This window comes from Metopolophium dirhodum, chromosome 9 (genome assembly GCF_019925205.1).
Source record: "Metopolophium dirhodum isolate CAU chromosome 9, ASM1992520v1, whole genome shotgun sequence".
In the NCBI taxonomy this organism is placed as follows: Eukaryota; Metazoa; Arthropoda; class Insecta; order Hemiptera; family Aphididae; genus Metopolophium; species Metopolophium dirhodum.
Window position 1 is genome coordinate 30,693,300 of NC_083568.1, and position 144,179 is coordinate 30,837,478.

General features: G+C 31.3%; 5 protein-coding genes and 3 pseudogenes across 8 annotated transcripts; 4 read left to right on the forward strand and 4 right to left on the reverse strand.

Moving 5' to 3' along the window:
- Positions 1 to 4,974: 4,974 nt before the first annotated feature.
- Positions 4,975 to 7,676, forward strand: LOC132952264 (uncharacterized). Its single transcript, XM_061024506.1, has one exon. It carries the CDS (start codon positions 6,045 to 6,047, stop codon positions 7,533 to 7,535), a length of 1,491 nt encoding a protein of 496 aa, XP_060880489.1. The 5' UTR covers positions 4,975 to 6,044; the 3' UTR covers positions 7,536 to 7,676.
- A 14,476-nt stretch (positions 7,677 to 22,152) lies between these two features.
- On the reverse strand, positions 22,153 to 47,304 carry LOC132952263 (zinc finger protein 271-like). 3 transcript variants are annotated; one of them, XM_061024505.1, is made up of 4 exons: positions 46,761 to 47,304; positions 44,131 to 44,211; positions 43,756 to 43,950; positions 22,153 to 27,578 (listed from the first exon to the last, which is right to left on the reverse strand). In XM_061024505.1, exons 2-4 carry the CDS (start codon positions 44,175 to 44,177, stop codon positions 25,568 to 25,570), a joined length of 2,253 nt encoding a protein of 750 aa, XP_060880488.1. In that variant the 5' UTR covers positions 44,178 to 44,211; positions 46,761 to 47,304; the 3' UTR covers positions 22,153 to 25,567. The 3 variants fall into 3 exon arrangements, with proteins under 3 accessions (XP_060880488.1, XP_060880487.1, XP_060880486.1); XM_061024504.1 differs by having other exon boundaries at positions 46,706 to 47,304; XM_061024503.1 differs by having other exon boundaries at positions 46,574 to 47,304.
- Positions 35,098 to 36,328, forward strand: LOC132952265 (uncharacterized; annotated as a pseudogene).
- Positions 47,305 to 58,473: 11,169 nt separating the features above from the next.
- On the reverse strand, positions 58,474 to 59,391 carry LOC132953065 (uncharacterized). The gene has a single exon (XM_061025612.1). It carries the CDS (start codon positions 59,389 to 59,391, stop codon positions 58,474 to 58,476), a length of 918 nt encoding a protein of 305 aa, XP_060881595.1.
- Positions 59,392 to 71,291: 11,900 nt separating this feature from the next.
- Positions 71,292 to 83,964, reverse strand: LOC132952883 (uncharacterized). Its single transcript, XM_061025369.1, has 4 exons — positions 83,556 to 83,964; positions 78,401 to 78,483; positions 78,037 to 78,219; positions 71,292 to 71,581 (listed from the first exon to the last, which is right to left on the reverse strand). Exons 2-4 carry the CDS (start codon positions 78,442 to 78,444, stop codon positions 71,425 to 71,427), a joined length of 384 nt encoding a protein of 127 aa, XP_060881352.1. The 5' UTR covers positions 78,445 to 78,483; positions 83,556 to 83,964; the 3' UTR covers positions 71,292 to 71,424.
- Positions 83,965 to 90,816: 6,852 nt separating this feature from the next.
- LOC132953115 (5S ribosomal RNA) lies at positions 90,817 to 90,936 on the forward strand (annotated as a pseudogene).
- A 23,847-nt stretch (positions 90,937 to 114,783) lies between these two features.
- LOC132951625 (uncharacterized) lies at positions 114,784 to 115,355 on the forward strand (annotated as a pseudogene).
- Positions 115,356 to 119,461: 4,106 nt separating this feature from the next.
- LOC132951915 (transcription initiation factor TFIID subunit 4) lies at positions 119,462 to 133,905 on the reverse strand. Of its 2 annotated transcripts, none has more exons than XM_061023977.1 (15): positions 133,531 to 133,905; positions 132,287 to 132,576; positions 131,128 to 131,441; positions 130,386 to 130,550; positions 128,202 to 128,267; positions 127,917 to 128,138; positions 126,711 to 126,830; positions 124,799 to 124,930; positions 124,071 to 124,492; positions 123,816 to 123,982; positions 122,905 to 123,035; positions 122,661 to 122,843; positions 122,474 to 122,590; positions 120,256 to 120,300; positions 119,462 to 120,188 (listed from the first exon to the last, which is right to left on the reverse strand). In XM_061023977.1, the coding sequence occupies exons 1-15, from the start codon at positions 133,869 to 133,871 to the stop codon at positions 120,075 to 120,077; spliced, it is 2,829 nt and encodes a 942-aa protein (XP_060879960.1). In that variant the 5' UTR covers positions 133,872 to 133,905; the 3' UTR covers positions 119,462 to 120,074. The 2 variants fall into 2 exon arrangements, with proteins under 2 accessions (XP_060879960.1, XP_060879961.1); XM_061023978.1 differs by lacking the exon at positions 133,531 to 133,905 and adding an exon at positions 132,776 to 133,497.
- Positions 133,906 to 144,179: the final 10,274 nt, after the last annotated feature.

Sequence of the window (144,179 nt, forward strand, 5' to 3'; positions counted from 1 at the left end):
TAGGTGACTTGATGACTGTGGTCTCAGTTAATGTTTTTCCCATGGTTCCTTAACATTATTGTTTGTAGTCTACATGGTCCTTATTCAACCGAATTTTCCATTTCTTCAAATGCAAAGCAACCTGACCGGCCGTCATCACTTGCGTGAACGTTAACTGCGCACTGGTTATCAGTATTATTCTCAATGTTGTCATTATTGTGTGGCTCGATTCATATATGATTAAGGCAGTGTGCAGGTCTTCAATTGGAACATCCTTTCCACAAAACATGATAACATTGCGTGAACATAATGCTATAGTTAAAGCTATGTAAGGAAACAGTGTACTGTTGTCATCGCTTGGTCACACTGCCGGTAATTATTCTTGGCACGAGACGATATTCAAACCCGTTAAATGTATCTGTGACTTGATGAATGAGTTATCTTTATTATATTTAAAATCATAATTGGTCCAGATTGTCTAGTCGTAGTAGAACAGACAATTTGTAAAATTCTAGTGCTTTTCCACAATAAGTCATGACAAGCTTATTTAGCTTTTTCTATTTTTTCTCTTTTTTTATCACAACTAGATTTCTTTTAGCAATCTGTAAAATAATATATAAGATATGTTGATACTTTTATTAAATACAGAATACCTTATTATGAAATTGTAATGTAGTATATTTAAGATTCTATAAATATTACAGTAGCCCCACATTTATGTAAAGAGTGAAAACACTACATAGTTTACAATCATAGGTTTTTTTTTTGGGAAATTCAAGTCTTATTAATAAATATGCCAACCCTAGGTGACTTGATGAGTGTGGTCTCAGTTAATGTTTTTCCCATGGTTCCTTAACATTATTGTTTGTAGTCTACATGGTCCTTATTCAACCGAATTTTCCATTTCTTCAAATGCAAAGCAACCTGACCGGCCGTCATCACTTGCGTGAACGTTAACTGCGCACTGGTTTTCAGTATCGTTCTCAATGTTGTCATTATTGTGTGGCTCGATTCATATATGATTAAGGCAGTGTGCAGGTCTTCAATTGGAACATCCTTTCCACAAAACATGATAACATTGCGTGAACATAATGCTATAGTTAAAGCTATGTAAGGAAACAGTGTACTGTTGTCATCGCTTGGTCACACTGCCGGTAATTATTCTTGGCACGAGACGATATTCAAACCCGTTAAATGTATCTGTGACTTGATGAATGAGTTATCTTTATTATATTTAAAATCATAATTGGTCCAGATTGTCTAGTCGTAGTAGAACAGACAATTTGTAAAATTCTAGTGCTTTTCCACAATAAGTCATGACAAGCTTATTTAGCTTTTTCTATTTTTTCTCTTTTTTTATCACAACTAGATTTCTTTTAGCAATCTGTAAAATAATATATAAGATATGTTGATACTTTTATTAAATACAGAATACCTTATTATGAAATTGTAATGTAGTATATTTAAGATTCTATAAATATTACAGTAGCCCCACATTTATGTAATGAGTGAAAACACTACATAGTTTACAATCATAGGGTTTTTTTTGGGAAATTCAAGTCTTATTAATAAATATGCCAACCCTAGGTGACTTGATGAGTGTGGTCTCAGTTAATGTTTTTCCCATGGTTCCTTAACATTATTGTTTGTAGTCTATGTAATATGCTTGGCTGCTTGGTACCTACTATCGTAGTACTAATAGTAGATAAGTGGCTGCCAAGATATTATAGATGCAGGTCGCAGACACTTTGGTTGATGTTGAAGTCGTGGTTGTTGAATAAATAAAAGACAGATGTTGTTTATTGTGAATTTTATTATATTGTTCGATAATTTTCTAAGTCCAAAATAATGTTGTACAGAGTGGCGTGAAGGTGCTTGCACTAATGGGTGGTAATACACGTCTGAAAACAGGCCGATTCGGGCTCACTTTTATATGAAGTTCCCCGTACCCCTTGCCTATAGATACTGTATCTCGGCTCACGGATGTGATTTGTGTGACCATCGTTCCAGTCCACGCATTTTATGACCTCCTTATATTTGTACGTATTACTAAAATGCTAATCTATGATTCAATTGAATAATCATTCTACTCTTTTATATTTCTATATTGAATATCGTCGCGTACAGCGTTGTAATTAAAATACTAATTCTATTATTTTATATTTTAATATTTTAATATTTTTATATATTGTCGTACACAGGACTTCCCGAGTAATTAAATTATTCAGTGAGCCAGTCTCCTTATGCTAAACAGTAGGAAATTCTATTTCCGTTTCTAATATCCGATTTATGCCGAATTACAGTATAGCTTAATTACAGTATAATATAATTATGTACCTGTGGAATCTGTTTTATTGTTAAGTAGTAACTTGCTTACTACATCTACATGGTCCTTATTCAACCAAATTTTCCATTTCTTCAAATGCAAAGCAACCTGACCGGCCGTCATCACTTGCGTGAACGTTAACTGCGCACTGGTTATCAGTATTGTTCTCAATGTTGTCATTATTGTGTGGCTCGATTCATATATGATTAAGGCAGTGTGCAGGTCTTCAATTGGAACATCCTTTCCACAAAACATGATAACATTGCGTGAACATAATGCTATAGTTAAAGCTATGTAAGGAAACAGTGTACTGTTGTCATCGCTTGGTCACACTGCCGGTAATTATTCTTGGCACGAGACGATATTCAAACCCGTTAAATGTATCTGTGACTTGATGAATGAGTTATCTTTATTATATTTAAAATCATAATTGGTCTAGATTGTCTAGTCGTAGTAGAACAGACAATTTGTAAAATTCTAGTGCTTTTCCACAATAAGTCATGACAAGCTTATTTAGCTTTTTCTATTTTTTCTCTTTTTTTATCACAACTAGATTTCTTTTAGCAATCTGTAAAATAATATATAAGTTATGTTGATACTTTTATTAAATACAGAATACCTTATTATGAAATAGTAATGTAGTATATTCAAGATTCTATAAGTATCACAGTAGCCCCACATTTATGTAAAGAGTGAAACCACTACATAGTTTACAATCATAGGTTTTTTTTATGGAAATTCAAGTCTTATTAATAAATATGCCAACCCTAGGTGACTTGATGACTGTGGTCTCAGTTAATGTTTTTCCCATGGTTCCTTAACATTATTGTTTGTAGTCTATGTAATATGCTTGGCTGCTTGGTACCTACTATCGTAGTACTAATAGTAGATAAGTGGCTGCCAAGATATTATAGATGCAGGTCGCAGACACTTTGGTTGATGTTGAAGTCGTGGTTGTTGAATAAATAAAAGACAGATGTTGTTTATTGTGAATTTTATTATATTGTTCGATAATTTTCTAAGTCCAAAATAATGTTGTACAGAGTGGCGTGAAGGTGCTTGCACTAATGGGTGGTAATACACGTCTGAAAACAGGCCGATTCGGGCTCACTTTTATATGAAGTTCCCCGTACCCCTTGCCTATAGATACTGTATCTCGGCTCACGGATGTGATTTGTGTGACCATCGTTCCAGTCCACGCATTTTATGACTTCCTTATATTTGTACGTATTACTAAAATGCTAATCTATGATTCAATTGAATAATCATTCTACTCTTTTATATTTCTATATTGAATATCGTCGCGTACAGCGTTGTAATTAAAATACTAATTCTATTATTTTATATTTAATATTTTAATATTTTTATATATTGTCGTACACAGGACTTCCCGAGTAATTAAATTATTCAGTGAGCCAGTCTCCTTATGCTAAACAGTAGGAAATTCTATTTCCGTTTCTAATATCCGATTTATGCCGAATTACAGTATAGCTTAATTACAGTATAATATAATTATGTACCTGTGGAATCTGTTTTATTGTTAAGTAGTAACTTGCTTACTACATCTACATGGTCCTTATTCAACCGAATTTTCCATTTCTTCAAATGCAAAGCAACCTGACCGGCCGTCATCACTTGCGTGAACGTTAACTGCGCACTGGTTATCAGTATTGTTCTCAATGTTGTCATTATTGTGTGGCTCGATTCATATATGATTAAGAGGACGCCACACGGGCAAACGAAACCATGCAATGACCAAGAGAATGCGCTGTTAGGTGTTTTCGTGATCCGCAAGCACGCGACGTTCAAGCCGCGCCCACTACACACAGCCGTGTAACGACCGACGAATTGCTCGTTCGGGAGCGTTGTTTATTATCTTATGAACGTTCGTCCGTGATGTGTCGAATCGAAATAAAATGCATACACCTAAATTCATTGCCACCATAATATTTTAAATATTCGCTCTTATGCACTAACCATCTTTTAATTAAAGCCACTGTCTGCCCAATTGTATACCTATTTGTATATAACAATATTATGTTGCCAAGAAAATCTAGTTTCTACCGTACCTTTAATTGTAGTACTATTAGTACTAACATTTTAGGTATTCGAGTTGACAATATTTTACACGTACAATAACTTACGATTTACATTTTGTTTGTAAAAATATCAATATAGACATAACTATTATGTATTTAATTTTTATACTTACCCATATTTTCGAATGTATTACCATAAAACCATTGATTATAATACATATTATTATTTATATTATTCTATATTACACTGAGGACGCTAAACCAGCGAAAATAACGTACAAAAACATGCCAATTTTGTTCCAATAATACGGCCAACTGAATGGTTTTAGAGCAAAATACCTTAATTAAAAGTTTTAGAAGAGAGTTATATCGGATGACGTATAAGACTCGATTTTTGATATTTTAATTTTTTATACCAATTATTCGCAAGTAAAAAACTGAAAACGCAAAACGATTTTATCGATTTTGAGAATGAAATATCGAAAATCAAGTCTTATACGTCACTCGGTATAACTATTCTTACATTTTAATCAGCCATAAATAAACTACTTGAATTGGATTTACAACTTACTGAGTTGCAATCTAAGAAATTAAAAAATAAAAAAATTGCGTTTGTCATTAGACATTTGGTTATTATCAAACGCATTAAAAAGTTAATAATTTAGAATGCTTAATAAGTATATTATGAAAATAATATACTAATTATAATACAATACAATATTAGTCTATATAATATCAATTATAATATAATAATAATATCATTGTAACAAACAATATTCAATATCCCGCGCGTTATCGAATACATTTTACTGATCAGTACTTCATAGTACACCATCGAATGCAAGCCTTCAAGATAGAATAAACAATTTTTTTGTACGTTATAATACACAGTGTTTCGACAATCCTTTATTTTCCGTGTTTATTTGAATAGTTTCTTATAAACATATAACGCCATTCTACTACTTTAAGTTAAAAGATCAACGGACTTTGGTATTCGACAGCATTCGTCAAGCAAAATTCAAACATTGAAACAGGTAAGAAAATTGATTTTATTTACCAATTTTTTTTTAAAATTCAATTCTTAATTAATTTTGGTACTTCAATCAGAGTTGAGCAAAATATTATCTAGATAATTATTCGAATGAAAAATTAGTCGAATCATTTGTTATTCGAATAATATTGTTTTCAAATTATTCGAATAATTGTAAAATTATAATTATCAAAATAATTTTTTATTCGAATAAAATATTATCAAAATAATCATCTAAATAAAATTGTATTCGAACGATGATGCCAAACTCTGATTTCAATATTAATTGTTATACATGTCGATCCCACAATTGGGGCCTGATTTATAGAAATTGGTGACTCTTTATATACTTATACCTAGATTTCCTAGGTTTTTCTTTAGAGGTGTTTTTCATAAATAAATTTAATTTTTTACAAGTAAAACAAACAAAGCCAAATATACTGAAAAATATAAAAAGAAAAATGCAACAAATTTTCATATTATTAAATTAAATTTTATGTTTAAAAAAATGTAATCATGACCTTAGTGTTATTGATATTATTGTATTATCATTATTTGTTCATACTTATTACACATGATCTAAATTTACTTTATCTTATTATTGTAGACATACGATCATAGTACGTCAAATATAATTATTGGACACAGAAGAAAAAAAGTAAAAAAAAAAATGGACTTTCAGAAGGTCGTTTATCAAATACTGCTGTTGTTATTTACCATAGAAATTTCTACGACGTTTGGTAACCATGAAGAAGACTTGTTCGAATTAACATCAACCAGCGATAGCCCGGGTTTGCAGTACGAACTCATAGGTAATGGTAGAGCTTGCGGAAGTAGTTGGACAGTAAACACATATATGGATTTAAAATTTTTAAATAACAGTCTTAGAAATATTAGACAAATGTTAAACTCAATTGAACTAATTGCGTTCAAAGACATTTCTATAACTTTGTATCAGTTAAAAAAACACGCGAACAGATTGGAAAACGAGATAGGTTTAATTGTACAAATGGGTAGACATAACAAAAAAGTTAAGCGATCTATTAAGTTTGGGGGTACGGCATTAAAATGGATGTTTGGAGTAGCCGATGCTGACGATGTACGAAGATATGATAGTACGATCGATAAATTAGAAAACAATGAGAAAGATGTTATGCGTATTGTTCATGATCAGATATCTATACTAAAAAGCACAATAATTAATTTTAATGATTCCGTTACATCATTTAATGAAAATAAGAAAATATTTGATGCAAATATGAAAGAAGGCGAGAAAAAAGTGAACGAATTGATTATTGAGATAGCTAAGGAAGACAGAAAAATCATTATTCTGAGTTCGATAACTCTTTTAGAAAACACTATATTTGAATTGGACATGTTTATTAGTAGGTTGCAAAGAGTAATTTCTAACGTACAGAATAATGTAGTAGATGCGTTTATAATAACACCTGACCAATTGCTTTCGGAAATAAAAAATATTCAGAGTATACTCCCGGATGATTTGAAAATCCCTGTTAAATTTGACGAGGATAATATTCAAGAAATATTCAAAATATTAAGTATTGAAATGCACACAATAAATGACAGATTTATTTTTTCTTTAAAATTTCCTCTGTGCCTTATAGAAAATTTCAACGTTTATTACATATTACCTATTTACATTCCAATTAATGAACATGGTCAATTTCTGCATATGACTAAAAATTCTATGTATTTGTTAATGGACAAAATAATGACCAAATATTTTATATGGCCAGATTTAAATAACTGTAAAGTAGTGGATAAAATATTTGTTTGTGGATTTAATGAAATTATACATAATTGTGACACGGACCCCACATGTGTAACAGAATTACTAAAAAATTCTTTAACTAAACCACCTCAATGTGATACTTATATCTCTGAATTCAAAACAGAAATGTGGTATCCCTCATTTTTCAAAAATCATTGGTTTTTCGTATGTGAAAAACCCACTACAATTACTATAATTTGTAATAAACAGTCTTTCACTCAAAAAATTAAAGTTAAAAGTTCTGGAAAGTTATACTTGAAGTCTGGGTGTATTGCTTACACCTCGAAAGGTGTACTAAAAACTGAACAAGTATTAAATCAAACATATTTCTCAATTCCTGATTCCAGTAGACTTATCTCTTACAAATGATTCATGCTGTAATGTATTCAATTTTTCTAATCAGGCCTATCCCAAACCTATCCACTTCGATGAAATAAAAAATATTAAATTTAATAAAGATGCGTTCAATACAATAAATAAACAATTAGACCAACAAGATATGTTAATAAATTCGCTTATTGTAGATAAAACGTATGAATTTATATACACAAACAAATATTTAGTTGTCATAATAATAGTTTTTTTAATATATTTTATAGCAAAATTTTATTTAAATAGGAAAGCAAAAAAATTAGCTATAGAAAACATTAATTTAAGTTACAATCCTCCAAGTTCTAAAAATTAATTTAGTAAAGGTTCTTAGTACGTATACCTGATATTATATATTATTATATAATTGTCAAATACCATTCACAACATTTATATTATTTTTCCGGAAGTTAATAATTAGTATGTAGGTATATGTTTATCTTACTTTTTTCTACACTTATATATTGTATAAATGTTCTTGTATAAATATATTTTATTTTATAACATACTTTAATGAAATTGTTCAAATAATCGAATGTATAATCGGATTGAAATGCATCACCTTTATAAATTCAATTTTATTTGTTACTTTTAAAGTAATTACTAATTTGTGTAGTTGTGTTGTAAAGATATCTAATACACTAATTATTTTATGATTTGCCTTGGCAATGAGCACCCTCACTTGTTTATTAGATATTAAAAAAAAAATTGTATTATTACTATTATGTACCTAAAAATTTTAATATATATGTCTCATTATATACTATATCGTGTGTTTTTTATTATTACTATTATCTCTATAAAATTGCTACTTGTAAAGTTGGGTAACTGAAACACCCACTTAGGTTGAATTTATATATTTTTGTACATTATATTGGGCTCACTGCCCGTAATAAATAAATAATAATAAAATAATGAGTTTTAGTTTTTATAAATTCTTATATTTTTAACACAATAAATATTATATGTTATATAGAAATTAGTTTTAAATGTTTTTGAAGAGTTTGTTATGAATATTTTATATAAAATTAGAGGACTCGATTTTCGATATTTCATTTTCAAAATATATAAAATCGTTTTGCATTTTTTGTTTTTTGTTTTCACTTTTTTGATTTGTGAATAATTGGTATAATAAGCTAAAATATCAAAAATCTAGTGCTATACGTTAACAGATTCAACTCTCCTCTTCAACTTTTATAAGAGGTTTTTTGATCTAAACCCAGTCAGTCAGCCGTGTTTTTGGAACTAAAAAATAAGTTTTTACTCACAGCCGCGGATGTCACGGCAATACGGAAATGCAAGGACGGTCGCGGGCATCGTAATAAATCGAGCATAATTATACTATGTTTTATTTCACATAAATAATAATATGAACGTAATAGGTATATATAAAAATAATGCAACGACGTGCGAAGCGCGGACCGCCGATAACAGACCGGTTTTGACCTGCCGGCGGCCGGCGAGTCTGGATGTCGGAGCTAGGAGGGGACAAACGCTGCCGCTAGAAACAAAAGCAGCACATGACGGCCGTAATTAAATTTTTTTTACTGTAAAACATGCCAATTTTGTTCCAATAATACGGCTTACAGAATGGTTTTAGAGCAAAATACCTTAATTAAAAGATGTAGAGAAGAGTTATATCGGGTGACGTATAAGACTCGATTTTCGATATTTCCTTCTCAAAATCGATAAAATCGTTTTGCGTTTTGACTTTTTTTCACTTTTTTACTTGCGAATAATTGGTATAAAAAATTAAAATATCAAAAATCGAGTCTTATACGTCACCCGATATAAATCTCCTCTACAACTTTTAATAAAGGTATTTTGCTCTAAAACCATTCAGTAAGCCGTATTATTGGAACAAAATTGGCATGTTTTTGTACGGTATTTTTGCCCGTGTGGCGTCCTCTTAAGGCAGTGTGCAGGTGTTCAATTGGAACATCCTTTCCACAGAACATGATAACATTGCGTGAACATTATGCTAGTCGTAGTAGAACAGACAATTTGTAAAATTCTAGTGCTTTTCCACAATAAGTCATGACAAGCTTATTTAGCTTTTTCTATTTTTTCTCTTTTTTTATCACAACTAGATTTCTTTTAGCGATCTGTAAAATAATATATGTTGATACTGTTATTAAATACAGATTACCCTATTATGAAATAGTAATGTAGTATATTCAAGATTCTATAAATATTACAGTAACCCCACATTTATGTAAAAAGTGAAAACAGTACATAGCTTACAATCATATGTTTTTTTTTATGGAGATTCAAATGTCTCGTAATAAGTTATAGCAAGCTTATTTAGCAATTTCTATTTTTTTTCATTTTTTTCTTTTTAAAACTAGTTTTTTTATAGCAATTTGTTAAATGCTTATTAAGTAAAAATTGATTTATTTTCAATCACTCATTAATTTCTCCTATACCAAACACTTTAAATGTTGTTTCAAATATATCAAGTTATGTGATAGTTTATGGTCCCTTGAACATTTTGTATATATTACAGTATAAATTATTATTACAATTATTATTATTTGCTGATATTAAAAAGAACAACCACTTGTATTTTGTTAACTATGCTCCGATATATATCATGTACCATAATATGATTTGTCAATTGAAACTTAATTTAGGATTGAGTATAAATTATTATAATTGTAAAGTATGTACATTTGTATGAAACCATTTGTTTTTTATTTTCAAACATTTAACCTATTATATATTATATATTTATATATACTGCTGTACTCAGATATTTTTCACTTGCATAGTTTTAAGTATTATTAGTTCATTTTATATACATATAAGAATCTTTAAAACTTGAGATTATATTAAAATAGATTATAATTATAATGTAACCTATCAAATTGTTTTGAATATTTAAATTAAATAAATATATTTTTTATCTGCATTTTGATTATTGGTATACTGACTAAAAGTTTTGAAATTATAATAAAGTAATTTAAACTAACATAATATTTTGTACGTGTAATCAGTTTTTGGAGTAATGTTATCAAAACAAATATTGGTAACTGAAAATTGTATACTAACTTATACAAATTTTAGTATTTACAACAAAATTATTAGTTGTGAATGAGGAGTAAATTTGTTAGTATAACAAAAATTACTTTAATCAATACAAAAATGTTCCTCCAGGTGAGCACTAACAATGAGGCGGGTATGGCGAACCCGAGATCCTGAGCTCGGAACTGAACTGACTTTAATTAGTTGGTTCAGTTCCCCCCTACTCTGGTCGTAATTGGTTGGAGTAGACTGGTCCTCCAGGTTGGGGGTTAAGTGTAGGGCTCTTAACCCTACCTTATAAAAAAAAAATATATTTTAGATAATAGATGATGACAAAAACTCTTAGAGAGTTATGAAGGCCCGAAGAAGAAGAAGAAAAATTCAAAAATATCCAGTTATAGGTACAAAATGGTATATCATAATAAATATTCAATTTGGTTACTACAACTATTTATTTATGCAATCAAATGTATTCAGTTACAAGTGCTTAATGTGTTGTTTCTCCAACAATATATAATTTACAGAAATTTGACAGCTATCAATATGTATATTGGTTCCTACAACAATACTTTTTTTTCAGTGGACTATTCCTTATACTTATTACTTACCCAAAGTTTAATCATAATATATTATAATTCCATATACAAATTTAAAATAATGGTCAATATAAGAGTAAGTTAAAAAATATATAAGAAAAATATTTCTTTTAGATGTTACGTTTAAAAAATAGCTGAGATAGATAATATAGTATATATTATCTACCTATCTCAGTGGGGTCGAACAAATTCTCAATGCGAGATACACAGATGCCGATCCTTGTTTTCCTTGTCATGGCTAATTTTATGTTGTTTCCTCCAGTGTAAACTCAAACATGTATGTCTATGCACGCCTGACTAAAAACAACTAATACTTGCTTTTTACAGAGAAATGAAAGTCAATAAATTAATATATTTAATGCTTAAAAACATAAACAGCCCAACACGGGCAAACCACGTAAAATTAATATATAAATTGAAAAATTAAATTTGTACAGAAACAATTATTTATTGTAGGCATTTTACTTCTGAATAAAAATGATTTTAGATATATTATAATTATTATTTATCCAAATGAAATTGGTAGATATTCCTTTAAACTATTTTTACACTAACAAACAGCCTCAAATCTCATTCTAGCTTAATGATTTGTCTATACCTACTCTATAAAGCCACGGGGAACACCGGACTGGGACAGTTAATATTATATATTATATATTATTCAAAATGATTTATATATTAATGCTTATACATTTTTAATTATTCGGTTTAGAGTTTAGACTAATAATATGATACATTAAATAAAAGAATAATATTTCAAATTTATTTAATGGTAAGTACACTACGCATATCTATAAAATATGTTTTATGTGGCTTTTCTTTGTTAAACATGAACATCTAGTCGGAACTCAAAATGAATCCATATATATCCATTGTAATTGACTCAAGTAATTGCTCAGCTCATCTATGATTGATGATAATAATTAAGGTGTTACGTAGTATGTACATTTAACACTATCCCAAAACATTACCTGGTCACATGGCGTAAGATTAAATGACCGAGAAGGCGAAGAAGCCAGGTACAAAGCATCGGATGATTCATTTTGAATAACTCGGTATTATCTTGACAATAATATCCTAGCATGTGCCCAATGCATAAACTATATTATATTTGTTCAAAGTTATAAAATAATGAATATGTTTTTCACCAACAACCATCGGCTTTAAAAATCAGATACTGTAGAATTGACTGCACCTTGCCACCATCAAATTATGCCACTGGGGTTATCGTGATATTTTGATATACTGGACTATCAATAACTTATAACTCTATTAGAATCATAATAAAAGCAGAATGTCCAACGTTGGATTGTCTCTTTGCATATTATAATATACCCAAGCCCGGATTAATGGGGGGGGGGGGGGGTACAGTCCTGGCGCCCATTGATTTTGGGGGCCAATATCATTCCATCTTTATCCCCAAAATATATTTTTTTAACGCGTCCAATACAGTTTTAAAAAAAAAAATTATTAAGTAGGTAAGGAAAGTAGGTAAATTATTATTAATAATTATAAAATTAAATTGTTCCCCATTTTCTATCACGAACAATTACTATAAATAATAAACTATGTTTACCAACAATTTTGTTTATGTTTTTTTTAGCATTTTAGCATTTTAGATTACCGATTTAAGTATATAAAGGTAGTTATAAGAAAAAATATTTAGCTCTTGTAAATTAGGTATATCAGTTAAAACTTTAAAAGTATTAATGCATAATATACTTAACTATTTAGAGGACCATAGTTAATAACCTAGCGAATCAAAATTGATCATTTGACTGTCAAAATGTCCAGAAAAAAAGCTTTACCAGAATCCATAAAAAAAATATAGTGGGTAGGTACCATTTGAAAAATTTAAGTCAATTTTATTATTGGTACAACTGCGTATTTAAAAATTTTGAAAATTTTATAAAAAAAATTGCCTGTTAAAAATAAAGAAACATCTTTTTTTGTTTTAACGAAATTCCATATCATCGATCTATAATTGTAAAAAAAACCCGTGTGCAATGACATAAGATACACCCTGTATATGTTTTGTATAGTAAAAAATTATACAATAATATACAGTCGTTAATATGTAATGATACAATTATTTTTAAGTTAAAGTTGTAAGGGGGGCTACTAAGTCTATCGTGTTTTTAACCCAATCGATCCTTAATCCTGGCTTGAATATACCTACATCATATAAATTGGTCACACACTTCTATACCATGCAATATATTTTAGATACATAGGTTAGGTACCTGGTAAGTAGTATTAATTACAAATATAATTGAATGTGTAATGTATTTTAGACAAAATAAAGGAATCCCAAAGTTTATCGTAAATGACACAGACCCAGCTGACTTCTGGCTGACTTCCATGAATTGGACAAAAAACTTACCTGGACACTTTAGAATGAGTTATTATGGATGTGAATATTTAAACAAGCCAATCTGGATCTATTTAAAAGGATTACTTCAACTTTGATCTCCAAAAACATTAATAAATAAATAAATAAATATTAACAAAAACATTTTATATATTTTTATTCATTTTAAAATTGATTTTGAGGATTGTATATTATTTTTATTTTTAAATTATAATAATTGTTGCCGCCGCAACATAATAGCGACATAATTTAAATTAAATAAATAATATAGGATATCGGTCAGGGACAGTTGGTTACACACACACACACACAATCACCGTTGTAATTATTGTCTTATTTTTGTATATATTTAAATGTATCCAGTTAATTATATTATGTAAATGTAATAGTACCTGTAATATTATTATGTTGATTATCCCCGCGTTATCGCACGCCGCCGAGCCGGATCCGCTAATATTATTTAAGGGGGCTGGAGCAACCACAGACCTATAAACTAATGGACAGCGCATTCCACTCCGCCATGCCATCAATGCACGGGAATCATATAAGAGAAAGAAAGAAGAAAGAACGAAGAGAGAAAAGAACATAAAGGGGATAATCATTGACGTATGAAACTAATACTATTGTTAACTCCCCCAGATGGCGGGTCGGTCCTGCCGACGACGGCGGCCCCCTCCCTGCCATCCGTGGTGATGTTCGGCCGAGTGAGGAGTGCAGAGAGAGTGTAGTACGAGTGTGTGTGACGAGAAGTACGCCGTATGCGTCCATGTGTCGAAACGTGTCTTACCTACTAAATGTATTGTATCGAATATTATAAGTGTCACGAATAAATGAGTTTAATGAATATTGCGTCCTTTACTTGTTAAGTGTAACCCAGGAGTTAACACTATATTTCCCCCACGTTCTCTTTTCTTTTTTACTCTATATCGTACCCCTGACCTCTCTCTCTAAGCGCTGTCCATTGTTTATAGGTCTATGGGAGGAACCTTTTTTTTTTTCATACATTTGCTCAATAAGCAAAAGAAAATTAAACATACTTCCAGTAGCTCAATTTCAATTGAAACTTCTCTTATCTAAGTTTGCTCGGAAGTGGATTCTTATATTTTTCATTTCGTCGCCATCTACGACTACAACTAAATGTACCTATTGAATATTATTTTACTTTAATTCCTGACTCATAAGTCATGACTCATGAGTAATTATTGACTTCATAAATATTTGGATGAATGGTTTTTTGTTGGTTTTTGTTAATAAAATTATAGAATTTATAACTTTTTGACTATATAACTTTAATGCTGTAATATTTTACAAGGTTATTCATATAAAATCAACTATTTTGACTTTTGAGGGCTTATGAATGCCTTATAATTATTTTTTACTAATTTATTTAAACATTGTACGCATTTAATAGTGTAATAAATAGGGCTAGGATTTGTATGCAATAAAAACAGTCAAATATGCATTTTATTTACCAAAATACGCAAAAATATGCATTTAAATTTTTATAAGATAAACACAAAAATATAGTTCCAAAAAAAATATTTTTTTGTTGAAATACATCAATGATTAGCTGTTTGTCTTAAGGGTCACGTTGCCAGTTTTTCAAATTTTTCACAATTCTATAAAATTTGAAAATTAAATTTTATATTTTAGTTGCCACTTCAATTATAACTTATAAGACTTTTACACTAATCTACTACCCGATACCTATTTAGGGGGAGGGGGGTTGATAGGGTGTATGATATCGAAAAAAACGACTTTACGGGAATAACGCTCAAGCTTTGTAGAATTGTCGGATTTTGATGACTATTTTTTTATCTGAAAGAAGAAGACTTCCTACAGCCCACATCGACCGCTGATTTTGTATTTTATTTCAAATAATTGTATTAAAAAATTTGTAAAAAAATGCTTTTTATCTTGTATATTTTTAGACATATTATAAAGTTTGAGAATGAAATTTTGAAAAACAGAGATCGATGCGGGTTGTAGAATATTTCTCTCTAGCAATTAAATAAAAAATTATGAAATTTGGTTGATTCTATAAGGTGGTATCATTATTCCCGCAGAATATATTTTTGAGGACAAAATGGCATCGGCATCGGGCGCCTTAATATAATATAATTGAGAAAAAAAAATAATTTAGAAATACATTTTATAATTATTCACATTCACTACATGCTACGATCACATATTTTTTCAAATTTTCGAAAATGAATGTCAAATTATTTAATCTTTTATCGCATACCTATTGTACCATAGGATTGTATTTATAAAAATAAAATTTAGGTTTGACAAAAAAACCAAGTATTATAAAATTTACTATAAAACATTTTTTTTTCGCATTCTTATAATCGAAATGTACAATAATATGCATTTCATCCAAAATATGCAAAAACATGTAAAATAAAAATACCACCATTGATCTCATCAGTCATCATGAGGTGATTCGTGGACATATAACTTTTTAAAGACTTGTAGACTGTAGTTATATTTTACAAGGTTACCTATTTGCACAAAACCAACTATTTTTAACCAATTTGAGCATATAAATACTTTAACATACCTATTTTTTAAGTAATTTGTTTAAACATTAGTCTCATTTAATAATGTAATAAATATAGCGAATTTCTTTTGATACCTACATATATTGAATATTAACGAATAATGAATTTTCATTTAAATTTAGTTTACCATGCATACCTTGATAGCTCAATCATTTTAGTATAATAACATTTACTAAATGACAACAAAAATGTATGATTGTATTAGTGAATATTGATCCTTACATATCAAAATTGTACACATTTCAAATATATTTACATTTATTAATACTAAGTTTTAAAATGGATAGTCTTTCAGATATAATGAATTTGCTTTAAAATTTATATTATTCCTTGCTAATTTTAATACACTAAAATGTACCAAATGGTTCAACAATTATTTATCTTTATATCAGTGAATGTTGATCCTTTCTCATCAAAATTGTACACATTTCAAATCTATACATTTGTTAAAATTAAATTAAAAGTTTTAAAATTGCCCTAAATTCAGATGGAAAATGCTTCTAAGAAAATATTCATTCCCGGTCTAAAACCTAACCTTAATATTCACCACTCAGAATATATTACAATTATTTTTTACTGATGCAATTGACATATTTAAAATACTTGATGATTATGTTTGATGTTGTTAGGTATAATTAATTAATAAGGTTATTAGGTTTTTACTTATTAGAACAAACAAAATGTCATAAAAATTTAGTTTAAAAATTAAATTGCTTACACAAATGTGATGAATTTTACCAATGTTATGTAAATATTGTGTCACTTCCATTTGATGATGACATTGGATGTTTAACCCTCCTATCGTTTTTTTTTTTTTTTTTGTTCAATAGCATTGGAGCAATAGGTACAATTATTTAAAAAAGGAAAAATTGATAATACATTAATAATACTTAAATACATTTTTAATAAGTTCAGTCAAAATTGTCTTGTTATTATAACTTAATATTGGATTGATCATATCTTTATGTTGTGAAAAGGTGATGTTCTTTCAAAATCTGTTTGATTTTATATGCATTATGTTGAACGCGAGGTTTAATCATACAAGTTTTTGAAATCAATGTTGTCATTTTGCAGTGTTAAGAAATGTTATATCTAATATTAAGTTGATTCAAACAAAATATGAAAGTATAGGTAATAGGTATATAAGTATGTTATTAGTTATTACTTATTACCAAGGTTCGGAACTTTAAGCATTTGCATATTTGTTTAGAAAGTGCATATTTAAAATCTGATTCGATACAAATTTGGTTCATAGTAAGTATATTACAAATGCAAAAATGTTTGTTGCATAATATTGAATAGTTGTTGATTTTTTGTACAAATAATTTGCATATTTTAGGAGAACATTAATTATATGCATATAATATCATAGATTTAATGTAAACAGTTTTTTTTTTTTATTGTTTGACAAAATAAATTAATTCATCAAGGGCTGCTATTACTATTGCTTCCAAAAATAATATTATAATCTCTAAAGTACTGAGAACTTGTAATAGTGAGTGCTGACTTGCCTGTATTTATTTTTATTCAAATTTACCACTAGATTAATATTTTGTACCATAATACATTTTTTTAAATTTTCTTTTAATTTTTTTTTTCTGATACTTACCTAATTTAAATTTATAAATTTTGTATGTAAAAGTATTTTACTCAATAAATTGCACATTTTCCACGATAGCGTCAAAGTTCATAAAAAAAAAATCCTATATGAATCATATTTCAGAAATATAGGTTCCCATTTGAATTTTAAAAGTTACCCCTAAAATCTCCCCTTTTTAATTAATAAAAAAAATAACTAATATCAAATTAGTTTAGAGTATATGATTCAAAGAGGTTTTCACATAGGTCATTTTTTCCAAATTTAAGTAAATCATCCTGAAATCTGCTGTCACAAACACCCTGTACATTGTAATCGTGTATATATTAACATGTGAGGGCAACTGGTACATTTCGTCGAGGGAAACTAGTATATTTTTAAAATCCCGATAACAGCCATAGGGGGCAACTGGTCAACCCATTGAAAAATATCCAAACATTTTATTATCTACTAAAAAAAAAGGTGTTTGTTAAATTTTAAAAGATACTTATCAACTGGGACGCATTTCGCAGCGTTGCATTTTGACTTTCGTATTGGAAGTACAATAAACGGAATTGTAAGAGAGATATTTCAGGTCTTATGGTCAGTTCTACAACCTACAGAAATGTCTAAAACCAAATAAAAATAAGTGGATAGATAATTCTAAAACTTTTTATTCAAAAACCAATTTTTCAATTTGTCTTGGAGGTATAGATGGTAAGGACGTCAGATGCAAAAATCCAGAAAACTCCGGCTCTCTGTTCTACAACTATAAAAAATATTTTTCAATAGTATTAATGGCAGTGGCCGATGCTAATTTAAATTTCATATACATCGACGTAGGTAGGCACATAAGGTCGTGAAGCCAATTCTAGCGTTTTTCGTCAGTGTATTTGGAAAAATGTTATACTCACAACAACTTCAAATTCCGGACCCAGATGCATTGCCTCTAACTGAAAACAATATTCAACCATTTGTTTTTATTGCTGAACGCGTTTGGTCTTCACGCAAACCTGTTAAGACTATTTCCATGTCGTAGACTTAATAATACGCTCGTTGGGTGTTTAACTACAGGTTATCGAGGGCTAGACATACCGTCGAATGTGCTTTTGGAGTTTTAGCCAATAATTGTCGAGTTTTGCACACAACGATTTTAGTAGAACCAAATTTTTGCGATGATATTATAAAAGCATGTTGTGTTCTCCATAATTTTGTTCGAAAGAGAGATGGGTATAATTATGATGAAGAAACTGATGTGCATAATATAAACTTGCCTATATATTTAATTTAATATATAATGACTTTTTAATTTTTTTTTTGTGTATATAATGACATCTCCATATATTTGAATTTAATTGTATAAATTATATGCATCAAATAATAATTGTTTTTTATACTAAAACGTCATATTATGATATTTTATTATTATTATGATTATTATTTTTATTATTATTATTATGTACTATTATTATAACTGAGGTAAAGTATCTAGGTTAAGTATCTAATATCTAAAAATACGAATACCTATGTATATTTTACTAGCTGTCCCTCCCGGCGTTGCCCGGGCAAAAGTTACCTCAGGTGAAATAGTTGGAAATAGCCAATATTATAACTTATGTGTATAAGTTCAAGGACTCAAAATGCATTAATTGTATATATATTATAGCTGATCCCGTTCACTGCGTTGCTCGTTAAAATATGTACCAACTCTATAGGGTTCAAACTTTGTCCAATTCGTTTAATATTCGGTGTATGATGTTCAAAACTTATACATTTTTCATCTTGAATATATAATTACCCGAGAGACACGCTTGTATGTATTGTATGCGTGAGACACATAGAATGTTTTCAGGTAGGCAATTCACCTGCGGTGGATTGCAGAATCCTCGAAGTGCGTACATAATTAGGAATGTTTTATTAACACGTTGATATTACGATGTGCATGTGTCGATAAATTAGTCTTGGGAATACCATTTTTACTAACCTACATAGCTACAGATCTAAAATTATATTCATTATTCAATCATGACCAATAGCAGCAACCTTACAATAAACAAAAATATATTATTATTTAGTTTCTGTTCTTACTGGACAGATGGCACCTACATCCAAATTTCCTACTTTTCCGGTGGATTTTCTTAAAATTGTCTTACTTAAGAGTTAAGAACCTTCTCCTGACAAGATTACGAACACAGCAAAATATATTATATATAAAAATAATAAATATAATATTAATATATAATATATTATTATTATTTTTAATAATTGATAACTCCTTTGTTTATTAAGTTAGAGAATCGATCAAATGCAATAAACCTACTCCGCAATGAGCTCTTCAATTTAAAAATAAATCATAACGATCGGTTTAGTAGATTTTCACATTTATATATAAAGATAAGGTCTATTATTATTTATTTGAATACTTACTTTTACTAATTTGTTCAATAGTATTATTTTATTTATTTATTTATAACTACTTAACCTATTGATAATAATAAAAGATGATTAAATTGTCTTACCTTTTTCTTCTTTTTCAACAGTTCATAGGTTCTCCCATTCCAAATTATATAGTGCTTCGGCTACTTTCAACCAAACTGAGATTTTTAGGTCCTCATTCATATACTCATTAGTGGTCATATCCCAAATACATGGATAGATTTGGACCTCAGTTATTAATTTTTCAGTTGAATACATGTTTTTAATGGAAAATATATTATTAATACATACATTTTAAAAATAACCAGGGCTTGAAACCGATTGAAATAATTTCGGTTTCGGTTTCGATTTTGTATACCAGTTTTTAATTTTTTCGATTTCGGTTTCAATTTTTCAATACGGGTATTAGGAAATGTTGGTTTCGGTTTCGATTATGTTTACCGGTTTTGAAATTTCACGATTTCGGTTTCAACTTAGCAGTACCGGTATTAAGAAATCTTGGTTTCGGTTTCGGTTTTGAATACCGGTTTCGGTTTTGTATACCGGTTTTCAGTTTTTTTTTGCAAATAATTAAATGGTTATCAACATTTTAAACATGATCTCAATTATATTATGTGTATTAATTATGTGTATTAATTATGCGTATTAATGGAGTTCACATATTTAAAAACACGTCAATTACAAAACAAATAACGATTTCCAATTTTTTCAGATTTTGGTTTTGAATTTAATACCGGTTTCCAATTGTTTACGGTTTTGATTTTGAATTTAATACCGGTATCCAATTTTTTTCGGTTTCGGTTTTAAATTATAATACCGATATCCAATTTTTTCTGGTTTTGGTTTTAACTTGAATACCGGTATCCAATTTTTTTTGGTTTCAGTTTTAAAACGGTTTATACCGGTTTCTGAAATCGGTTTCAAGCCATGAAAAAAACTGAAAATTCAAAAAATAACGGTAACCGAAAAACACTCAGTGTAGACGGTACCATACAAATGAATGTAATGTTGTGCCCGACGGACACGCATCGTCGCTACTAAACCGCAATAGCGCGTGGTTTATTTCAGACCGATTTCGGACGGTTCGGAGAATCGGTCTAGTCTGGCCCCGATAATGCCGTTCATATGTTAATTATAGATGTCGCGGTCGTTTACCGATCGGCAACCGATTATCGGTCGCCGACAAAACGCATAGTCTGATCAAGCACTAATTGCTAAGCGATCCCGACCACTACTATTTGAGCTATTACACCCAGCTTGTCCTCCATATTTCTAGGACTTGGGTGTTAGTGGCGTAAAGAAACTAAGTTGGTGTCCGGGCGCGCGTATTATTATTGTACGCTCCCGGCCCGCACAATAATTAAACTCTTTAATGATAGAAAGGGTCCAACGGACATTTTTATCATTTGCTGCTTTTTCACTAAAAATACACTGTCCTCCTCATGATTACAAACCTGTTAGTATAGCTTTAAGTTTATATAGTCTTGGTGATCGTAGACGTAGTACTTATAAAACATTTTTAAAAAAGCTTTTATCTGACGTTATTGATTGCCATGCCCTACTCTCTCAATTAAGCTTTAAAGTTCCACCACGTCTGACTACATATACTCCTTAATTTTTAATTCCATTTTCTTCTTCTAATTACTTAGGCAACTCTCCAATAAACCGTCTTATGCGGATTGCTAATGAAGACCCCACTTTCAATTATCCTTAATAACACTGTTCAATTGGGTCTTCGCTAATATTATTTCAAACTCTATTTATTTGTTTATTTATTATATTTGTTATTTATTCATGTTAATTTATTGTTAAATTACTATTATATCACTTTTTGTTTTGGGCCCAAGCCTGTATCTTATTAAAAATAAAATAAAAAAATAGGAAAGGGGGCCCCATGGACGCACTTAACACTCCACATATAAGATTCTATCAAATATCCTGTTAATCCGGTTGAGACCATACGCCTATAACATCATAGGAGAATATTAGAGTGGTTTTATGTCAGGTAGATCAACAATATTCACGCTAAAACAAATAATAGAAAGACACTACAAATTTATTAAGCCTCAAAAAAAAAATAATATATTTTTTTTTATTATATAGGTTGCTTTAAGTTACAAAAAATAAAATAGTTTTTATGATCGGATATAATTTTAGACCCGTATTTTATATTTTATATTTGGCCCAAACCATACAATTTAGTAAAAATTATATACCTAACGGTAATATGCACATCATAAACACCGTAATAATTACGTACGCACCCGTGTAGCTCCGTGTTCTTCTGAGCATACAATTTACCATGTTACGCACTTATAAGACGGAGACAACACATGCGGGTATCACGTCCTTTTAAACACCTTTATATATAATGCAAGGCTGTACAAGTTAATGATTTTCTTTTAACTCAGTTAAGTTTAGTTAATATGTTCCAATAGCAAAAAGTTAAAAGTTAAAAGTTAATTTAACTATAGGTTCACTCGGTTAATTTAAAAGTTATTTTACACTTTTTATTAAGTTAAAAAAAGTTAATTTGTTTTTACAATGCTAGAGTACTTAATTTTTTTCGAACCCAAAACTAAATTATAGACTATAGTGTTTATACTGTATACAGTATTTCCATACAAGTTAGATTCGAATGATATACAATTTTAATTTTAAACAATTCACGGTAAATATTTTTTGACATGGAAACGAAACAGACTGAAATGGTGAAATATAATTAAATTAAAAACAAAATAAATTAACTTAACTTATTTCTCAAAATGAAAAATTAATTCGTTAATTCCACGTTAATTAAAAAAGAAATTTAGTAAGTTAACAGTTAACAATTAACAGTTCAGTTAATTAAAAGCCAAAAGTAACTATTTAAGTTAAAAAGTTTAAATAAATTTAATGCGTAAATTCCCCCTAGCCTCGATATAATGTGTTTAACAAAAGTTAAATTAATTCTGTTCATCTGTATAGCTTTAAATATTGTATCTGTAAAAATATTGCTGATACATTTTTGAACAAGTAATGATATAATAGATTAAAATATTTAAACACATATATTCTATAATACTACAAAAATACAAAAATTAAGATAATTTTATTTTACACATTACATTTACTTAAATATTATATACAACAATTTAAAAATAATTATCAATACAAATGGGGTATGGTCTGATGACAAAAAAATTGTTTTTCAAGTATTAATTTCAATAAGTTTAATTTATAATCCTTATTCACACACACGTGACAAGAGAAACAAGTTTGTTACAAAAGTTAAATTAATTCTGTTCATTTTTATAGCTTTAAATATCGTATTTGTAAAAATATTACTGATACAATTTTGAACAAGTAATGATATAATAGATTGAAATACTTAGACATATATTCTATAATACTACAAAACATACAAAAAATCAAGATAATTTTATTTTACAAATTACATTTACTTAAATATTATATATAACAATTTAAAAATAATTATCAATACAATGGGGTATGGTCTGATGACAAAAAAATTGTTTTCCAAATATTAATTTCAATAAGTTTAATTTAAAATCCTTATCCACACACACGTGACAGGAGCAACAGGTTTTTTAAAATCAACAAAGAGAAAAACAATTATAAAACTACTGGGTGGTCTGTACCACAGGATTAAACCAAGTATCACAATATATACATGAAACCAGCTTTATTTAAAAAAAATATAAAATGTCCAGTATACAATACAATTATTAGATAATAGGGTTAATAATAATAACAATAATGCCTAATATTTAGTACAATTAAAAATTTTTTCTAAGTCTACAGATTAAGAAATTAAAAACTAATAATAACATAGCAGGGTTTTATGATTGTGAAGGGTGTTTGTTTGCAAGACGCATAACGCGGTGAATTAAGGTGGTTACGAGCGTAGTTTGTGGCGTGTAGCTGGACTGAGAATGGAATAAAGTTTCGTAGGAGCGTGAAGGGACTTTGAAATTTACTTGTGATATAAAGTGTTGCTATTGGGTGGCTTCTTTTTTCACGCGTCGCATGTCAAATTAATTAATGTATATCCGCATACATGCTTATTGTAAATTTAAATTACAGATTGTATGTTTTAAAATAAAGTTTAAAAAAAAAAAAAAAAACTTGTGATGGAAGAGATATGGGGCATAAATGTAATCAATAATAAACTCATTCAAACGTTAACAGACACTCTTCTGTCAACTAAGGAGCTAAAACCAAGGTAGTGTAGGCGATTCGAATAACCATGCCGAAGATTTTGAATACCTAGGGCATGACCTACAAAAGATAGGAAACGGCGTTGACCGGGTTCTAACTTGGAGGCATTGTGTACTATGCGTCCCATAACACTGAAGAATATTCAAAAGTTGAACGCTCCAACAAAAAATAGCTTTCAGAGGCATTTAAAGATGAAACTAGTACACGACGTGCTTTATAAAACCCATAACTTTAAATGCTTTGCTGCATACAGACTCGATGTGTAGGTGGAGGTCAATAATAGGTGTTAATGTAATATCCAGGTCCTTTGTGTGTCGAAGGTTTAAATGGTACGAGCGTATTTAGGGCATTATTTATAAAAACAACCGGTGTTCATTGCAGAAAACCAGATCAGTGAGTTTGTTACACTATTTATTTGGAAGAAGTTCGAGAGGACAAATGATTCAGAAATGCGGTGTATTCTTGAGCCAGTTGGAAAAATATAAGAGAAACCATATTTATCATTTGATCAAGAGATATTAAGAAATTTGAAATCACCACAAAATATGAAAACACTATTAGAGTTCAAGCCGATGACCAAATTTTACGGCTGTTGGATAGGATTCATTAAGAATATGGGGTAAAGTAAACTAAGCTAGGCTCAAACTTAATATTATTAAATACAAATTTTACAAACAATTGTTCAATATTTTTTAGAGTATTTATTAATAAGTTAGATAAGACATATATGCAGATTGCTAAGAGAACGCCCCTACCTCTACAGTAATCACTAGGAGGATTATTTCCATCTAATCGATATACAACATAGTTGATTTGACGTTCGGTTTCATGAATATTATCCCAAAGCCAAGTCTCAGACCGACAAATAAAAATAAAATTGAAGTCAAAAGATTTAAATACAAAAGAGTTAAGATTAATTCTTATAAATATAGTTTTGGTAATATCCAAGATAAATATCAGTAGCGAGACGTTGAGTTGGAGTTGAGATGAATTGTTGAAGTGTTCAGGCATGAGACTGGGTCATAGTTGATCCCAGAACCCCCATGAAGTACTTTTTACCGTGGTTTCACAAGGCGAGGAATCCCGTTGATGAGTCTGATGTTATGGTCAGTTTCACCAGCCTGTTCACAAAGGTCCAACTCCTGACAATAATATACAGTCTGATTAAAGTAATAGTAAAAACAGTAGTTGATCACCTCTGAACCAATTATAGCTATTTTTAAATAGTTGTTTCATTTTTATGGCTATACGCCAAAATGTATCCTTGTGTGCTTTTTTAAATAATCAACTCGAGAAAAAACTTCATCACAGAGATGACATTTATATGGCTTTTCGCCAGTGTGTATTCTCATATGGGTTTTTAAATTTGCTGAGTGAGAAAACGCTTGTTTACATACATGACATTTATAAGGCTTTTCACCGGTATGTGTCCTTGTATGCCTTGTTAAATTTGATGCTAGAGTAAACGCCTTACTACAGATAACACATATAAATGACTTTTCTTCGGTATGTATTTTCTTATGGGTTTTTAAATTTGCTGCATGGGCAAACGCTAGTGGACATGTATCACATTTATAGGGTTTATCTCCAGTATGTATCCTTGTATGCACTGTTAAATGTTCTGCTTTAGAAAATCTTTTATCACAGATCTCACATCTAAACGGCTTTTCTCCAGTATGTATTCTTGTATGGGTTTTTAAATTTGCTGTATGAGAAAACGCTTTTTTACATACATTACATTTATAGGGCTTTTCGCCGGTATGTGTTCTCATATGGATTTGTATTCTTGTTTTATGAGAAAACGCTTGTTTACATATATCACATTCGAATGGCTTTTCACCAGAATGTATCATTGTATGCTTTTTTAAATATCCTTTAACAGAAAATGATTGATCGCAGATTTGACATTTATATGGCTTCATAGTAGTATGTATCCTTGTATGCTGTGATAAATTATTTATTTGATAAAATCTTTTATCACAAATAAGACATTTATAAGGCTTTTCATCAGCATGTGTCTTTTTATGCTTTTTTAATTCTGATATATGATAAAATCTTTTATAACAGATATCACATTTATGAGGTTTTATTCCGCTATGTGTCTTTGTATGACATTTTAAAGTTGATGATTTAGAAAAACTTTTATCACAGATATCACATGTATATGGCCTTTCACCTGTATGTACCCTAGTATGACTTTTTAAAATCTGTGCTTGAGAAAACCCTCTATCACAGATATCACATCTGTAGGGCTTTTCTCCTGTATGTATTCTTGTATGCGATGTTAAACTTGACGCTGTGGTAAACCTTTTATCACAGATATTACACCTATATGGCTTTACTCCAGAATGTACCCAAGAATGATTTCTTAAACTGCCTGGATGAGAAAACGATTGATGACAGACATCACATGTAAATGGCTTTTCTCCAGTGTGTATCCTTGTATGTGCTGTCAAATTTGATGTATTATAAAATCCTTTATTACAGACATCACATGTATAAGGCTTTACTTCGCTATGTGTCTTTAAATGATTTTTTAAATATTTAGAAAGAGAAAACAATTTATCACAGATATCACATTTAAATGGTTTTTCACCAGTATGTAACCTTGTATGGTTTTTTAAATCTGATGCTTGATAAAATTCTTTATAACAGGTAAGACATTTAAATGGTTTTACACCAGTATGTATCCTCATATGCACTGTTAAATTTGATGCAATAGCAAACCTTTTTTCACAGATATCACATTTATATGGCTTTTCGCCAGTATGTGTCCTTGTATGTTTTTGTAAACCTACTGCAAGAGAAAACCCTTTATCGCAGATACCACATTTATACGGCTTTTCATTATTATGAAGCATTATGTGAATTTTCAAATATGATTTACTATAATATGATTTATGACAAATAGCACAAATGAATGATTCTTCTCTTTTAATGATATGAATCTTCACGTGTCTTCTCAAATTTGCTTTTGAATTAAATGATTTATCGCAGTTATTGCATTTGTAATGATGATCTCCATTTTGTAATATCTTATCAACCAGAAATTTACTCAAATTTGAAAATTCATTATTACAAACATTGAATGTTAAAGGCTTTTTCCTTAAGTTAGAATCATTACAAATAATGATTTCCGAAGAGTGACTATCGTTAAGCACTTCTCCTTCAAATGCAAAACAATCAATAAAATCTTTTTCGACTTTTATATTGGTTTCGATTGCGTTTACTTTTTCTTCAGTACTACATACAGATCTAAAATATATAATTATTTTTAAAATTTATATTATTTAAAAATTGAGAATTATTTAATTTCGTTCATAAAACAAATATATAAATACTACGCAAAATCAATGAGACTTTTTGGTTTAAATTGTATGAGATGAACATTAAAACTATTTAATATAAAATGATTTTACATAATTGACTAACAATATTGGTCATATATTAAAATCTCCAAATGTGTTAGTGTAGTTGATCATTGCATTCATAAAATAAAAATATATTAAATAATTAAATTTAAAATATTGTAAATTATTAATGTATTTTACATATACTGTTTAAAGAAAACATATTACATTGAGTATTCTTAATTAAGTATTTCTTTTTAGTAAACAATTCAACCTTATACACCCGAATAATAGGTATAGGTTGTTTTTTAATTATTTTTTTTAATTATTATTCAACTTAAGCCCGACAACTATGGCCATTAGCTGTTAGTAGGTTTTTTAGTAGGTTTGTTACTGTAGAGTATGGTTGGTTAGAACACGTGTGTATATGAGGCAAGGGTCTATCACTAGTGCCCGAGTGGTCACCCATCCGGAAACCAGTGGCACTAGCCGATGCTTGACTTTAAAACTGAAGCCAGCCACTGTGCCACACTAGGCCACTTATATAAGTTAATATATACCGATTATAGCAATAGTAAAGGAAATTGAAATTTTTCTAAAATCAATCTAAACTTAAACCATGGTTGAAATATACAAGGTTATTGCACATTTACCCGTTATCAATCAAAAATTTGATGACAAAAACAAAACTAGCAGCGTTAAAGCAAATAATAAACAAGTATATTTGAGTGGGAATTTGAATTTGTCAAGAGGACGTCGCACCCGCATATGTTGTCTCCGTCTTAAACGTGTACAACATACCAAATTAATACGCTCAGCAGAGACGTTTAGCCCCGTCAATTTTAAAATTGGAGTGAATCTTATAAAATTTAAAGTTAAGAATGTTATCTAGGGCATCTCATCGGCTCTTTGTTATATTTCAGTTTTAAAGTGAATTATGAGTATTTTAAAATTGTAAATTGTTTATACGTCTTTTAATGCTCATAACTCGATTTCAAATTAAAATTTAACAGTTTTAAAATTATCGGGGCTAAACGTGATCTGCTGAGCGTAATATTTGCTTTGTCGTACACGTGTAAGACGGAGACAACATGTGCGGGTGCGACGTCCTCTTAAGCCGGGATTACAAGTCGCGAGGAGCGAAGAGCATGTTATACCGCGCACATTAAACCTGACACGCCTTTAGATTGGATAAGACATGTCGCGCCAATTTTCCTTTGACGCGAGATACAGACACCGACAATTGTCGGAGAGACGCGCCGCGTTACAAACTTTGCCACACAACATCAATCAGACGGCGCTATACCGCTCCACACTCTACACGAGGCGCTTTGTAATTCCGGCTTTAGCTTTTGTCAGCAAATTTTTGATGATAAGAAAAATTTATATTTTTGATATTCCTTTACAAAACCATTTTGTTTTTAATGATAACAATCCGAGTTAATATGCAATAATCTGTATATTTCAACAAAATATGGGGAGGGGAGTCGTGCTTATTTTCAGTTATGGAGTTTCGTCTACAACAATTTGTCCAATATTTTTGAATGCTATCGTTTTTAATTTTTAACTTGTTGATTTTTAAGAAAAAAAGTGAGCAAGTGGATGTCACTTAGCTGTACAATAGGTTACAAGTGGGTCACTGTAATGGATGTTGTTCAATTTGAATTCAATGATATAACATCGTTGTATATACGAAAACGATTTTGAGCGAAAATGGTCAGTCAGCCTATGATATATTACTAAGTATATTTGATGATATTAGTTTGAGTAAAATAATGTATTAACCTATTTACGTGGAATCTTGTTTTAAATTTTCAATCCTTAGCTATAAAAGTTGAAAATTTTATAAATAACTACAAAATAATTATTCAATTTTAAATTTGATACATTTTGTCAAAATTCTAACTTAAAATGCTTATAAAAAAAATGTTGCCAATGTATTTTTAATATTTTTCAACTGCTATTGTAACAATGTATTGTTGTGTATGCCAATGTTACTTTCTGCTTAAATAGTTAAATGTTTCATATTCGTAATAATAGGACAACGAAGCAAATGAGCTGAGGCAGCACTTAGTAAAATAATCAAATAAGCACCACAGCAGAGGGACAGTGTGAGTCCTCGAGCGAGGCCTGTATGTTTGTAAGCGGTCCATCGAGACTCGTATTTTTGTGTGTTTGTTTTATGTTTAATAAAGTTATTTAATAGTGTGAATATTGTCATCGATTATTTTGTGTACCATCGAGAGATAGGTATACGACAGTGGCGCCCAACGGGGTTCTTATTCACGGCCGGAGACATTTTTTTACTGTGCGTGTGGCTTGGTACCTCAACCTTGGCACCTTTTAATTTTTTTTTCAAGTTTTTATGTACGTAAAGTATTTAGTGTTTTTTTTACAAGTTAAAATAAAAGACCTTTTTGTGCGTGTTTTTGGGTACAGGAGTATCCCAGAACGCAATTGTGTGTGTGTATACCGAGTGCGAGCAACACATACGCATTCGATTTTGCTCACTGAAAAGACGACGCTTGTACCGCGTGAGTACAATATTTGGCTAACCATGCGTCTACAGTTCACACGTACACGCCAAGGTGAGCAACGATTTGTAATGTACATATATATTAATATTAGGATTGTAGAATAGGTTTTTTTTTACAATTTAAATAGGATTTATTTTTGTATTAGTTTAATTTTCTTTCGTCTTTTAAAACTGTATTTAGTTTATTTCTGAAATTATTAAAATATTTTAATTTTAAATTTTTAAATTATCCAAAAATTAAGTAGGTAGTTAGCGTTAAGTATAAACAGATTAATAAAAATCAACCTCCTTTAATAAAATAAATTTCTTTAGACAACTCATAAATTCAATTAAATCTTAATGTGATATGAATGGCGAAGAACTTAAAGCCTTAGGATCAAAAATTACTAAATTAACAGATATTTATTCCCATAAAAAAAACAGAACTTGTTGACCTATAGCAAATAAAAAATAAAAAACTAAAATGGAAAAAATGATAATAAAACCTGACAGTTTTTCCAGGCAAGGGGACATAAAAACATATTTATGTTTTAATTTATCTCATATTTTTATAATATAAAAATTAATAAAAAAATATGAAAAGTAAATTGTTGTAAAAATTTGACTTGTTGAAATAAAAGGATATTCAACTGGTTGTATACCAATTCAAGTCAATATGAAAAATGTTATAATAAAAATTCAAAATATAATTTTATTTATTTCTTAAAAAGTTTTAATAAAATTAAAATTGATAACATTAAAGCAATAACTCCTCCTAATTTGTTAGGGATTGCTCGTAAAGTTGAATATGAATATAAAAAATATCATTCTGGTTGAATATGGTTAGGTGTAATTATTAAATTTGCTATATCAAAATTATTATGATAATTTAATAAATAAGGAAAAATTAAAGTTAAGATAAAAAATATTCATATAAATATAATTAATCCAATTAAATCGATTTAATATGTTCGAACATCATAACTACAATAAAATATAAACTATATAATCTCTTATACTTCCTCAAAAAAAATCCATTTCACACGACTAAAATCGAATTTATCAATATACTAAATTAACTCAATAAGCTAGACCATAATTTTATTCTAGCACTATTATTCGCAAAACCATGAACAGATTCTTCATTATAATATATTTTATATGAAAAGCATTACCCAAGGGCCAAGAAAAAGCTACCGACAAAAAAAACCTACTAATGTGGTTCCACTTATAAAATCAATTTCATAAAAGGTGGATAAGTGGATGTCGCTCTGCTGTACAGTAGGTTACAAGTGGGTCACTGTAATGGATGGTGTTAAATTTGAATTCAATGATATAACATCGTGGTATACGAAAAACGATTTTGAGCGAAAACGGTCAGTCAGCCTATGATATTACTAAGTATATTTGATGATATTAGTTTGAGTAAAATAATTTATTAACCTATTTACGTGGAATCTTGTTTTAAATTTTCAATCCTTAGCTATAAAAGTTGAAAATTTTATAAATAACTACAAAATAATTAATAAATTATAAATTTGATAAATGTTGTCAAAATTTGAACTTTAAATGCTTATAAAAAAAAATTGTGCTTATGTATTTTTAATATTTTTCAATTGCAATTGTAACATTATATCAGAAGCCTTGCATTAAATTTTCACGCTTTTTTACACAATAAATAAATATTAATTGATATTTATAGAAAAAAAAACTAAACAAATTGAAAACTGACTATGTCCGTAAACAGTTCAAAAAGAGTCAAATTACTTTAAAAATGTTATGGTGTATAGAAAATGCTAATATAAACATTTAGTGAAATTTTCAAGTATCTACAGTCATTCGTTTTTTAATTACAATAAAATAAGAAAATTGTTACATGAGAAATCGAGTAAATATCAAATGTTGTAAAAATATAAATTTCAGACGCTCATAAAAATTTAATTTAAGTTTCTTCTAGACATTTTTTTTTTGATAAAGGTAGACAAACATATGAGTAATCTTATATTACATTTTCAAATCTTAGATTCAAAAAGAAAAATTTTTATGAATTCTCAACTCAAAATAATTTGCTAATTTTCGTGATTTTTCCGTATTTTGTCAAAATTTGAACTTTAAATGCTTATAAATAAAAACTGTGACTACGGATTTTTAATTTATTTCATCTGCCTTTGAAATAATAACCTAGGAGCCTGCCATTAAATTTTCAAGCTTTTTTACTCAACAGATAAAATTTTATTGATATTTATAGAAAAAAAAACTAAAAAAAATGGAAATTGACAATGTCCGTAAACAGCTCAAAATAAGTCAAGAGATTTGGAAAATGTTATGGTGTATATGAAATGCAATTATAAACATTCAATCAAAATTTCATGTCCCTACGGTCATTTGTTTTGGAGTTACACCGAAAACTAAAATCGATTTTCTTGAAAACAGATTTTGCGTAAAAATTCCCGTTTTTCCTTAATTTTTCTTTTGTTTTTCACGATGCTTTTGAAAACTACTGGGAATTTTTACTTTTGACCCCCCAAAGTACCAACTAGATTCATTTTCCTATCAGAAAAGTTACTGTTGAAGAAAATCCAAGCACTTTTACTGTTGTTTGGTAGTTACGTAAGCGACACCAACACTGTGATAAGCAGATGCCGCCTACCCGCTACTCTCGGTAACCGGATCAGCAGTTTCGTGCCCGCACCTAGCCGTCGTCAGTTGTGTGCGTTACCGTGAACCGTCTTACCGTTGTTTTTACGTTCTTTTTTACCTACGGCACGGACAAAGTGAAGGAATTAGTTTTGACCACCGGCACCTCCCCGTCACTTCATCTACCAGGCACCTCACCATCAATTCACCGTCACCCACACCTCACCGTCAATTCACCAGCACCCAGGCACTTCATCGTCAATTAGCACCGGCATCAACGTCGTACCCGTTACGGTTTTTTTTTGAATTATATTCTATTATATTATTATTGTAACTTTGAATTATTGTAAAATTAGTTTTAAGAGCCCTACGCCGGCCGGCACATTTGTGTCCTTATATATTCGTTATTCTTTTTAAAAAATAGTAGTCCGCCGCTCGCGGCAAATCAAAATACAGTTGTCACCGTTTTTAATCAAACCATACAGTCCACTAATCCAAGCTGAAAGAACATTGGTCCATCGAGCCTAGGATATATATAATATATTATTCTAAGTGAAAATATTACTAGCGGTCTTTTACCGAAAAATCACCAATAATTAAATATTAATATAATTACAGAGATGTATGTGTACTATATAAATATAATAAAAGGTCGGTTATTTGCATTATTATAATTAACGAAGCGTTGCATAGTATAGAATTTGGACTTTGACCGGTAGGCGTACGACGCTGCCGCGACGACCGTTATAGCGTAGTAGATAAGAGGTGTCGTCTTCGCAAGAACTCGGTCAAGGTTAAAAAAGTAGCTTATTTCTGGAAAGTTATATACCGTATATACAGGGTGACGCAATTCTCAAATAACAAAAAAAAAAAAAAAATATATTTTAACTGCTTTGTTATTTTGGTATATTTTGGTTGTACCTACTGGCTTGAATTGCGCGTACGTTTTTGTGGAGGGGAATATAGCGTCATGGGTATTTTTGAAGAAGCAAAAATTCGCCTCTCGGACATTCAGAAACGAATCATGCGAGTACGAGACGCTGGAGATTCGCTAAACAAGACACCGGTCACTAGGTCGGACAAAACCAAGTTTCGAATGATGTATGCCACCGTTCCGCGGATTAAGGAGGAATTCGAGGAACAGCTTTCGATTGTAATAAAACAACTCGGAAAACCGGAAAAAGACCAAAAGTCCGAAGTAGATATCAGTTCACCTGAGGACATTCGTGATAAGTTTGACGAAGTGTATTTTGAAGTGATGATTGCGGCAGATGAACATATACCAGTTTTACTTCAACATCCGAATGCCGACGAAACCTTTATCAGTACATCTCAAAACCGAGATAGACGCGATTTGATACCACTGGAAAAGCTATCAATACCGAGGTTTGGAGGAGATCCGAAACAATATACCAGCTTTAGAAATTTGTTTGACATTGCAGTTCACAACAATACTAACCTGCCACCTATTCTTAAGTTCAGCTATTTAAAAAGTTACCTGGAAGGCGAGCCGTCAGCGCTTATATCCAATTTGATGCTAAGCGACGATAACTACACTCTAGCGCTAACAGTTTTGGACAAACGCTATGCAAACCGTCGGATAATTGCACAGAGTCACTTGAACCAACTTTGGACGATGCCAAAAGCAATGTTCGGTGATGCTAAATCTATCCGCCAGATGCTGAACACGAACACGGAGTCAGTTGGAGCGCTCGCAAACCAAAATTACTCCGTGGATCAATGGGACCCAATCTTGCTACATTTATTTGAATTAAAGTTGGACTCTCAACTTCGTGCTCAATGGGAATTAATAGTAGATACCACGGATGATCCAAGTATGAACAACTTTACCATGTTCTTATCAAAATTTTGAAATGCTGCAATCGCTGGCCAATCTGGCAAAGAACAGGAAAAACCAAATAAAAAACCATATGGCAAAACTGTCACGTTGCATGCCGGAAAGCCAGACCCACGTGAGAATAGACGGCAATTCACCTGTCAGGTCTGCAATACAACACCTGGTCACCTGTTGATTGCTTGCACGGTATTCAAAGAAAAAACACCAAAGGATCGGTACCAAATAATTAAAGACCTTAGGCGTTGTTTCTTGTGTTTTAGCGAGCACCCAGTGAGTCAGTGTAAACACATCCGAGTATGTTTGAAATGCAAGGGGCGGCATCATTCCCTATTGCATTTTGAAAATACCCCAGACGTTCAACCAACGGCCATAGTGAATACCCCCGAACCCCAACCCACTACCACCGTCAATAGTATGTTTTCCTCCGACAAGAGGGTCAACTCCTGTGTACTTATGTCTACGATGGCTGTATTAGTACAGGATAGTAGTGGACAATATCAAGAGGCGCGAGCGCTTTTAGACAGCGGCAGTCAAAGCAGTTTCCTCACGGAACAATGTCGTAACAGGTTAGGGGTGACACGGGATAAATGCAGTGTAGCTGTGCAAGCTATGGCCGGCCTACAAGTACCGCCGATAAAAGCACGTACTCAAATTATCATCAAACCCGTAAGGCGTGATACGCCTCTCTTCACAGTTGAGACTTTCATACTACCTCGCATCACCGGACTCATTCCGTCTGAACGCGTCGTGAAGACTGAGTGGGCGCATGTGCAGGGTCTGGACCTAGCCGATCCCCGATATGACGAACCACTACCTATAGACATTCTCCTTGGAGCGGATGTTTTTCCTTATATCATAAGTGGAGACCGACGAGAAGGTACCGTCAATCAACCTGTGGCGCTAAAAACAGTGTTTGGATGGGTGCTCATGGGACGGTCAGCCCCAAATCCGTCAAATAGTACGACTTCACTTTTCACGTCTATAGACCCCATCGACCAAATACTGCGCAAGTTTTGGGAAATTGAAGAGCTCCCTACGGTGGAAAAGACCTGTCCGGCAGAACAAAAATGCGAAGAGATCTATCGTACCACTACTACTCGACAGAAGGATGGTCGATATATAGTACATCTGCCATTCATCCATGACCCACCTCCTATTGGGGAATCATACCATCTAGCACACACACGGCTCATACATCTGGAATCTAGGCTTTCAAAATCCACGGATCATAGACAGGATTATAACGGGGCCATGCAAGATTATTTAGACTCCGGACATATGAGTTATGTAGACAACACTGAGGGCATTGATAACACATCTTTTTACATACCACACCACGGTGTAGTGAAACCAGGAAGTACAACTACCAAGCTCCGTGTTGTTTACGATGCGTCGGCCCTTTCCTCAAATGGAAAATCGCTAAATGATAACTTGTTTATGGGGCCCAAACTTCAACAGGATCTACCAGGAATCATCTTACGTTTTCGTTTGCACGCAGTAGTGTTCACCACCGATATCAAGCAGATGTTCCGGCAGATTGTTGTCACTCCAAAACATAGACCATACCAACGCCTTCTTTTCCGATTCCAGCCCTCTGACCTTGTTCAGACGTACGAAATATCCACTGTTACATTTGGCCAACGATCATCTCCATTCCTTGCAATTAGAACAATACATCAATTAGCTGAGGATGAAGCCAAAGCATACCCTAATGTGCAAAAGGTCATATATCAAGACCTCTATGTGGACGATGTCGTTACCGGAGCCGACTCGGAAGAAGAGGCTCTTAAACTCCAACAAGAGGTTATAAAAGTATTTGAGCGTGGGAAGTTTGAGCTCCGAAAGTGGTCCAGCAATGCACCTGCATTATTAGAGGCCGTTCCGATTGAACATCGTAAAACCGATAATTTTACCTTCGATGAACCGCAGTCAGATTACACCAAGGTTCTCGGTCTAAAATGGGAACCTAACCTGGATATGTTGTCCTACCAATACCGACCGAATCCCGTGCGTTTTACCAAACGAGCTATTCTTTCGGAGATAGCCCGAATCTATGACCCCATCGGCCTCCTCACTCCAGTCATTACCAATCTCAAACGACTGATGAAGTATTTGTGGTCGATTGGGGTGGGGTGAGATGAGAGAATACCTGACGACGCCATCGATGCTTGGACACGTTACCACGAAGAATTGCCACTAATTGGATCTATTCGAATACGGCGTCGAGCAACTACACCTGGAGCTACGTATGAAATCAATGGATTTTGCGATAGCTCAGAAAACGCTTACGCCGCCGCGGTATATCTTTTAGCGCGAGAACCAAATGGCATCAGTCACTGCCAAATGTTAATGGGAAAGTCTAAGGTGGCTCCGGAAAAAAGGCTTTCAATTCCACGACTTGAGTTATGTGGGGCGTTATTACTTGCTCGTTGTCTGGAACATATCGGTACCAATCTAAATGCCATTCCGATTGAAGCCACGACGGCATGGTCCGATTCTACCGTAGTCTTGGCTTGGATTCAGACACCTAGAGCAAAACTCAAGACGTTTGTGGCAAATCGAGTTGCCAAAATTCAGCACATGACGTCCCCGAAGATTTGGAGACACGTACCTACAGCACACAACCCTGCAGACTGTGCGTCCCGAGGTGTAACCCCAAAAGAGCTAGTGGACCATCAGATTTGGTGGGGCGGCTCAGTATTTCTCACCCAACCAACAAATACCTGGCCTCCGGTGACACCTATCACGTGTCTGGATAAGATGGAACATCAAGTCGAGGAGAAACAACTTGCTCTTTTAATCACTAAGCCCGTAGAGGAATGTCAACTATTGTATGCATCAGCAGAACTTCCGAAAGTTCTACGTCTCACCGCCTATTGGTTACGAATTCGAAGAAATCTGTCACACCGACCCATCTCTTTTGATCATTCCAAACCACCAGGAGCAAAAGAAAAGGAGGAAGCATTGCACGCCCTCATCCGATGGGTCCAAAAGGTACATTTTGCAGAGGATTTGAAACGTCTCACATCAGGAGAGCCCTGTACCCATAAACTGCTATTACTTGGAACTTATTTAGATTCGGAAGAGGGTCTTCTCAGGGTGGGCGGTCGCCTCCGGTCCTCCGACCTTCCATATGAGACAAAGCATCCCATCCTGTTACCAAAACAATCTCCATTAACTGTCCTACTCATTGATTTCATCTACCTGCATTGTCATCCTGGGGCGCAAACCACCCAAAATATTTTGCAACAAAAGTTTTGGATTATAGCGGCCCGAGGTGCCATTCGTAAACATCTCCGCCAGTGCGTACCATGTTTTCGCACCAGACCAACACCGATGCAACCGAGAATGGGAAATTTACCCCGACCACGACTATTCGGAACTAAGGTTTTTACACACGTAGGAGTGGATTTCGCCGGACCGTTTTTGGTAAAAGCTGCCCTACTCCGACGTGTACAGACAACCAAGGGTTACTTATGTATTTTCGTTTGCATGGCCACTCGCGCAGTACACTTAGAGTTAGTAAGTGATTTATCTACCACACTCTTCCTGGCCGCTCTTAACCGCTTCGTCAGTCGCCGTGGTAGATGCACCGATCTGTACAGTGATTGCGGAACTAACTTTGTAGGAGCGAAAAACTACATGGAAGACGTCAAGCGGCTCCTAAGCTCCTCCGAAATAACCGCGGGTATAAGTAATGTGCACATCCAATGGCACCTGAATCCCCCAGCTGCACCGCATATGGGAGGGCTGTGGGAAGCGGCCGTTAAATCCGCCAAGACCCTGTTACACCGTACAATTCAGGAACAGGTATTGACCTATGAAGAACTGAACACCGTTTTCCACCGCATAGAAGCAATTCTCAATTCACGTCCATTAGGAGCTATGTCGTCAGATCCAAACGATCTTCAAACACTCACTGCTGGACATTTTCTCACGATGGAACCCCTTGTAACTGTCCCAGTCCCAGACCCACTACACCCGGGACCTAAACTTACGTTACAACAACGATGGACACTTGTGCAACACATCCAAAAACATTTCTGGGACCGATGGTCAAAAGAATATCTGCACACAATTTCAAGTCGCTCAAAATGGGGCAAACACCAACGCAATCTTGAACCTGGGGACCTAGTAATTATTAAAGAGCCGACACCCCCTCTTACCTGGAAGACTGCACGGGTGATAGAAGTACACCCAGGGGAGGATAATGTTGTACGCGTTGCTACAGTTCGAACTGCAAATCGAACGGTGATCAAACGTCCGGTGGTAAAATTGTGTCGCTTACCACTCGTATTGTGAAGCCGAGTACCTTAAAGGTGGGCGGTATGTTTGGTAGTTACGTAAGCGACACCAACACTGTGATAAGCAGATGCCGCCTACCCGCTACTCTCGGTAACCGGATCAGCAGTTTCGTGCCCGCACCTAGCCGTCGTCAGTTGTGTGCGTTACCGTGAACCGTCTTACCGTTGTTTTTACGTTCTTTTTTACCTACGGCACGGACAAAGTGAAGGAATTAGTTTTGACCACCGGCACCTCCCCGTCACTTCATCTACCAGGCACCTCACCATCAATTCACCGTCACCCACACCTCACCGTCAATTCACCAGCACCCAGGCACTTCATCGTCAATTAGCACCGGCATCAACGTCGTACCCGTTACGGTTTTTTTTTGAATTATATTCTATTATATTATTATTGTAACTTTGAATTATTGTAAAATTAGTTTTAAGAGCCCTACGCCGGCCGGCACATTTGTGTCCTTATATATTCGTTATTCTTTTTAAAAAATAGTAGTCCGCCGCTCGCGGCAAATCAAAATACAGTTGTCGCCGTTTTTAATCAAACCATACAGTCCACTAATCCAAGCTGAAAGAACAACTGTCCTAAAAGGCGATGACAGACACAAAAATTTAAAAAAAAATTTAAAAAAAAAAAACACATCTTTGTAAAATCGCTTCGCTCAGAATCTAAAAATGTATATAGTGAGATGTCAAAAAAAAAAAAAATGTATCATAATAAATATTATTTTTTTATTTTTAAAAAAAACACCATATGTAAAACAAATTTAACACGAAATTGGTATAAAAACAAAGGCATACACGACGTCAACCAACACTTCACCAAGACTACTAAATATTAACACAATCAACCACAAGAAAAGGATTCACACAACACAATACAACGAAGAAAAAGAATGGAATAGTAAACTCAGCAAACAGATAAAAGATCATATAAAAATTGACAAGTCGGAAAAATAGAATTTTGGACACAACGATTATAGAAGGTTTTGAAATAATATAAATTTGATCGAATCCCAAGTCTTTCTCTCACAAAAAATATATGTATGTCATTCCTATTTACCTTTCCACACTCTAAACACCAAAAATATGTACAACTAATAAGGCAAGTAGCATTTACGTATAAGCCTATATTGTGACCACCCCTCCCTGCCCATAGTTAATTAATTTATAAAATGTTAAATATTAACCTATAACTGTTTTGAAACATCTAATATACCTATATTTAAACTTGTTAAACTATATATTATGTTACATGTATACTGTATACTCTGTTAGGAAACAAACGACAAAACTGTGAATATTTTTTCTCTCCCTTCTCTTAATTTTTGTATTAATTTCATTACATAGTTTTAAATTTAAAATATGAGGACATATTTTTTTTATAACATAAGGGAGTGTTGTATGTGCCAATATTACTTTTTACTTAAATAGTTTAATGTTTCATATTCGTAATAATAGGCCAACAAAGCAAATGAGCTGAGGCAGCACTTTGTAAAATAATATTTAAGGACGTAAGCACCACGGTAGAGGGACAGTGCGGGTCATGCGGTTTTATTTAAACTATTTTTAACATTATTATTTAAGAAGCAAATCATTAATCACACACACCAAATGTTTGCAAAGTCTCAGTTAATGAAGTCATAGCAAAATATATAAAAGCAAAAGAAAAAACCACTGAATTATCTACCAATTCTATAAAAATCATATCTAACAATTTGATAAGTCAAGTCGTGGAAACACTTCCTACATCTATAAGTGGTCATTGGTCAGTTACCTGACATGGATTCAATTTCTAAAACCATTCGAAAAGTAATGACCATCGAATAAAAACCACCAGCTAATCTAATAAATATTAATGATTTAGTAATTTCTAATGAGTTGTGAGTACACAGTGACATCAAAAGGTAATAAATTTTTATTTTATGATAATAATTATATTTACTAACATTAGTTAAACAGTATGACAATAAAAATGCCTAGAAGTATTTAATATCAATGTACACAATCTAAAATTTTAAATTATTAGATATTTTTTTATAAATTATGAACAAGTTAGTTACAACTTAAAAGTTTTTATTTATTTACTAACTCAAATTGCTTACATTATTAGTAGATATTTTTAATAAAATTATAAACAAGTTAATTGCAACTTAAACGATTATATTTATTTATTGATTAACTAAATTATTTCTTACTTCTAAGAGATTTTAAATGTATTTCGTACAGGAGAAATATTTTTCCGGATATATATTTTATTGAAGATATTTTGACTTGGAACCATTCATAATATAGTAATTTATATAATTATTGGGCTTTAATATTTTAATATTCTTAAATAAATAAATCAATAATAATGTATTAGTTTTGTATTGCTGTTTTTGAATGTTTATTATTTGCATATTAGGTATAGGTGGAACGCCAAATGATGTAGTTTTTTGCTATACGGCTAGAATTGGCTAAATGCCGTCTAATATTCAAAACATTAAAATAAAAGAAGACATTAAATAGAAGAAGATTTAGAAACAATAACCAAAAAACCAATCACTGATGAAGTGGAAATTACAGAAAGAAATGTTGAATTTCAACAAAATTTGGTAATTAAAGAAAATTTTCCACAGTTTGAAATAGGAACAACTATAAGTATAACTATACCTGATGTACATAGTGGGTACACAAAATTTAGTAGCATTTGTCACCCATGTTGAACACGGATTACACAAAGTGTGCAAGTTAAACTCTAAAAGGAAAATATTTCATTAAAATTAAAAATATTTTTTCTTAAGTAGGTAACTTACAATAAATTACACACTCCAAAAAATACCTATTTGCAAATAAAAACTGATAAACATGAACAAGTTAAGAGGACGTTATACCCGCATGTGTTGTCTCCGTCTTACAAGTGCGTAACATAGCAAATTCTACACTTAGCAGAACATGTATAGCTCCGTTAGTATAAAAATTAGAGCGAATTGACCTATTATAAAATCTAAAGGTAAGATTATTATCTAGACAACCTCATGGGCTTTTTAGTATATTTTAAATTTAAAGTGAGTTATAAGTATTTTAAGATGTATAAAAAATTTACAATTTTAAAATACTCATAACTCGCGTTAAAATTAAATTATAATAAAAACCCCATGAGGTTGCCTAGATAATAATCTTACCTTTAGATTTTATAAGAGGTCAATTCGCTATTATTTTTATACTAACAGAGCTATACGTGTTCTGCTGAGAGTAAAATTTGCTATGTTACGCACTTGTAAGACGGAGACAACAAATGCGAGTATAACGTCCTCTTAACAATTAACAATAAAATTAGCAGATGATAGACAGTTGACATTGAGGGAAGCAGCTGGTAATAATTCTGTTGCGGGCCCTCAAGGAAACCAGCGCTGCTTCTTTTTAAAAATACCTACATAAATTGTCAATTAATATTATTTGAGATTCATGTGCATATCTGATCTAAAACTACAATTACCCTTGTATCTGGTTATAAAGTGACTATCCAGTTTCTAATGACAATTACCTCTGTATTTGGTCAACAACATTAGTAACCGGCAAATAACGTAAATTCCCCTTTAAGAGGATGTCAGTGCAGTATTTGTTTTCTCTCTCTGGCCACGCGCATTATAGACAAAACGCATTTACGAAAAATCATTTTTTTCTATATTTTTATGTTATCTTAGAGTAACATTACCTATTACAAAAAAGATAGAGAATAATAATTTAAGGGGAATGACATATAGATTTGTCAAAATAGTTTAAACCAAAACAATAACCTAACCAAAACAATTTAAACATAATTTAAATTTACAACATTTTTTTTTTTATTTTGAAAGTCGAATACTAAGTCAAATAATAATAAAATATAAAATCGATATGTCATTCCCTCAAAAATATTATTTTCTATCTTTTTTTAATAGGTGATTTTACTCTAAGATTACTTAAAAACATAGAAAAAATGATTCTGAGTTAATGCGTTTTGTACATATTGCGCGTGGGCCAGAGAGAAAAAAACAAATACGGCTGACTACTAATATATAACATATCCAAATCCAACATACTTATATATTATTGTTTATAAGTCTTTAGTAGGTAATAAGATGTAATGATATATGAGCCTGTTCCTTGTTGTTCAAATAAATAGGTATAAGATTCTATGATCTACCAAGCCCAAGTCATAGTTGATATATTCATAAGGTCTACATTTTCTGGATATTATGTTATACAGTAAACTCTTGTTATGTTGAAGGTCAAAGAGAACTGAAAAAAGTTTGAGGTATGGAGCTTTATTATAATTGTAATTATTTCAAGGGGATTTCAAAAGAGTTTGAGATATCGACATTCAACATAATAAGAATCTAATATATTTAACATTACCGCAGGCCTAATTACAATAGTCAATTTTGTGAAGGAGACAGTATACTATATAACCAGTTAATATATTTTTATAGTTAAATCAACTTAATTTTTACAAATTGTCCACTACCTACTAGACATCATAGTTTGATGTTAAAATGAACATAGGGTGCTGTGATCCATTAAACAATTTACCAACCAAAAATTAACCTAAGCAATTAATAATTTCTGTTAGTAGTACTACTGGGATTCTATAAGTAGATGGCTTCTTTTTCTATTATTATTTATGTCAAATTAAAATATGTTAAATATATTTGTTCAGTTAGGTTCAAGTCAGTTTACATCAGTTTGGTTAATAAATTGTATCATTACATTTTAAATTACGCTATGATGTAAAAATAATTCTTACCCTGTGAGTAACTGATCATTATTATGGTCTGTATCATCAATAAATTCCTGTTTAATAACTCTATTTAAAACTTGATCATTATTATACTCTGTCTTTGCAATAATTTCTTGTTCAATAGGTCTATTAAATACTTGATCATCGCATCTAAGAAGTGGAATTGTCAACACTCTCGAACTATTTAATATATAATCATACCTAAAAGACATTGAAAAAATGTATATTTTATTATTTAGTAGGCAATTACTGTTAAAATCATATACAATTAGTTACATAAATTATAAAAACACCTAGTTTTATAAAATAATTTCAAAATGTAGGTTAAAATTTCATATTTTTGTAACGTTTCAATACCTAATAGTATAGGTATTTGCTTACTTGGAATTTATTGCAGAATCATTAATTGATTGACTTAATGGTTTCATACTGAATTATGTTTTCCTTAATGTTTTTTGATTACTGTGAACATATAACATTAAAATTATGTACCTCTGAAGTCAAATAGGTCTTTTTGTGGGGGGAGGGGGGGGGAAGATTGTAGGCCATATATTTAGTAATAAGTATTTTTTGGTGTACAAACATTTTGGCTCTAAAAATTAAAAACTGAAATCAATTACAAGCGTCATCCTTGATTTAAAGTAATCATACCCCTAACAAAACAAATGTGTTACACTAAATATTTTTTTGAAAAATAACAGAATATCATTACTAGTGTTTGAAGTATGAGAAATATTTCATGAAATATTTCAAATGAAATATTTCAATGTTTTGTGAAATATTGGATTTTTATTAATTATTTCATTTTTATTTTTTAAATATTATTTTGATTTATATTTTTATTATATATAAATTATAATTATAATTTATATTATTTCATGTGAATTGTTAGCTAGAAAACTATGATCTTTATAATATATACCTAAGTGCTGGTTTCCTTTTACTGTTTCTTTTTAATATTTATTATGTTTTTTGTTTTATATAATTATAATACATGTCAACATTAAGAAGAAACAATGATTTTCATAACATAACATATATGATAAACGTTATACCTAAGCGTTTTTTTTTAAATTTATATTTAATTTTTATATTTTTATTTTTATTATGTTTTTTGTATGTACAATTATACAAATACATGTCATAAGGATTCTCGATCAAGAAAACTCTGATCTGATTTTTAACATATAACTATATAAGTTACCACGTACATGGTACATATACAATATACTTATTCCTTATTTGTTTTACATTTTTACATCAAATAATAGGTATAGCAAAAAAATACAATATTATATTATTATACATTTAAACCAAGAAAAAAATGTGTGTTAATGACTAATGAGGTATTTAATTTATTTAGATTAATTATTTAATATTTTACAAGACAAAACTACAAAAATAATGATAATTGAAATATTTCACACATTTTGAAATATTTCAAATCATTTCATTTTTTTAAATTTCATGAAATTTTCAAACACTAATCATTACTAGTCGACTCTGCCTCATGCTCACATCACTTGTCACCACCATTTTCAACATAACTAGCATTTTTATCAAAAACCAATAAAAATTAAAAATTGAAAAATAAATTCTAATTACCTATTATATAGTTGTAATATTAAATCATAAATCAATGGAAAACACAAAAATATATAACTTTTTATGATATAATAGAGAGAAATGAAGAAGTAGGTATGTTGTTCTGATAAAGTTATAACAGTGTACACAAGCGTTGAACAGTGGTTATTTATGTGAGACTGTATAACCAGTAGATAGTAGTTATAAAATGGATAATTATGTAAAGCTTATGTCTACCTAAATAAGTTTTTTTTATGCCAACACAGAATACATTGAGTAATGTATTCAATTTGTATTTTCATAGTTTCATACCTACTATACTATAAATTGTTGAAAAGAGACATTTATTAAAACAAGTGATAACAAGTGTATAGAAATACATATAAAGACATTAAAACAACAAAAATTGTAATAAAAACTTGTAACTTGTATAAAATATTCAAAAAATAAACTAAGAGTATAACAAATAAAATCCATTTAATTGAAGATTCTGACCACCTTAAGAAGCAATTAAAAAGATATATGATCTCAAAACATTTATTGATGGAACATCAAAACAAACTGCACCAAGTAAGGAGTTCATTAAGTTGTTAATCCGCATAATAAGAATAATAATTACCCAAAAAAATTTTTTAATCAAAATCAGAGTGAAAAAAACCCGGAAAGCAATATGATTAAACCATCTGGCCCAGAAAGTAGCAATTTTCGGGACACCTTTTATAACAAAAATTCAAAGTATTACATGAAAAAGATGTAGAACATTCATACTTTAAGGAACAATAAACCACAATTATTTAAACTATTAATCTTTTTTTCAGTGATTACTACACTAAATACTTAACTTTTAATTTTTATTGTGTATTACATTATCAATGTTTGGTATAGTATTATTAAAAATGATAATTTATTTAATTTATACGCTTTAATTTATACCTATGTCTGAATTATACTGAATAATTATTAATTTATTATTTTTACGTATTAGTCACTTACATAATTATACCAAATTTTTATATTTATTTTATTCTACGATACATATAAGTAGACGCCGCTTATAAGACTCACATTGAGATTTAGCACAAAGTGAGTATTATAACCGATTGAATCTTATAGGCGAAGTAGGAACAAACATTTTAATTAATTATTAGGTAACTTTATTTTGCTACTTTTAATTTTATAACATATTAGATATTATTATTAGGTACATATTATTAAATAAATATAATACATATTAACTTACATTACTAACATAGATTTGAAACGTTTATTATTATTTTTAGTTATTACAAACTAAATCAGATAATATTTTATATTATATTACAGTATCGTCGTTGCGATAAATTTGAAATGCTATAAAACTTGTTGTACATACATAAGGTTTCCGCACACTGCAATACGACACTACGACGTAACTAAAGTGTATTTACTATTGAGTTGTAGACGGGCCAGTGGTTCCCAATTCTTGAAATCATATTACTATTTACAAATACTCGCATGCGACATAACTCATACATTTTGAATTTAAAAGTTTTTATCGCATGCGACTGGTATGCGGTGTAATGCAATTTATTGGTATTCTTGATTCATTAAACTGAAATCAACTGAAATCTTTTCCACTTGTCGAATGCGCAGATAGATTACATTAGACATCGTGATGAATGAACCATTATGGTAACAACGCTATCATGTACTATGGTGTGGAACGTGGGCATAGGCCATAGACCAATAAACTATAACGGACAGCGCTTAGAGAGAGACAGGTCAGGGGTACGATATAGAGTAAAAGAGAAAAGAGAACGTGGGGGAAATATAGTATTATAATAGTTTCAAACGTTAATGATTACCCCCTTTATGTTCTTTCTCTTATATGATTCCCGTACATTAATAGCAGGGCGGAGTGGAATGCGCTGTCCATTAGTTTATACTGTTTATAGGTCTATGGACGTCGGTATGGACACGGACACACGGTAACTAAAATCGTCACGGTAAATATTGTAGTGAGGGGAGCTATGAAATTTCGTTGGACGGACCACACAAAGGCCAAGGCCGGCGGGTTTACACACAGTGTATTATGTAATCTAGTGCGCATGCGCGTCTAACTATTACAACCACGGCTATTATAGACATAATATAGATGCCAGATGGACTACGTAGTTCCTACTTCCTACCCCCCCACCATCAATAAATTAATAAGAACATAATATAAGATCATATTATACTAATACTATGGATATTGTAGCTATATAGTAGCTACAGCGTATGATTTTTGTTGCCGACGTACCGACGAGTCACCGAATTAGGTGGTCGGTGTGCTCAAGCGCGATGCAACTCCTCGCATAATTATCCATAGGTACAATAGGTATCTGTGAATACCACGGATATATATTCCTATATCTTAGTCCGTGGTGAATACATATGCGAGAAGTCACGTTGCGCATGCGCATATCGACCAAGGTTTATAGATATTAGATAATAAACTATTTTTTGTTATCTGTATCTGTGAGGTAAATAATGTTTATCTCTACATTTTTCTCTCTCGTCTTCTTAGACCTAGTCACGATTTAAGGTATATCTTAAATCGTGGACCAGGCGCGGCGTTTAGGGGGGGGCCATAGGGGCCATGGCCCCTCCCTAGAGGCCTAGACATCAAACTACGTAAAAATAATAATTTTTTTCAGAAATCTGTATAGAAGTTCTAAGAATTATAATCACGGCCTCTGTAGGGTGTAAATAGTTTTGGTATCGCAGTAAGCGGTTGGTCACACTGGCCATGTTATTGATAATATAATCTTGAATCTTTTATCTTATATCTCTCATGATATCTCTACGCTTAGTACGCTTCGCGCTTATTCGCTAAACTATAATATTAAATATTGAATTTTCAAATTGTCTTTAGTAGTATAGTGTAGTAGTGTGTTCCGACTAGCGAGTAGCGACTACTATTAACTTTTAAGTTAATTGTCATTTGTCATTGTTTGATGCTTTGTTTCGCGCAGTTGTTTTTCCAGAGAAAAGTGTACAGTGTATTGTATTGTATTATTTGTATTAATTATGTCGTTTTCTAAAAGGAAACAGAAATCCATTTTTCAATTTTTTCGAAAGAAATCAAATGTACCACTTGATAACAATATTTATTTTACATTTTTACCTTCATACCTACCTATTACATGTTTTTCCTCTGTGGTTGAAAAGTAGTATCATTTGTGGACCAAAGGATATTGCCCCCCCCCCCCCCCTAGAAGACGAATCAAATCCGCCACTGTCGTGGACCCAGTATATTATAGAACATAGAGTACTATATTACTCTATGATATAGAATCACACTATCACAGTAACAAATTACATTATCATTGCCCGGCGGCCCGTCAAATTCATTTATATTAAAATTTTTATTTTTAGTTCAATATTATCATAAAAGTATAATAGAACAATATAATATATATTATATTATACTAGCTGGACATGACAATGCGTTGTTATTGCCAGGTTTTTTTGTATTTAAAGTATCTACGGTTATTCGTTTTTGAATCACAACAAAATAATAAAATCGCTACATGAGAAGTCAAGTGAATATCCAATATTGTAAAAATTTAATTTGACTTTCGGTAGACATTTTTTTTTAAGGTAAGGTAAACAAACTTTTGACTTATGAGGAATCTTGTTTTAAATTTCAAATTTACTACCTCAGTTTATTTTTACAAAGGTCACTACACCGGTAAACTACTACCTATGCGTTACGTGACCAAAACCTCAATATATTTTATTCAGATTTGTAATTTGACAAAAACACTGTTGATTAACACATAACTCAGCATGTTCAGTGAGGAACATTATTCTGTTGAAATAAATAAAATTAAAATTATATTTCTTGACACGAAAAAAAAAACACAATATTAACTTAAGTATCAAGTAACTTTATTACATTATATAATTTTGTGTTTATATAAACACATTTTATAATAATATATTTAAATAAACAGTTTTTCAAAATATAGTGTTTAAAGTTGCAAACAACAAAAAATTTTAAATTTAAATTTTTACCATTATAATTTAGAAATTTTTACTGAAAATGACAAAATGTCAATAGAAAACGGTATTTAGATTATGAGTCTTAACATAGTAACTAGTAAGACAAAAATTAATAACATTCAACTATATACTTATGTATTATTTATGTGTTTAGGTAGTTGCAGGTAAGCATAATATAAGACTGTTAATTTATTATTCATTATTATTCTCCTAGACTCGACAGTCTACATGTCAACTTATTGAACTTAAATAAACAATCTTACATATAACTATTCATTATTTGAATAATTATCAATGGAAATAAATCATTCTTTATTCTTTATGTTCAATGTCAATAAAATTGAAATCTTTATCTCGTATTGCTGAAGTTATATTGCGAAATTCAAAACAAATTATTAACCTATCAAACTAATATAATGCATATTCAATATACACATACAATTAATACTAATGATACTGAATTGTTGTATCCAAGCAGATTTATTTAATTCTAAGTACATATTATGATATATATTTATTTGGTCTAATCGTATAGATAAAATCAGAAATTTTTTTTTAAACTTAATTGAGTTTTATATTGTACCAAAGTATTGTGTATTATTTATAATATATTATAATATCAATTGTGTAAATTGCGATATTGTTAGTCTCTCGCATTCAACAACAAAAAACATTTTTATTTCTAACATAATATTTTTATTTATTTATTCGGCCAAAACAATTACAATATAATACATTAATAATAATTGATACGAATACCAACTAAGCTAAAACAGCTGTAACAGATTATTACGTATTTATTATTATTAACTTCGTATATTATAATCCGTTATACCCATGCAAATAACATAAAATCAGATTACTATAACTATAACCATTTTTTAACTCAAAAAAGAAATTCAACCTCTAAAAATTCATTAAAAATTACCAAAAAAATATAATTTGTGGTCTTAAATTAGTCATGCCCATTAAAAAAAAAATTATTGTGCGCATGCGCAAAATTAACTGTCACAAAAATAGTCTAATTATTTGAAAATGTGTATAATAATGTTGATTAGTTTACCAAAACAGCAGAATTGAAATATATGAAGCCAGCACATATTTATTAAGTGTTTCCACTTATCGTGATCATACTATATAATAAATAATAATGTATATAACATTTAAGATTTCGGTGTAACACAGCCATAAAATAAAACAGTATTTATATAAGTTTTTTATATTGTATAATATATTAAACAAGCATATATAGCACAAAACAGTTTAGATACATATTAGTCACTAAACATTATAAAAGTAATAAATACAATTTTAAAAATTTCAGAATCTGTGGAACACCACTGATATAGGCTATTATAGTTTAAGTGTTAAACAGTGTCATAATAATTATTATTTTATATTTAATTTTTAACTATTTATTGTAAATCTATACATATATTAAATATTATAATTATGTATATTTTACACTGTATGTCTGTACCATACTGTATACTTAACACGTTCACTGCGGGTCATATTTTTGTATACTTGTCGTGACACTGAAAAAATCCTAGTATTAAAACAAAATTTCCTAAAAATTGAATAATTAAAATGTCAGTGTACGATTTGCACTTGATTATGAAACAATGCTTATAGAAGACGCTGACAAAAAACCAAAAGTTTAATCGTAATGCTGACCAAATTATAGTCCTTTAAATAACAAGGTACATGACGCCAATTGGCGTCATTCAGCATATGCAAACTATGTAAAATAATGCCTTTTGGCGTCATCCGCAGTGAACGTGTTTAAAATTAAATTGGAATTATATTCCGTTAGGTATATTAGGTTTATTATTATTATTAATATCAATATATTATTAGTTTTAGAAAAATTGACATACAAAGTTCTTTGAACAATTTAAAATTAGAATATTCAAATTGAACCAATTAGTAATTTAGTTATTTGTTGTATTAATCATAATTTAAATATAAAATCTTATTTAATTATATTTAATACAATTATTAGATACAAAATACATTTATTAGGGTTTTACTAATGTTTATTATAAAGCTACTTTCAATATCCAAAAAATAATGAATTCAATTTCCATAACTCATGTCTAACTAAATTTCTGAAGTCTAAACTAGGTATATGTTGCCCACTTTCCAATTCACATCTGGTCTTCGAAGATTTGCACTATTAAAATTGATTACCTACTTCTTCACAGTTGGACAATGGTAATATGGTATAGCCTACAAAATAAAACAAAAATACAATATAGATAATAATATTAAGTTTTAAAAACAATTTAAAAGAAAATACATTACTTTAAAATTAAGAGAAACATGAATAAATTTTAATACTTCAATAAATTACAAAAAAAAAAATGTCTTTAAAGCTCCCTTCCTCCTTTTTGATACAGACTGAGGACCGTCAATGGTGGAGTTAACACTAAGATTTGCAATTGTGGGCATGTTAATGAATAAAATTAACTCAAGATAAGCTAAGTTAAGTGAACACAAGATTGTTCTAAGTCAAAAGTTGATAGTTAATAAATAATAAATTTAACTGGTTACATTCTGAATTTAATATGTTAATTTTAAAACAATTAATTTTTTTTTAATTCAAACACTTTAAATACCTAGTTAATCTCCACTTTTAAAGATATGACTTAGTTACATAAGTACCTAATTTTATGTTAGCTAATAGATTCCATTTTACTGTATGTGTAATTTATAAATTACACCTAACTTATATAACCAACCATTCATTACTTACAATAGGTATTGTATTAGTTTGTTTATCTTTATTTCATATTAGTTTTTATTTTGTATTTTACTATTTTTTTATGATAAAATAGGTACTTAATTAATATACTTATTGCATAAGATACATGTGAAGTTTTCATTTTTCAATTCTTCAGTTATACATTTGTAGCATACCACCTACACACACATTATAAACTCTTCGCTGACATTTATTGCACTTAATCCAAGTAAAATTTACTTTTCTGTTTTGTGTACACATAAGGCATCTTTCACTAATATTATCAGAGTACATTATTATTAAACATTCATGCTTCAATGTATTTCTTAAATCAGTCACATTAACTTCCTTTGAAAAGCTCTGAGTAAACATTGGATTGTATGTACTACAATAATACAACATGGAATTTGGGGTTCCAAAGACCCTTTTGCACCTGGCACCCCCTAGTTGCGCCAATGGTTATTAGTGTTATTACCAGGATTCAGATTTTATAGCACCAAAAATCCTAAAATATGCGCTATAATATGTCCAAAAAAACCATAAAATATGCTCTATAAATATACCCTAAAAACATCAAAAATAGCTACAAATAAAAATAAATACCAATCAAAATGTTAGTCAATTTTTCATAGTATATTGATAAAAAAAACTAAAATCTCCGTTAACGGTTTAAAAAAATTTGTATCTACTGATTAACTTGATACCTTGAATGATGACATCATTTGTACGCAACTATTCAATGTTTTTTTGAGTAAATAAGAATAAAATTCAAGTAATTATTATTTATTAATTAAATAATATTTTATTTATTTTACCTGAGTTACACTGTATGATTAAGTGTTTTGCCAAATTTTCAATTTTGAAGTTCTGGCGGTTATCAGTCAACAATTACTTGAAGGTCGAAAAAGAACGTTCAATATCAACCAATGTAATAGGTGAATACTTAAAAAATACTATATCGTCACTCGTCAATTCTTCAAGATCTCCGTCTAATTTGCTATTTTCCTCTTCACCCGACAATATTTTGGAAATGCGTTTTAATGTTGACAAGCCATTATTATTTTCAAATACAGTTTTAAATTTATTTTTTACAAATTATTGTACCTGCTTCACCCAGTAATGATTTGAACAATTATTCGATATCCTCAATTATTTTTAACACTGTTATTAAAGAAAGGCCTTTTGTTTGTAGTTAATTTATTCCTTCTATGAGAATTGTGAAGTTTGATTTTATATACGCTAGGTAGCTCTCAAGACCTGGTTTAACTTTGTATTTTAGTTTTTTTTTTACTCACTGCATCATCTTCATCGAGCTTTTAAATAACACGGCGAACAGTGTTCAAATTTTCACATTAATAAATGGCAGCGTTAATTCATGATCCCCATCTTGTAATTATGGAATCTATTGGTAAACATATACCTGGAGTCTCTATTTTAAATATTTCGACTCTAGTAGGTGCTTTCTTAAATACTTTTTTACAATTTGCGATTACCTTTGTCAACAGTGCTAAAGTGGTCATGAACCTGTTCGGCAATTCTATGTAAGCCATGTGTTGCACATGTGACATGAATCATTTTTGAACACTTAATGATTTTCAAGCTTTTTTCATATATGGTGCCGCATCTGATAAAAATAATAGTACATTGTCGTGCTGTATTCCATTTGGCCATAGTTTGCTCATAGATTTGTCAAAAACTTTACTAATGGTAGAAAGATTATGTACCACCAGGCCTCCTACAATAAGGCGGTTGGCCTAGGATGGTTATAAAATAATGTCTACCCAAGAGATCTGGTAACTTTCATACAAGGAATTGGACGAAATTAATAACACAAGTATGTTGGTTAAAGCACCGTCGTGCGACAATAAATATAATATAAAATAAACGAACAGAGACTCGGTGCAAATACCGTACAATAATATAAAATAATAAACAAAGCGGGCGCCCAATAAAATATTACAAGTACATAATAAATGATAAATAATAAATAATAAAGAATACGATGAAATCACGCTTTATCACGGCGATAATCCGATGATAATAATTATAATGATAACTGAGAAGTGATACATAGAATAATAATAAGTAGAGTGATAACGTTACGGTTGAAGCAGGAACCAGTGTGACCACTCCAGCAGTTGACAATATTGAAACACCGTTGAAAGCTGGTGTCAGCCAGCAGGTCACTGACCTCCGACAATGTGATAATAATATTTTTTTTTTTTTTTAAATGTCGTTTATTTGTGAAAATTTACAATCTATACTAAAATGGTACAATAAGTAAATTTGAATGAAAGAATAAAATGAGGCAGTGAGAAAAAGACAATGAGTAGGAGTTTCACATTAGAAATTCCTACGTGGGTGGTAATTTAGGGAGAGAAAGTAATAAACACGTTGAGTTTAACGGCGTTGAGAAGATCTCTGGGCCATTCACGTTTGAGGCGTCTGGCTGGGTTGTCTGGAAGAGCGTTGGTGTGAAGTTGAGCGATGAGGGGGTTTGAGTGATGTTCCATATTGGAGTGCAGGCGAAGATAATGTAAATGAATACGAATGATAATAATATTATAGACGCCGATTCGTAACTGCGGCTGATTACTGACCACCGGTGTGCGGATATACCCAAGTCTGAATCTCCTCAGTGGTGGCACCAAAGGCGATGTCGCACGATCCAACAATATTTGAATGCAGAATATTCACTAATGGCACACTTACGACCGACTCGTCGCGAAATGCTAGTGTACGAACGCACACTGCCGTAAAGCGGTGCAACAAAAAAAACACCCACAAGAAGAGCGGTATAAAACACGTGCTTATTAGCACTGTTGCTACATGAAGAGCAACGGCGACAACTTCTCGTATTATGGTCACAATAGACCACAACGCACTGTTGATATTCAATATTATTTGACGGTGGATAAGAGCCGACCGTCACATACCGACATGAGAAGGGGGAACGCTGGTGGACCCCCACGGACTTATCGTGGGCAAAGGTCACAAGTTCCGGGCGCGAGATAATTGAGCCAGTGGATATTATATCTTGAACAGATTAGTTTTTTCTAATTGTTCCAAGTGGAGTAAAAATATGGATCCAGAATGTTCAATCTCCAGAGTACCAATGATAACATTAGCAATAAAGAGTCCTTCAACGTCCGCTGTTTCATCGATACTTGCCCAGATGCGGTTATTAGCTAATTGAGTTCTAATTGTTTTGATAGTTTCATTGTAAATATCATCAACGTACAATTTTCTCAGTGTTGATTCGTCTGTAATATGATTTCTAAAAATTGTCGAAATTTTACATTGGATAACTTGTTTAATGGTATATTTGCAGAAATAAGAGTCTTGCATAGATCGATATTAAAAGTACATTTTTGTGGAATATTTGTAAGTAACTGCTGTTTCTTTTCAATTTTATTTTGCTCTTGTTTAATGGCTTTTAAATGTTTATCCGTTTTTAAATGTTGAGTAACGTTAAACTTTTTGTCACTATTAACCTTGCATTCGCACAATTTGCAAAACAGAATACTTGCGTCAATCAAAAAAACCTCATCGCCAAACTCGGACACAAAATATCTTAGTCTCGAATAGTTCGATCTTTCGGCATTTTACGTTTAATATCAAAACAGAAAAACAAGCAATACACAATCGAGTAATGAAAAAATATGAAACAAAATCATGGAGAACTGACTGACGCTGAAATACATACAACAGTTTATTTATTTATTTATAATATATAAACGCCAAACGGCAATTTTAAATTAACAGATTAAGTTTAAATTTAATAGATATAACAATAATATAATAATACAAATACACACAAAATTAGAACATATGAAAAAACACAACATAATATAAACTAAATGGTAATACCTTAATTTAGTAATATAAATCTATGATAATATAACATATTTATAACAATGATATTATTTAATTACTTATTAAAATTAAAATTAAGATTGTTAAGATTACGAAGCATTCTGTGCAAGGGGTGATTATGTCCGTATAATGTATTGTGAGTTGGAACTTGGAAGAGTGCGTGATTTCTGGAGAAGAAGGAAAGGATACGAAAACATATTTTAGAGAGGAGATCGGGTGCATCTATGGTGCCACCTAGGAGCGAGGTTATAAAGCGCTCATCAGCATCTTGTCGACGAGTTGACAGCATTGGTATACCCAATGAACTACGAATTAAGGAATAGTCATGCGTAGGGTGAGGTATCTTCATTATGTAGGCAATGTAGGAGAGAAATCTATTTTGTACACGCTCGAGTGACAGTTGAAGGTATATTATAGAATATCCTATAATAAGTAGCAAATACTATAAAATCCGAACCCTGGTTATTACTATTTACCTATTAGTTGTTAATCATTATGGTTTTATGGGCTGATTTTGTAATTTTTTTTTTAAAAAAAGTAAAAAACGTAACGTGGTTAAATATAATTTAAGGTAATGCAAATGTAATTTAAACACATACATTGAATGTGACGAGTAAATAACGTAATCTTATTACTTTCCTTGCTAAAATAGTCAAATGTTTAATTTGACCTCTAAACGAGAGCTTCGCGTCATCATGTGAATGATTTGAATGAATTTCAATATGCGCGCAGCGGTTGATTATACCGTATGGTTACTAATATAATAGTGATATCATATTAAAATTTTAACTTAAAATAATCAATAATTTTACATTATATACACCATTGATACCATGAGTAGCATAGGCGCAGATAACGGTGGATTAAGGGCTAAGCTCCCTTAACAATATCAATAACCTGTCTACAAAGTCCAAACATTTCCTACACTGTTATACCCTACACCTATACGACTACACCGTTTCAGTGGTTGCTTTTAAATGGCTTGGTAGGTATAGTGGCATACTGGCATGACTAAAAAATAAGTTTCATATTTTGAAAATGAGTGACGGACTAAACAAAAATAGACTTTAACAATACTGGATGAAACTTTGAGATGTAATTTTTAGTAAATGGATATTATAATAAGCTATTAAATGTTTATTAAAATACAACTTGTAACAGGTGTCAGGTTCTAGGTATGAAGCTTAAATAATAATATCAGTTCAAGTTCGGATATATAATTCGGAGGCAATTTATTAACAAAGATTTTAGGTACAATAAATTATGCATGATGTACTTACAGTATCAGTTAAAGAAGAAATATAAGTATTAAGTAGGTATTTTAGGTACCTATTTTAGATTCTGATTGGAGCGATGATTGTATTGATTTTACAATGATGTGTTTTTAATTATTTTATTTTATTTTTGTGTCATCACATTTTGGTGCAGTAAAAATGCTTAACAGCTTTTCTACTTCAGCGTCGTTTCTGGAATTAAAGAGAATCTAGTTGGTTTAATATAAAAATATTAAAATATATAATAAAATTTATTTAACATAGTTATTTATTATTTATTATGACTCAACTGGCTGAGCTCTTTGGGCACAAATATAATTCTACACACTCAATACAATATATTATAATATAACTATATATCATAATGATATCAGACAATGTAATGTAGTCATAATGTCATACAGATAACTCACTTTTAAATTAATAAATCAATAAAATCCCATAAGGTGCCCACAATAATATTTTTACCTTTAAGTTTTAGTATTCACTTTAATATTAATGTTTTTATAACTTGAATTGCAATAGGTATTTATAAATTATAATGTTTACTTGGTCTGTAGAATTGTCTTAAAGAAAATCAACTTCTCAAAAATGGTCAATACATCGGCACGACTTCCTAGTTCCTCGTAGGTACTATTATTATATTTCAGTTTTGAAAACCATGATATAATACATTGTGTATTTGTGTGAACTAAAAACAGAAACAGTAAATCATCAAGTTACTATCAGCAAAATATTTAAAATTTTAGATACCTCAGACAACTACTTACTTACGTGTGTCGTGTTTGAACTATTCAACTATGAGACGCGAGTTAGACAATAGAGTATAGACATTACAAAATGTCTGTAAACCAAAAAGTCTAAAACTAGCCATTAATCAGTAATAGTTATTATTGACCGCGGACTAAGATATAATGGACTGGGAACGAGCAGCTTATCAGTGGCCTCGAAACTATGTTCAAGAGGCAAATGCGGGGGGTCGCAATCATAATTGAGAGTTTACACCGCCATCATATCATTAAAGGACTATCCAAGGGAAAATTAAAAAAAAATATTATTATGAAATATTGTAGAATGAAAACAATTAGGAATTTTGTTTAAATACATTCCATTAAACTTGAGATGTATTCTTTTGGGCATATATTTCAAGCGAACATTATGGTAGGACTCCAAGCGACCAGTATGTACAAAATGTTTTGCGTGTTGTAAATCTTTTTACAAATATTTAGCCATAATAATTTTTTTTAACGCAAAGTAAGACTCACTATTAGGATGTATCCAAAGCTTTTTTTTTAAGTCTTCATCGTTTAACTTTTCGTGTTCACATTTTTTTGTTTTGCCATTATCTTCCCATTCGTGCACATTACTAATGTGGTTAAGAACTGAAGTGAATTTTTCAACGAGTAATGATCCGTCACCGTTACAAGTTTGAGACGACCACCATAAATGGTTATTTATGCTCGTTTTCCATAAATATGCATCTGGATATTTTTTGTCAAGTCCTTTCAATCTTTTCGACAAACTCTTAGACAAATGCCATACATCAAATTCATGTTCAATTTGAGGATATTTTGTACGTAAAAAATATCGAATACCTCTATGTCGATCCGTTAGAAATAGTTCTATATTACAATTTTCTTCTTCAATTAATTTATCGATTAACGATTCGCAAGCTTTTCGTTCCAAATCCCCAGAACCCATACCTTTTTGGACTAAATTAAAATCAATTATTTTACTGCTATGTAAGTCCATTACTGAGTAAGTGCAATGTTTTGCGCAGAAACCCGGGGAATCAAATTGCCCATCTCCGGCCAACCAAATATTTTTTTCAGAATTTTTAATTTCATTTAAATTGTCTTTTCGGTGTTCACGCCACATATCATTAATAACTGGGCCTGTATGTAATTTAGTAATAAAGTCGTATGTTGTACGTGAAAAAAAAGCTAGATTTATTGATCGATAAAAAACTGACATTTGAGCGAATAAAATTCCCGAAAGCGTTAAAGCAGATCCAATTACAATATTCCCTTCTGGGCGTTTTCCAGTCTTTTTTTGAGAAGTCCATTGAACAGTATGGCCCTCTTCGCAAACTGTAGTAACAGACAAAAATGTTCCTTGGATATAATGTTTCATAGATATATTTCTTGTTGAACATTCTTGACAGTGTTTAAACAAACATAAAATATTTTCCCAAAAAATTATAAAACAAGCATCGTCGTCAATGTTTGGTTTTGAAATTAAATCATTATCGTCAACACATGTTTTTTATCTTTAATAGTATAATATTTATTATTTCAATAGGATGTTAGACTCATGTTGTAGGAATATATCTAAGGTTTTGTAATATGAAAACGGCTTTTCATTATGAGTATTATATGTTAATATACAAATAAATGAATAAAGACGCGTCGAGGAAATGCGTGTATTGAAATAGGCGGGCGGCCGACCGATGGAACCTGTGACGTCACGCGTCATTTTAAAACGACGATAACGATTAAACGGAGTGACGGATAATATTTTTAACGGCACCCAATTTTTAATTATACCAAATACTAAATATTTAGCTTTAATCTATTTTTTCCTTGGATGGTCCTTTAATGTATGCTTCTATGCTAGTATGATATAAATTAAGATCATTGACAAGTTTGTTCAAGTAAAGGCTAGGAAAGTTAATTTTTAATTACATTATATAATATAATACTTAATATTTTAATGTCATTGTTTTTATAAATTAATACATTTTTAAGCAGTAAAATAATACAGGTACGTTTACATGCATTTATTTTACCTCAAAGAATCACTGTTTAATTTTTACATTAAAGAGGGTCTCCAACTTTTATAGGTCCCAGGGCCACAAAGTTTCATGCTACGCCACTGTGTAAAACAAACAATAACAATAATAAATAGTATTATCTAAAATTCAAACCGTCCAAAATGGATGATTGTCACTTGTCAGTAACATCTTAAAAAAAATAAAGTTTGTTAATTTTATAGTAAAAAGTTAGATAATTTTAGACTTCAACCTGAGGCCCCTATTACAACATTGGTCTTGAGGCCCTGGTGCAATGGACTTGAAAAGCAATGTTTTAGAAAATCCAAAAATCTTATGTGATTTAAGAAAGTAATTAACAATCATACATTTTTTTATGATATTATATGATTTTTATGTAAATTTAATGTATTTTTCAATATAATTTTAACATATTTATACATTAATGTTGATATATTTTCATTCTTTTTATCGGGACTTTCTTTTCCAAGCGTGGGACTTTTTTTACCGGGACTTCTTTTTCCGCGATTCCATAATACAGGGTACCTACTATACTAGTTTACATTATACAATTAGGTATTAGCCTAGTAGCCTGCCCATAAACACAAACGACTATAAGTAAACTAAAGTCCTAGGTAGTTAGAAATGTAAAATTTTACGGTGCCTATGTTAACCTAAACACTGCTTTGGAAAGTGGGCAGCCAAAGGGCCGGTCCTATTACATAAATGTATAAGCACAACCGGTAGAATATGCAAGTAATTATTTGAATGTTACTTACAAGAACTATAAATCTGGAATAAACATTCGATTATTCGAATGAACTTATAGATAATGTCCTTCATCAGACAATGTGAGATAAAGAAACACCGCTTCATGTGAATTGAAAAAGTATCTTAATATATAACTTAATATATATAATAGAATATATAACGCCTTTTATTTTATTATTATTATGGATACAGCTCATCTACTGCAACCAGTCAGCACACCGCCCATTAAATTACGATTAAGGTGTCAAGTAGGTAAAAAAGGTTAAGAAAGGGAAAAACCAAAAACGTTATGAATGATCAGTCGGTAACAGTACGGGTTTCACTACGGGTCTGACAAAAGTACCACCTTTCGTTAGAATCCAAGCGACTCTAACCACCCCATCCTTACTAGGCATCACCTCAAGGATGCGACACAAACGCCAGAGTATTGGCGGTGCAGCGTTATCTTTTATGAACACCATGTGTCCTACTTTTACATTTTCTTGGCTCGACAACCAGTGACTCTTAGCTTGCAAAGTGTTCAAATATTTTGACGAGCATCTTTGCCAAAATGTTTGAAACGTTTGTTGAAGGAGCTTCCAACGTTGCTGTAGGTTCACTGGTTTCACATTGAGTTCCTCTTCTGGAACTGACATCAATGGTTTACCAATTAAAAAATGACCTGGGGTCAAACAGTCCAAGTCCTTTGGATCTGGAGTAACAGGAGTTAACAGGAGGCCTGAAGTTCAGCACAGCTTCAACCCGACATAGAATTGTAGATAACTCTTCCAATGTCCAAGTCTGTGCCCCCAATAACCTTATCAGCAATGATTTGGTAGACTTAAACACAGTCTTCCAAAGTCCTCCAAAGTGGGGTGCACTAGGAGGGTTCAAGTTCTGTAAACGCCGGTACTGATCCTACGAATTGTGCGGTTGTCGGCAACGACTTGCGTTAAGTGTTGAAGGCTGGAGCGGGGACAGGTTAATCAATTTGTACAGTATAGTTAAAAGTTTAGGGTCGGAAACACGTATATTGGCAATAAATAAATAATTTAATTAACGGGCGCCCAAAATAGTAATATCAACTTAACACTAAATACCACAGCTGGTGAACAATAATAATAATATATATATAGCCCACTGACACGTGGAGCCAAAACAAATGATAGACCTGACTAAGATTAGCGGCTACGTGGTTCGGCGACTGCGGCGATCCGTGGTGCCGACCAATATCTTCCCTCGCCGGAACGGCGACGGCGGACAAATCTTCGGCTCGTCGCTCGACGATGATGACCCGTAGTTCCACACGAGTAGCGCGAACGCGAAAATTAGACGCGAGCGGAAGCTCGTTGTGATCTCCACGTCGGACGTCAATCACGACGGACCCGACGGATAAACAGGCGTGGTCACACGCGAATTTTTATTTTTTTTAAGAACGATAACGCGGCTGTTGCGCTACGTTCAGCCGATGGACAAAGACAAAAAAACCACAAAGTACGCGACGGCCCGCGGCCGATGGCCAGCTCGCCGGCTGTTGACGGCGGTGCGCTAACTCCGGAGGGGGAACGCGTTGCGCGGAGCTTCGACATCTCGCGCGACTTGGAGCGTCCATGATTTTGGCGGCGACCCCGTTCCGAGTTCGAACAAGTTCCATTGACAGATAAGACGACTGGAACATTGATCCCTATTCGAGGGCGAGTTGATCGACTCTTTCAGCTTGAGCGCAACTCCAACAAAAATTCGGGCGGCTCCGAAGTAAAAGGGCCCTAGTGCAATAGCCAATTATGACAACGTTTACACACACTACAAGACAATTTGCATTTAAATGATATGTGGCCACTTTCAAAGCATACCAAGCATAGTCTGTGAGAGAACACAATTTGGTATCGATCATCTACCGATGCTCCCAGAAATGTTGCACAATCTTGCAATGCATGAGCTCCCCCCAGAACTAATACTTTTTGGAAGAAGTATACTTGGGTTTCTGGGCTTTTAATGATGACACCAACGCTGCTTGGCTGATTGAAGGACGATTGTAATGTTTCACTAGACCTGAATTAGCTTTCTTCCTGCTACCGCAAAACGATTTCACTGGGCTTGAAGTACCACCAGCATTTTTCAGCACTCTAACCCTATTCTTTACAAACTCCAGCACACTGTCAACCGAAGTTCTTTCAAACTCTGAAAAATTTCTTGATTCGAACAAGCGACGCGTATGATTGGGAAGGGATTTTGAAGCGATGGTAAACAGTAAGAATGAACACAGATCTGGCAAGTGCTAAGATTCCAATATTGCTATCCCTTCATCAAATACACTCAAAAACTTTTAAGATCCACAAATAATTCCGAAGTAGATACGATAGCAACCAAAAAGCCCTCAATAATTGAAGAGGCCAGTTTTCTTGGCTAAACGTAGGCTTTCGCTAATGTGTTCCAAGCTAACTGAAAATTGTCTTTTGCTACTGGAATCCCTTTCCGTACATCACTCGAATCAGCTTGAAGGCACCCAAGTAGTTAGTAAAGTCTGGTATTATCTGACTTAATATCCTTGTTGCGAATTACTAGTTCAACAAAACAGTCACGGTTCTGGAAACAAGTCTGGCCACAAACGGACATCACCGTCAAATTTTTGGAAGTTGCATCGATTCTTGGGAATGAAAAGAGGCATCTGAAGACGAATAATCACTCACACAAGATGAAGACTGTGTGCCCATAACTGTAACGGTCTTTGGAAGCATGGCTGTGTTGCTAATCTGTGTTTCGTCCCAACCGACGTCGATATATACATCAACGCAGAAATTAAATACGTGATGTACTAGGTATGATGAATGTTTATTAACGTAGTACAAAATTACAATGTTATAATATATGGTGTAAAAGAGTGGTGTTACGACCTGACTCTGAATGTCCCTAACCGTCTGAAGAGCTCTTGTCCTGGGCTTCTATATATATGATTGTGTCCTTTGGAGGTGGGTGGTTGTAGTAGTGGATAAGCTCGGGCATGAGACAGAGTTCGGGTCTCGTATTTGGTATACTGGTCGACTCGTATCCTGCGTATGGGCGTTGGCTTTCCAGGAAAGATACGTATGTGACGGCACCTTCTATAGTTTAATTGTTTTCTCTACGCTTTTGCAATGACCTCCGCATGTTTATACTATACTAATTGCCTTATTAGTTATAGTGTCAAACATTATTAGAAACGTCCGGCGCGCTGTACATAGTTAATATATGATGTGGTATCACCCGTATTAGACAATACGCGGTAAACCAACTATCGCCTTACCCTCGTATTCTCTAGTTAATGACACTCTCTAAAGTTAATTAGAATGGCACTGTTAACTTGTTGAGGTACGATTGTAGGCGCTTGTCAATTCTTAGTTCGTTCTTATCTAGTTGGACTGACTCAAAGATTACATATACCTTGGCACTATTCAGTTTAATAAAACTTCATTGACACATAGTACGTATATCCCGGCGCTGTTCCTAACTCGGGTTTTCAGGTCGGAAACACTTTTATTGTATTAAAACAAACATAAATAAAACACTTAGCAAATTCAGATCGCCTAGCCCGTACTACGATCGGCGTTTCATACGCACGTCGTAGTTACGTCCTCGCCGAATCACTCAGCGACAACAGGGGGCCGTGCCTGCGCGTACGGCGGTGTTATATAGAAAATATTATTGTCGCCTCAGCACATATTGCTTCGCTGACCTGACCTATGTCAATAATTTACAATTTGAAATATTCCCACCTATATTACATATATATTAAATAATATTATTTTGACGACTGTCTGCAATATACGACAATGACTACTTAATACGTGCAGGGTACGTAACATCTGTGCAACCGCCTGTAATTATTGCAAAATCACTAATCTGTGTAACTGGTCGAAAATTTTGGATATCTTGGAGGTTTCCCGTTCATAATCGTTGACGATTGTTATGATCCTACCACTGAGGCGTAGACAGCAGCATTAGCTTCTGGTGAAAATTGATCTATTTCGTCCAGTTCAATCATAACGTCCAATAACGCATCCAGTGGCATGGTGAACAGTAATTTCAGAAGAAATTGCCTTCGATTTTTTTTTTAAATAGAGAGGTGGGCGGTAGCTTGGGCCCACTAGTAAATGTAATATGATATACTAAATAGGTAGTCAGTAATGATCCGAAATCTGATCTGAAATATAATTAGTTATATTAAATTAATAAATTATTATGCATTAATACTTGGGATATTTGTAACTTGCCTCTGGAATATTTTCAGTTCACCACGCCACTAAACGTATCACTTTCCACTGAATATTGTGACCTACAATTATTCAGGCCATAGTAACTTGATTCATCAACGTTAGATCAAATGATCGTGCTCGAACAATATTATCAGAACACTCGTGGCGTCAAAACCAAATTCGATTTATTTATTCAAAACAAGCAGACCGAGAAACAGCTTTCCAGTCTGAATGTTTCAACCAGTATTGTGAAACCAATGGTATAGAACCCCATGTCGATCTCAGAATGATGCCAAAAGAATGCGTGTAGTACGTAGAGAACAACATTGATAACCACTGTGTGACGGGGAGTATAAGACCATTCCCTCGGGGGGTTTTTACACCTTTAGCCATTTGTCGCGAGGGCGGCTACTTCACGCCTTCACGACGTGGTCACATCCCTCCGACGGGTTTCGTCAGGGCGCCCAGGCGCCAGGCTAGCGGTCCCCCGCCGGCTGCTCTCGTTCGAGATAGATCGGTGGGTTTCGTATAACCGCGTCAGCGAGCGCTGGATTCGACCCAGTCAAATTCCTCCCCTTCTACTAAGGCGCTACTCCCGACAGCCCCCGCGAGGTTAGAGAACAACAGTCAAATAATGATGATGTTGTTAACGACAGAGGTTCATTGTCGAGAAAAGATTATTCTGCTATGAACTATGAGTTAATGGTGGATTACAAAAACGACCCATCAGTTTTTATAGAAAATCTTACAATTGTTTGCCAGTTTTGTTCTGCTCTGAGATGGAAAGACAAATGCAAAAACCTTATTTTGCTTTAATGGCAAAGTAAAATTAGATGATATAGAAATACCACCAGAACCATTGAATTCCCTTCTTAATGAAAGTCACACACGATATTCGTTATTACGACAATGCTTTCCAAATGACTTCATTCAGAAGCAAGCTGATAGTTCATAAAGGGTTTATGTCTACCTTTAAAGTACAGGGTCAGGTTTACCACATTGCCGGCAGTCTTTTTCCATATCGTCCTGATCACCATACATTTTTGCAGATTTATTTTATTTCCGATCCTCATACACAAGGATTTACACGATGTAACATAAATTCAAGAGAGATCCTCGAAAGCGTATTAATGAGATACCTACAAGACATGTTAAATACTCATAATAAACATGTAAAATCTTTTAAAACAGCCATTGAAAGCGTTCCTTCTAATGTACAGACTATAAATTGGCAACTCCTCTAACAAAGTTCCGAATGGTGAACATCATGGTCGTTACAATGCTCAGTCTACGAGCGAAGTAGCCGTTATAATTACAGGACAACAATTCGATAAAAGAGATATTGTACTGCGATGTCGCGTCGTGGTGACAATCTTCATATAATTTCTGAATAGCGCCGATCCTACGACAGTCTTCAATATCCATTAATGTTCCCCTACGGTGAAGATGAATACTCGATAGATATCCCTCAAGTCAATCCTGTTACTACAGTTCCTACACAAAAAAAAGTTGCATGTATGAACTATTATTGCTATCGCTTAATGGAACGCCTGTTCTGATTCAAATCATTTACTTAGATATGTCATGTTATTTAACCAATATATAGTTGATCCGTATGCCAAAATCGAATCTGAGCGTTTGGCGTTTATAAGACACAATCAAAAGACATTACGAGCTGAGAGTTATATTCTACAGGACGCATTGCGCTCAAATGAAGAAAGCGATAACATTGGACAATTAGTTATGTTGCCATCAAGTTTTAGGGGGGGGGGGGGGGGGGGGCCGAGGTATCTTCACGAAAAAACACAGGATGCAATAACTTACGTCAAAAATTATGGTAAAACAGATTTATTCATCACGATGACAAGTAATCCACACTGGCCCGAGATCATAAATAATATCCATACTAATTCAAAACCTCAAGACAGATACGACATAGTAAATCGAGTTTTTCATTTAAAGGTGCAAAAGCTGTTAACTCTCATTAATAAACATCATTTATTTGGCCCTCCACGGTGTTATATGTATACGGTTGAATGGCAAAAGCGTTGGTTACCTCATATACACCTTCTTCTTTGGCTTACAAACAAAATCAAACCAGACCAAATTGACAGTGTGTATTTTTCAGAAAGTTGTGTAAGTGATGTTGTTAATAATCCGCGAGATACGACACTAACAGCGTTTTTTAAATTATGCGCAGAAGATGAATTTACTAAAACTTATGATAAAAATTCCAAGTTACTATACATGGAATCAGGTTGGTAAAAAGTTTAATCGGCGTAAACAAGGAACTGTGGTGGAAGGGCACCCTGGCGTCAAAAAAACGGATACTCTGGACAGGGTATATACAATCCATACTAACAATACCGAGTGTTTTCACTTGAGGATGCTACTCCATATAGTTAAAGGTCCAACTTCTTTTCAAAGTCTTCGCACGGTGCAAAATGTAATTTATGATACTTTTCAAAGTGCATGCAAAGCGTTGGGTTTATTGGATGACGAGTCTCATTGGGAAAACACGCTATCAGAAGCTTCTATATGTTGTACACCTAAATCACTGCGATGTTTATTTGCTATCGTGCTAACGTTTTGTCAAATTACTGATCCTTTGATGCTTTGGCAAAATTATCGCGAAAGTTTGGCCGACGATATAATGCATTGGAAACGACAGGAACTGTCATCAAATGATATTATTTTTGACCAAAGTATATTTGATGAAGCTTTATTTGAATTAAACAAAGAAGTGGAAGTTTTATTGGGGAAAATCTATAGTACATTTTGGTTTTCCTTTACCGATAAACATAAATAAGACAACAATTAATATTGAAAAGTGAAAATCAATTAAACCGTGAACAAAGAATTGTATATGATTCAATGATGTCGTATATTAACAATAATGAAGGCAAAGGAATTTCTTAACTCTTTAACGCCTTCTGAAGTCCCACCATATACACTGATTTTAAAAATGGGGGGCACCTGTTATTTTTAATGAGAAATTTGAGCCCACCCACACTTTGCAACGGTACAAGAATACAAATCAAAAAATCAAGAAATTCATTGCTCGAGTGCATAATCTTAACGGGCTGTGGTTATGGATAAACTGTTTTAATACCAAGAATACAAATTATACCCTCAGATTTACCTTTTAAGTTTAAACGTATTCAATTTCTCGTTAAATTAGCATTTGCAATGACTATAAATAAAGCTGTAATTGACCTAAGCGTTCAATGTTTTTTCTCACGGTCAACTATACGTCACCCTTTCACGTGTAACATCCAAATTTAATTTGTATATTTTTGCCCCGGATCCAGTCGTTTATAAAGAAATTTTTTAAATCTTTGAATTATCAAAATACTGGCATAATTCATATCCTTTGTCCCCATCCATAGCTATACATACAAAATTTACACACAGCTACTACAATTTTAGCATTAGATTAAATATATTAAACAAAAAAAATTTGCAATAAGCATCAATTTTTCGATTGACACAAGAGATATAATTTTCTTATAACATTATGAAGAATCCGCGGTGGCGACGCTAAAATGATATGGCTTCATTAGCACGGAGACGTGACTAAAAGTGGTCTAAAATGTCGTGGTTATAATTTACAGGACTTTCAATATTTGTGTTAGAATATTATATTTTTGGTACATCAATACCAACATATATAAAAAAAACAAGTCCAACACTGGATTTCCAATTTTCAAATTCTAATTTGCCTACATACAAATTTGTCACATACTTCTCCATCAAGCAATATATTTTAAATACCTAGTAGGTAGTAATAATAACAAATATAATTAAAAGTGTACATTTGTTACAAATTATCCTAAAAGCATTTTTCTTTTTATGATTATAACATATTGAATAAAGTGTATTTCGATAAATTAGCCAAACATATAAAAAGAAACCAGTAAGATAGTACCTAGACAGTGGAAAAATAAATTGTCTAATCAGCTCGCTACGTAAACAGGTTTATTTGAAAATTCATTAAAAAAAAGTACAAGTGTTATTGAATTGGTTCCACCAATACCATACATTGTATTTTGTTTTTGTAAGACTATAATTATGGACTAGTACCTTTAGGATAGAACTTACCTTAAGTATAATATAGTACATCAATATTGTATAAATTGTAACAAAACTATTTTTGTTCAAAACTATTGAAATTGTAACAAAAACTATTTTTGTTCAAATATCAATTAAGGAAAAACAGAAATTTTAACGCAAAACAAGTGTTTAACTAAATCAACTTTATATTTTCATTTAAACTAAAAACAAAGTAATTTATACAAGACACACAAAAATGTAAACTTTAGTATATTTTATACATGATAATACTTCCAAAAGTACTAAATAAAAGATAATGATAAAAATTTACATAAGCCAAAACAACAATTTACAAAAATTCATAATTAAAAGTAGTTATAATTCTGAATATACTTTTTTCGTATTAAAACATAAAATGATTAGTTTTATACACAAACAAAAATACGGGTACACCAGAATTAGTTTTTTTACCAGAAACTGTATTGAGGTGGATTTGCAAGCCTAAAAATGGATAAACAGTTTAGATTTAAAAATGATGAGTGACAATTGATGCAGTTAAATTTACAGTTATAACTTATGTGTAAGAAAAAAATAATTACAATAAATTAATAATATTCTTATGTAGGAACACAAGTAATAATATACTCCATTCAGAATACGAGCATACCACTCCGGCAACAAAAACTGGCCAAGTTCAAGCACCCCCCCCCCCCCCCAAGAAGTACACCAACAAAGACAAAGGCGAGAGACGATGAGCGACGGTCATTTTCGACGGTTAATGTATCCAAATACAGAGGGTGCCTAGTAGGTGCTTGGGAAGTCGGGGGGTTTCAGCGTGAAAACCGTTGACCTAGTAGCCTGAATAGAGTAACAATTATATTATTTCACAGGAGTTCAAATTGATTGTCACAACATAAGTACCGCGACCCGCCGAACAAATGTTGTTTACTGTTGCCTTTCGATGGTATGTGTCATCCTATGCTTTTTGAAAGTTACATTCAGAGAAAACGTTTGTTTACATATATCACATTTAAAGTGCTTTTTTTGTGTATGTATCCTTTTATGCACTGTTAAATTCGATGACTGATAAAACGCTTTTTCACAGATATCACATTTATGGAGCTTTTCTCCAGTGTGAGTCTTGGTATGCCGTTTTAAACTTGGTAATAAAGAATACTTTCTATCACAAATATCACATTGGTAAGGTTTTACTATAGTATGTATTCTTGTATGTTTTTTTAAAGATGCATTTTGAGAAAAGGTTTTTTTACAAATATCACATTTATATGGATTTTCACTATTATGTGACTTGATATGATTTTTTAAAACGTCTTTATAAGAAAACGCTTTTTTTACATACATCACATGTATAGGGCTTTTCTCCCGTATGTATTCTTGTGTGCAGTTTTAAACGTTCAGCAGAAGAATACTGCTTATTACAAATATTGCACTTATATGAATTTTGATCAGTATGTGTTCTTCTATGATTTCTTAAATATTTATCTAGAGAAAAAACTTTATCACAGATATCGCATTTATAAGTCTTTTCTGCAGTATGTATCATTTTATGCTGGGATAAATGTGACTGATCAGGAAACCGTTTATCACAAATATCACACCTATATGGCTTAAAACCAGTATGTGATCTGATATGCAAATTTAAAACGCATTTATAAGAAAACGCTTGTTTACATACATCACATTTATAGAGCTTTTTTCCGGTGTGAACAATTTTATGAGTTTTTAAATTTGATAACTGAACAAATAATCTATCACAGACATCACATTTATGTGGCTTTTCTCCATTGTGTGACCTCGTGTGCATTCTTAAAGTATCTAAACGAGAAAACGATTTATCGCAGATATCACATTGATATGGTCTTTCTCCAGTATGTATTCTTTTATGCACAATTAAGTTCTTTGGATCAGCAAACCGTGTTTCACAGATATGACATCGATATGGCTTTTCACCAGTATGTGTTCGTGTATGCTTTATTAAAGAATCACTGCGAGAAAACGCTTTACTACAAATATTACATTTAAAGGGCTTTTCTCCGGTATGTATTCCTCATATGAACTTTTAAATTACCAGCTTTAGAAAACCCTTTATCACAGATATCGCATTTATAAGTCTTTTCTGCAGCATGTATAATTTTATGTCGGGTTAAATTTGATCGATCAGGAAACTCTTTATCACATTTATACGACTTTTGACCTTTATGAAGTGTGTGTATCTTCAAATCCGATTTTTTATTATAAGATTTATTACAAATGTCACTACCGAATAATTCCTTTGCTCTTTTATTGGTATTAATCTTCAAATGCCTTGTCGAAATTGCACTTGAGTAGTTTTTTCTTATATTAGAACTCTCGTCCGAATTCAACCCGAGTAATGAGTTCTGAAGAGTGCTTATTCTTAAAAATTGTTCCTTCAAATGTATCATTCTCAATCAAATCTTTTTCAATTTTTATTTCGATATCAGTTGAGTTTACATCTTTTTCAGTTTTACATATAGTTCTACGAAAAAAAAAATATTTATTAAATATTAATATAATCATATCAAATATAAGAAGTTATTTAATTTTGTTCGCATAACAAATTTATACCCATTTTTTTTCCAATTAACTGATATTATCCCCCAAATTCCAGAAAACGTCATATTAAAAAAGAGTATTTAAACATTTTTGTATTTCAATTTTTGGAGAAGCTAAAATCAAAAAATCAAAATTGTGGGAAAGTCGATTTCAAGTAGACTTGACGACGAATTCAAATCTGTTTTCAGAATTCTCATCACTTTATTAGATCAATTGATATGTTTCGCAAAGAATCCGTCAAAAATCCAATGTCACGCGTGTGTTAGACAAATACAGAAAATCGCTGTATGGAATTCCCTTAATAAACATTGGAAATAATATTGATGTTAAAGGGGTCTTGAGGAACATCGGATGATTTTAAATAAAAAAAAAAAAATGATTTAGTCAAGTATTTATAATACAATATAAATTCCTTACACGAAGCGTAACATTTGTTTTAGAGCAAATTCGGTTTATTAATGCACAGTATAGTTACATTTTTTTAAGAAACTACAAGAACTAAGACAATAGTAAATTAATTAAGTACCTATTTATTCACCTTTACTAACGTAAGAAAGTTAACTAAAATTTTTAAAATAGGTAGGGCATAGGGGCGCTGAGCCATATAAAAATAAAAATTATAAATTATGATTTTGCGATTTCCGGAATACTGGTAAATATAGCCACGAATTACGATATTCATTACTAAAATATAATAAAACCACTCGGGAAGTTGGTTGGAAAATAATACTATATTATAGGTATTAATTATAAGTATTATCAATTAATGATTTTATTGGATTTTTATTTTCGAGAAAATAACTAGTGAATTTACCTATGATTGATTGTAAAATTGTTCCCGTTAATTCATTATTATTTTTAAACAACTAACTACAGAATCGAACTCGTACCACAAGAAATATAATATACAAAATTATATATCACATGAAGATTGTAATTGGTGTTCAAAAAATATAAAAAATGTAAAAAAAAAAAATTAGAAGTTCTTAATAATATTTAAAATTTTATATTAAATAAAATTATATTATGATGATTGTATGTAAGAACATTCCTGGTTTAGACTTTTAGTATTATTTGTATAGGTTAGGTTTGTATAGGTTCATGATTTTATATTTATATAATACACTATACATTTACATATTATTTACATTTTTCGATTTCTACTTTCTTTTCTATATTTACAGCATACATAGTACATAATGATCGAAAGCACCAGGGCTAAATATAATTAGCCATGGAAAGCACTATGCAGTCGATGATAATGTGTGTTATGATGTGTTATTTATAGATCGTGTTTATTGTATACGTTATATAACGTAGGTAAGTAACTGCTGCGAACTTGTCTATGTCAATGTAAGTGGATTGAAGTGTTAATTTGGTATGGAATCCGAAATCAAATGCCTATCTTGTGGAATTAAATTTACACAAAAAAAGATTATATTGTCATGTGCGAAAAGTATATGATGAAAAACTTGTGTCGGATCTTCTACCCACTAAAGACTGTTTTGTCAATTTTGTGACAAAAAAATCTTGAATAAAAAGTCGTTAGATACTCACATCGCGAAGTATCACCCAGGCAGTGAAAATCCTAACAAATTAAAAACAACCAGGATAATTTGCACATATGAAGCGTGTAGAAAAGAATTGTTTACGTTCCCGAATCTGAGACATCATTTGTTCGAAGAATATAAAGTGAAATCCTCAGCCTATGTTTCAACTACCAATAAATGAATAAATTTAACTTGAAATACATTTTTTTTTTGTTTAAAATAATATATTTAATCATATTATACTTAATTATTACATGTTAATTCCAGAATTCAAATCATGGAAACTCAATGAGGAACAAGCAACATTCTCAAAGTCTATCGCAGATGGAGCCATGACCAGAATAAATGATTCAAAATCGAAACAATTTTATTATTGCTTTCAATCATATAGGTAGTTATCGAAAAAAAGGGTCCGATATAAGGGAAATCAAATCGATGGGGACGAATAAAATTGGCGGAGTTTGACCATACATGCTCGAGGTGACAATTCTTAAATATGATAGAACAGAAAAAGTTCAGGTTAAATATTGGAAGACACATTGCGGACATCAACAGGAAATCGGACGAATTGGATTAGATCAATATTATAATTGATCTTAAAATATAAATAATTATATAATATAAAAATATAACCTTCAGGATGTTAGAGTTCTGTAGTTAATGCTGCATTAGTTTGCAGTATTTGTGTACTTCACAGGGTCCCCCGTCCCAGTTTTTTAAATTTTCCACAATTCAATTAAAATTTTATATTTTAGTTGCTTCCTCAATTATAAGATTTTTCCACTTATCTACTACCCGATACCTATTTAGGGGGGGGGGGGTTGATAGGGTGTATTATATCGAAAAAAATGACTTCACATGAATAACTCTCAATTTGTAGAACTGCTGGATTGTAATGACTATTTTTTTATTTGAAAGAAGACTTCCTACAGCCCGCATTGATCTCTGATTTTATATTTTATTTCAAATAGTTGTATTACAAATTTTGTAAAAAAAAATGCTTTTTATCTTGTATTTTTTTAAACATATTATCAAGTTTGAGAATAAAATATTAAAAAACAGAGATCGATACCGACTATATAATGTTCCTCTCTAGCAATTAAAAAAAAATTATGAAATTTGGTTGATACGTATCGTTATTTCCACAGAGTGTATTTTTGAGGACAAAATAGCATCAGCACCGGGCGCCTTAATAGGAGTTAGTTAGTAAATGTAGTTCAGTATAGGTACCCCAAGAGTAATATTGATTAACTGATAAAAACTAAAACAGTAAATTATTATTAGAATATGTATTATTATTATTATTATTATTAATTATTATAATTTCTGTACACACAAAACATATTATTATGACAATGCAATATTATGTAACGCCAATGCAAGTGATAGTCTAAATGTACATACTGTCCTACTATAAAGTAAATGTAAATAGTGTGAAATATTATATTGGTTTAAATGTCTAGATACAACATAAATAAAAATATATATACATATTATAATTACCATAAACTATTAGTGTGTAAGATAATAATAATTATATGTATTATGCATATGTAGCTAGTTATTTTTAGTATTCTGTTAAGTAATGTAATTAATGTATCTACCTATAATAGTAATACAACTTATAAAGAGATTATATTATGTAGAATGCATCAATAGAGAAGTTAGTAAGTTAAGGTGGTTAGATACTTAGATGTAGCTACATGGGAACACCATGGGGAAAATAATATTGATTCGTTACTATATTTTATTAATTATGACTATTCCATCATTATGAGTGAATATAAAATAATATTATGTACAGAAATGCATGTAAATATAGGGAGAGTATAATATAACAATCTAATTAGTAATTAGTAATATATTCTATAGATGTTGGAGTCGAGGAGCAAGGGATGTTGAAGAAAGAAGATTTTGCTCTGATAATAATGACAGACTTCCAAAGTAAGCAGTTAAAAAAATATGGTTTGGAGAAAATTTGTCTTGATGGCACTCACAGTACAAATGCATATGATATACAATTGTTCACAATTATGACAGTTGATAAGTTTGGATCGGGTTGTCAGTTGCTTTCTGCTTTCCTAATCGATCGGACGAGGTTATATTCAGGCTGTTTTTTGAAAAAATTAAAACGAAAGTAGAAATTATCAATGCAAAAGTTTTTATGTCTAATGATGCTCCAGCATTTTATAATGCTTGGCATGAGGTGATGGGATCTGTTAAGCATCAACTTCTCTGTTCTTGTCATGTTAATAAAAACTGGCAAGAAAATTTGAATAAAGTTAGTGGAGGGCCTGAAAAAAACAAACTTGTTTCCCAAACATTGCGAGTCTTGATGCACCAAACGTCCGTACAAGATTTCCAAAATCATCTATCAAAATTTGTTGAAGATTTGATGAGTGACGATGATAGTAAAGCGTTTGGAATTTATTTTTAAAAATATTAAGCATGACGACCGAAATTGTGGGCTTACTGTTTTAGATTATTGCTAGGAATCGATACAAATATGCCCTTGGAATCTTTTCACAAAATACTAAAACATATATATCTGGAAGGAAGAAAAGTCGTTTAGACAAAACAATTAATGCGCTGATGAAAATTTGTCGAAATAGTGTGTATAAACGTTTAAACCACCTCGCTAAAAATGTCCCTACTGAAAAAATGCAAAAAGTTTGACAGTCACAAAGCAAGCAAATCAATAAAATTAGATCAAATTAAAGTTCTCGAAGATGAAACAGGATATTTGATGACATCATCATCAGATCCTTCTCGGCAATATTATATTCTTAAGGCTGGAAAAACATGTGAGCATGGATCATGTTTGAAATGCAGGAAGTGCAATATCTGCATCCATTTGTATGATTGTGATTGTTTAGATAATGTCATCAGAGCAAATATTTGCAAGCACATCCATGCTTATGCTCGAGAATTCAACGAAGCTGTTAATGATTGCAGGAATAACTTCTACCACGAACCGAACATAGGAGAGCAGCAAATGCTATTAGAAATGAATGCAACACCAACCATTGTCAACGAACACCGAAAAATTCAGAGTCAAGCCAAACTTATTCTGGGCCGAAGCCAGAATAAATTTAACAGACAGGATCGAGAAAAAAAAAGAAAAGAAAATGGCAGAAGTGAGATAGCTCTTATGAATGATGCTGGTAAAAAATAATTTTAAAACCTGTCGCCAATGTTAACACCCAACAGAAAATTGAACCACAAATGCGCCTCTATTCAACTAAAAAGAAGAGAAAATGTCGCGACCCTTCTATTCCAAAACCTACAGTCAGTGAAGTTGATGCTATTGTATCTGGGCTTGAAAATGACAATAGTGAAAGTATCAATGTATATAGTGCTTTCGATCATTCGTATGTATGATGTAAATATAGATAAATATATAAATATAAAATCATGAACCTTGTGATATATTATATAAGAATTAATGTTCATGTTCAATTTAGTATCTCATTCGGTGCACCTTACCCTTATACTATGATTTTTAAGGACAACTTTTGCCATAATAACTATTTTTTCAATACGTCTTGTATTACGATTCTTTACCGTTACTACTTAGTTTTAATTTTAACATGTCATAATAGGGGTAGACTACCAAATATTCGCATGAAAAAAATTCTGAGGCATAAAAATTGATAATAAAATCATAATATTATTTATTTTTAAATATATTTTTTTTATATGACTATAGTGTTAATTAAACTGAGGAAAAAATTACAATAAGTATTATGCTCAAAAAACGCCAAAACGTTTTCAATTCTTTGATATATGAAACTGATTTTGTATCTAATGCATTGCCGGGGACTTTTTAAAAAATAATGCATTTTGCATTAAAATACGGGCCCTATAGTTATAATAATTTAAAGTTTAGTGGATCATGTTGGACTACTACCAAGGTGTCTTAAATATATGTGGTCTAAAAAATCGTCAACAATGTCTCACATGGCCCATGAAGATCAGAAATTAAATGATACAGTTCCTTAGCGTATGCACGGTGCTTTTTCGTTTGTAAAAAATCTTAATTCAAAATTTGTGTTAGAGTGTCTAACAAATAAGTTGTCACCCGTCTAAGACGAAACCAGAATAAACAATCCGCATGCGGTGGATAGAGTGCTATGTGCCGTCGTTAGTCCGGTGCTTTTTGTATATAAAATGTGTACCTAAATTCGAAAACCGTGTTGGAGTGTCTAGCAAGCCAGTCACCTCAAGTGATAATCGATTAACTTTCAAGTTAATAATATAATGTATATTAAGTATAAGAAATAATTTAATGGTAGGCTATTTGGTTTAATCATAATCCATTAATGATTTTATTGGTTTTTTTTTCAAGAAAATAATTAGTGAATTTACCTATGATTGATTGTAAAATTGTTCCTGTTAATCCATTATTTTTATCAAACAACTAACTACAGAATCGAACTCATCACAAGAAATACATATACAAAATTATATATCACATGGAGATTGAAAAAAAAAAAATTATTCGGGTTTCGGGTTAGCCAGATTGTTTTATTCGGGTTTTGGTAAATTTGGGTGTTTAGAAAACTGAATCGTTCGGGTTATATGGATTTCGGGTGTTCGATTTTTTAATGGTTTTTAGGAGTGTTTGGGGTTTGGTTAATTCAGGTGCAAGGTCCTGATAATATTATTAAAAATATTTATTATTATTATATTTATTAATGTAGTTAAATCAAACAAAAAATCCATGCAGGGGGTTATAATAACTTTCGGTGCAGGTGTAACAAAAATATATTGTTGTAAGTTAGTAAATAGTATCATTAAATTCCATATTGGGCTTAAAAATTCTTACCCAATGAGTGAAAATTGATCACCATTATTATGGTCTGTTTCATCAATAATTTCTTGTTTAATAAGTCCAATATGGTCTGTTTCATCAATATTTTCTTGTTTATTAAGTCTATTAAATACTTGATCATCACATCTAACAAGTGGAATTGTCAACACTCTTGAACTGTCTAATAAATAATCATATCTAAAAGAAATTAAAAAAATTAATTATTTATTATTCAGTAGCAAATTATTGTTTAATCAGATACAATGTATTAATTGTATTAAATGATAAAAAAAAACTAATAAAATAAAATAATTTTAAAATGTAGGTTAAGATTTCATGGTTTTGTAATTGCTTACTACCTAATAATGTATTTGCTTACTTGGAATTTATTGCTGAATCATGAATAGACGTTAATGGTTCCATACTGAATATTATGTCCTCTTGTGGAGTGTTTTTTGATTACTGTGAACATGAATCATTAAATTTATGTACCTTTTAAGTAAAATTGGTAATTTAGGTAGAGGGAGGGATTACTTTCCATGGGTGCAGGACGTATATTTAGTAAAATATCTTGTTTGGTAAGCAAACATTTTGAAACCACAATTAAATACCTGAAACTAAGCACCTGTCACTCTTAATTTAAAGTAGTCTTACCCAAAAAAAGCAAATGTATTACACTACATGTTTTCAAAAATTAAATTATGTCATTAAAGTAGTCACTGGTACTGGGGGTCCATTTTCCCTACCAGGAAACTAGATAATATCTAGTATTATATTATAATTAGGACACACTTACAACTTACTTATAGAGATGGGTCTCATGCAGACTTGGGTAGTATTCAGAATACTCATCAAATACTTTTTTTTTAAGTATTCAATACGGTATTTTGAATACTTTTTTAAGTAATCTGTGTACAGTATTCGGAGTACTTTTTTAATATCCAATTACATTTTAAAAATAATTTCATTATTTTTCCATCATAGAAATTGCTTTTGTACTTGTATAGGTATATTTCTATATAAAACATTTTATAGTCACAATATGTATGTATTGTTATTATTATTTTATTTTCTACAATTTTTAGTTGGACACTAATATTATTACTTGTTTGCCAATTTTGTAGCAACGAGCCAGCAAAAACGATAAGATATTATTATGATTTCGGGATTTCCCTATAATAAGTTATTAACTGATCTAAATCTACTTAAAAAAAAGTATTCAAATACATATTCTGAATACTTTTTTTTATGTATTCGGAATATGTATTTGAAATACTTTTAAAAAGTATTTTACGCAAGTCTGGACTCTCATAGTCATGTATACCATGTATACAGTAGTATATATATAACCTATAAAATCAGCTAAGTTATTTACCCAATTTTACACTAAGACAAAACTATAAAAATAATTGAAACTACAAAACAAACTGTTCAAATTTCTGTTCAAGTAAATAATAAACCTAATCTAAATTTGGATTTAAGTTCTATATAAAAACGCTTGCCAAGTCAGGAATCGGCATGTAAAGTTTCTTGATTATTAATTTTTAGAAATTTATTAACTGATATCACACCCAAACGGTATAACAATTTGAATCCAGAAAGTGTCGGTGTGAACAGCCCCACAAAAAATCATTTTCTTTTACAAGTAATAAACAATCTGTATCAATTATTATACTAGACACAATAAGAAAATGTGATAAAAGTTTACAGGTCATGGTTTTATTGAAAGAAGCCACCCATTGATAACACTTTCTGTTAGCTAATTTATTTAATTTAAGAGATCACGACACCACTTACGCTTCAAACGTCTCGGAAGATTTCCAGGTATTATGGGAGTGTCAAAGTTTTTTATTATTTGATTTTAATAATTATTTAAACGGTAATGGAATCTTTTATAAAATATTTTTGCTTCATCATTTATTGTTTTAAGTTTTAAGTTAATGTGTAGTGTATGATTTGACATGTAGGGTGGAGCATTCATTAGTTTTCTAAGCGCAATATTTTGAAAGATTTGGATTTTCAAGATATTTGTCTTTTTTGCATTGACCCAAAGCTGAAGACCGTAGGTCCATAGAGGTTTCAATAGTGTTTTATGTATAAGCAGTTTAGTTCTAGTGGAGGTATATTTTAAACAAGCGAAGACGATAATTCAATGCTAATCTTTTATTTCTGATGTGATGAGCCCACGTTAATCTTTAAACCAGAGTAAGGCTGAGGTATTTGATTTTTGGAGAGTAGGGAATTGGAATACCGAATAGCACAACACTAGGACAAGGGGTATGTCTGAGGGTAAAGGTTCTGGTTAACTTTAAATCACCATTTTGTAAACCATTTTTCCATGACGTCAAGGTGAGTTTGTCGATTTATTGAGGCTATGATTGGATCATTGTTAATGGATATTAACACTTTGTCATCAGCGTAGTCAGCTACTGATGTGTTGAGCATAGTATGTTTGTCAGAAGCATGATGTTGTAGAGAATTGGAGATAAGATGTTGTAAAGAATCGGAAATAAGATGTAGAGAATTGGAGATAAGATGCCACCTTGAGGCACACCAGCATTTATAGAAGCTAAATCAGAAAGAGAGGATCTGTAACAAACTTGAAAATGTCGATCCGTTGGATAGGATTTTATGAGTAAGTAGTAAGTGGGCGGAAGGAATTTTTTAGGTTTTTATAAAAGGCCATAGAGCCACACCCTATCGAAAGCTTGTGCAATGTCTATGAAAACACAATTACAATAGTTTTTTTTCCAGAGAATACGAAATGGCATCTACGACTCTGTATACTTGGTGTATGGTTGAGTGAGATGCCTGAAAGCCAGTATTTGAAAGAATATTCTTTTTAGTAATAATGGGTAGAATACGTTTCAGAATTAATCGTTTTGTAATTTTAGCGAAAAATGGGAGAAGGCTGATTGGTCGATGAGATGATGGAATGTCTGGTGGTTTATTTGGTTTAGGGAACAAGATTACATTGGAGAATTTCCAAAGGAGAGGAAAATAAGAAAGTCTAAGTGAAGCATTAAACATGTAAGTGATGTGGAAGATAGCTCTATTTTGAAGGGATCTGGCTACTTCCGCAGTAATGCGATCATAGCTTGGTGATTTGTATAGTGAATATTTTAGTAGGTATGGCATATTTAACATAATTTGGTGTAAATGACTTGACAGGGAGAGATAATGGAAGGAAAGAATTTAGGAACGTATCTACCGTATTCATATTTTCGTTGTCAATTATATCATAGTGTGGTTGAAAAGTTTGAGAAAGATATCAGCTTTTTCGATGTCAGAGGTGGCAAGGCTACCATCTGATTTTTCAATAGGTAGATATAGTGATTTATAGCGAAGTTTTTGTTTTGTTTCTCTCCAGAGAACACCACCTTTGGGAATAAGCTTCATTAAGTGATTTTGCCAAACATTTGCCTTAAGTTTAGCAAGCATTTTTTCAGGGAATTAGCCAAGTTATCTATTGTAAATTAGTTTATGGGAAGGGAGTCGAGTGCACTGGAAGAGATCTCTTGCTCTCTGTTTTTGAACTGATGAGGGAGATGTTGGAATAGTATTTGTAGCTGACCAGGCTGCAGTTTGTATAACATTGGTAAGATTGTGGATCGCTAAATCCAGAGCTAAATCTATGATGTCAAGTGTTTTTAGTTTTATGTTTAAATTTATTTCTTTATCGACTAGTTTGATAAACTTAGAATGATCTGTGAATTTATTGAATAGTTTTTTGGATTCTTCATAAGTTGGAGAAGTATTGAGAGTTAGGAGCACTAACGAGTGATCAGAATTTAAATCAAGTAAATTTTTAGTAGTGCTAAATAAGTTATTCAGTATTTAGATCACAAAAATATCTAGAATATCAGGATTATTCAGAGTAGACGAAAGCCAATACGTTGGATCAGGTGGGGCTAGAACTTTAAATCTTTTTTAATTAGTAAAATTGCACAAGGTGACCCCTGACGACAAAATTTAAATAAATGTAATAATATAAGTATACCTAATATTAGGTTAATCATCAATAATTATTAATCCGAGCAATTTATAAATAACGGTATTATGTAATCAGAAGCAGTGTACTCACTTGCGACTTTGTCTAGTTCTTATCATAATACATAAGAATTTTAAAGAAAAATATTTGTTTTTTGATGAACAAGACGTATTAGTATAATAATATGATCAACGCTAGTACGCCAAAAATTGCATTATCAATAACTTAGGTAAATACTAACAAAATTCATTATTTGCTTTTATGTAATTTTCTCTTTTCAATATTATTCAATTAAAATTTAAAATTTAATTGAAACTTGTACCTACATTTGGTAGGGGGCCAGGGTTTTATAATTTTTAAGAGGGCCAAGGTATCCCGGTGGGCCAGTACGTGCCTAGCTCTACTCTATGCTTGCTCTGCTCTTCGACCTCTGCATTGATTAACTATACCTACTGTACATTTAATCAATGACCTTTGTTAACTCATAACTGGCATTTTAATCACTAATTAGGTAACAAAACTAAATTATATATATTATTATAATTATAATTTAATTGCAGTAGCAATTCATAGATCAATGGGAAATACAAAAATACATAACTGCTTATAATATATTAGAGGGACATAAGCGTGCGCACAGGGTAGTCATGGTAAGCTTGACTATTTTGCGAACTTTCTCCCATCAATATTCAATATCAATATCATGATATAATTGATAGTCAATCATAACATACTTTTTTACTATGGTAATTGTAAGTTAAATGAGGTTATCCCATCTCAATTAGTTATTATAACTTAGGTGTGAATATGAATATATACCATACATAATACGTATGTTTGTTAATGTGTTATATACTTATATAATATGACTACCCTGCCAGAAATTATGCGCACGCTTATGTAAGAGGGATATGAAGAAGTATGTGGTTCTGATAGTTAAATAGTGTACACATAGACCTATAAACTAATGGACAGCGCTTAGAGAGAGAAGTCAGGGGTATGATATAGAGTGGGCGAAAGAAGAAACAAAGTAGTAAAATGTATACAGTTCTTTATGTAGGCTTTAAGAGGGCTCCTTCACTACTTTCGGTTCTTTCTCTCAGTTATATGGTTATATGATCACCTAGCATTGATGGCAGGGCGGAGTGGAATGTGCAGTCAATTAGTTTTAAGGTCTATGAGTGTACATAACAGGGTCGGTAGATACCAGGGCTGGATTTACACATTCAGTGGCCCAAAATTATGTCTATAATTATTACCAGCTTAAAGGTGGCCAATCGTACTTTAAATATGAAATCATTTACACTCATACTCACACGACCGGCCCAAACTTTAAGCGGCCCACCAAGATTTCTTGGTAGCTTGCCTTACCAATCCGGCCCTGGTAGATACAATTAATTATTATACCTAACTCAAATCTACATAAAAGTTTTTTATACTTATATAGAATACAATATTCAGTTAGGCATTCAATTTGTATTTATATACTATAAATGGTTGAAGAGATAAATTAATTACAACTAACAAAGTACAAAATACTTACTGCTCATTCACACTGTATCTCTGATTTCGCTAATCTTATAAGTTTTTTTACAATTTATTAAGCCGAGTGTTGAAATGCTGAATGCTAAATAGTAAACGTGTAATAATTACCAACATTTAGTGATAACTAATAATAATAAATATATCTTCTACAGAATATTGTCAATAGCGTCCTTCTCGCACCGCGATCACGTGCTTTGTAATTAACTGTTTATAGGTACTTTATAGTAAGTTTAGTTACCGCCTCGCACTAGTTGTACCATAATACCAATGACAAATTAAATTAAATTTGACTAGTACCATAGAACAACAGTGCTAGTACACTGTATGACATTATAGACTATACAAAATAACAGTAGTACAGTACTAACTACTAACCTCAGACCAGAAAGAAAAAAAAAGAAAAATGGTATTTTATAGATTAAAATTTCAAAAAAAAGCCGAATATCACTATCATGTAAGCAATATCATATCAGCTGTTCAGCTTGGAATTTACAACCATAGAACCACAACCACAGTAACAAATTACATTATCATCGGCCGGCGACCCGCCAAATTCATTTGTATTAAAAACTTTATTTTTTTGTTCAATATTATCATAGAAGTATAATAATAGATAAATAGAACAATATACATAATTATTTATTATGTAATATTATATTATACTAGCTGACATGGCAATGCGTTTCTATTGCTAGGTTTTTGTGATAAGGCGAGCAGTATAATATTAAGCACGGACTAAGATATCTTATATATACTAGATATCTCTTTTATATCTTAGTCCGTGATATTAAGTAAGCAAACTACCTTCGTTAGATCGCGGACCCCCTCGAGGTGCGTACCTAAGTTAATGTATCAAAAATGCAAAAAATTTTGTCCACTGAAACCGTGGTTCAAACTCGATGTATTACAGTAGGTACTAAAATACACAGGCTTATCGTATTAATAACAATAATATTTATTATTAAAACCAACACCAACCATTTATAAACAAAATATAATAATACTAATACCCGTTTGAGAACTTCCCCGGCATGTTCAGCGAGGAACATTATTCTGTTGAAATAAATAAAACCAAAAATATAATTCTTAACACGAAAAAAAAACACAATATTAACATAATAAGTAACTTTATTACATTATAAACTCATTTTATTATAATATATTTAAATAAACGGTTTTTCAAAATATAGTGTTTAAATTTGCAAACAAGAACAAATGTAAAAAAAAAATTTTTAATTTAATTTTTACCAATGTAAATTAGAAATTTTTACTGAAAATGACAAAATGTCAATAGAATAAGGAAAACAAAGAAAAATAGAGGCGGAAAAAAATAATACCAGAAGACCAAAAATTTAATTATATATATCAATTTCGAATTTTAAATTATGAACTGTGAATTTCGAAATGTTAATTTTTACAAATGTTTAAAGATATTATTTTTACAGAAAATGATCAAAAAGGCCAAAAGAACAATAATTAATAAAGAAGAGAGAAAAAAATAACACCAGACGAGACACAATAATAAGCATGGGGAGTGGTACGTGAATGCGAAGTGGGGTTACTGCGGTCCATCACTGCTTTGGAATATGAATTTCAAACTCTATGCTGTCATTCAAAAAAGTAAAAAACTTAAAAAATTTTATAGATAAAAAATATTTAAAAATATAATTTTTTTAACAACTTGAAACTATGTAAAAAAATATTTTCAAAAACATTAATACTTTTTGAGATAATGAGTGTTTTACGCTTTACGAATCACCCTGTATATCCTAACCTAACCATCTATATATGTATATAGATATACGCTCTCCCGGCACGGTCGGAGCGTTATTTCGTCACGGTCTCGATAGTGTCGGCAACCGCGGCGAGCTCGCAACGCCGTCCACCGTCATCTCGTCGTTCCGCGGAGTTGACCTGCAGAAAACGTACAGGGTGACTTACCGCCCGGACACAATAATGATATGTGCTCTTTCACGTACCAGTGTACCACACCACCACTACCCCGTTTTGCCACCGTCTCGTCTGGTGTTCTTCGGCCGAGGTGCGGGGGCGGGATTCCGCTGGCCGTTATCCACATCAAAATATTGTCTTCTGTTATGAGAGACAAGTGCACAAAACGCGGCGCCAAAGCGCTAAAGTCGAAAATTAAGAATTTTTAGACCGTCCCGTCCTCGAACAATTTACGATGATTATTTCATTAAAAAATATCATCGCGTGAATTTTTTGTTTCCTCTAAGTGCGCGGTGACATAATCGCGGACGACGCAAAAACAGTTGTTGTCGTGCACTGCAATTCGGTAAAAAGTATTATTATATTATACGTAGTGTCGTTTACCGGTCAGGTTAGATTAGCTTAGGGTTTGTCCATTGTCGTTAACGTAGAAAATATTGTCATCGATTGTTAATCAAATAACGTTAGACTGCTAAAATAACAGTCGGTAGGTAGTAGAAATGTAGCATTGATTATGAACACGAACTATAGTGAACTATTACTACATATACACATGACAAAATGGGTAAGATGCGTAGATCTTATTAGTTATTACTCATATAGACGGAACATGTATATGAATCATTACGCAGGGTCAGACCTTAAACCTTAGTACTAGTGTACTACCGTCAAATGAAGGCCAATTACTAAGAACCAATATACAATTATATTGATTGCTGTGTAGCCATGGCCGGTTCTTTGGTTGTAAACTTCAGTTTTGAACCATTAGATATTCTTAATATTAATTTTTATGATCTTTTTCTGAAATTCAAACAAATAAGTTAAAAATAAATGTACATGAATTGTTATAAATAATATTTAATTTATCATTATTACCTATATCTACTTATTTTTTTAGACTAAATGACGTAGAACTAGTCTAAATAAAAAATCCTTATTATTAAAGCCATATATTATATGATATATTATAAACACTTGTGGTAGCTAATGATCAATTATCAATAATATTGTATTAGGTAAACACGAGGGTAAACATATAATAATCCACCTACTTATAGTACCTACTATTGTCATGTTATAGATGTCATGCACAATTGCAACAGACTACCCACACAGAAGTAAATGTTACAACTTATATTATACTTTGGTAAGTAGGTACTTTAACTTTGTTCATCTTTCATTTACAAATCACTAGGATATCATACTTTAAAAAATTGTTTGGCGTAAATATACGAATATTTATCAATGTTTTATATTTATCTTTTTTTTCAACATTTATATTGGACTATTTTATATAACAATCTGTAATAACTGCAGTTACAATAAGCAGATGAGCGTAGAAAAAAAATATACATGATATATGATTATATGAAATCTAGAGGAGGGTAACTACCCAGCTCTCACGGTAATAATTGATCACCTAGGCTATTTTACATAATATATATATTATGTATTGTTTTTTTTTTATTATTATTTTCAGTTTAGGCACCTAAGCCAAATCGCAACACTAGAGACACTGATTACGTCCAGTTATTTTTTCCCGTCGTTTCACGTTTGTCGCATGCCACATTGAACTAGGTATACAAACTAGTTCACACGTCCAAAGTCATATTTCAGTCCGCTCGTGTCGCACTCGTGATTAAAAATAGTATGCTATAGCTCCACCAATCGTATGCAGTCATCATATTGTACCTATACAATTTACCGTTGACTAGGTCTTATATTATAATATATTACAGGTATGTAATTATTATGGTATTATTGGTATATTGCTTTGGTAGTTCGCATATAATAATACTTTACTCATGGCAGTTACACGTGGCTCAAAAAAACATAAAAATAAGATATAAAAATAATTGGGAAACCTAAAATCCATTTCCTCTGGTGATAGGATTATTAAATATGAATGATTAATATCACACGAAATGATTGAACTATATTCCAACTTCCAAGTTCTATAGTTGCAAATAGTATATAGATAAATGATAGTTGGTGATAATATAATGTTCAAAAAAACAGAGCAGACATAGAATTTTCAATATTTATGAACCAACTAAATTCGGTTTGGTATCAGAAATAACCGTTAAAGTTTGAGATCGAATCATTATATATATTATATATAAAACGTGTACGCAAAAAAAAACCACACACATCGTTGCAAGATCAATACGTCATTCATCGCTCCGTTCAGAATCTAAAAGACTTCCCTAACAGTACATGTAGATTGTAGGTACATTATGCATCGACGAGCGCTGCAGTATACACCAAATACAAACCGAAACACGATTACTCGTTAAAATATTATAATATAATATAATTGTTTTATATTATTTTGAGTATCAATAATAACGGATTTGAAAAAATTAAAAAGGCACGAAATCTTTACGCCGACCGATCCGAACATAATATCGTGCGCGTACTCGCGGCTGGCCAGAATAATAACTACTCGGCACCGCCGTCGTCTGGGAAATATTTGTTTTTTTCGACGACAGCCTAACGACGATTTTCTAGTTTCGCGTTCACAACATTTTACATCTTCGAGTAGCGAACACGCGCAATTATCAAAACCATCATGCAACGCGTTTACGACGACGAGGCCTATTTTAACGTGTCTGCAATGGACGTAGTAGCAGCTCTGTTAGCAAAAACCGAACTCCTTTACTCGAAAGAACCCGAAACCGAAGTCTTGGACGACGGCGAGGAGGAGCTCTCCGGAGCTGAGTTAAGCGACTACGTCGTTTCGGTGGTGAGCGCGGTCGTCATCGGCCAAGTCGAACAGGTCCCGGAAGTGCAGCCTTGCAGCGGACAGTCCGAACCATCGCATGGACGGGCTGCACTTTTGGACACCGACGACCGCGCGGAAATCGCAGAAGAACAGCAGGCGGATCGCGCCGAGATGCGGCCGGCCGAGGCCGACGGCAGAAAGTCGGCGAACAGTGGGCAAACCGGATGTCTTGACTGCGAGGAGTCTATTGATCCGGTGGCCGAGTGACAGACAGGCGTACATCCGCGCCGTGGACGGACGTTGTGCAGATACGTGTCCAGGGCGTGGGTAGGCGTAAAACGGGCCGGACGCCTGTTGTGTTGCTGCGGCCGCCGATGGGAATAACGGCCAGCAGAATCCTGTTCCCACACCTCGGCCGAGGAGCGCCAGAAGAGACGGCGGCTAGACGGGGGAGTGGTACGCGAAAGAGCACATTGTGTCCCGGGGCGGTGAGTCGCCATCTACACGTTCTTCGCGGGTCGGTTCCGCGGAAAGACGGGCGGCGGTCGACGGCGTCGCGAGCTCGCGCGCGGTTTTCGACACTCGAGACCATCGCACGGCGGATCCGGCGAGCGCCCGGCCGCGGCGGACGGCGGTTGCGGTGGCGGCGGCTAGCTGTGATGCTAGCTGCGGCGATTGCGGCGCGTGCACGGAGACGAGACTCGTAACGGCAGCGGCGGCAGTGGCGGCGGCGGTGGCGCAGACCGCCGAACACGACGGGCGAGCTACGGCGAGCCATATTTACTGGTCCGTAAGTTTATAGACATTCTAATACATTCTCCCGGCAGTGTCAATAGACACAGTGTTTGAGAAGTTATATTTTTTTGGTACCTAATTAATTTACAATATGAATTATTATAAGTTACCTATGTAGGTACTTGTCCAAAACTACCGGGAAGCCATTGGTATTTATGGTACAGCCTTACGAAGTTCACGATTTTCGGTGTTTTACGCACCCGTACAACGCTTAAAGTTTACCGAGCTTAAGTATAACAAATTAATTTTTTTTTTATCTAGGTAAATCAACGTTTTAAAATTGATGATGCAAAAATAATTCTGACACCCACCCATGGTGGATTTACATAACAAGTCGAGGGATGTTTTTGATTTTAATTGTTCGAGCAAGCGCAGTGTGCGAGTGACTACACCGGATATATTATATGAAAATACCAAAAAGTTCAATTAGCTATAATATAAATTAAAAATAAGACTGACCGCCAAATTCAGACTTCTCTGTCGTTTTCAGTTAAAAACTAATGATTTTCGGCAATTAATTTTTGAAATATCGTTCATAATTATTCGTTGTAACTTGTAATTTATATACCTATTTTAAAAATATTATTCGTGGGTAATTGAAACGTCTAAAATGTATTATTATATACAAATATGATAATAAACAAATAATAATAACTCAACTTAACCGGCTACGGTATTAATAATATTTAATAATATCAATATAAGTATATAGTATACAATATCCTAGGCTGTCAAATCGTCTCCACTTGGAATCGTTTTTCGTATACAATGATATTATATCATTGAATTCAAATGTAACACTATCCATAACAGTCACCCACTTGTACCCTACTGTTCAGCAGAGTCACTTCCAAATTTTATTTTTTTTTAATTGACCTCCCTTCTTATTTAAATTCTGATAAACGAGTTTTGGTTAAGTATATACGGCCCTGTCTACGGCCAGTAAAACAATTAGGATTCTTGGGGTCCCGGACAAAGTCAATGTATTGGACCCTGAGGTATATGTATACAATATTTGTTTATAGGTTACCTATACAAAAATAAATAATGATGGTGATTTTTTTTTTAAAAACCTAAAAAATTTTATGTGAAGGCCCACTGACCAGTGTATTATTATTAAAATATAACTACACTTTTAGTGTTCTTTTTTTTATTATAAATATTAATTAAAGCTTTCCACACATAAAAGTAACTCAATAACAATAAAACAATAAAACACTATAAGAATATAATTTTAAAGATAAATATAGGTATTATTATGGATAAATAGGGGCCCCTTGTTCTTCGGCAACAAATTAGATAGCATGATAAATTATAAAAATAGATATTTTTATTTAATATATTTTATTTGATTTAAACATTAGATTACCTACAATGCAATTATTTAAAAATTTAAAGTAGATGCTGTGCGCCGTCGGGGCCCCTTGAGCCAACGATTAGCAGCCCTCTACAGGGGCATTGCCCCGGCTGCCCCTGCGGTTGTTGCGGCACTGTTATAACTGGTAATTCAGTTATTGATATTATAATATATATTTATACTATTTGAAGAAAAAAAGCATATAACTAGAGCAGTAAAGCAATATATTATTATATATAATATATTACTATAGTTTAAGGATTATTAAGAGAATATTTTTGGACTTTTTAGAACATATAAGAATCATATTTTAAACCTAATAATCCATTATTTACTTATAATAAACTTATATTATTGTAATATAATATAAAAACATGAATAACATTTTGTTAGATAGTTTATTTAAATATTATAATTTTTCCCCTTGAATTCGCCAACGACCATACCACGTTGAATACACCAGTTCATGTCCGATCACTGAAGTAAAAACAACGTCGGGCGTAGTTAGTACTTAGATGGGTGACCGCTTGGGAACACTACGTGCCGTTGGCATTTTTTGCTTTTTTTATAAACTTTACTTCTTTCTTTATTAAAAGAAAGATATTTAAGTAAAATTTGTCGATTTCAGTTCATACAAATGATTTAAACTTACGTGCCATTCACTCCAAATTCCCTTAGACCCTTGTTTTGTCAATATAAATAATTTCCATCGCGTTTACAATCATTAACAATTCATAACTTTCTTAATTTAATTTTGTTTAGTTCGCCAAAGCATTCTAGCCAATTAATATACCTACTTGTCTTATTCTGTACTGAAACATAATCATATAGAATATAATATGCCTGTTATTATTGATTAATGTATTATGTATTAATTGTATACCTACGCACCTTTACAAGTCATTATATTATTTTTTTGTTATCGCTATAAACGTTTTGTATGTCAAAATAAATGCCATTCGATTTTATGTGTCAATACTCAATTTAGTCGTCGTTTGCCTTTGCTCTTTGCATATGCAGTGAAATCTCGATAACTCGAATCGATGACAGGCACAAAAAAAAATTAAAAAAATCAAAAAAAAAAAAATCACACATCATTGTAAAATCAATACATTCATCGCTTCGCTCAGAATCTAAAATAATATCTATTTTAAATATATAGACAAAAATAATTTAACCACAAGTTAAATTAAACGTTTACTTTTGAATATTATTATTTTAATTTAACACCAATATTTAAATAAGTTTAAACACTGATAATTTTTATGAGGCATAAAAATGAATTTTAGACTGAATGGACTTTATTTTTGGGTCTGTCGTCATATTTCGGAGCAGTAAAAATACCAAGATTTTCAACTTTAATATCTTTTCTAGTTGGTAGTTTGTAGTGTCAAAAAGTAACAAATTCTCCGTACTTGTTTTAATAGTTTTAATTAATAAGTAACCAAGTTTTCGACAAAATCTATTCTCTTATTTTTTTTAAATTAAAAAACCAATAACCGTATATCTTGAACTGTTCACCAAAATATGTTTATATTACCAATTTCTATGCATTGAATAATTTTCAAAATATTTTAACTCTTTTTGAGAACTTTAGAAATTTTAAATTTTCGAATTTTTTTGTTGTTTTTTCAATAATTGTTGATAAAAAACTTCTGCATTGTCAAAAACATTGAACATTTAATACAAAGTGTAACATTAGTTCTTATTACTGGAAGAAAAAAAAAGTTGAGGGTTCCTCATATGTTTTTTGTGAGTGTTTTAAGTACCTATATGATGTCTTAAACCTAGACTGACATACCGTCTCCGCTCAGAATCGTTTTTCTTACACAATGATATCATATTTTTCATATATCATTGAATTCAAATTTAATCCCATCCATTATACAGTGATCCACTTGTAACCTACTGTACAGCAGAGCGACATCCACTAGCCCACCTTTTTTATTATTAATACTTCAATGTTGTACTAAATGACAAAAAAAAAATGCATGTATAAATAATTTTTTTTGTTAGGTAATTTGTTCAAGGTTTATTCGGTAATTACTAATTACAAATGTAAAGATTATCTAAATGATCTTTAATCTTAATGATATCTTACAAAATAATAAATAACTACCTAAACATATTTGACAGTATTTGTGTATTATTTATGTTTTTATGTGAAAGGTTCATAATAATAATAATAATACTGCTGTATGAATAATACATAATAATAGTATTGGAAACATTCATAAACACAACATATTTGGAAAAATAATAATATTATATTTGGTTAGATACTAAGTGTAAAATGTTTAAGTATATATTATACATTTATACGTTTGTCTATTAGATTTAATAAAGATTTATAAAAGTATAGAATAAATATATTGAGTATTAATGTACAAAACTACAAAAGTATATGAGAACATAAAAAATTAATTGACACTATTGGCTTCAGCCAAATTACCAAAACACCAACTAATACTTCATATTCGACTTCATATTATAAATTAACACACAAAATTGTGTTTCTATAAAAAAAAATATCTATGCATAATTAATTTTAAGATAAAAAAAAATCCTTAAAATTACATAATATAAATAAAATCACAAAATTCGAACTAGGATCAGACATACTGTACTAAATAAAATCACATAACTAAAAAAAAAATTGAAGGAGAGTGTTGGCGCCCGAAGGCAAAAGAATTTTAGAAAATAAAAAAAAATTGAAATTAAAAACTTCAAACTAAAATGTCCAGAATCTTAAACAGAGAAAAACTATTCAAAATATTTAGTTCATTAACGATGGATTATTCAAAGTGCACCAGGTTATCAATGTTCAAAAAGTATATACAAAAAATTCAACTAGTCAAATAACTAAAAAAAAATTGAAAGAGGGTGTTGGTGCCCGCAGGCAAATCATTTTAGAAAACAAAAAAAAATTTGGAAAAAAATTTGGAAAAAAAATTAGAAAAAACTATTCAAAATATTAAGTTCATTAAAGAATGATTATTCATGGGACACCAAGTTATCAATTTTCAAGTCAATACAAAATATTCAACTAGAGTTACAGTACTAAAAAAAAAAAAAATTGAAGGGAGGGGTTGGCGTCCGCAGGCAAATAGATTTTACTGTATGAATACTCATTACAAAGTACAAACTAAAATGCCCAGAATCTTAAACAGAAAAAACTATTCAAAATATTTAGTTCATTAAAGAATTACTCAAAGGGTACCAGATTTTCAATGTTTAAAAAATTTGGCTAGTTAAAATCATAAAAAAAAATTGAAGGAAGGTGTTGGCGCCCGCAGGCAAATCAATTTTAGAAAACAAAAAAAAATTTGGAAAAAATTTTAGAAAAAACTATTCAAAATATTTAGTTCATTAAAGAATTACTCAAAGGGTACCAGATTTTCAATGTTTAAAAAATTTGGCTAGAGTTAAAATCATAAAAAAAAATTGAAGGGAGGTGTTGGCGCCCGCAGGCAAATCGATTTTAGAAAACAAAAAAAAAATTTGGAAAAAAATTTACATTAGAAACACACATTAAGAAGTTCAAACTAAATTGTCCTAACCAAATCTTAAACAGAAAAAACTATTCAAAATATTTAGTTCATTGAAGAATGATTATTCATGGGGCACCAAGTAGTTATCAATTTTCAAGTCAATACAAACAATTTAACGTATGAATACACATTACATAGTACAAACTAAAATGCCCAGAATCTTAAACAGAAACAACTATTCAAAATATTTAATTCATTAAAGAATTATTCAAAGGGTACCAGATTTTCAATGTTTAAAAAATTTGGCTAGAGTTAAAATCATAAAAAAAAATTGAAGGGAGGTGTTGGCGCCCGCAGGCAAATCGATTTTAGAAAACAAAAAAAAAATTTGGAAAAAAATTTACATTAGAAACACACATTAAGAAGTTCAAACTAAATTGTCCTAACCAAATCTTAAACAGAAAAAACTATTCAAAATATTTAGTTCATTGAAGAATGATTATTCATGGGGCACCAAGTAGTTATCAATTTTCAAGTCAATACAAACAATTTAACGTATGAATACACATTACATAGTACAAACTAAAATGCCCAGAATCTTAAACAGAAACAACTATTCAAAATATTTAATTCATTAAAGAATTATTCAAAGGGTACCAGATTTTCAATGTTTAAAAAATTTGGCTAGAGTTAAAATCATAAAAAAAAATTGAAGGGAGGTGTTGGCGCCCGCAGGCAAATCAATTTTAGAAAACAAAAAAAAAATTTGGAAAAAAATTTACATTAGAAACACACATTAAGAAGTTCAAACTAAATTGTCCTAACCAAATCTTAAACAGAAAAAACTATTCAAAATATTTAGTTCATTGAAGAATGATTATTCATGGGGCACCAAGTAGTTATCAATTTTCAAGTCAATACAAACAATTTAACGTATGAATACACATTACATAGTACAAACTAAAATGCCCAGAATCTTAAACAGAAACAACTATTCAAAATATTTAATTCATTAAAGAATTATTCAAAGGGTAACAGATTGTCAAAGTTTAAAAAATTTGGCTAGAGTTAAAATCATAAAAAAAAAAATGAAGGGAGGTGTTGGCGCCCGCAGGCAAATCGATTTTAGAAAACAAAAAAAAAATTTGGAAAAAAATTTACATTAGAAACACACATTAAGAAGTTCAAACTAAATTGTCCTAACCAAATCTTAAACAGAAAAAACTATTCAAAATATTTAGTTCATTGAAGAATGATTATTCATGGGGCACCAAGTTATCAATTTTCAAGTCAATACAAAATATTCAACTAGAGTTACAGTACTAAAAAAAAAAAAATTGAAGGGAGGGGTTGGCGCCTGCAGGCAAATCGATTTTAGAAAACAAAAAAAAAATTTGGAAAAAAATTTAGAAAAAACTATTCCAAATATTTAGTTCATTAAAGAATGATTATTCATGGGGCACCAAGTTATCAATTTTCAAGTCAAAAGGTGGGTGTGGGCGCCCGCAGGCAAAAGCATTTTAGAAAACAAAAAAAAATTTTAAAAAAAATATTATTGTAGAAATACATATTACAAAGTCTATACAAAAAATTCAACTAGTCAAATAACTAAAAAAAAATTGAAAGAGGGTGTTGGTGCCCGCAGGCAAATCATTTTAGAAAACAAAAAAAAATTTTAAAAAATATTATTGTAGGAATGCGCACATTTCAGTCTATACGAAAAATTCAACTAGTCACATAACAAAAAAAAAAATTGAAGGTGGGTGTGGGCGCCCGCAGGCAAAAGCATTTTAGAAAACAAAAAAAAAAAAATTTCAAAAAAATTTAGAAAAAACTATTCAAAATATTTAGTTCATTAAAGAATGATTATTCATGGGGCACCAAGTTATCAATTTTCAAGTCAATACAAAATATTCAACTAGAGTTACAGTACTAAAAAAAAAAAAATTAAAGGGAGGGGTTGGCGCCCGCAGGCAAATCGATTTTAGAAAACAAAAAAAAATTTGGAAAAAAATTTAGAAAAAACTATTCCAAATATTTAGTTCATTAAAGAATGATTATTCATGGGACACCAAGTTATCAATTTTCAAGTCAAAAGGTGGGTGTGGGCGCCCGCAGGCAAAAGAATTTTAGAAAACAAAAAAAAATTTAAATTTAAAACTTCAAACTAAAATGTCAGGAATCTTAAACAGAAAAAAAACTATTCAAAATATTTAGTTCATTAACGATGGATTATTCAAAGTGCACCAGGTTATCAATGTTCAAAAAGTATATACAAAAAATTCAACTAGAGTTACATAACAAAAATAAAAATTGAAAGAGGGTGTTGGCGCCCGCAGGCAAATGCATTTTAGAAAACAAAAAAAAATTTAAAAAAAAATATTATTGTAGGAATACACATTACAATGTCTATACAAAAAATTCAACTAGTCACATAACAAAAAAAAAATTGAAGGTGGGTGTGGGCGCCCGCAGGCAAAAGCATTTTAGAAAACAAAAAAAAATTTGGAAAAAAATTTGGAAAAAAATTTAGAAAAAACTATTCAAAATATTAAGTTCATTAAAGAATGATTATTCATGGGGCACCAAGTTATCAATTTTCAAGTCAATACAAAATATTCAACTAGAGTTACAGTACTAAAAAAAAAAAATTGAAGGGAGGGGTTGGCGCCCGCAGGCAAATAGATTTTACTGTATGAATACTCATTACAAAGTACAAACTAAAATGCCCAGAATCTTAAACAGAAACAACTATTCAAAATATTTAATTCATTAAAGAATTATTCAAAGGGTACCAGATTTTCAATGTTTAAAAAATTTGGCTAGAGTTAAAATCATAAAAAAAAATTGAAGGGAGGTGTTGGCGCCCGCAGGCAAATCGATTTTAGAAAACAAAAAAAAAAATTTGGAAAAAAATTTACATTAGAAACACACATTAAGAAGTTCAAACTAAATTGTCCTAACCAAATCTTAAACAGAAAAAACTATTCAAAATATTTAGTTCATTGAAGAATGATTATTCATGGGGCACCAAGTAGTTATCAATTTTCAAGTCAATACAAACAATTTAACGTATGAATACACATTACATAGTACAAACTAAAATGCCCAGAATCTTAAACAGAAACAACTATTCAAAATATTTAATTCATTAAAGAATTATTCAAAGGGTACCAGATTTTCAATGTTTAAAAAATTTGGCTAGAGTTAAAATCATAAAAAAAAATTGAAGGGAGGTGTTGGCGCCCGCAGGCAAATCGATTTTAGAAAACAAAAAAAAAATTTGGAAAAAAATTTACATTAGAAACACACATTAAGAAGTTCAAACTAAATTGTCCTAACCAAATCTTAAACAGAAAAAACTATTCAAAATATTTAGTTCATTGAAGAATGATTATTCATGGGGCACCAAGTAGTTATCAATTTTCAAGTCAATACAAACAATTTAACGTATGAATACACATTACATAGTACAAACTAAAATGCCCAGAATCTTAAACAGAAACAACTATTCAAAATATTTAATTCATTAAAGAATTATTCAAAGGGTACCAGATTTTCAATGTTTAAAAAATTTGGCTAGAGTTAAAATCATAAAAAAAAATTGAAGGGAGGTGTTGGCGCCCGCAGGCAAATCAATTTTAGAAAACAAAAAAAAAATTTGGAAAAAAATTTACATTAGAAACACACATTAAGAAGTTCAAACTAAATTGTCCTAACCAAATCTTAAACAGAAAAAACTATTCAAAATATTTAGTTCATTGAAGAATGATTATTCATGGGGCACCAAGTAGTTATCAATTTTCAAGTCAATACAAACAATTTAACGTATGAATACACATTACATAGTACAAACTAAAATGCCCAGAATCTTAAACAGAAACAACTATTCAAAATATTTAATTCATTAAAGAATTATTCAAAGGGTAACAGATTGTCAAAGTTTAAAAAATTTGGCTAGAGTTAAAATCATAAAAAAAAAAATGAAGGGAGGTGTTGGCGCCCGCAGGCAAATCGATTTTAGAAAACAAAAAAAAAATTTGGAAAAAAATTTACATTAGAAACACACATTAAGAAGTTCAAACTAAATTGTCCTAACCAAATCTTAAACAGAATAAACTATTCAAAATATTTAGTTCATTGAAGAATGATTATTCATGGGGCACCAAGTAGTTATCAATTTTCAAGTCAATACAAACAATTTAACGTATGAATACACATTACATAGTACAAACTAAAATGCCCAGAATCTTAAACAGAAACAACTATTCAAAATATTTAATTCATTAAAGAATTATTCAAAAGGTACCAGATTTTCAATGTTTAAAAAATTTGGCTAGAGTTAAAATCATAAAAAAAAATTGAAGGGAGGTGTTGGCGCCCGCAGGCAAATCGATTTTAGAAAACAAAAAAAAAAATTTCAAAAAAATTTAGAAAAAACTATTCAAAATATTTAGTTCATTAAAGAATGATTATTCATGGGGCACCAAGTTATCAATTTTCAAGTCAATACAAAATATTCAACTAGAGTTACAGTACTAAAAAAAAAAAAATTAAAGGGAGGGGTTGGCGCTCGTAGGCAAATCGATTTTAGAAAACAAAAAAAAAAATTTGGAAAAAAATTTAGAAAAAACTATTCAAAATATTTAGTTCATTAAAGAATGATTATTCATGGGGCACCAAGTTATCAATTTTCAAGTCAAAACAAAATATTCAACTAGAGTTACAGTACTAAAAAAGAAATTGAAGGGAGGTGTTGGCGCCCGCAAGCAAATCGATTTTAGAAAACAAAATTAAATTTGGAAAAAAAATTAGAAAAAACTATTCAAAGTATTTAGTTCATTAAAGAATTATTATTCATGGGGCACCAAGTTATCAATTTTCAAGTCAATACAAAATATTCAATTAGAGTTACAGTACTAAAAAAAAAAATTGAAGGGAGGTGTTGGCGCCTGCAGACAAATTGATTTTAGAAAACAAAAAAAAAATTTTGAAAAAATTTGACTGTAGGAACACGCTTTATGAGTACACGGGTACTCAGCGTACTCCCAGGTATAGCCAGTTAATCTTGAAAAATATTTATACAAAAAAATCTACTAGAGTTCAATGAATTGAAAAAAAAATTGTTTGAGAAATCTGTGTGAAATAACACTAAACAAAAGAATACGCTGGAAGCTAAATACTGCAATACATATTAACTACAATCCAAAAACTAGGTATTGTTTACATTATAATAATACGAACAGTTATTATGATCAGAGGTGTATCACCGTAATATATGTATTAGAAAATGTATAAAAACGAATGTAATTTATAAAGGATGCAAAAAAATTAAATCAGTAAAAGGTCCTGCACGGACTCTATTATGTGATAGTAATTTATGAAGGACACAAAATAATGTTTAATTTAAAATAATATTGTGTTTGGCTGGGTCTACAGTCAATATTAAATAACAAACTATAAAGTCTAAATGCAAATAAAAACATAGTCAGATATCTGTTTTAGTCTTTGTAAATATGTGCGGAAAAAAAATTAGAAATAGTACAATGTAAAAAAATGTGGAAAGAAAACCCTGAGAATTCTTTGACAGTAGGATAATAAAACACAAAACTATATATTAAATTAAAACTATTGATTTTATACATTTTCTATTTACAAAAGCTCATAAGTATTGAAAACCTTATAAAATCCTAAAAAAATTATATTTTGTTATATTTTAAAATACATTTTATAATTTGTTGTGTTAAAAAAATCATTATTTAATGTTGGCTGTATTTAAGTTTTTAATAACTATACTGGTACAACTCTAGCTGACAGTCTTTAAGATCGTGTTAAAAACTATAATAATTAGTTAACGTCTAATAGAATAAATTATTAAATAAATTATTTACTGTCCTATCCTAACCTAACCTAACATAACCAAATTAATAATATTTAAATATTTTCTTTTATTGTTATGTTTACAATATCGAATAACTTTATAGTTGGTAGGAAAACATCATCGCAAAGCTCTCGACTAGTGATTGTAGTCGTCTATCATCACCATAGCTTCAACTAATCTTAGGTTTACCAAACTAGCTTCTTATGACTTATTACATTAGGACACTTTGAATAAAAAGTTCCTGAGTTGCAGGTTGCCGAACTTATAAGTGATTGATTATCAAGTTTATCCTTAGATTGTTGACACCTTAGTTCCCCTCGAAGACCGCTGGTAAGACTATTATGTCCTATCCATTATGTTATATCTATATTATCTATGATGGAGCCATACCCAGCTCACTCGTGTAAACAATTTGAAGCACATAAAAGCGATTAACGAGTCTCTATTAATGATAATATGAAATCCCAGACCTGTCCCCCATACTCTGATATTAAGAGCCCAGCCCACCTTCATATTCTCTATGCAAAAAGTAAATTTAAGACAAATTTGTAAATCAATGCACAGTCTCTCTATTGTACTAATATTTGTGATTTCATTAATTTTCAGTATTTTGTATAATTAAATTGGAAAAACATAAGACAATATCATTTACAAGACTGTGACTAACACAATCATACTTTGATAAAAGTATATGATATAAGTACCTTCTATATTTGAATTCTTCGTTTTTTTCCCGGTACTTTATTGGTGGACGGCACTTTAACAACGGTCCCTCGATCTACTAAGGCAACCTTGAGGCATTTCCTTTTAGAACATAACTCTTAATTCAAGAGTTTGTAACTAATATAATATATGTTATGATATTTATGGACGACACTTGCACCATGGCCCCTCGATATAGTAATGTGGCGACCCGGCACATCTCTTTTAGATAAATAATTAAATACTTAATCAAGTCATCCAATTTACTAAACATTTATGTTTTGTAGATAATTTGAAGAAAAATTTAAAATTGAAGAGAGACTGTATGAATTAACAAAATTTGTCGTATGAAATGTTTATTTGAACACCTGTTATAATGTATTATAATGAACTTAAGTTAATTTTTTATAATGTACTAAGTAAACATTTGAACGTTTATTACAATATATGTATATTATACATAGATTTCAAGTATGATTTTTTTTAGTTTTTTTTTTGATAGTTACCTACCTACTATAATACAAGACACTTTATTTTTATATTTTGAAGCAACATTATATGTTTTGGATTATTTAGATCTATATAAACTAAATTTCAGACCCATAGTTTAGTATTTAAAGTTTGTATGATCAAAGTCGTGGAACCAAATTTTATCAGACTCTACTAGAATGTTGTAGTTAAATTAAACTATAATATAGGTATGTGGAATAACAGTACCTAACCTTCTATTATAATTTGTTATGAATATAATATTTTAAGTAATAACTCAAATTTAGCACTTTTACGGTACTTAATACATTTTCCTAATATTTTAACAGAAATTATGGAGCTAAAAATATAGAAATACCTATATTATGTCACGGTCCATAGTTGATAGTTTTGTTTCATTTATAATAATAATGCTTTTTAATATACTTTTTCATAAATTAATATTTATTACAGTTGGCTTTTATGATTTGTTTGAACTATTTTTTTGGGGAGATCCCTATTATTACAACACCGTTACCAATATGCGTTTTTTTCTGGTTAGTTAATATAATTGCATGTTTTCATGATTTCTTCGTATTTATGCTTATTTTCTTAAAATGTTTTTATATTTTCGGTTCATCCGTTACCTACCTACCAAGTGTGTAAATAAAGAATTTTTTTTGTAAACCAATTTGAATTATTATTTATTAATTTAAAAAAAATTTTAATAAAAACGTTTTCATTCAGTATTTTTTTGAATATTTTATTATTTTTAATATTTTTGAATATTTCAGTGCATAATATATTTGCCTGTTTTTATTGCATACATGCAGGCAAATATTTAACACTTAAGAGGATGTCAGATTTTTAGCGCACCATTTATTTCTCTCTCCGACCCACGCACAATCATTTTAGTGTTTTCTTAATCGTACATTTGGTATGCTACGCGTGGGTCAAAGATGGAAAACAAATAGTGCGCTGACATCCCAACCAGCAACAAGCTTACACGAGTGAGCTTTTTATGGCTCCATCATAGATAATAAAGATATGGATAGGACATAATGGTCTTATCAGCGGTCTTCGTCCTTCGAGGGGAACAATTGAGGCCAAATAAAGTATACCTACTCATATCGAGTATCGACTATCAATATAAAGGAGCCTCAATTGCCTTCCCCTCCGGGAACGCGGCCTCAAATGTATTTAACATAGGCGTGGACTATCCATGGTGTCAACAATCAGAGGATCAACTTGATAATCAAACACTTAAGTTCGGCAACCTGCAGCAACTCAGGATCTTTTTATTCAAAGTGTACTAATGAGTCATAAGAAGGTTAGTTAGGTAAACCTATGGTTAGTTGAAGCTAGTGGCCTTTGCAATTCAAGATCTTATCCTACGTATTCGGCATTGTTAACATAACTATTCTACCTTTACACTTTTTCTTCCCCCGTCTCTCACAGCTATATACAGGTTCAGCCACTCTCATTCCACACCTCCATATGATCGGTATTCTGTCTATCCATCTCTTCTTCAGTCTTCTCGCCCCTCATTTCCCACCTAAATTAACTAACTTCTATAGCCACTCTCACTATCTCTTATCATACAGTGGCCGAACCACCTAAACCTATTCTCTCTTGTTTTCACTACAATATGTACACTACCCTACACTACCCTTAATTAATTAATTTCTTATTCTATCCTCTTTTGTACCTTAACACCTTACTTATTATTCTCATATCTGTTACCCTCACTCCACTTACCTACCATAACCTTACATTTATTTTTCATCTTTCCCTTTCATACACCAAACATTCTGAAATCCTGTTGACCCATTTCCTTATCTTCCGCCATATTACACACTACCTAATTCCTATTCACCCAGTCTCTAGTTACCTACAAGTCATCGTACTTGATTATCGGTGAAAATATTTAAATATCATTGAGCGAATTCCCTACTCGAAAGAATTGCTTAAAAAAATATCATACCTCACCAATTTTCTAATTTTGAACACGACTTTATTGATAGCCCGAATAGTGTTATACCGGTATAGTTACAATACAAATATTGAAAATTTTCGGGCAATACATCCCCTGATCAATTAACTATAATAAAAAAAAACCTACTGATGAATAACACGCATCTTATGCAGTAAAATGTTCTACAATATTCTAATGACCTATGCGTTACAGTCTACAGATATTATATAAACCTACCAATAAATACCTAATATTAATTTTTATTACACAGAGTTTGTATTTTTAAATGTTGTATTCAAGGATTTATTAGTTTTATTTGTATACCTAACAAAAATTACATTTATTCACAAGTCAGTTACCAACTAGAACTCGACTACGAGTAAGACAGCGTTTGGATTGTTCGGACTGGCATATAATTTATTATTATTATACATTGCGCCTTTGGTAGGCAGTAGTAAACGTATATGCTTCTACGTTACTTAGTTAACAGATTTTCCGCGACAATAAATATTTAATTCAAGTCTAAAAAGTAAATGTAAGACCAAAATAATATAAAAACAAACTTACGCATAAACATCGACTCTTCCAGTGAAACCTAGCTGTACTGCAGCACACGCTGTCGTCGAAGAAACAGCTATCTTCATCCGTCTACATCTCGCTCCATCTCCATCTCTCTCTACATCTCGCTAATTGAAACTTATCTAGTATACAATACTAGTACCTTTATGATCTGTAATATATTCTGGTGTTCGATGAAAAAGATTGAAATAAGATAAAAATACATATTTTTTTGGTTTTGAATATGAAAGCTGTGAGATGATCGATATGAATTTTGTGAGAAATCTAGAGGTACTAGAAAACTGAGACGAGTGTGTTGAATGAAATAAATTAAAAAATTGATTAACACAACAATTGGTTAAAAATTAATTTAATTCAAATAATGAGATAAACCTTATTAGATCATTTAAATTGTCCAGAACAAGCCCCCAGTTGTTGGTCGCATGCCAATTTTAACCATATACTAGACCACAAGTTTATAGACATTCTATAATGTATTCTCCTGCCGGTGACACTGTTGGGGAAAATATATTTTTTTAGTAATTAAATTACGATACGAATTATAAATTACGTAGGTACTTGTCCAATACTCGACTACCAGAATTAAAATTAAAGAATGTGATATACCTAGGTAACCTATCGATCAATTCTAAAACAGAAACTTAACCTAGGCACAAATAATATCACAATATCAAATAGTGAAATGTGAAAATTTGAAGAAAATTTCCCTTAGGTATATCCCGTAAAACCCCCCCCCCCCCAAAAAAACGTACGTTTGAGGTGTTCTCTAGGTATGATCTGCTATGTACTTACAAATCATATTAAATAACATTAATCATTATGTATTTTCTTATTTTATTAGGTAGGTATAAAAACCTACCTTCCTACTTATAAAAGTATTGCCTAATCATTGATTTCAAATTTTAAAAACTATTCTACTATAACAATAAATTAACAGTTGTAGGCAAAGTATTATAATTTAAGGTATTTTTCATAATTTTTGCACACCTATAAAAACTGGATTTTAAAAATTACTATACGTCTAGCGGGTATATAAGTTTGTCTGACAATAAATATTTACATTAGGTCTACCGCCTCAACAGAATAGAAGGACAAGACTTACGTAATTATTTATTCTTCCGGCGAAACGCGTTCCCTTCGAGTGTATAATATTGTAATGTCTAGTGTCAGAGCTGTGCATCTCCGCCAAGGAAAATGCAACGCGCGTCTTCATATCTCCGATCCAAAAGTTCAGTCTGGAAGTATTGAGATTAATGACATTTATAAAAATAGGCACCTAGTTTAATAACCAGAATGGAACGAAATATGTGAGTACGTATTGAAATCGCTGTTCGTCTCAGACGATTGTCATTTGCCATAGATTATTTATAATTATAACCTCACCGTCCTAATCATAGAAAATATATATATGGTCCTAACCGATGGATGATGGATATTTTTACATTATCTTCAAAAAAACATTTATTTGTTTCTACTAGACGCAAATGCGGTAAATTGAATTCAAATTTATAATATAGATAACGGGTTTTTTTACTTGGTAACCATTCATTTATTACTTGGTTTATTAACAAATTCTAATTGATATAAAATAGTAATTGAATAAAAATAGTTTTATTGATCCCAATATTTAAAAATAATGTTTCAAATAAAATAATAAAAAAAATTTAAGAAATACCTATTAATTAATATGTATTACCTGAATAACAAAATAACTAAATAAATTCGTAGCTTAATAAAATGTCCAGAAAAATTAAAAGTCCAATTTAAACGAATATAAAATATAATTTAGATAGGTGTATACTGTATAGGTAGTGTATTCGTTATATTTTGAGTTTCATTATAGGACATCAGTCAATCAGATGCTATTTAATATTTTAAAATAAAAAACTTCGACAATAATTCCATATTGGCAAGTGTTGTTTTCTATAACTGAAGACCGAAGTTATAGTATCGAGCATAATGGGTACGTAAAAAAATAGAAATATAATTTTAAAAAATTACCTTTATTTAATTGTATTTAATTTTTTTTTAATAAGTTTTTATAATATTGACTTCAACCCATATAAATGTTCTTATTTCATTTTTTCAATTCGTTGATAATATATGAAACGAATTCTTTGCTTGGAAAGCAATGTTTAGAAAATTCAGAAAATGCAGTTTATATTTAAATCCGTGGCCTAATTATAAATAATAATTTCTGATGCATTGATGCTGAAGAGTGAGAGAGGTGCACAATCAGCCGAACCGAAATCTAACATCTTAAACGCTTAATATAAACAATTTTTCACACACGCGTCATGGTATGAAAATAAAAAATATTTATAATTAATATTTATACCGATTTTCTACCGATTTATACCGATCTTCTATATTAATAATAATTATAAATATATAGCAATAACAAATCATTTTCGAGTAGCGGCCAACCGGGAAAGTTCCCAGTATCCCGCCGGCCCAGTCCGCTCCTGGTTCATATTGTAACCGAAAAATCTAAATAATCTATTATAAACACAGTTACTTTTTACGGATATTATAAGTTAAAATTTGGACAAAATTACATATTAAAACCAAAAATAACGATTTTAGTTATTTTGTTGTAATTTAAAAATAGTAAGTATTCGCGGATTTATGAAACTTTTAGAGTATATTATTATAATTTATAGACACGATGACACTTTCAAATGTTATTATTTGGGCAAAAATGACTTTAACCTACTATTGTAGGTGCTAATGTCTAATAGTAAAATAAATTACTTTAATCTCAATATTATTTATTAGTTAACGATGTCTTTGCTCAGGATCGTTTTTCGTTTGTTCGTTTTGTATTTTAATAATTTATACATAGATATATTATTATTACTAATAATTATAGTAGGTGTGTTTGTTTTATTTCATTAATTAATTTAATACTAGATATTATACGATTATAATAATATGATATGGGTATTATTTAAATTATTATTTTCGTTTATCAATTTAATTATTGATTAAGGTGGTGAATAGATATCAGAAGCACAATAATATTTTTTTAAGAGCATATTGTATTTTATGAATTATTAAATAAAAATGTGATTACTGGATTTTAGAGGTACAGTAAATTCATCAAATACTATAATACCAACTAGATTTCTAAAACTCCGAGTCCATAATCTTAGATTCTGAGCGGATCGATGACTGTATTAATTTTACAATGATGTGTTCTTTATTTTTTAATATTTTTAATTATTTTTTCTTGGTGGTCTGTGTAAACGATAAGTATTCGTAATAAAGATTCAATTTTCATATATAATATTATTTTATAGGCACTCAGTATATGTAATCATATGTTTATTTTTAGTTTAGTTTAGTTGTAGGTATTTAGTAAATAATAATAGGTATACGAAATTGTTTTTTCGAATAGCAATTTATTGTTTGTATTAGTACCTACACCATAATAGGGAACTAAAATTTTGTAAATGATGTACAAATGTATTTTTGGTGTTTTAAGGCTGCTGTAAGATCAATTTATGAGAATCCTTGCATTAAATTGTTAGGATTATTTGATATGAATAATTATTTTATTACATATAGGTAAGTCGATCAGAAACTATATTTACACTGAATGTTAATAGTAAAAAGCTATTAAAATATCTATTATTTGTATTTATTTGTTAATAATAATTAAGACTTAAATATTAGCAGTAATCTTTTTCCTTTCACAAAATGTTTTTTAATTATTTTTAATTTAATTTACATTTATACGTTTGGCATTTATCCCAAAGTTATCTCTGAATAATAATTCAATGATTCAATTAAATAGTTACATTATATGGATTATAAAAACTACAGTTTCCAGCTTCTACTACAACATTGTTTTATGTTTTTAATTTTTTAAATTCAGTCTGCACCTTGTGTCGGTGATTTTACACGTAATATAATAAAATTGATACTAGTGATGAGTAGGTACCTGATTGTTTAATCAAATTATTTACACGATTTCAATAAAAAAATATCTATGAAGTATAAACATCCGCATTTCTATTAACTATAAATTCATAATTGTATGAGCTATACATGTTACATATATTTTTCGAAAAAATTATTTAAAAAAACAAGAATAATTCCTATTTTACGCCTAATTTAAGTCTAAAAAGTAAATGTAAAATAGTAGGCAATAATATGAAAACAAACTTACTCGTAAACATCTACTCTTCCGGTGAAACGTAGCTAGAGTGCCGCCATCGCCGAAGAAACAGCCATCTTCATCCATCTCCATCTAATCATCTCACTCCGATGAACTGAAACTTGAAAGTATCGAAATACTTTATGAAAATAACCTGATCATAATGAAATTTGCGAGTTTTTATTAAAACTTACATTATAATATGTACGGTTTAACGAACTGTCTGTTTATATTAGTGGCTTATTGTTTTTTTGTTCACTGAAATCAAAATATATTATATTTATAATACAATAGTATTTGCTGAAATTATTAGAATTGTTAACCGTCGCCGACGAATTTCGACAATTGACGATTGCCATAGATATTATAAAATATATTGTTTATTATGATAAATCCATAGAACTTATATATTAATGTATTATCTAGTACTATCAGTATTATCAGTACCTATACGGTATATTGATAAATCGTATGTTCTTTTACAGAAATCTTTGTCATCTGCAATGCACCTATTCTGGTTTTCTATTTCAATTATAGTTCGCATGCCAAATTTAACTATACAAACTGGTCCAGGCGTGGACTGGCTGGTATGCTGGGATGCTACAAGGGATGCTGTAAAATATAAAATATATTTGCCTAATATTATTTATTATATATTTAAAGACTCTAGACACCTAATGAACAACAGATTGTTACCAACTTACGATTACTAGTAATCTATAATATTGTACAACTTTGATTGAAAGTTTTTTGTAACTTGGTACTTATTTACGTGTTTAACGTATATTCAATATTTTTTCAAAACAAAATAAAATATAGGTATTAATATTTTATAAATAATCTACATGTATTAAATTCGCCCCAACGATTTATGTTATTTGCCCTTTAAATTGTGTAGCATCCCGTGCCCTATTTTACCAGTCCGCGCCTGGCCATATGTTTGAGCTAGGACGTCAGCATCGCGGGCGGACCCGCAGAAACCGTTCCGAGGTTTCAGGGTCCGGCGGTGCGCGCGCCGGGACGAAAACCACGGAGAGTCCGCCGAATCATTCAGGTTTTCGTCTGCTCGGCAACGGAGGACGCAGACGCGGCAATGTCGGCATTTCCACCGGACGAAAACCGCGGAGAGCTTTGGAATCGCAACGTTGCGGTCCGCCGATGCTCTCTGGTTTTCGTCCGGTGAAAATCCCGCCGGCCGAGTCTCGAACGCCTACAGCCGATTCTTAAAGCGCAAATAAAAATGGCCGCCTCGGCTCGCTCAGTGTTTTTGGTCTGCGCCGCCGTCGACGTCTTTGTCGCAGTGTGTCGCACGGTCTCGTCTTCGCAGCACTCCGTCGTTGTCGTCGTCGTCGTGCACTAGCCGCTCGCCGCCAACCGTCCCGTCCCGTCGCCCGGCCGGGCCTTGCCCTCCGTCACGATGGTCGTCACCCGCGAGCAAGCGGCGCCGTCGACTCCGCTCGTCCACCCGTTGGACCGACCGGGAGAACGTGTAGTGGTGACCAGTAGCCCACACTTCGCCATCGCGTACCACTCCCCCCGTGCTTATATTGTGTCTCGTCTGGTGTTTTTTTTTTTCTTATTATTTACCTACCTATATTACTATTGTTTGTGTTGAAATTTTGTCTTTTTCGTTTTTTTTTTTTATTTTCATAAATTATTTTTTTGGTTGTTTGCAACTTTGCGCAACAAACTTTCAAAATTGTTAAAAAAAACTATTTCTTTATTATAATAAATTTTTTATAATAAAGTCACTTATTTCGTTGATATTGTGTTTTATTTTTTTCGTGTTAAGAAATATACTTTTAGATTTATTTATTACAACAGAATAATGTTCATCACTGAACATGCTCGTGTGATAACCAACAGTGTTTGTTAAATTATAAATCTCAAAAAATATATTGAGGTTTTGGTTACGTGAACGTATAGTAGTTTACCGGTGTATGTGAATGTGACCGTTATGAAAATTAACCGAGGTAGTATTACCTATAATAATAAAAATAATAATAATTTATTCTATTTTTATTGGCCAAGAAATTACAATTTTCAGTTTGTAAATAAATATAGCATAGACGCATAGTTAAATGGCCCATCTCACTACTGAGCGTTACCTCTATACTAGAGTGCTATTAAGAGACATTTATACGTTTTATAATATTTTATATTTCCGTAAAAACTGCGTCTATATTTGACTATATAATTCAAAAACAAAAATATACATACCTAGTATTATAGTAGTTATTAACCCATTAGCGCCGGAGTTTTTTTATTTACAATTTTAACCAAAATTTTGTTGAAAATGTATATATTATACCTCAAAAATGATTGTAATAAATCTATGTTGCCATATGGCAATGCACGGCGTTTTAATGGGTTAATAAGTAAAATAACAATAACAATTAATAGTAATAAATGGATATATAAAGAAGAACAATAAAAATGGAATAGATAAATAAGTAGATTACATTATAATATACGCTGGTAAAATTGTGAAAATGTAAAATAGACAAAATAATCAATATTACAAGAGACACCGACTGTATAATAGTAATACACTTTAGTACACTAGACAGACACACAGTAGAGAACAAGAGTACGAATCACGGTGATAACTAAATATTATGATTAATGACAAATAATAATCAATCAATGTTTCAAGTTTTCAACCAACTAATGAGCTGGGGCTGGATAATAATAATAATAATAATAATAATAATATTTATTTAGCAAACAAACAAGATAAAACAAAATATACAAACAAATTATAGTAGGTTTGCAAGCTCATCCAATAAGCATAGATATGCTTGTAGACGGATGAGCTGGGTTCATGTTATGTGTATTATAAAAGTATACAAATAAAATAAAAAAGAAAGAAAAAAAAGTTCAACATTAAGAGTAGTTACTTAAAATTATCATTGAACTAAAAAGTGGACATTTACAACCAAGATAAAATAGTGTTAATATGTTTCTTATACTTATTAAAATTATCAAAATTAGTTAAATTAATATTATATTTACGAAGCAACAGAATTCCTTTAATCATTGGACTTTGTGTTCCAAAATTAGTATTATTTCGTGGAATAATTAAATTACAATTGATTTTTGTTCTAGTATTATAACAATGCAAAGGCTGAAATGGACCTATATTTACTTTAAATATATACAATAAAATCGCCCGTTCATAAACTTGAAAGATAGTTCTAACTTTCAACTCTGAGTAAATTGAACAAGTTGGATACAATTTTGGTTTTCCAAGTATAGTTTTAATCATTAAATTAATTGTAATAGATAAAACATTTATATGTGTGGAGTATGTACATCCCCATATTGAAATACCGTACGAGAAAATAGATTGTACAAGAGCTAAATAGATAATTCTAAGAGTTTTAATATCTAACATATTTTTGAGCAATCGGAACTTATATAATAATTTTCTAATAATACTATTTACATGATAAATATGTTCAATAAATTTTAGTCTATGGTCTAATTTTACTCCAAGATATTTAATACAATAAACTCTATCCAAAGGTAAACACTCACAAGGGTTATCTAGATATTTACATTTATAAGAGTGTACACACAGAGAAAAATCAGTATTTTTAATATGTGAACTATTTGTAATATTAAAGACAATATATTTAGATTTAGATAAATTTAGCTGTAAATTATTATTATCACACCAGTCTTTTACTACAGATAGACAGTTATTAGCTGTTTTATATAAATTTTCATAGTCATGACTTTTAATCAGAATAACTGTATCGTCAGCATAACAAAAAATTTCAGCATTAAGCTTTATATTTAAAAGTCCATTTATGTATATGATGAATAAGACAGGGCCAAGTACTGTACCTTGAGGTACTGAGAAACAATTTGTCTTTACATCACTAAGTAATCCGTTTATTCTTACTTGTTGAGGTCTGCCAGAGATAAATGATTTAATTAAATTGAGAGATAAAAAATGAGGATAGTTACGTAATATTGTAAAATATACCCACCGATCGCACTATCGGCCGTATGGGCCAATGTTCTGGGAAAGTGTAGAGCTGGTTGTTATTGAGAATTTTCGATATACGAGCGGGATAATTCCCATATTATATTTCGTGTAAACAATTAAATATTAATAATAATATTCTAGTTCCTAAATATGAGTCTAGATGTAGTCATGTTATATAATTTATAAACTTGTATAAACATATTCTGACATTCTGTCGACATTTACAATAGTTGATAATTTGTTTTTAGAAAAAAATAGAACAAAATTTAATGCATTACAGAATATACTTAATTATAAATTGTTATAAGTATTGAAAAAAAATTCATGGGGGGGGATCTATCCCCCTCATTCCCTCCCACCCGTTTGACCACCACTGGACTACACATCAGTGGATATTTTAAGAAATTATCACTGGGCGACATAAAAAAAAAAAATCCATGCTGACTATCAAAATCAACATATTATGAGCTTATAAAAAACTTTTCAGTATTAAATATTATAGAAAACATCACCTATATCTAACAATACCATCAAAACTCACAACACATAAATAATTACAAATAATTTATGAGTTAGGTAAATTAATTCTTATTAATTACAAAAAATGGAATCAATATTGTCAATGACATACAATATACATAATAAATAACACTATAAAAATAGATATAAGAATTAAAATTATATTATTTTTTTAAACTTTTTCAAAGAACTTTTGTTACTTTTAACCAACTTAAATAAAGATAGTTACATTTTTTTCCATGTTATTTATATAGTAACTTGTGTCTTATGAGTTACTTTATTTTATTGTCACGTTAAGTTAATTTTATTCCTAAACCACAGATCAAAATATATTACATTTGGTAAAAATTAATTTAAAAAAAAAAAATTTATAATAATCCACAGTATTAAATATTATATTAATTAGGTACCTAATAAATAATAATTTATAATAATAGTTATTATATTGAATATTCACAGAAATTAACAGAACATTAATTATATTACACCAATAGGTACTATTTTTACTAGTATTTATAACCAATGGTAATTTATTAAGTTATACGTATCATATTATTGTAATAACGTAGAATTAGATAAAATAAAAATACAAATATAAATACGACTCCTGTCGATAGTTATATTAAAATAGTAAAAGTTAGCTATTGTAAAATTACGCTATTACCTTCCTCCAGGTGTTCGGAGGGCTCTCGAGATCGTGTATTCGAGAATTATATCAAATACACCGTACAATATAATTTTATGGATAAAAGCACATAGAACGCATTGACTGCAATCAACATAAAATATTATATCATATGTCTTACCTGATTCGCAGTTGTTCGTAGACAATATTGTAAGAGTTTTAGGTTTTAGATAAAATAAAGTACTACTTCAGATACACAAATTGAATTAACGAACGCACTGATTATTGCTTGCATAAGAAGTCCAGATTGTCGCTCGTTGAAATCGGTTTCTTTGGTACTTGAGAGGTTGTTACTTCGGTGGTTGGTGCTCATGCACTGGTTTAAGGGACGGACGCGAGGATGCTGACCAGAGAGTGGAGGGTGGCTTTGTCACTAACTTATTGTGGGCCTGGGAACTAGATTATTCTTTGGCGTCAGCATAAAATAAGGTCACACACATCCTACGTAATATTGTTATGAGTGCGTGTCGAATTATTAGTTGTCGTTGTCAATGGTTTTATTTGATGCGACCGATTTCTACAAGCGACAGTCTGGCTGTTGTTTATTAATCTGTACAATTTTAGTTTATTATAATGGTGTGTGAGCATATCATTACATTATCAAAGTATATATATTTCCTTTAGTATTTTTGTATTTTGTAATATATTATAATTATTGAAAATAGGTACTGTATTTAGTTTAAGTCCAAGTATAAAATATTAGATTTTAAATTATTTTATATTTACCGAAAGTCGTCCTGTTGTCGTAATATCGTATGACGTATTACCTTGAAGAGTGAAGACTTAAACGTTTAAACTGTTTAAAGGTTCAACGTGAAATAATTATTTAGCTAATAGCATGTAGGAACAAGGACTAAAATAAAATCAAAAACAATCAATTTGTAGATATTTGCCGGGACTACATACGGCCAGATAAAACATGTCGCATTGTCGCGTGCCGCGTGAAATAAATCACTTTTTTGGATTATATTATTCTATGGATAAGTACTGCCTACGGTAAACGGTCACATGGATTTTCTATTAAACATAATAAATAATCATTAAATACAATTTTATAATAATTTCAAACATCGGTATTTTTACAAAAAATGGTTGTCGCCCAGTAATTAAATATATCATCTACTAGGCGACAAAAAGCATTCTCTAGGCGACATTTCTGTCGCCCAGTATATTAGTTGAAATATCCACTGCTACACATATGATGTATATTGTAATGTCTAAAATTACCTTTCTAAATTGTAATCCTGTATCATTTTCGTATACATTCAATATTTAAGTACCTATAGCGAGTGTAATGCACAAATCGATCGTCAATCGGTAAATGAATAAATACATTTTAATTACAATAAATTATAATTATAAATACGCGTCCAGAAACCAACTCGGTGGGTGACAGCTAGGCGTCGGGCAACGGCCCTATAACCAGTGACTCGCACGCACGCACAGACATCCATCACAGCTGCTGCAGAGTTGGTTTCATGATCTGTTATTATTATTTTTCATCAGAACCTTGGTACCGGTCAATCGATTAATAATAACAATAATATTATACTATATCTAAAGGTTAGGTTAGATTCTACCATTAGTTTTTCGCACTCAACCTATTATACACCACCACTGTTTAAAGACACATTTACTTCATTTAATTCAGACTGATCGTATTCGGAAAAAATCAAAACAATTAGGCTTTTGTAAAACAACCATCAATTTATTCTTAAATAATTTACAATTTATTTTTATTTAATGAGGTATGTAGGTTTTTTTTTTTTAATATTTAATATAGTCTTCTGTATTTGACAATAATTACTCAATAAAATCAAATGTATTTTAAGACAAATTTTAAAAGTATTTCGCCAATTCCTGATTTACACTCTTGTTATTGTTTGTGTTCAACCGGTCGATTACCGTCGAGTAGAAACGCTGGTTTTGGATATCAGGGAATGTCCGGATTATGGACATACTATGCACTGAGGACGACGAGAGGACATTTTTCGGCGGACTGTCGGACCAGGACGCCTGGCGGCCACCGAGCCACCCCCGCGGGGGGGTTCTCGTCAGGCCGCGACGACGGCGTGAGGTGCACTACAACAAGCGGCCGAACCAAGCCGGCAGTTTTCTGGAGAGGAGGGTGCTCTGGTGCTCGACGGCGATTTCTATGGCATGCAGCGGCGGCAGCAGCCTTCACGGGACCAAGCAGAGGACGGGTCTGGAAATCAGCCTTTGCCGGAGGACCACCACCATGGAAATGCTGCCCGCGTCCGCGAAACCGGCCCGAGTGTTCGTTCTGGGGTCCGGCGGGCGGTCGGCCGGGCGGTTTGGACTAGAAAGCTTCCAGCTGCAGATCGAGGTGCGGCCCGTGCGTGCCGGACCCGGAGATGGTGACTAGAGGAGGAGGAGGAACTTTCGAAGACGACGGTGAAACTGATAAGAGGGTAAGATGGTTTGATGACGATGGCAGTTCCGAGCAGTGTGATATGGCTTTAAGAATTCCGGCGAGGATTTCATTTGGAAGCTCGCCGGTCAATCGTGGGTATGCTGAAATTGTAATTTTACGATAATTATTAACAATTTCACTTTTAGTTCATAAATACTGTATGCTTATAACTTACGTTATAATGTGATGTGTTGTAATGTTGTCCGTTTGGTAATTGGTAGTATAGGTAATATTTGATTTGGATTTTGGACATGGGTTTGGCTGATCTATAAGTGCCGGCTTTTGCAGTGATGCATAAGTGTTATGTAGTCATTTCTCTCGGAACTGCCACGTCTCTTCTTACCCCGTTCAGTTTCACCGTCACTCCGTTTGTTCCTCCTCAACTTCGACTCTGTTGTCACCATCTCCCGGTCCCGACACCTGCAACTCTGGCACGCGCACCTCGACATCTGCAGCAGGCTTTCTAGTCCCGTTCGCCCGGCCGCTTTCCCGCCCCGACCACAGCAGAACGAACACCGTCCTCGCTCACGGGCGGGCCGGTTTCCCTGACGCGGGCAGCATTTCCATGACATTATGCCTTCGGTGGTCCTCCGGCGGTGGCTGATCTCCAAAGTCGTCCTCGCCGATCCCGATCCTCTTCTTCGGCTGCTGCAAGTGCCGCCGCTGCACGCCATAGTTTTTTTATCCATCTCCACCGTCGAGCTCGCATCCTCCTCCTCTGCCGCCGGCCGTTCGACCGCATATTACGTTGTAGTACACCAATCCTAAGCCGTCGTCGCTGCCCAACGAGAACGTGGCCCGGTCACCGCAGAGGAGGCCGACCGCGTCCACTCGGGATCGGCCTCGTGGCGTCCGGGTCCGACAGCCCGCCGCTAGTCCTCTCTCTGTCCTCGGTGCAGTATGTCTCGTTATTGTACGGGCGCCATTCCAGTCTGGCGCCACTCCATTTCCTGGACATTCCCCGATGGTTCTATCCAACTCAACCGGCGTTTCTCTCTATAAGTTCGTCCGGTATGGGTTTGATCGGACGCCTGTGGTTAGTGTACGTAATTAATTTAAAAAACTTAAATTTAAATAAACAAATCTCGTTACTATGGTCCAAGATATTATTTATAATATTATATTATTTCGTTTTTAGCATTTAAAATGGTAAAGTTGTTTATTCAATTATAGCCAGATACCTATTATATAGTTGTGTACCTACCTATATGTATAGTGTATTCGATATTAATGTTATACCTACCTAATAAGTTATAAGTTTTAGAATTAATATGATAATGAATAACGGATATAGATTATGGACATACGCTCAACTAAGGAGGCTGGAGTGGTGGAGTGGCCATGCGGAATATTCGATCGAAAACGGCAATGGGTCGTGTTGACGGTTGTTCAGCTATATATATTACATCGATTCGCGATTTCTGCAGATACCGGACTGGATAAAATTGTAATATAAAGAAACATTACATGTAGTAAGACTGAACCCACGTGAACAATATTCGTTTCGGAAAATTGCAGGACCCGATTTCGGGCTGTCAGGAAAATGTCTGGGACCGACACGAGACAGATCGGACCGACGCGGAACAATTTATTGTGCAAACATTTTATCCAGACCGAAAAACCTGGTCGGACTTATATCTTGTTCGTGTATCGTGGACGGACCTGACTATAGTGACCACCTGCTATGGACCGTGCAGAGCTCTGCAACACGTTAAGTACTAGGTATAGTCAATTTGCACCAACATTTACCTAAATATATATTATATTCAAGTAGGTATACAACATTATATCACTGGAATCCATTGAAATAGCAGTCATAATTTAATTTACAAGGTGTATAAATTGAACAATTAGTAAAACTGCATACATCTGAGGTCAAATTACTTGACATTAGAATACTCGATAATCGAATACATAAATACCTACTCACTGTGGCAAAAATTACAACCACTGTTTTCGGCCACCTGTATTTATGCAAATGATATATTTTGATTTTGGTGAAAATTACAAGCTCCCGAGTATATTATCCATATATAATTGATACTTACTAGTTTTGTATACAAATTTCTTTATACTATATTATATGGAAATTGTCATCAAATACTTCTATTTTATTAGATATACATACATACATATTATTTATTAATTAATTACAATTTATTTTTAGTTTATTACATAATATATAGACATATTTATTTTTTTTTTAAATCGGTTATTTTTTTTTGTTTGTTGTTACTTGCGCTTATGCAATCAATAGTGTTCTCGAAATTTGACACAACAACGAAACTAAACTAAAACGTAAACGACATAACGTAGAGGTTACAATAACGTTGTAGAGTCATTTATTTTATCGCATGATAATCGCTGAAATAAACTCCGTTATAGCTTAATTTATATTGACGTGTATCTTATAAGTAGGGTTCGGGACTTCTTGCATTTGCATGTTTTTTTGTAGTGGTCGTAGTCTATTCTAAGTGAGTTATAAATTTGTTTTATGAAATTACGAAATTAAATACTAAGTTTGAATTTGCATATTTTTGCATATTTCGTCATATTTTAAGAAAAACGCATATTTGAGCAATTTTTAGCATATTTCGGCATATTTCACATTTTATATTTCTATAAACGTAAAATTGTCGGGAAAAATCATAATTGGATGGTCGTAGTCTGTCGTGTCTAACACGTACGTCTGTTTACGACGATAGTCTCTTTATCGCTTAATAATCAACCTTTTTATCGACAATATCGACAATTAGTATAGTTGTGGTAAAACCTAATGGATCCTATACTCCTACAGATTTATCTTATTATCACGAAACAAATATAAATTCAAACTTTCCCAAATAATCAATTATTAGCTGGGTATGAATTGTACGATGATTATAAAATAATATAAAACTGCATATTTTGACGATTTTGACTGCATATTTCGATAATTTTAAGTGCAAGAAGTCCCGAACCCTACTTATAAGCAACGACATGAACATTATCTTATCACGTAATAATATCCGAAACAAACTCGTATAATTTGTAACATCAATCTCCAAAATTATAACAATTCGTTACATTGCGAGAACTTTTGCCCAAAAAAACTTCGTTATATAGAGGGGACAAAAATACATTTAATTTTTCGTTATATTACGAGATTTTCAAGGGAACGACAGTTTTATTCGTTATACCGAGATTTTCGTTATATCGAACTTCGTTATACCGCGAGTTGACTGTATAAACATTCAGTCAAGATGTCATGTACCTACGGTCTTTTGTTTTAAAGTTGCACCAAAAACCAAAATCGATTTTCTCAAAAACAGATTTTGCGTAAAAATTCCCGTTTTTCCTTAATTTTTCTTTTGTTTTTCACGTCACGTCAAATTTGACCTCCAAAAGTACCAACTAGATTCACTTTCCTATCAGAAAAGTTACTGTTGAAGAAAATCCAAGCACTTTTACTGTCCTAAAAGGTGATGACCGACACAAAAAAAATAATAAAAAACACACATCATTGTAAAATCAATAGGTACATACATCGCTTCGCTCAGAATCTAAAACTATATGCATAAACAATTTAAAATATAAATTTAAACAATTTAGAAAAAATTGTTTGAACCTTAATTCACCCAATAAGGTTTTATAACAATTTTAAGATAATAGTGCTTACACCATCCTTATGCCAGTATTTTATGTTGACGGTGTGTAAGTAAATGACGAATTATAATTAAGAATATAGTTTGCAATACTTAAAGAGATATTGGCAGTGTAAATGTGTAATCCATAAACAATAGTACCCATTGTTAGAATAATATAATAAACTATAGGTAGAAACATGGTACTGGACGCATATACCGTTTCTAACCTTTTATCCAGTATATACAACATTGTTAAGTAAAATGCATGCTGTATAATTGCTGTCAACTGACAATCAAATCATAAAAATTCCCTTTAAAAATATACTTATACACTAAACCAGTGGTGTGTATCATAAAAAAAATTGGTATTGCTCAAATAATTTCAGGAGATTTATCCCTTATAATACTGTTATACCGACCTATAAAATGACCTATTTTTTCATCTATCAATACCCACCCACCCACCTATATTTAAGGAGTTGCCTGAGCCACACTTGGACCCTATGTTACATGCCAGTGCACTATACTATCACACGTTGAATGATAAAAATAAATATAATTATTAAAAAGTGAGGTAACAGTTTTTTTGTGTGTGAAAATCACTGAACCCTATTAATTTTATTAATTATAATAAAAAAATATATACATTATACAAAATAATATAATGAGTGCTCACTTATATCGGATCATAACTTACAGAATACGAATTGAGTAACTCCCTTTTTTTACATTAACAAAATATTCTTTTTTTAACATACATACAATACATTAGTGTTATTTACAATAAAAAAATACATTATTTTTAACATGGGCTTAATGAGTGATATCATATATATCATATATATATATATATAAATATCCATATTTGATACATTGCAAAAGTTTTTTTTTTCACTGCATTCAATTAATAACTAACATGAACATGGTCTATAACCTCTTTTCTTGTTTTATGTTGCGATTAACAAAGAAAGAGAAAAATTAACAGTGATTGAAAAAAAAAACAATATAACAAAAATTAACAATTTTGTAGATAAAATTAATCTAGAATACGCATGAAATGGGTTTTAACAACAATTTGAATAAGTTCGACAATGCGGCAGAAAACATAGTCAACCTGACTAGCCAGCAGCCGCAATAAGGAACGGCTACAATGACAATCTGATGGTAAATATCATTTCAAGAATGGTTTGAACATGAAATTTGCCTTCCTACGAATATCTTTTTCTTGTTCAAGTACGAATAGTGTATCTCGCATGGTAACACGTTTTATCCTTTGTCTAGGTATCTGTTAATATAAATGCATATTTATTTTTTGTTTCATTAAACTATTTCACAACTATTGTTATACTTACTGTTTGTCTATTTGTTAAACTGGTACTAATACTAGAATTTTGGTTCTGAAAAAAAATAAAATATATTAAACATCATGAAACATGAGTTCTTAAACAATTGTTAAGAGGTTGTCATTACACCCGCGCATATGTTATTTCCTTCTTACACACAAATTTTTGTTTGCCAGTTTCAATAGTGTGCTGTTAGTTATGATATTAGAGTGACCACTACTATCAAACTTTTAGGCAACAACATTATCTGTGTTCTCTCGTTGGTTATTTACAATATTTTAATTTTTAAGTGAATTATGAACATTTTAAAATATTAAGAGGACGTTACACCTGCATGTGTTGTCTAGGTTGTCATGTGAGAAAGCTTCACTCATAACTAAGAAACAACATTTTCACCACATAAAAAGGAGAACTTTGGCTATGCAATATCATTTTAATTTTTTTGATATCACTTCTATGTAAAAAGTTCTTATAGTTTTAAAATCCATAATTGTTTGTGTTTTTCAAACTTTAAAAAACTCTTTTTCAGATATTGAAAAAATAAAAATGATATTGCATAGCCAAAGTTCTCTTTCTTATGTGGTGAAGATTTTGTTTCTTTGTTATGAGTTTATAAAAATATTTTGAGTGGATAAGTTGTATTCTAGCATAGGTACTTGTATAAAAAATTAACAAAGATTGAAAATATCTCTTTGCTATAAATAGCATGACTTTCTGGTGAACTTTTTCAGTTTGACAGAGGTACAAAAACCTGTTGGAAACCTTCTATTAAAATGTCTTGTGTTAGCTATGAAAAGAAAAATTTTTATGAATTTCTAAAAGAGTTTGAAAATGTTCGAAATGTTGATGAATTTTTAAGCATATAAAAAATAATTGAGGTTATGTATTTTTAAACTTCCATTAAAGAAAATTATAAAGAACCTAGCATTACATTTTCAAGATTTTTTACTAAATAAAAAAGATTTTTATTGAGGATAATTTAAAAAAAAATTAGAAATATGTAAAAATTTATCAAGGCTTTAAAAATAGTCAAAAAATATTGAGAGAGGTTTATGGAAAATTCTAATATAAATATTTGTTGAAAATTTCAAGGTTCTACAGTTATTCATTTTTGAGTTACACCAAAAAAATAAAATTGATTTTTTCAAAAATTGGTTTTGTATAAAAGTAATTCTTTTATGTTTTTCTCGGTGCTTTCTACAACTACTTGACATTTTTAATTTTAACTTCCCAAAAATACCAACTAATTTCACTTAGACTATCAGTAAAGATGTTGATCTCGAGAATCCCAAAATGTGGCTTACAAAACAATAAAAAAATACACATCATTGTAAAATCAATACATTTTTTCGCACTGCTCAAAATCTAATGTATTATTAATTAACCTTCCTACAACTTAAATTAGTAAATGTGTCAATAAAAATTTAAATATAAATATAAATTTTAGTAAGTCAGCATTTTTTTTCTATAAATATTATAGCTAAGTAGTGCCTTATTTTGGGACAGAACACTTCAAAGATAGTTATTTATATAATTTTCAACTTTGAAAATTAAATTTTAATCATATTAACTCGTTTAAAATGCGATACATTTATTTGACGACTGACGTCAATTAATATAAGTAGGTATAGCTAGTAAAAATTATAACAATTGAATGTATAAAAATACATGAATGATAATTTTTCTTTTGCTTATTGACTTGACTTTTTTTATTGTATCTACAAAAGCGGGGCCTGTCCAAATGGCGAAGGAACGGGCCCGGGCCCTGCTCTGGACAACACATACAGGTCCTCTTAATGTTCTACAAACTCATAACTTACTTAAAAATTAAAATATCGTAAAAAATCAACAAGAGAATACAGATTATGTTGTTACTTAGAAGTTTGATAATAGATCAATTCACTCTAATATCAAAATTGACAGCACCTTATTGAAACTAGCGAACAAAAATTTGCTACGTCGTACGTGTGTAAGATGGAGATAACGCATACGGGTACGACATCTTCTTAAGGTTTATACTTTATAATAATAATGTAAATTTTCTATTGTAATGTATGACCATAAATACAGGTATCGCATTCACCAAACCTAGCAGTAGAATACATTTTTATAACTATTTACTTTGCAGTTATTCAAAATAATAAAAATTGTATAGAATACATTAAATTAAATGAATATAAAATATATGTAACTAAATAGATACATTTAAATAAAAAATTAACTTTACCTGTAAACTAGGATTTATTCCTGGTTCTAATTTCGGTTTTTTCCTAGGTCCTATTGCATTTAAGGCAGTTAAATTAGCTTCTCGCTGTCGTAGTTCTTCCATCTCCACCCTTTGCATCTTAAAATTTAAAAAAAAAGGAATTGTTGATTAAAACTAATTTATATACCAACAAAATTATCAATATTACCTCTTTGGCTTTAGCTTTTAATTTTGCTTGTTCTGGATCTTCGTTTTTAGATCTGCTTTTAGCTGCTCGTAACAAGAGCTCTCGCTCCATTTCATCTTGCTTCTTACGTTCAACCTTATCAATTTCTTCAAGACATTTGATTTGACCTCGAATATTTCTAGTAACTTCATAGCGTTTATCCGCCTAGACATCAAAATATATTATGTTCAAAAATCTTATAACCTGATTATTATTTAAATCTTACTTTATTAAAATCTAAACGATGCTCCGCTACAACAGCAAATTTTTCTAAAAGATCTTTTAAACGTTCAGCGACTGCATGCGATACTAATGCTGGTACATCAGCGGCAGCATCTTCTAAACCTTCTCTATTTACTGAGAAAAAAATTATAAATATAAATTATTGATCATCATAGATTGAAACTAAAAGTACATAAATTTAAAAAATGATATAGCTAAATTTTGAAGACCATATAAAGCATATTGAAATAAGAAAAAACAGATATATTGTTGTGACAAATAATTTTAAATTGTAATGAACAATATTCAATTCAAACTATAAATAATTTGAGTGTTTTAAAACATAGTTACATTGTATAAATAGTTGTAATGTATTATTTTTGATAATAAAAAAATAATAAAAAATTTTTTTTTAATGTTTGATAGGGAAAACAATAATTAAAATGTAAAATGTTCAACTATTATATTAGTTTATCAAATTTAATAAAAAGTGGTCATGGTTAATATAAAATATTATTAATTATTAATTCAATATTAAATTTTTCTTATACTAATTTTATTATTAGTGATAATTACATTTGTTTTTAAACACATAAAATTATTTTTTCCACAAATTTATAGTATTAGATTTTCATTTAAAAATATTATATGTTCTTTATGTATTTCTGTTACATTAATTGAAATCTTATCAAAATCATCCTTGTTGTTCAGAAGAATGTCTAAAGATTTAGAACATTTCATATTTTAACTTGAACAAAAAGTTTTAATATTACAAAAAAATTCTTCAAAATAACAAAAATAGTTTTTATAAGATTTCAATCAAGAGTATATTTTTACTTCAATAAAAACCATTAGGTGTTCAAGTATACAATTAAATCAATCTAAATAAAACATGTATATGACTTTTATAATTACCAATTTGTTTAATTTTTGCTACTAATGGATTTTGTGGTAAAAGTATTTCATCTTTACATGATCTAATTTGTGTTCCAACAAATTCAGTGGAACCTAAAATTCTTTGGGTTTCTTCTGCTAAGTTGACACCACCCATAGCAGCGACATCATTAATATCATCATCACCACTAATTAAAAAATTAATGTATAATTTTTAAATTCTGCTGAGATAATTTATAATTTTATGTAACTCAAAATAAAATAAATTTTATTTACACATATGCTGCTGATGACGAAAAAGATTTCTTTTCTTTTTCCTTGGATGGAGGTTTAGACAACGCAACTATTGGCGGAGCAACGGTAATTGGTGTTGGAACTTTGTTGATCATTGTTGGTTGTGCTATTATATTTGGTGATGGTGGTATCCGAGGTTGAGGCATTGTTATACTATTAGTTGGTAGGGGTGTCGATGCTAAAGGAGTACTAATCTTAATATGCGATCCAACTGGTGTCTTAAGAGGTACTGCTTTAACAAGCATTTGCCGACCACCGCCCACTGGTGGTCTTGGGGATGATGTCGATGTAAGTGGTGGAGGAAGTGTAGTAGTTTGAGAAGATGCTACTGGAGGTTGAATACGAATTGAACCCATTTTATTAACAGCTGTGAGACCTTGTGGGGTTTGTACCCTGACTTGTTGCTGTAATTTAAAATTACAACAAATTAAGAAATTAATGGTAATCAGTTGTTTAAAATTGAATTGTGTAGGGATAGTTAACTATTTTTTCACTATTTAATATTTCTAAATATTTTCCTTCAAAAGATGAAATATTAAAAATATATACTGCTATATATAATAATATAACCATTTACACAGCATAAAATATTAATAAAAATATTTTTTCAAGCAACTGGTGTAGAGTAAAAGCAATTATAATGTTGCCTTGTACACTTAGGTTCTTTGTCCTATGAAATTTGGAATGTAATAAAAAAGATATTAACTTACAGAAACAATTCTATGTTGTTGTTGAGAATTAATTGTCCTTGCTGGTGTTAAGGCTGGTTGGGAAGTCATTATTCTAACCGTTTGTTGGTTAGATGCTGCATTACTTAAGATATTTCCCATTACTTGTGTATTCTATTAAAAGTATAATAATATTGTATTAAATAAATAATTTGACCAAAAACATTTAAGTGATATAAACATAATAATATACATAATAATTATTTTGATTTCAACTATACATCTTGTTAAGTAAAATCAAAATATAACATCACAACAGTTTAAAGAAAGTATAGGAAACTTCTTAACGATCCCCTGCGATCTGTTGTAAGGATTAACGAGATATCATAATGGACACATATTTACTTATTATGTATAAATTGAATACAACTCAGATGCAATCTTTGCCAGAGTTTTAACTTAACATTTAATAACATTACATAGATAATCTAAAATAGATCATTATCTATTAAATGTGCTATGCTTCATTTCTCAGTATATTTTTTTTTAATGTTTCAAGGTTTTTTTAAAAACCGACCAAATTTTACATTTTACATTTTCAAAACAACCATTTTTCATAAAATAAAATTGTTCAAACACAAAATATTTAAATATTGAACAAATAGTTTCAAATATTTACATACCCAGGGTTTCCGTAAAAATATTAAGATACAAAAAAAAATTAAAATCTAAGTGGTTTTTTAAGGCATAGACTTAATTTAAAATAAATAAATATTATTATATAAATAATAACAGTTGTTCCGAAAAAATTAGAACACAATCATATCTAATATGACATCATGTTAACCCTCAAAACAAATTTTGAATTTCAAAATTTTATAAACACAATATTTTTAAACAACAACTTGATAAACTCTTCTAATTGCATCCATAGAAAATTTTTTAACAATATGAAGAGAAATAGATATTTTGAAATATTTAACAGAATAGTTTGAGATACAATTCTAAAAATCTATTGAAATTGTTCAGCAAAACAATACTTTGAAATAAAAAATTATATCAACTATATTAACTGAATACATTTTTTCATGGACTGTGTACTACAAAAGTACCTTGTGGAAAATGCCAGATTCAATTTAGATCATTCCACAAAAATATATAGTGTATCTTATATGACACACTGAAAAATAAATATAAATTAACGTTTGTTTCAATGCTGCCAAAATGTTGTGAATAGTAATGGGATAAAGGATATATTGCATGGAAATTATTACTATTTATAATAATCTCTCTAAATGAATTTTATTTTATAAGCATTTTCAAACATCAAATAAATAAAATAAAGAACATGAAATTATTTTCATCAAAACAAATGTGTAGATAAAACGAGCATTGATTTATACATCTCACGTAATGAATATACGAGTAGAATACATATAAATAAATAAGAATTTTAAGTATTTATTTTCAATGATTATAATTTAAACTTTTTATGTCTACAATTTAAAAATATTAACTATTTTATCAATTTTAAACATAATGCTATAATAAATGTAATCAAATATAAAATAGTTTGGACTAAAACATTAATTTTATCATACCAAAATGGTTTGTAACAATCACAAACTAAGATATAATGGACTGGAAACGACAGGGTCGGCGGGGGACAGCCACGAAAAGGTGATATAGCCGATAAGAATATTGTTCTTGAAGTTTTTAGTGCTACCGGTGGTTTTATTTGGCTACACAATTTGTATCTTAGCCCGTGTTAAATACAGAGGGCGCTGTGAACTCCAGGAACACATAGCGACCCCCTGCACTTTGCCTCTTGTACATACATTTGTGACCGTGATAAGCTGCTTGTTTCCAGTCCATTATATCTTAGTCCGTGGTAACAATTAACAAAAACCAAATTTTTAAATTTTGACGTAAAAAGAAATAAAATAATCTTTACCGTTGCTTGCTGCTGATTAGCTAAAACAACAGTAGGTTGAGCACTAATTTGTGGTGGTCGAATTCCATCAATCACCATTTCTTTTAACATAAGTGATTGCCTCAAGAGTGGTAGGCTTTTCTATAAACAAATATTAAAAACATTTTAATTATTAATGTCAAATATACAAAGGCAAAATAAATAAAGGATCAGAAGACAAAAAAAAGTTTTCTTCAAATTATTATTAAATATTAAACTATTATAATTAGATTATTAGAACCATTAAAAGTTAGGTACATATTTACCACACATACACACATATTTATATATATAAAAGCTTTATTTAAGTTTTATGAAATATTAAAAAAGATAATAGCTAGTTGTGCCATATCGTGTTGCGTTAAGTAAACTGCGGAAAGATAACAAAAATAACTGTTAAAAGATTTTAAATATTTAAGACAAATTCTAGAACCATACTACCGTGTACTTCTTAGATCCATAAAAACAAATCACATACCTAGGTATAATTGCTGCTGTTGACCTAATTTATCTATGTCATGACTTATGTCATAGTAGATTTTTTAGATGAGGGGGTCCACCGTAAAGTACTGCAGGGGATACTGTTGTGGATCCAAAATTTTGCAAAAATTTAAACAAAAATACATATAATTTAACATTGCATTATACAGGTGTTTGGACCGCATCTGATTGTTAAATTAAAAAAAGAGGGGATAATGGGGGCCCCCTTGATGTACAACGACATTGTATTTTTTAAACAATTCGGCACCACTGTTAGGTACAATAAAAGTTCAAAAATATACTTTAAAGGTAAATAAATTATTGTGCGTTTTACATGTAAAGATAGGCAATTATGGGAAGCCCGGCTCAATGACATCACATATTATCTTGATTCAACCACTCATAACTTATAAGAAGTATAATAATCTAATAGTGTAAAACTTATGGCAATACCATTTTTTCTATACTCTGTTCAAAATGAGTTGGAACCCGGCGGCGACCAGTTTTCGTCGAGCGCCGGTCAGACGTTGTCCCCTACAACGATGCGTTGGGCGCTGTCACGGAACAAAGCAACGCCCATGATCACAACTTGGCCGCCGGGATACAATCTCATTTTTAACAGAGTATAGAATTGAACATTCTTACAAATTAAAAAAGAATTATTTTTGTGCTCCTTTAAAGTTAATTATATATTATAATAAATGATACCTTGAGGAAACCGATAAGGCACGGTTGTGGTGAAGCATTTAGAAGTTTCTCTAGTCGATCACAAAACTGTTCTGGCTCCACCTTGGCATCAACCAGTTCTTGTATAAGGGTTCGCACACTTCTTTCTACAGGTTTAGGTTCTTTACTTGACAATTCAAGTAAATTGGCTAAAAATTTGCGGCACTTTTCTTTAGTATTGTCTTGTTGAATTTTTTGATGCGCCTGAAAATAAATCAACTATAAATATTTCCATCAACTTAAATTAGGTAAATTGTTTAACAATACCTGTTGAGGTTGAGCTATCGTTTGGGTTGGTGTTGTAGTTGGTGTACCAGCAATAGAAACATTGTTCTGAAATAGTAATTCTTCAATCAATTTAAACATACACATAGATCTACACGGTTTAATTAAGACTTGTTTTAAAATATTTACAGCTCTCTATTTAAAAAGTAAGTTAGTAAGGGAAGTTTATTATTTTATCAGGTAACAATTATTTAAAAAAAATAATAGAGTAAAAGGTTATTAATTATGAATAATAATATAAGTTATTTTGGCTAACTAAAGTTACAACATACATAATGATTAGGGATTGGATTTCAAAGGTTAGGTTAGGTTAGGTATGTTTTTGGATTGCCTGATGAGATACTTTTCAAGCTACTAATGTGTTTTAATTGCATGCTATTTCAATAATCAATTATTTAAAAGCATTTAGAACAGACCCAAAATTGAAAAATAAGTAAAAATAGCAGAAATATAATAAAACCAATAGAATAGCTTTAAAATTTAAGTATTATAGATTCATCTTTGTACTACCACGTGTCATAATCCAGTTTTAAAATTACATGAATCATACTTTTATCAGTGGCGTCATTTCAGTTTTCAATAGAGGGGGGCAAAGGTTTAGACCGGCCCGAATGGGTAAAAAAAAACCGCAAAAATATTAATAGTTTATTAAGATATCTTCTTTTTTTTATTTTTGAAAATCTATTAACAGCATTATCTATAAATCAATTTTACCTGATTCATTATAAGTATATAAGTATATATTATATAATATATATATATATCTTATATAAGTATATGATATATTTACAAATTAATATTATCTTAAATTATAATATATTTTTTTTTTATTGCTTGCTTACCGGCTCAAGTTTTGTCTGTTTATTAACATGCTAGAAATTATTTTCGATACTTTTCGAGCAGTTTGCGGTAATTTTATATTTTTAGTCGCACCCCTTAACCACCCATCTATTTTTTTTAGATCATATTTTTCCCAAATTAAAAGATTAATGTAAACATGCGTCACGAAAAAAATTAATTTTAATTTAGGTACTCAACTAAATTAACACAATACGCAGAATAGTTGAATCATACACGACTGTCGCAAGTTATGAAGTCCGTGATCAATGATAAATAATAAGAGCGTCAATCGGTTGTTGTTTTTAGAATTTGTAATCATTTTAGATTTTAGAAATTAAACTATACGAGATTATGATACTAACTGTTCATTTTCCTTCACAAAACACACTCACACAAACAAACATACATAAATACATACATACAATGTGTACGTCCCCGCATACGTCTAAATATATTCGAACTATCAATTAGTAAAAATGTATCATTGTGACAATAATTTCTTAGTACATACTATAATATTTTCTGAAAATATTATAAAATTCCCAGACAGCAAATGTTTGACTAAAAATATTATTATAACATTATTATAGGCACGTTTTTGCACTAATAAAATATAATAATGGTAAAACGGCAACAACTGGACACCGGCCCATAGGGCTGCTTTTAAAATCAGACAAGGGCAAATGCCCACCTTGCCCCCCCCCCCCCAAATGACGCCACTGACTTTTATTAGTAACCAAATTGTGAAGTGACCACTATTACATATGGATGTCAATTTTATTACTTCAACACGAGTCAACCCAATTTTTTATTTATAAAATATTTTTATATAATAATTTTAATGTTTTATTAAAATTATTATTTTAGGCTTTTAGGTCATACATTTTAAATTTTTTAGAGCATTCAAATCAGAGATAATTACGATATTAGATAATTCACAACCTGCACCAAAGCTTAAAAATGTACGGGTAACAAATAATTGAGGTCAATGACCTAGATTCAATAATAAATATTATAAAAATTTGTTGTAACGTGACAATTTTTAACTTATTTACCTCTCAATTAAACCTAATATTACACATTTAATAATTCTAAATCATTTTAGCTTATTTTAGATTACGGCCTTTCCAATAATAATAGACAAAATACATTGCAAAATATTTATTTTTAAAATTATTAACATTCTTATATTTTTCTACTATATCCTAATATATTGTTATAGATATATACATATATTGACAAGAATTAATGTTACCTTAAATTCCTAGTCACCACTTCAAAAATTGCATAAAAACAAATTATAATATCAATTCAAATATAACTTACAGTTGCAACTGAAGGAACAGATTGTACTCTAAAATTTGCATTGTTTTGAGTAATAGCATTCCCTTGACTAGGTGCTGGGCCAACTCGTAATAACTGATACTGGCCATTTTCAGTCTTTAACAATATATGTCCACCTTGTGCTTGTTGGAGTGTTTGTAGAGTAAGCTGTATAAAACAGAATTTAAAAATATCAATAATATTTAATATTTTAGACAGTGAATTATATTCAAGTATTTCAATTATATATCCAATAGAACATCAATATACTCCTTTTCAAAAGAGAATATACCGGCCGGCGACCAATTTATGTCCAGCGACGCGAATTCCCACCCAATTTCCCATTGTTAACGTGATCACATGGTTCTCAACTCACCAATTGAATTATTCAACATGCGCAAAAGCAGTATATTCTTTTTTGAAAAGGACTATACATTAGTTTAGCTTTAATCCGGTAAACACATTTTTTTTCTTTTAATATTTTTATCAGAGTAGATAAATTAAGTGTGTACAACAAAATTTCTTAGTTATTTGAGTACTCTTGATTTTTGAACAACCTCTAGTTACCTGGAAAACACTTATCTGAATTTATCCAGACTACTGAGGTTCTACTATTTTAACTTAGTGTCTTAAATAATATTTGAGCAAGAGATTATTTGTTATTGCTTACCTATTAGTTATTATACAGAAGTTATATTTAATACAAGAACAATTTGTGTACAATGCTTAAAATTGTTTAACTAACCCCGGGTGCACCAGGACGGGATCCAACTACTTGAGGTATCATTACTCTTGACATATTTTTATTAACTCCGCCTTGAGAATTTTGAGGCCGCAGTGCATTGACATTTAGTATTTGTACATTTGCTGGTAAAATTGTTTGAGGAGAGTTACCAGTAACTACACCTTGTGCCATTTGTTTGGAAACAGTAATAACGTTTGATGATACAGAGGATTGATTGGACGATACTTGTCCAGGTAAAGTCATTGTGGAAACGGGAGGTGAATTATGATGATGCTGTTGAGATGTTGACTTAATTACAACAGCGGTTCCAGTACCTGTAAAAAAATCATGTTAGTAACATAAACTATTAATAACTTATTGGAGTGATGAGAGATATAGTAATTTTCTCGGTAATTTTTATTTTAATCATAAGAGGTTAACTAGGTACCTATAAAATTTCAAAAATTGTTTTGTTATAGAAGAAAAGTTGGCACTAAAAATTAACTAGAAGTTTTAAACATATCACCAGACTTAATAGAAAACACAATGAAAGAATTTCCGATGGGGGACATACCTAATTAGAAACACCAACTTATTTAAATCCGATTCAATTAATGAATTATCAGCATTTGAATGAGAATTCTCGATAATAACATTGATTGAGATTTTATAAAAAAACATTTTAAAACATAAAAATAATTAAGAAATAATGGATTACCACCTACCTATGTAATGATGATTATTTGTTTTTATGAAATTTGAACATTTCATGTTTAGGCTTATCGTAAATAGGTGTTAATAAGCTACCACCGCTAACAGACAGCGTACAGGCAATATGAAATAACACAACATTGACAATGCAAGTCATCGGCAAGTTACGGATCATGTTATTTAACACAGTTCCATAGTGCGACGAGCGTGGAAATAACGGAGTCAAGCCGGAAACTGTATGCGGCGGTGCGCTACACAGTAGAGCGATCGTAGTCTACTCATATGAAACATTGGCGGTCCGGACAGAAGTCATGTAGGACATGCAGTAAGTATTATCCCTATAATATTATGTGATATAGTGTCGGTGTAACGTGTGCGGCGTCCGGACGATCGGTGGTTTAGGAAGGAGTTCGGTAACGACGTCTAGCAGGTGCGTAGGGCAACGACGCGCAACGGGACAAACTCTAACCTGAACTGGTAGAATTAATCGTGCCGTTTGGCAGCGAGTTGACCGGCACGTAATTTCGGCTGTTGGCCGAGTTCGAGTAGACCACTTTGACCTGGTCCAGCGATTTCATGGGTTGGGGTGCCGCGTAATTGTGCGCCAGCGTTGGATTGACGACATGGTGATGGTGTTGTTGTTGCTGCTGCTGTTGTTGCTGCTGTTGCTGTTGCTGCTGCTGCTGTTGTTGTTGCTGCTGCTGCTGTTGGCCAACAAAATCCACCTGACTGATGCCCGGCATTAAACTATCGCAGTGGCTGCATACACGTCGAGAGCGAAAACAAAAATAACAAATCGATCAGCACAGGTTTAACGCTGGAGCGCGTTCACCACGGACTGAGATAAACACTAACAAGACGTATCCAAGTCCGTGGCGTACGCCAAATTATTATTATTATCCACAATCATTCCGTAACGACGTGCCCACTCGGCGGAGCACCTCGGTAGTGGTCTAACCTCAAAACGTCATATCGCGGGAGACAGGGTTACACGAAACGCTATCATATCCAGTGGGCATTGCAGTGTAGTGCAGTACGAGCGCGGAACGATCAAACTTGTAAGTACGCCGATGTAAATTTATAGTGCGCGAAACCGCGAACGAGTGAAAGGTAAATATTATTGTTTTGTTATCAGAAGGACAAAAACTCGGACGTCGCTGCTGAAAGCTGTTTACGGGTTATCTCGATTTTCGAATACCCACGTCGCGTGAAGTGACCACCCACAATTGCCGTTAGCCGGCAGGGTCGTAGACGACGACTTACGACGGAGAGACGTCCTCAGTCGTCAGTCGTCACGGTGGTGTACGTCCCCGCGGCGGCCACCTACCGTTTTACATTAAATGTATTATTAACAATACACAATATTTGTAATATTATCGATATTAATATTTTCGTCGTCCGTAATCCGTGCCGACGCCGTAGTTGTGATCTCGACGGCCAGAGTGCGTGTCGTCGATCCGTATCGGTCAAATAGCTCGCGCTCTCTCGCTGTTGGCCGCACACGGCATGCCGAGCTGAAGTTATGTCGCGAAACCTTGCACCATACCACTCTCGCTCACGACGGTCCCCCCCGGCCGCGTACTCACGGCCGTCGTCAGGCCAATGGGACGGCGGAGGCAGAAGATCCCTGTCCGGAGGGCGCGCGCCAAAAAACGTCGTCGTCGAGTGCGCGAAAACGGCCGCGGAACCCCCCCGAAACTAACGAACGACTACCTTATAAGACTATTGTTGTTGTTGTTGTTGTTGTTGGCGGAGACGGCAGCTATGCACTTGTTCATCGAGGAGGCGGCGGACCGGGTACCGTTGACCAAGACGTGCTGCTGTTGCTGTTTTTGCGGCGCGGCCGCTGTAGCTGCGACAGCATTATTGGTGCTGCTGCTGCTGCTGGTGCTATTGTTGGTGTTGGTGTTGTTGTGGTGGTGACTCCTGTTACCGGTGGACACGACCGATGTGTTGGTGACCAACTCGCTTTCCAGCGACACCACGATTGCACTGAACGCGTTTTCGTCCACGTCCTTACTGAGTACTTCCTCCAGAAACTTGACTGACGCCATTTTCTGACCGACTCGGATCGCAGACTGATGTGCGCATGCGTACGCGGCGTTCCCCCGCCCCACCGCGCTCGACCCGCTACCGTGGCGCGCGCGCACACCGGACGTTGTCGTCGGTCGCGCGCGCTCCCCTCCACGTCGCGCTCGCTCGAACACTCGTCCAAAGACCTACCCCCACCCCTTCCTCAACCATACGGTAGCATAAAAAAAAAAGGCGCGTTTTCTACAATTTTTTTTTACGCCGTCCGCGTAGTGTAACGTATCCGCGTATACGGTTAAAGCGTTCGTTGTTGTTATTGTTTGTTTTCGGAAAAATAATTTTCCGCTATGCGTCGTTATCTCCGTAATATTACAAACTTTGCTTTTACGCCGCCGCAACACCCGCAGGCCAGCTGCTGTCCGCGATACCTCCTACGGCCGTGCGCTGCGGGTGACGTCGACGCGACCGCCGCTCCCGTAATTCATCAACGTACAAACGCCGTGCTGGTGCGGGGAAAGGGGAATACGCGCGAACGCCGTACGCGTAATATGTGTACTCGTAACGACGCGCGCTAAACGAACAACTCGATTTATTCATAATATTATTTTATTCGGCACGCCGCGCGCAGTGTTGCCAAGCCGACGCGACGACAAAAACGTATAATTAATATACCGTTGCGTGTCTACGCGTCGCGGGGTGTGGGTGTACTATAGTATAGTAGTAATATTATAGTAAATATAGTAGTGGTAGTAATAGTAGTAGTATCTTGTAGTAACCTGTGCGTTCGGGCCGTTCAATAGTAGTAGTAGTATTTTGTATAGTAACCACTAACCAGTTGTAGTGAGTAGTAGTACTACTGTTGTAGTAGTACCGTAGTAGTATCTCTGATCGTGTTCAACGTTATATGTTACAACGTAACGGTATTGCGACGACCAAAACGTGTCATCGGTAATAATTATTGTCGTTTGCGCGTTCACGAAACGCGTTGTGGGTAACCGACGTAACCAGCGCAAGATAGGCATGTTCTATCGGTAGCCCCGAGGGACTACTTTTATTTTATGAGTTTTATTAAAAAACGACTCGTACGTATCTAGGTATAGTCTATAAAAAAAAAGTTGTCCTTCGTTTACTAGGGAAATTAACTTTTCTACATTTTCTAAATGTTGTTCTGCACACTCTAATGAATAGTATTAATTCTTCCATACGTCTGGAGAAGAATATCTGCGTGAAATTATCTAGGCCAGCGATCATAGCGATATTTTAGTCACGGTATCGCTATCATATATTATAGTAACGATAATCGACGTTACAACAGGCGGTTGAAGACAACTCATACATAATAAATAATAGTAAGTTACCAAGTTAGTGCCTACGAAATTTAAAATTTATAACTTTTACGAATAATTTGCGAACTATTGGCAGTGACGGACAGCCACAGATATATACGAGAACGATATATTATATTTGGGGGAAGCAGAATCTGTGAAATATGCTATTAGGAGGACGTACAACATGGCAAAAACTGTTTTGCGCGGGATATAACCACTCGGGCAGTAATGATAGTTAAGACTACAAATTTATATAGGCATAATTTTGTTCAGAACATTATCTGTGTAATATCCTTTTTTATTTTTTCGATATCACTTATTCAAAAAAAGTTTTTATTGTTTCAAAATTCATTATTTTTTGTGTGGTTCAAACTTAACAATTTTTTTTTATAGTTCTGATATCGAAAATATAAAAACGATTTTTCACAGCTAAAGTTCTTCTTTTTATGTAGTGAACATTTCGTTTCTTAGTTATTACTGTAACCCTGTCGTCGGTTCTTTCCCGCGCAAAACAGTTTTTGCTATGCTGTACATTTGTAAGACCGCGGAGACAACATATGCGGGTGTAGCAGCGTCCTCTTGGCTCTTAAAATAATAAAATAAGAAATAATATGCACGGAAACCGATGGGATGCGTGCAAAAAACAGCTTAGTAGGAGGGGGGTGTTTATACTTTTTAAAAATTATAAAAAAAAATCAATTGCCATAGGTAAATTACTATTACGTTTTGCACGTAAAGAATTTTTATTCTTGCGGATGCGTTTAAATTTACGCATGAAATATTTAATTGGTTTACCTATTTAAAATTAAATTTACTTATAGAAATTTAAATGTCTTAGATACAATAATAAATACATTTTAAATAAATTTAAATACAATATGTTTTGTATTATGATTTAAATGATAGTAATACTTTAGTTTAACTCGTAAACAATATTTTTAGTTCCACCATTTTGTGCATAAATTAATAATTCTTAAGTTTTGCCAACTCGTGAACAGTCAATATACCATTATTATTGTCCATGAGATAAACATGCCTTTTCATGATCCAATCCACATATTTGCATTGATTGTCCTTGTGCTTTATTGAGGTTCATGGCAAATGTTTGACAAGTAGGAAATTGCAGCAATATTTTGATTTGAATTGGTGAATCCGAAAGAATCATTGGTATTTGCTATATTTGCTATATTAAAACGTGTCCCCCCTTTAAATTTACCATTTACGACTGTTGATTTGATTATATAGGTATTTCACAATTTTTTTTTTTGACAACTAATCGCGTTTTGTTGCAAAATCGTGGCACACTTGTGTTTCTCAATAACAATATTGGTGAACCAATATTAGATTCTGACCAGAACAATGAATGTAATGGTTTTAGAATGAAAAACAAAAAAAAATTAACTAAAAACTGGAATTTTAACGTAAAATCGATTTTGGTTTTTGGTGTGTAACTCTAAAACAAATGATCGTAGATACATGCAATTTTCACAGAATGTTTATATTAGCATTTTCTATTCACCTTATAATATTTTTACTTGTTTTGAGCTGTTTACGGGCATGTTAAGTTTCCAATTTTTTTAGTTTTTTTTTTCAATAAATGTCAATAAAATTTATTTTTTGGTCAAAAAGCGTGAAAAATTAATATGAGGCTCCTGATATAGGTACATTACAATAGCAGTTCAAAAATATTAAAATAGGCACAATTTCTTTTTATAAGCTTTTAAAGTTCTAATTTTGTCATAATCTATAGATATATCAAATTGAAAATCAACAAATTTTTGTAGTTAAAAATTTATGAAATGTTAAACTTATATAGCTAAGGGTTGAAAATTTTAAAAAAGGTTACAAGTAAATAGTTTAATCTATAACCAAAAAATCTAAAAAATATACATAAACGCAGTTTTTTTTAAGTTCAAATTAGGACGACATTACCTATCAAATAACCAAGAATAACGATTTTAGCTATTTTTTTTGTAAATCTATAATATTAATTCAACTTACCGGCTACCGTATTAATCATAAGTAATAACAATATAAATATCATAGCCTAACAAACTATCTCCGCTCAGAATCGTTTTTCGTATATAATATCATACATCATTGAATTCAAATATAATACTATCCATTACAGTGACCCACGGGCATGTACCAGTCGCCCTCAAAAGTACCTTTTTTATACCATTCCCCCCTCCCCAAACGGCCCAAACTATCTAAAGTAAAATGCACAACCTGTAACCTACTGTACCGCAGCAGAGCGATATCCACTTAGCAGATTTTTTAATTATAAATTGTGCATTCGTGGACCTGGCAAATCTAGAAAGTAAAAAAAATTCTGTTGGGAAATCTACAGCTTCGTTTTCTTTGACCACAATCATTTAATTATCAGTATCTTTAACGGGTAATATGGTGCGTTGTTTTAGCCATGAATGATTTCTATAATTTACTAGAAAACTTAGAAACACGCTGGCAATCAATGATTCTTTTGTAATTATATAAAGATATAAAACATTTATTTTTTAATGTGCGCGAGAGGGTTTTCCGCAGTAAGACATGTTTTTGTACTAAAACCACATCGGCTCCGACGCCCTTATAATATAGTCATTTTTTCCATTTCCGATATGTTCTGCTATGTTCAACAGTTGTTTTCAAAACTGATCCGCGGATATATCATTTTGAAGTTACAAACACATTTTTGTTGTAATTTTGAGTATGTGAACGTTTTGCACTTTTTCCATAATGATGATAATAATATATTAGACATGCACTATGATTTCCAAATACCAAGGGATATTATATTATTGTAATGATGCGCACAAAATCTTAATTCATCACACACCAACACAAATCGCCCATATTATTGCAGCGAACATGGAAAAATAATAATTATTGTTGTGATGTTTGTATATTAAAATATTAGTTATATATTTTAACACTTGTTTTGATGCCGTGACAACGTGCGTCGGCGCAGCTTCGGTTACGAAATAATTAAAAACACTGCTCAATCTGTGGTATGGTGTCTGGTCGCGACGTCCACGACAATCGTTGCATGTTATGTGTGTTGACCGTTGACTTGTTGTATAATGTGCTCATTAATTTCAAGACCTATTACCATAAATACGAAATTTCGACCTAACACTAGACCGCACAATATACTGGCGATATCTAACCAAAACAAAAACCTAAGGGGGCGCGAACTGAACCTCATATTTGAATATGGCTTCTATAGCTTTTGTGGTTTCCGAGACTACTCAGAACTAACAAACGCACAATCATTTTTGTACATAATAAAAACAATATTAATTAATACAGAATATAGATGTAAATATGAAATATGACTTTTCATCTAAAAACATTTACAATATGTTATAGCCTCTATAGGTAATAGAATAATACACGAGGTGATCCATTTTTTACATATAATACATTAATACACTTCTATTATGATTAGTATCTTATGACTTATTGTAAATAGATATAAATCCGTATGGCTATTTATAGGCCATATGATTTCCACCCTAAACGATATTCTGAAGAAGATAATTTCGTAAATTTAATTACACTGTGTCGCTGTGACTATTTAGTATTGACGATAATGCAATATAAAAATAAAATAGTGCAGATAAAAAGTCAATTAAAATAATACGATATGGGATGATCCGAATGCCCAGATGTACGATATCATGGTTCATGAATAAACATATTATATCGGTGAACGATCATCGATAACCCTAACATACTTACAAGTATATTATAGTTATATTTGATAACCGTGGCCTAAACAATATATAATAATATGAACACAATAATGTTAATAACTTTCTCAGTATTTCCTTTCTTGGTACAATCTAGAGTGATTTACATTATGCTATGAATTTTAATCCAGTTGGTATCATGGGGCGATGCTCAAATTTAAGTGTATGTACTCAAAATCATGAGTAAGTATATTGTTTTAAGTGCTGCAAATCGGTGATACAGGTAAGTATACAATTGCGTACGATTTCTCTCTCCCGACCCAAAAACATTACGATTACGTACGAAAATTAGTGCTACGATTTTTTCAATGACTCAATGACAAAATATATCGGCGCATGTGCGTTTACAGAATCGAGCGCTATAAGTTATGTGTACATTTTCTGGATCATTTGTTGTTTGAACATAAAATCAGTAAAAATTACTTAATTATTATTGATAGGTAATAATCCAATTATTTTATGAAACTTTATTTGTGTTATGTATCAAAACATAAACTTTAAAGTTATTGTACAAGAATAAATCTGAATTTTGGTTATAATTTATAAAAATAAGTTACCTTTTATTTATTGAATAGGTTCTTCAGCCCGCATATACCTATAATCAGTTAGACATAATATACAATTTGGTTATAATAATTATTTAATACTTATAGTATGAAATATGTATAACACAATTTTACGATCGTGAACAACGGCAACGTTGCACTGATTTCGGGTATGTAGAACGTACGCAATTATTGAAATAGTGATAAAGGTCCATCCTCTACCGTAACACACCCCTGCAAACGTCGAATCCTACTTATATAGGTACTATATTATATTAACATATTATAAGTACGCTTGTGGTGTGTGACGTATAAAATTATAACTGGATGATTCTATCGTTTATTGAGACATTGAGTGCCAACTCAAAATTGGATAGATGATAAGCCATGCCAAGTATGTTTTGCACATTTTGAAAAACCAAAGAATATATTTTCACTGATCAGCTTAAAATGTTTAAGAAAAATTAAATTGTGAATAAATACGGTTCCATATATGAATGTATTCCTCGTTAATATTATGCACCCCCTTATTGTTGTGTACCAGGTTAGGTCAGGTTATTGTTATTATAAATTAAAATTAACAAAACAAAGTTGACTGCAGTTTTAATTTATTTCTGTAAAATAATAAAATAATACAGATCAGACTGATGCGTGCGGTGTACACTCACCCTGCGCAATTACATCTATACGTACCCATATTTACGTAATATTTGATGAGATACAGGTTAAAAATATTTCATTTTTGTATTTTTCATGTTTTGACCGTAAGTCGTAACATAAATACATAATATAATAATACGTTATAATAGTAGATATATTGTGCTATATGAAACCGACATATTATCAATGTTTATAAATAAAGTACTATTTATTTTATAATAAATGACACTATATTATGTAAATTGGAAGTACCTACCAATTAAAAATGATCGCTTGCTGAATTTAAAATATTTGAAACTGTAGCGCTAAACTAGTTTAAACTTTTATACAGGAAAACAATTGATGAAAAATAAGTAATAACCAGTTTTCGAGTTCAGTGAAGGAAAATTTGACATTGTTACGAATTTATTGTAATTAAAATAGTTTTACAATATAAAGTGTATTAGTGTGCAATTTATATTTTATTGTCAAACGACGAGCGTATTATATTATCCAAGTATTCTAGTCGATCGTGAATTTACGCATCGTGTATTTTTAATAAAAGGCTAATTATACTAATTATAGTTTGTTATTCCGAAAAAACCAAAAAAAATACAAATATAAAATGTTTTATACGTTATATTATGTTGAAAATAAATATTAAACCACCAAATTTAAGTCATAAACTAAAAAGTAAAAACTATCCACCATAATTTCATAATATAGTATATTATTTTTAGGTTTTTAAATACACCTAAATTATTTCGTTCTATATTAAAGCTTAATATAGAAATTTTAACTCATCATAAAGAAAATAATGAAAACAATCTTAACTATCTCGAGAATCAAAAAACATAATAGTTACCTAACTAATATATTTTAATTTTTCTGTAATTTGAAGTGAATTTTTTTATCTGCGTACGAGACACGAGTCGAATAAAGTAAAAAATCACTTGCATAGTATTTTAATGACTGTAATGACTAATAAGAACCTATAAATTACTATAAAAACTTAGATATTTATTTTATATTCAAATAATCAATTCGTGAGTTATCGAAGTAAACATAAATTCAGTACAAAACTATTATTTTTATTATTATTTATACTATTACAAAATTTATATTATTTAATAATGATTAATTAAAATTACCTTAGAAATAATACAGTAAACTATGCTTAACATGGATATTTATATACAAGCTTGAAGGTGACCAAGCATGCTCACGGCTCACCCCCTTTAATAATTAATTTCTTCAAATTCTGATTTTTGAAACTTTTAAATATACTCTATATTATTGTTATTGAAATATTTATACTAATTAGTAAGTTCTAAGGATAATAAATAAATAATAGTCCTTAAAAAATGGTTTTACAAAACACTAAAATAGATGTAATATTTGGATCAAGCTTTTATTATACTTGGGCTATTTTTAAAAATTATTTATGTTAATTGATTCAAATTACCATAGCCCTCATATCTAACAAACCCAATAGCCATTGTCATGGACCTATTATCCTTAGCAGTACACAAAATCAAATAACTCAAAAACTCCTCGTTCCATTTTTAATTCTGATACGTCAACATTTTCACAAAAATTATTCACTAAATAATTTACAGCAGAAAAGAAGGGTTTTCATTTGGAAAACTGGAGTTTAAATCTCCACAGGACACAAAAACAATACAAATAATCTCAAGAATTTGAAAATATAATCGACCGTGGTATATTTAATAATTCCAAAAATAGCTAAATTCCTGATTAACTGCATTATTGAAGAAGAAAAAAGGGGTGAGCATGCTTGGTGAATAACCCTGCATAGTTTATCCGTCAAATAAATTGAAATTATGAACTATAATATATAGGGCCTATATTATAGGCGGTATTTGATTTAACTAAAATAATTTATGAAAAATATATCAAACGTGATAGATAGGTATTAAAATAAATTAAAACTAAATCGTTGACATCGATTTATTATTACGCCTATTACCGATACTAGCGTAGGTTATTACGTATTATATAACAATTATTATACACAATGTACTTCATAATATTATACTTAAAATTATACACATTGTCATGTAAGTATAATATAATAAAGTACGTAGGTAATTAATATTTCACATTTTTAGCACGACGTGCGGGTTATTAAATAATAATTATTACTACCGATATTTTATCTAATCTATGAGATAATAAACGTTACATAATTTATATAGGTAGTTTGGTCATGATCGACGTGTCTAATCTCCGCATAATATACCTAACTATGTTGAATTTGTAGATACGGATTATAATATACGGATAGCGTTTCTATAATCGCCGAGAAATGCCGATAATACTATAATGTTATTATGTATAATTATTTTCGTTAACTAATAATATAATATTTAAAGACGATCAATTAAAAATAAACCAAGTACGGTTTTGATAAGGTTCTGTAATAATATTATAATTCATGACTACCCATTATAATAATATATGTAATACAATTTATGGGAACGGATTTCGTTGAACTGTTCGATATTTAGTTGATCGTTGCCCGCTGACTTCGCCGTCTATACTAAACTATAATATAATAATATCTCATTACCACAGTCCATTTCAGACTACCTATATGAAAATAATATAGTTGCACATTATCATATTCTGAGATAATATTGTTGTAAGTACTGTATGGTAATAATTTATTATTAATATCGAATACTACAACTATATCTATACGCGTGTGGGGCCGTAAAATTGAAATAAAATATTATAATACCGGGTGATCCGTTTAACGTAAGACACTCGTTATTTCAAAAACTCTCAACGATCAAAATGTGAACACAATTTTAATTTATTAGAAACAAGGTTTTAGAAAAAAATAATACGTCTGACTATTTTTTGTGTTTATCGTTTCTTAATTTGTTTACTTTTTGAATGACAAACATGCGTTTTTAATTTCTTACTCCATACCACATTAATATTTAGAATAAGTACTTGCGTGCAACGGTACATACAAATAAAATGTTGGACGAGCAGTAATGAAGTATTAGAGTTATAACTTATAATAGTATTCAAAGTTTAACGAAAAAAAAAAATATATTAGAACATAATATAAAAACGTAATTGTTTCTAAAAACATTGTTTTATAAGGACTTGATTGAAATTATGAAAACGATTTTTTTCATAAACGAAATAATGAGTGTCCAATTACGTTAAAAAATGGATCACCCCAAGGCCCGTATAACATTGTTATTATTATCTTTATTAATAAATCGTAAATGTCAATAAGGTTGTTGGAATACTAAAATAGAAAACGCATCAGGCTGCTGCAGTGGCAGACAATTTGGACGTTTATGATTATGTATGATAATATATTAATAAATTATTATTTGTCATAAAACGTCGTCAGTACGACATTACCTATTATGTATATTATTAATTATTATTATAATATTAACATGTTATATATTATTATTGTTACGCGTGTATTGCACCAGCCGTAGCCGGCGACGGCCGGTAAATAGGTAATGTTCTGTGGTACCAGCCACCAGGTATAGTCTTTTAAGTACTATACTGTAGTATTGTCAACCGTGTCTGTGTTCAATAATTGAGCAATCTGATTTCCTGATTTTATCTGGAACAACATGATATTTTGGTTATCACTGTACCCGGGCTACCCAGCTCTAGTTGAAAATGTTCAACTATCTCGAGTGTTTGAAAATGGTTAGATTGTTCATAGCCCATAGGTATTATAGCATTTAGCAATTGATTATACAATAAATGTAGTATGATCAATATTCAATGGCATTAGGTACTGAAAAACTTGAAAGAAATCAAAATTATTTTTATCGTCTATTAAATAATATTTAAATGTACAGATTTTAAATTATAAAGTCTGTGTTACCGAAAAAAATGTTAAATCAAATACGAACCGCACAGTTTACACGGGACAGTGAACACTTTGATATATATATAGCAATTAGCAGGGCACTGATAGGCGTGACCTTAAACAAGTTATTATTTTCATTATCCGAAAGACAGTTGACAGTAAGTTGTCCTACACAGTGGCGTATACGTGG

What these genes read in the sequence shown, in the direction of transcription:
- LOC132952263 (XM_061024505.1), bottom strand. Translation starts at nt 44,177, where the DNA reads ATGAAACCATTAAGTCAATCAATTAATGATTCTGCAATAAATTCCAA. An exon ending in GATTCTGCAATAAATTCCAA is followed by an intron (nt 43,951 to 44,130) that starts GTAAGCAAATAC and finishes AATGTCTTTTAG; the next exon opens with GTATGATTATATATTAAATA. An exon ending in AATGATCAGTTACTCACAGG is followed by an intron (nt 27,579 to 43,755) that starts GTAAGAATTATT and finishes TATATATTTTAG; the next exon opens with ATCTGTATGTAGTACTGAAG.
- LOC132952883 (XM_061025369.1), bottom strand. Translation starts at nt 78,444, where the DNA reads ATGGAACCATTAACGTCTATTCATGATTCAGCAATAAATTCCAA. An exon ending in GATTCAGCAATAAATTCCAA is followed by an intron (nt 78,220 to 78,400) that starts GTAAGCAAATAC and finishes AATTTCTTTTAG; the next exon opens with ATATGATTATTTATTAGACA. An exon ending in GATCAATTTTCACTCATTGG is followed by an intron (nt 71,582 to 78,036) that starts GTAAGAATTTTT and finishes TTTTTTTCGTAG; the next exon opens with AACTATATGTAAAACTGAAA.
- LOC132951915 (XM_061023977.1), bottom strand. Translation starts at nt 133,871, where the DNA reads ATGGCGTCAGTCAAGTTTCTGGAGGAAGTACTCAGTAAGGACGTGGAC. An exon ending in CTGTTCCTTCAGTTGCAACT is followed by an intron (nt 128,268 to 130,385) that starts GTAAGTTATATT and finishes TTACTATTTCAG; the next exon opens with AACAATGTTTCTATTGCTGG. An exon ending in TCGTCATCAGCAGCATATGT is followed by an intron (nt 123,983 to 124,070) that starts GTAAATAAAATT and finishes TTTTTTAATTAG; the next exon opens with TGGTGATGATGATATTAATG.
- LOC132953065 (XM_061025612.1), bottom strand. Translation starts at nt 59,391, where the DNA reads ATGAAACATTATATCCAAGGAACATTTTTGTCTGTTACTACAGTTTGC.
- LOC132952264 (XM_061024506.1), top strand. Translation starts at nt 6,045, where the DNA reads ATGGACTTTCAGAAGGTCGTTTATCAAATACTGCTGTTGTTATTTACC.